General features: G+C 41.7%; 3 protein-coding genes across 3 annotated transcripts; 1 reads left to right on the top strand and 2 right to left on the bottom strand.

Annotated features, from left to right (window-relative positions):
• Window positions 1–33386: 33386 nt before the first annotated feature.
• Window positions 33387–77772, top strand: RNASE1 (ribonuclease A family member 1, pancreatic). The gene is made up of 3 exons (XM_047861543.1): window positions 33387–34655; window positions 75826–76502; window positions 77164–77772. Exon 3 carries the CDS (start codon window positions 77193–77195, stop codon window positions 77646–77648), a length of 456 nt encoding a protein of 151 aa, XP_047717499.1. The 5' UTR covers window positions 33387–34655; window positions 75826–76502; window positions 77164–77192; the 3' UTR covers window positions 77649–77772.
• Window positions 77773–96094: 18322 nt separating this feature from the next.
• LOC125167414 (ribonuclease K6-like) lies at window positions 96095–97556 on the bottom strand. Its single transcript, XM_047861541.1, has 2 exons — window positions 97283–97556; window positions 96095–96898 (listed from the first exon to the last, which is right to left on the bottom strand). Exon 2 carries the CDS (start codon window positions 96889–96891, stop codon window positions 96430–96432), a length of 462 nt encoding a protein of 153 aa, XP_047717497.1. The 5' UTR covers window positions 96892–96898; window positions 97283–97556; the 3' UTR covers window positions 96095–96429.
• A 10410-nt stretch (window positions 97557–107966) lies between these two features.
• Window positions 107967–108404, bottom strand: EDDM3B (epididymal protein 3B). The gene has a single exon (XM_047861551.1). It carries the CDS (start codon window positions 108402–108404, stop codon window positions 107967–107969), a length of 438 nt encoding a protein of 145 aa, XP_047717507.1.
• Between the last annotated feature and the right edge of the window lie 6185 nt (window positions 108405–114589).

Genomic DNA, 114589 nt, shown 5'->3' with positions numbered 1-114589 from the left:
AGTAAAGAAATTGTTGAATATTGCAAAACGTGCCTCAGTTGCCATGTACAACCGTTGGGGGAAATTGTGCTAATTTGTGAGTACCTTCAGAACTGTGCCTTGGAACATGAAGCAAAAGAAGGAAAGAGATGCTTGGCACCAAGATACATCACAATATAAAAATGTGCTTCATTCATGCCACCTGAAGGGAAGAATTTGACAAGTCAGTGTTTTCTTTCACTGACATGCTTCTGCTGCTCAGATTTTTCCAGAACTTGGAAGCAGTGTTTGTCTCCTATTCTGGCAGAGGCACAATCTGTAAGCAGTGTCATTACTCAGACATAGCCCTGTTTTAAGGATCTTGGACAAGAGAAGTGTAGAGGTTTAGGGTTATTGGTCACATTGGACCTCAAGCCACAGAAGCACCTCTGTGTTCTGTAATAAATTTATTATTTTATATAAAATAACAGTGTTAGTTACCGGTGGGCCTTTCTTAAATGTGAGGCCCAGGGAAGGGTCTTGGCTCAAGGGTAGTTCTGGCTGTATCTTCAGCACTGAGGCGAAGTCAAGTACAAAGTAATAGGTGATTCCTAATAATTCCTGATCAAATAATTTTTCAGTGAATGGGATGAGCGCCTGAAAGAGATGTGTTGCTGGCCTTCTGGATGCCCTATAGTTAATGAATTTTAAGAAGAGTTTCTTTAGAGTACAGATAAGGGAGAGAAAGCCTGTGGGGCAGGAGGAGTTTAGAATTGCTGGCCATAAAGAGATTAGTTTAGAAATGTTCTCCAAACAAAATACAGATAAACTCTTGAGCTGGCTTTGTATGGACAAGTGAGGAGAGCAGTTTCTCTTTGAGTCATGAGGGCCCTAATTTCAGATGGAAAGAACCTGCTTCTCCCAAGATCAAGGGATAAATGGCCCTGGCCTAAAATGGGGACTGGGAGTACAGGACTTTGAAATAAACTGGAACAGGCTCCAAAGTCTGAAGAGTGGGTGAGATTGGGCCAAACCAATTGTCTGGCATGAGATAGTAGCTATAAATCTTCCCTAACACTATCTAGTATGTACTGTGGAAAGTCATTGTTACCCTGGAAAAATAATATTTGTTCATTATGTAAATGTCAATGAGAGGAAACAGAGGGAGGTCCATATGAGGGAGGTATAAGGATAGACTAAAATCTCAGGCTACACTTTTTGAAGAAAAAGACTTTGTATTTCAAATTTGTATCACAACAACTTAACCAACTGGTCACACAGCTGGCTAAAAAGTTCTCAGTGTGGACTTGTCCTTGAGCTATGCTCTGTCAATACCACGTGTAGCCCACTTCTACTTTCCCTCTCCTTTTAGAGGTTTAAGGGGAGAAGTTCTAGAGAACAGACTTGGCAGGTTTTTGTTTGTTTTGTTTTTATTTTTTTAATGCTTATTTATTTTTGAGGGAGGGAGAGAGAGAGAGAGAGAGAGAGAGAGAGAATCCGAAGCAGGCTCCAGGTTCTGAGCTGTCAGCACAGAGCCTGATGTGGGGCTTGAACTCATGAACGTGAGGACATGACCTGAGCCCAAGTCAGAAGTCCAATGAACTAAGCCACCCAGGCACCCCCAGACTTGGCAAGTTTTAAAGGATAGGAAGGAAGGACCATTTTCATATACTTGCATTTTCCCAGAAGTTTTAGGTATCTGCTGAAAACAGTGAGACTATATTTCTTTTTTTGTTTTATTTATTAATTTTTGAGAGATCACAAGCAGGGGAGGGGCAGAGACAGAGGGGGACAGGGCATCCGAAGTGGGATTTGTGCTGACAGCAGAGAGCCTGATGTGGGGCTCTAACCCATGAACTGTGAGATCATGACCTGAACTAAAGTTGGGTGCCTAACTGACTGAGCCACCCAGGAGATTATTTCTTACCTGAAGCTCATCCCGAGAAAAGAGTCCATAATGCAGAGAATCCTAACTGCCCTAGGCCTTGTAGCAAACTTAGTTTGTAAGCTCCCTTCTGGGGCACACTGATACGGATCTACATAGTTTAGGAAAAGTCCTCCATTTAAGGTTGGGCCTGTGGCTTCTTGCGTAGGGAGAGAAAGAAATTCAGCTATAGTCTTGGCAAACTTTGAGAAAAGGATTACTGGGATATAAAGAGACAATTCACAGTAGAGGATTATGATTAGTAAAATGAACATTGGAGAAGATATCTAACCTCACTAGTAAAGAAAGACATGTCAAAATATTAGGACACAGTGGGGCGCCTGGGTGGCTCAATTGGTTGAGCATCTGGCTTCAGCTCAGGTTGTGATCTCACAGTTTGAATTCGAGCCCCTGCTTCAGGTTTGCTGCTGTCAGCGCAGAGGCCACTTTAGATCCTCTGTCCCCTACCACACCTCCCTGCTTTCTCTGTCCCTCCCCTACTTGTGCTCTTTCAAAAATAGATAAACATTAAAAAAACACATTAAGACACAATTTCTCCTAATAAAATAGGTTGCAGTGAAATCTATACTCTATGCATAGCAGATGGCATTGTAAATAGGTGCAAATGTTTTGGAGGGCAGTTTGCAATATGTTTGAAGCCAAAAAGATGTCCTTTGATCCACTGATCCCAAACTGGTTATACTGTAAACATTTATAGAGTCCCTTCCATATGACAGATAACATTCCAGGCAGAGACATCAGAGACTGGTGTTGTAGACTGTTCCCTTCAGGAACGGACATTCTGCAGGGGGAAAGCACACCTATAAAAACCTTCCTTTCAGCTAACTTTGAGGGGGCTCCTTTCTCACTGGGAACAAGATGGGTGAAGTAGAAGAGGGTGTGACCAAGTGTGTTTCTGAGATGGTGCAGAAAAGGCAGTGTAGGTAGGAGTGCCTGGGTGTCTCAGTGGGTTAAGTGTTGGACTCTTTGTTTCGGTTCCGGTCATGATCTCATAGTTCATGAGTTTGAGCCCTGCATCGGGCTCTGTGCTGGCAGTGCAGAGCCTGCTTGGGATTCTCTCTCTCACTCTCTCTCTCTCTCTTCCCCTCACCTACTTGTGCTTTCTCTGTCTCTCTCAAAAACAAAATAAAGCATTAAAAACATGTTTAAAAAAAAAAAAAGAAAAGGCAGTATAGAAAAATGTGGAGGGGAGGGAATTTGCAACACTACATTTCCTGATGAGGAAAGGGGGAAGACACTGTGTCTCAGGCAGGGACTGATGCTTCCTTCATGTCTTTCTCAGAAACCATGATTCTGACGTGGACTCTTTTGCTTCTGCTGCTAGATCAGACTATTTTCTCCCAGGCCTAGGACTTCTATGGTGGAATCAGAGCTCCTGAAGGTCCAGTTCACCATGGGTGTCTAGTTGATATGGCCAGGTGAGGAAGCAGCTCAGGGGAATGGTCTCCAGGTCTGCAAGTCCATCATTACCTTCACTCACTAGAGCTTCTGAAGGATAAATGACATATGCAGTGCCCTACCTGCAAGGTGCTGGGATCCTGCAGTGGACAACTAACTGTTACCTCTGAAAACCCAAGGTCACTGAGTGTGTGGTCTTCCAGGGGTCCTAGCCCCATGACTATCCTTACAGATCTAGGATCTGGTCCCCGAGCAGGCCTGTGTGCAGAGCTAGCCGGTTCATCTGGAGGGCTAGACTCCAGGACCACTGTGGGTGGTTTGGGGAGTTCAGCACCACCGTGCCCAAGTAGGACTGCCTTCTGTGGTCCTCCCCTTCACTCAGCTTCCCAGAAGCTGCACACCTCACTGACCCCTGCCTGCCAGCTTTCTCGGGCTCCTCAAGTTCAGGGGTTGGGAAGAGGAATCATGGATGGACAACAGGAGAAGGGCCACTCACTTTGTCTCCTCTGTGGGTAAATGCCCTTTCTGGCCAGATGTGACATCCTAGGCTGACACTTGCGTCTTTTCCAAGTTTTCTCGGCTCCCCTTTCACCCGGAGAATCTTTGCTGGGTGCATAGTGTGAGGGGTGGGAGCGGGGGAAGCATCTACTTCAGGAAGCCTTGATCCCACCCTAAGGTGATGCTCTCTGAGTCTTGGGGCTAGTTTGTTCAAGAGCTGCTCTAATAACACTCCTGCAGGCGCTGACCTTGATCCCCACTGGCAGCTTCTCTCTTCTGGCGGCTGCATCCCCTTCTCTCACAGAGGCGCTATTGCCTTGCTCCCCGACAGCCAAGAGGGGAACTTCTTTTCCTCTTGGTTCTGTGAGCAAAGGCTGAGACCAGCTTTAGCTTTTAAAAGGCTTTTTGAGGGATGCCTGGGTGGCTTAGTTGGTTGAGCGTCCAACTTCGGCTCAGGTCATGATCTCGCAGTTCATGAGTTCAAGTCCCGCATCAGGCTTTGTGCTGACAGCTCAGAGCCTGGAGCCTGCTTTGGATTCTGTGTCTCCCTCTCTCTCTGCCCCCCACCCCCACCCCATCCCTCCTCGTCCACTCTCTCTCTCTCTCTCAAAAATAAATAAACATTAAAAAAAAAAAAGAAAAAAGAAAGGCTTTTTGAGCCCTGTGGAAGACGATGGACAAACAGACACATAAGATTTAAATATCTCAGAGCAGATTGACTTCCAAAGCATAAAGGTTTTTTTTTTTTAATTATTTTTTAAACTTTTTAAATGTTTATTATTTTTGAGAGAAAGAGACAGAGAGCAAGCAGGCGAGGGGCAGAGAGAGAGGGAGACACAGAATTGGAAGCAGGCTCCAGGCTCTGAGGTGTCAGCGCAGAGCCTGACGTGGGGCTTGAACTCACAGACTATGAGATCATGACCTGAGCTGAAGTCAGCCGCTTAACTGACTGAGCCACCCAGGCACCCCCAAAGCATAAAATTTTAACCCTTCTTCTGTGAACTGGCCCCCAGTCTCTGTCTCATTCTACCTGTTGCCTTGGGACAGTCACACTTTCCAAAGAGAGAAGGCCAGCAACAGACACATCTAATGAGCATCCATTGTGTGCCATGAGCCTCCAACAGCAGGGTGAGGATGGAGGGGGAGCTGGGCTGGAAAGAGAATATCAGCAGAGCTCTTGGCTCTTCTGTTCCAGTCCTCAGTTTCTTTTCTTTTCTTTTCTTTTTTTTTTTATTTTAGAGAGAGAGAGAGAGGTGCAGAGGGGGAGAGAGAGAGAATCCCAAGCAGATCCCACACTCCGCATGGAGCCCAGGGAGGGGCATCATTCCATGACCCTGGGATTATGACCTGAGCTGAAATCAAGAGTTGGCTGCTCAGCCAACTGAGCCACCCAGGCGACACTCCCCACCCCCGAGTTTCTTTTCTAAAAGCAGCAAGTATTCACTTTCTTTGTGTCTTTTCACATATGTGTACATAATATATAAGCCTGTATGCATACATAAACTTATTGGTGTGCATTTAGGTTTGTGTGTGTTTGTGTGTCTCTCCCCCATTTTACCCCACATATAGTAGCATCCTATACACAGTGTTCCGCACCTTATTTTTTTGGTCACTAACAATATATTTGGCAAAGGATGTACCTCACTCTAGTTAATGGCTGAATAATATTCTCCTGGTTCTATGGCTGTTTATTCATTTCCTTAATCAATCTATTATTCAGGGTATACACTTTGTTTATGACTATAAAGCTGGAATGTATATCCTGGAACAAAACAGCAACAAGCCCTGTGTATTTAGGTACTGACAAGCTCACTCCTATGCACACTGTCAGTGTTCCGAGGACCTGGCGTCGGATCCTGCGCAGTGTGGGGCAGAGGGACCTGTGGGTTGGCAACACCCAATCTTCCAGATGCCCGTGTATATCATTGGCTCCAAGGAATTCTGGGAAGTATTATTTTTCAGACTATAACAACATTACCAGCAAAATGTTTTCCTTGTAATGAGAGCCCAGTAACGTCTCTGTACATAGAAGTCAGCACTATTGTTTCAACATTCTGATCTTTTAATCCTGGAGAGAGTGAAAGCAATACCTGTTTATATGTGTGAGATAAACTTGGATACAAGGGCAACTAATTTAGTTTCTAATCACATACAGAAAATTTTTGACAAAATTGTAGGCTCTCATTTTCATGCAACTTCTATAGGATAAGCACTGTACTTAAATTGACTCATTTAAAACATCCAACAAATTGACCCTCAAAAACAAAATTGACCCTCAAAACATCCCACAAAATAGATACTATTATTTCCATTTTAAACATGAGCAGACAGAGGCCCACATAGTTAAGAGACAGTAGTGACAGAACCAAGAGTGTTTTCTCAAAGCCAGAGTGTTCCCATTTATTCTGGGCTGTCTCTTAGAGGGATTGAGGGTACACAGTCTCTTTAGGGTAAATCCTTTCTTTCTTCTTGTCTCAGTTTCTTTGTCTCTAAAATAGGGACAATCATTCAGGATAACTTATCTGTATTATCCTGTTTATTTTCTAGGTAATAATGTTGTTGCCATAATAAAATATGCATTCTAGGATGTAAGAGAGAGAGGGGGGGCATCTCCATTCTGGTGGTCCTCACCCTTTTTATCCCCCAGGACCTGTGTCATTATCCCTGCCTGTGAAACACATGTCTTTAGAACATACTAAGTAAACTGGTATGTTTTGGGGGCCATTTTTTTTTAGTGATCAGCTACATATATAGTTGTCAAGCAGTACTTCTGATTACCTGATTTAAATGGTATTATCTCTGGGTGCCTGGGTGGCTCAGTCGGTTAAGCATCCGACTCTTGATTTCGGCTCAGGTCATGATCTCACATTTTGTGAGTTCAGGCCCCACATCAGACTCTGCACTGATTGATAGCAAGGAGCCTGCTTGGGCTTCTCTCCCTCTCTCTCTGCCCTTCTCCCACTCACTCTCAAGTATGCATATGTGCTCTCTCTCTCAAAATAAGTAAATTAATTAAAGAAATAATTAGTATTAGCTCTACAAAAACACTTCACATTCAAATGCTTTGTTAGCTCATCCTATTCATGTGTAATGTGAGTAAATGTGTTTTCATTAGGGTTTTGGATATATCATGTACTAGTTTTATCAAGTGTAGCATACTTAGGTAGAGGGGAAGGAGTTGTTTCACACTGGCATGTCTTACATTGAATTTGTATCATCCCTACGGCTGCTTCTCTGCCCCACCATTCTTTGAGGCTAAAGATATAAATGTGGTTATCCGTGATCAGGCTAATATCCAAGGCAAGGGCAGGAGATGTTAACTGGAGCTGAGCCAAACATCTGGGTGTGGTCACTGAATCAGTGACTTTTCCTAGATGTGCAAAAGAGCAGTTATTGCATTAAAGAGTCAAATAAGGTAGGATTCCAGGAGGATTTTTGTTTTTGTTCTTTTGAGTATTTATTAAGATGCCTAAGAAGACTTTAAGCCTATGTGCTGATCACTAATATATAATCCTTGTGTTCCCCTGATTCATAAAGAGTCCCATATGAAGTGATTTTTGCCTTTTCTTGTATTGCATTTGGGAAATTGCAGAATTTGGAAGCATTGGAAGTATTTTTGTTGCTCTGCCCTCAACAAAGATGAAAAACAACTGTCTTTATAAAGCCCTTCATTACTGGAGAGCCCACAGGGATGGAGAGGCTCTGGAGGTCAAGAGATCATGAGGAGAAGAGTTTCCTTGTCCAGCCATTCTAGTGAGGGGACTAGTCTAGCCTTCACCATTTCTTCAGCTTGGTGCATAAGCCCTGTGTTGACTTGGAAAGTCAGCAGGCCCAGAATGGCTGCCAGAAAGAGCTTATAAACCTGCTCCATTTGGGTATGGAGGCTGCAGTGATCACAGAAACCCTGATGGAACCTGAGGTGGGAGGTCTTGGTGAGCTACGCATGGTTGGGGCTGTGGTAGGAATTTATGCTTTTGCTCTGTAGTAGAATATTACAGAATGGCCCCTGATCTATCATACTACATATATGACCTTGTATAATCCTCTCCTACATTCATTCTAAGCTGCTTTGACTGATGGAAGGTGGCCACATACATCTTCCAAGTTTGGATCTTGTGACCTCTGTGCTCACTCTTATGGAGCTCCGAGCATCTCTTTCTAGAGAACCATGTGGAGAGGGGGGTCTTAGAGGCTGAATGAACATGAGGAGACAAAGGCCCAACATCCAGTCATCCCATCTGGGGGAACTCAATATGTGAGTGAAGTCACCTTAAATGACAACCACAAGAGCCAGCCCAGTTGACACCAGAGTTGTCCAGAGATGAGCTAACCTAGCTGAGTTCAGGCAATTTACATAATAATGAAAATTGATAAATAATTGCTGTTTTAAGTCACTCAGTGATTTGCTATACAGCAAATATATGCATCATATATTTACAAATATATAAGAAATATATAGTAAATCTCTTTCTATATGTATATAGGATATATGTGTGTATGTATATGCCTGACACAAAATAGGTGTTTAAAAGTGTTACTGGTTTCTTTCTATATTTCTGTGCCTTCTTAGATAGCCATAGGGATGATAAATGAAGGATGCTGAGGGGGTCTAAGCTATATATCACAACTCATCACCCAGGACATCCTCCTAGAGTTAAAGCTATTTTGCCCTTTTGCTTTCTATTGGGCTAGAGGTAGTTAAGGGCAGGAAGAAAAAGACTTCCTGGGGCACCTGGGTGGCTCAGGGTGTTAAGCGGCCAACTATAGATTTCTGCTCAGGTCATGGTCCCCAGTTCATGAGTTTGAGCCCTGCATCTGGCTCCATGCAGACAGTGGAGCCTGCTTGGGATTCTTTCTCCTTTCTCTATGCCTTTCCCTTATTCTTCTTGTCTCCCTCTCAAAATAAATAAATAAACATTAAAAAAAAGGGAAGACTTCCTGCTTAGAGATATCTGAGGAGTGAAACTGTTAGATTAATACTTACTGATGGATTGTTCTCTCCAGGCTGTTGGCAAATCCACTAACCCAGATGGTCTCAGAAGTTGTTACTACTGAGATCACCCCTCACTCTTTTGTGTTAATCTTTTATCTTGCTCAAATGCAAAGGTTGTTCTGTATATTTTATATAATAATACAATATAATAATATAATATAATATATAAATTTGAGTTTATTTATTTATTTATTAAAAAAAATTTTTTTTTCAACGTTTATTTATTTTTGGGACAGAGAGAGACAGAGCATGAATGGGGGAGGGGCAGAGAGAGAGGGAGACACAGAATCGGAAACAGGCTCCAGGCTCCGAGCCATCAGCCCAGAGCCCGACACGAGGCTCGAACCCGCGGACCGTGAGATCGTGACCTGGCTGAAGTCGGACGCTTAACCAACTGCGCCACCCAGGCGCCCCTAAATTTGAGTTTTTACATGCAGGGACTCATGCTTATAATGCATCATCCAAATAAAATTATTTGATTTAATTTAATTATGCATGTAAACCAAATTTACATGCACACAGGCCATTGTTGGGTGTCCCAATTGGGTGGGTGTTGGTGGTGTGGATGGTGAAAGAATTTGCCCAAAGTAGACCAAAAGAGATAGAAGGGATGCCTGGGTGGCTCAGTTGGTTAGCATCTGACTTTGGCTCCAGTCAGGATCTCACAGTTTGTGAGTTCAAGCCCCATATAGGGCTCTCTGCTGTCAGTGCACAGCCCTCTTTGGATCTTCTGTCCCCCTGTCTCTGCTCCTCCCCTGCTTGTGCTCTCTCAAAAATAAATAAAAACATTAAAAAAAAGTAATTTAAATAAAGAACAAAAGAGATAGAAATTTACTGACTACACTGCAAGGGAGCAGTAGGCAGGACAGTAGAGGAGAGACTGTCTGTGATGAGGCGGTAGTGAGGAAGAGGGAGTATGGGGATGTATGAACTTTTCCCCTTTTTTGTAATCTTAGGAACTGTGCCTGGTTGTAATTGGTCAGTTAGGGCCTATGGCTATTTTGAGGTGAGTTGCTTAACGAGACTGTTTGCATTCAGCTCAGGGGCAAGGGCCCTTGCCTTGCTCTATAACCATTTTGCAAGTGAAGAAAGGAAGGGAATATCTACTAAGATTCTACAGTCAACTAATGGAAGAAGATCTGGACCAAATCCCACATCCTGTTTCCCTCAGACTTCTACTCACATAGCTGAGACCATGCCGTGACCCCAAGTGTCACTATCAAAATTATGGGCGCACACTGTGCTTTGTGAAATGAGTCCAAAGAAATCCCCAGATCTCACTTGCTGTCATCAGGGCCAACCACCCAGGTACTATTCAGGGGCTTTCCCCAGTGTCTGTGCTCCAGGAGAGGAGAGGAGAGGAGAGGAGAGGAGAGGAGAGACAAGACGAGACACAGGTTTCACCTTAGCTCGTAGTGTATGCATCCAGGGGAACAGCACCTGCAGTGTGACTTGTCTGAGATTCTCAGTCGTTGTTGGTTCCCCTGCAGCAGTAGGAGCCATCTTGACTTTGTCCCCTTATTCCCAGTGCCTCCCACTGTATTACTGGTTGTAGTAGTTGCTCAGTGTTTGCCCAAGTGATGGTGTCTTATCTATGGCTGTCTGTGAGGCTCAGGGCACACTCCCTTTCCTCTGTTTGGGCCACCAGAAGGACAGAGGATGTTGAAGTGTTCCCCCCCCCCTTTTTTTTAAATAATTTTTAAAAAATTATTTACTTATTTTGAGAGAGAGAGATAGAAACAAGAGTGAGCAAGTGGGGGAGGGGCAGAGAGAGAGAGAGAGAATCCCAAGCAGACTTCACACTGTCAGAGTGGAGCCCGAACTCATGAACCATGAGATCACGACCTGAACCGAAATCAAGAGCAGGACGCCTAACAGACTGAGTCACCCAGGCGCCCCGAAGTGTTCCATTTTCGTTCTTGGTCTCCTGTCTCTTGCTGCTTTCTTTTTATATTTCTTTTTTTCTATTTTATTGTTTTATTTTCCTCCCTCCTTCCCTACCTGCCTCCCTCCCTTCACCTTCTTTTTACAACACAAGATACCTTTGAATGTAAGTTTTATTATTAATTTAAAAAAGAAAACTGACAAGCAAATCAGATGGAACCAATCACATTTGTTTTCTCCTTACTCTCCGGGGCTTATTTATCTCTTGGGTGGCAGATACCAGGTGGGGAAGCCTCAGTCTCTCAGCCTAAGGCAGGGAGAGGCACAAGTCAGATCTGCATCTTGATGCATAAGTCCCAACTATGAGGCAATCCCACGGATTGGTATGGGTCTCCTTGCTTTGTGATTGGCTGATTAACTCATGCTTAAGGGCAGCATTGTTGTTGCTGGTATTGAAACTAGTCCAATTACAAAGCATCCTGCTACAGGGCAGAGATTTGACAATTGGATCTGGCTGCTTCGGCAAAAACCTATGTTGAAGAGAGCATGATGGTTCCAGAGGTCATTTGTTGTTGTTGAAAATTTGTGTTTTTTTACTTAAAAAAATTTTTTTAAAGTAATCTCCATGCCCAACATGGGCTTGAACCCACAACCCTGAGATCAAGATCAATGTGCTCTACTGATTAAGCCAGCCAAGTGCCCCAGGATCATAGATTTTTTAAACTCTGGCTGGGGTGGGCCCAGTCAGGGCTCTCTACAGATACATGACAGAGGAGCACCAGTCCACATGGCATCACAGAGCAGTGCTGGTCTCTGCATGGGATAGCATGAATTGAACCCTGACATCCTTAGAACATGAGTCATGTTCATGTAGAAACTTCTTAGGGGTAGGGTGTGGATTCTAGTTCATGGATAAGCTCTTAGAGGAAAAGCCAAGGACTGGGCAGGAACTGGGAATCTCCCATGTCTCTCTCTTTTTTAAAAAATGTTTATTTCTGAGAGAGAGTGAGGGGTTGGGAGGGGCAGAGAGAGAGGGAGACAGAGGATCCAAAGTGAGTTCTGCACTGATAGCAGGGAGCCCAAAGTGGGGCTCGAATTCGTGAACCCAGAGATCATGACATGAGCTGAAGTTGGACACTTAATCAACTGAGCCACTCAGGCACCCCTCCCATGTCTCTCTTGATGGACTGGGACTTTGACATGGGTGCCAGAATGGCTATGGCAATCAGAGGATGTAGACATCCTCTTGCTTTTAGTTCATGACTGAAGAAAATCTTAAAATTATCCTATCGTAGTGGTCTGGGTCAGGGCACCCATTGTCCAAGAATGAATTTAGCAGTTTCTAGTCCAGACTCAGGAGAGGAATTCCAAGAAGGAAACTTGGATTTATCATTAACTCACTAACTCTTTCATGCCTTCTAGAAATACTGTTTCTAATATATTATCTTGCAACAAGGACCAATTCAAGAGAGAACTTTTTGGAAGGATATGTCAGTATTTTTGAGAATCACTGGGAATGGCCAGCACAGCTATCCAGCCCAAGAAGTTGTCTAGAAAATGAAGAAGAAGAAGAAGGAGGAGGAGAAGCAAGAGGAGGAGAAGCAAGAGGAGGAGGAGGAGGAGGAGGAGGAGGAGGAGGAGGAGAAGGAGAAGAGAAAAGAAAATGAAGAAATATAAGAAGAAAGGGATTAAGAAAGAGAAACGAAGGAGGAGAGAAAGGTGTATAATAAGAAAAAATATTTATAATATGGAAATGATTTTTCATTTCTGAGTTAGTGGGATTCTTTACTGACTGCATTAGATGTCCCGAACTCTGTGTTAGGGGCTAAAACCAGGAGAGGAGTGGAATGTATTATGGGAAGAGCTCTCTTATTTTTCTTATACAATTCTTGTTCCAAATTTACATTTTGATCTTGGTAAGATGCCTTTATCCAAGCTCTGAAGGCACTATGGGCATCAGACATCAATAAAATGTCCCAAGATTCTACAGGCCAGGTCAGTCTCACCCACTTCCCTTCTTTTTAATTCTACTCCAGCCCACCAAAGGGCCACATTACATAGAGGCTTAATACTTAGAAAAAATAGAGCAAGGGAGGGCCATTTGCAAAGAGGAACCCATGTTACTTTTTATTTTTAGTAATACCCCATTTTTTCTTCACACAAACATTCTCCATCTCATCACCTCCTGATGCTGGAAACTCGAGGCTGTGAATTTTTTTGCTGTTCATAAATCTGCAGAAGTTTAAAGCCTTGTAAGTTCTTCTTGGGTTTTTTTTCCTCTGCTCCACTTGCAGTGGATTACTTTATCTAATTTTTAGCCTTGACCTAATTTTTGCCTCTAGTCTATGTCAACTAACAACCTGAAAAAACACAGAGGCCTTCCTGTGAAATCTGGAAGAGAATGAGTGTTGTGTAAGATACTAACCTAGGTTTCTAGAATCTTGCATGACTTCACATATGTGCTGTTTTCTACATACCTGTCATTTATATTTCCAGTGCTTGTATTTCATTATGTAAAACGGGAATTTTATCTTTATTTGAAACTAGCTATTTGTGGACTGTGCTCTCTGTTTCTGAAACTGTTAATCACAGGGCATATTAAGATACATGACCTATAAGTAGCTTATGGGAAATTAGAGAAACTAAACGTGTGATAGAAGTAATAATACGTGTATGAACATGGTTTTATGGGAGCTTAGGAGATGGAGTTATTTTCCCTCTTTGATTCAGGAAAGCTTCCAAGAGGAAGCTCCATCTGAGCAGGGCCAAGAGGACGAGCAGGGGTTTGCTGGGTAATACAGAAAGGATGAGCATTCTAGACTGATGGGTTGGTGTGGAAAAATGCACAAAGGTGGGGAAGGTCTGAGCGCTAAGAGATAGATGTTCAACAGATATCCAGCTTTTAGGTAAGAAAAATTGGAATCAGACTTTTGAATTGGTATAATATCATGACAAAGTGAATCCATATAATTTTTTACTAGTTTTCTATATTCTTGTTATCTGAAAATGCATTCATGTGACCGTTGACGTCCTTATGTAAATATGGACACAAACTGTGACCTGGACAGGACTCAATGCAGAGCTAATAGCACTCGGCTGTGTCATCTTGTTCCGTCGGATTCCTTAATTCCTCTGATTATTAAGAAAGTTTATTCATATACCTGGTGTGCGAAGCATTTTTATAGGTGATGAGGATGTAAAAGTGAATTAAGTGTGGTGTAATGCTGTAATGCTTATAGTCTCTGTAATGCTGATAGTAATGCTTAAGGTCTTTTTTTTTTTAATGTTTATTTATTTTTGAGAGAGAGAAACAGAGTGTGAACGGATGAGGGGCAGAGAGCAAGGGAGACACATGAACTGAAGCATGCTCTGGGCTCTGAGCTGTTAGCACAGAGCCCAGAGCAGGGCTTGAACCCACGAACTCTGAGATCATGACCTGAGCTGGTCAGATGCTTAGCCAACTGAGCCACCCAGGCACCCCTAATGCTTACAGTCTTAATGGATAAAGAGCTGCACTCAAGTGTTTATAACAGGAGGCAAAACCCACACACTGTAGTCATAGTGAGTATACCTGGCTCAAGAGCTGCTCTGATTTGCCTATTCAATAGGTTTTTTTGTTGTTGCTTGTTTTTAAAATAGGATTTTTGAAGTTGGTGGTAAGATATCCAAATGAGAATTTTCATGTGGAAAATTTGGATTTCTGGTTTGCGTTAATGTAGTCAAGTAGGTGGTCATCGTTACCTCAGTGTAACCATCAGCTAGAGACCCTTGCTAAAACTGAGACACAAAGAATCAGCTTTTAACATACTACTTTGCTTGTGCAATCAGAGCAAATAGAAATAAAGTGTCATAAGAATTACTTCTTTTATTAACTCCATGAAGAATATGAGCAACAGCTCTGTGAGCAATTAGAAACACTTGCAGAATGATGAGAATATAGAGGCTGCTTGGTTTTGAACAGAATTGGATAAATATGACAAAATCTTTGACCTTGGGCTTCATTTTTTCTACTGTCCTTGGGTCTTTTATTCTTTTATTTTTAAAGCATATTTCTTTATTTTGAGAGAGAGAGAGAGTGCATGAGCGCACACTGTGTGCAGGGGCTGGGGTGGAGCAGAGAGAGATAATTCCAGGCAGGTTCCCTGCTGTCAGTGCAGAGCCTGAGTTGGGGCTTGATCTCATCTCAGGTGAGATCATGACCTGAGCCGAAATCAAGATTTGGATGCTTAATCGGCTGAGCCGCTGAGGCGCCCCAGGTCTTTTATTCTTCTGTGAAAACATTTTTCAGGTACATATTTTTGAGTTGAAGCTTGAAATAAAGCTGTTGGTAGAAGTATGAAATGTGAACAACTGGTGGGAAGTGAGGTGATTGATGGAAGGCAGGATGCATAAATAGCTAAAGCCTTCATTGTCATGTGTTCACTCTAATGCAAATGAATAATCAATACACGACATCTCTGGTTTCATATGTATTGTTGCTTAGAACAACACTGTGTGAAAAAGTGAGTTGAAAAAGGAAATGTTAATTAATAATAGGGATGGGCTGGAGCTCTGGTGCTGGGTGCCTGACATCTGGGAAACTCTGAGATAAACAGGCTTATGTGGGTCAACGCCCTAGTTGTCTGGCTTCTCAGTTTGAACTTGTTTCCCAACAGTGTTGTTTTCCAAGAATAGTCATTACTGCTGATATATTTAGTAGCTGGGTCTTTCCCTTGAATTGTTGGCCTCTTTATTGTTAAGGTATGTTCTTCCTCCAAACCCAGGGTATCTTCCTGCATGGAGTGTCATGCCCTACTCTGTCTCAGTCTTCTACTTGCCTCATACCTTTCCCTTAAGAGGGACAAGCCTGGTTTTCTGCTAAAGTGCATGGGCTTTTTAAAAAGACAGATCAGAGTTTGACTCACAGCTCTGCTATTCACCTACCACGTGACTTCAGACAAGGCTCTTGTCTTCCTTTTTCTGCCAGGGAAACAGTAAAATTCTTTCCAGATACACAGACATACTAAGTCTGATGGTGGGCTATTCTAGATTCTGAACACAGGTAAAAACACTAGGAAGTGCTGAGAGTGTGACCTCCCAGACAGCATTTGTGTGAGGCTTAATCCCAATCGCCTTGTATGAAATAGGTGCACCAAAGAGGTGGTGGTTTCCTTGTTTATTTCCAACATTCCACGAGGCATACAAATCATGAATGATGCTGAGATATTTAGGCTATATAACACCCATCAAAGCTTCCTCTTGGGTTTAATGAGTTTTAGTCCTTTTTTGTTTTTCTTAGAGCAGTGTTTGAACCTTCTTGGAGTTAGCTAAGGGCAGGAACTACTTCACTGATACTTGTTGACTAACCAACCAGTATCCCCCAGGGCGTTAGCCAGTTACCACACTTCACACCTGGACAGTCTCGGTGGTGTAAGATCACTCTGTAGTCTTCTGTGTTGAACTGTTTTCTTGCTCAATTCTCTTGCTCAATGGAACAACAGCTCTGAGGGGTAGGGATTTGCATGTTGCCTTCAATGTAATAGTGAATGCTTTTCTTAATAATCTTAAAGCATCAATAACAAATATACATGTTGCATTAGTCAGGTTTCTCCAGAGAAACAGAGCCAATAGCATATACATAAAGATATTTATTATAAGGAATTGGTTCATGCAGTTATGAAGGCTGGCAAGTTCCAAGATCTCCAGGGTGAGTCGGCAAGCTGAAGACCAGGAGAGCTGATGGCGTAGTTCCAGTCTGAGGGCAGGCAGGCTTGAGACCCAGAAAAAGCTGATGTTTCAGTTTGAGTCAGAAGGCAGAAGAAAGCTGATGTCCCAGTTGAAGGCCATCAGGCCAGAGAATTCTCTTTCATTTGGGGAAAGGTCTACGTTTTTGTTCTATTCAGACCTTTAACTAATTGGATGAGGCACACCCACATTAGAGAGAGCACTCTGCTTTACTGAGTCTATCAATTTAAATATTAGTCTCACCTTAAACCATCCTCACAGAAATATCCAGAATAATGTTTGATTGAATATCCAAGTGTTGTAGACTCTAAGCCTAAAGATCTCTCTTGTCTAGCAAAAGAGCGGATGCAGGATTGAAGTGAGAGATGGCTAATGTCTGGGAAAAGACAAGAGCCCTGAATAAGGGTCCTTGCCCCGTATTTATTCAGATCAGAAGGCTTACAAATGTGGCGGGTGTACACAAAGAGACAAAGAAACTGTGAACATTAACTTGAGGAGATGAGGGGGAAGAGGGGATTTTGAAGATATACAGTGTTTGGGGTTTGGGCAATATAAAACAAAATCCAGGCGCCAGGCAGATGGGTGGATGGTAGTTAACAGCAGACAGGAGGTGTCGTGCTTGTTTATCTTTGCCAGCCTAGGGGATGAGACAGATAGGGGGAATCACCTCAGGGTTAACAAGACACCTTTTCTTTTGTTAACCATCTCAGCTCCGGCCTGCTTTGCCTGCAACACAGCAGTCCAAAGTCCAATTCACCAATTTACCTAACCTGGCCCTATTCTCCTATGAAAGTAGCTTTCTGCTATAGTACTAAATTTGGGGGGCTTTCACCCTGAATATCTAATCTTGTTATTCCTATATATTGGGCACTTTTGCACTGTTTCTATTTCAGGCCTTTGCCTCTCCCTTTCTATTTTTGGGGGCTCAGCAGCCCCTCCCTATTTTGGGGTGCCTTTGCACCTCCCTATTCCTGGCACCTTTGTGCCTCCCTATTCTCGGGTGTCTTTGCACCCCCCTATTCTTGGAGTGCCAATCTGGTTTACCCAAACTTGGGTGTGAGCATTTTATTGACTTTGTAGTTCTTTTTTTTTTTTTTTTTTTTTTTAATTTTTTTTTTAACATTTATTTATTTTTGAGACAGAGACAGAGCATGAACGGGGGAGGGGCAGAGAGAGAGGGAGACACAGAATCGGAGGAAGGCTCCAGGCTCCGAGCCATCAGCCCAGAGCCCGACACGGGGCTCGAACTCACGAACCATGAGATCATGACCTGAGTTGAAGTCGGACGCCTAACCGACTGAGCCACCCAGGCGCCCCGACTTTGTAGTTCTTTATGCCTTGTTAACCCATTGGTGTAAGCCCAGGGGATTCCTAAGCTTATCCCCCACATCCAGGCACCCTGTGGCCCACTCAAGTTGACACATAAAATTAAACATCGCATATATACATATATGTATTTATAATAGAATAGGTTTTATTTCAGGTAGTCTATTTTTTCTGGATTTAGGCATAATCATTTAAGAAAATCAGTAGATTTTACATAGTAGAAAAATTACATAGTAGAAAATTTCAGAAATGTCAATTGCATTTTCTGTAAATGTTCTTCTACACGCCCACATACCTACTCCTTTATTTTGTTGGGGATTCAGAGAACTACAGAGAATCTGAGCTGGAAGGAATTTGTTAGGTCTTTAATTCCAAGTCTTTCATTTAGCAACTGGGGACCAGAATGGTGGGGTGATTTGTCTCTCTGACACAGAAAATTTGTCTAGCTGACAGAACTGGGAATTAAATAAATGGCTCCTTGATACAAGGATTCCATTAGGACTATGTGGCAATTTAACAAATGAGATGGGTCTGTGGGCAATCTGTAGAGAATCTCCAGGTAGTGGGATAGAGGGAAGGAAGGAGGCAGGAGCTGGGACTGGGTGTGTAAGAAGAAGGAGGATCTGACAAGGTGAGCTCCTCAGCTGAGTACTTAGAGTGAGGAGACAGGAGAAAGGGAGGGAATGTGAAGTGTTGAGGGTCTTGGGGTCAGGGGAAGGAGGGACTGGTAAACCAGGGGAAGTGAGACACGGATGCCCTACTCTCTGTCTCTTCATTCCCTCTTTTGGGACAGAAAACACGACCCACATGTGGATCCTCTTCCCACTCACTCCTGGACAAGACTGTCTCCTTCTAGGCCAAGCTTTGTAATCAACTCCCCAGACTCCTCCACTCTACCACGGGGGATATGGATGTGAAGTAAGACCTCCCCTCTCCGGACACGGTTGATTCTCTCTGCTCAGCATCACAGTTGATCACTCCTCCTCCTTGGTGAGGCTTATCTGGGGAATGCAGCTTTTTATGACAGAGGCAAGGATAGAAACCACTGTGAGATCAGTCCTTGTACCCTCAAGGCAGATAGTCATGTCAAATTTCAGGCTGGTCTCCAGGACATTCCTGTCTCCTGGCTCTTCCATGACTGCACAGGGCATCTGTTCTCAGCCTCTCTACAAGTTCCGCCTCTTCTTCCTGGTACTTGGATTTTGGAAAGCCCCATGGTCAGTGTGTGCCGTTCGTCATCTACACAGTCTATTATCTTATATGGTCTCAAGGCTTTAAATGCCATTGGCATTGATATTCTAAAATTCCTAGATTTATATCTTTAGTCTAGCTCTCTCTCCTGAACTTCAGACTCATATATCCAATTGTCCACATGGCATCATCACTGGATGTTTAATAGACATGTTAAACTTACCATGTCTCAAAGGGAGAGATTTCTCTTCTTCTCCTACCCTAAAACTGCTCCTCTGTTAACATCTCCCTTCTCAGTCGAAGGTAATATCATCCTTTCCACTTTGAAGCCAACAACTTTGGTGTTGTTCTTGATTCCTTTCTTTTTCTTTTGTCCCCCCTTCCAACCTGTCAGTAAAGTCAGTTGTTTTCACCTTCAAAACACATTCAGCCCTCTCTCACTGCCTCCACTGCTACCACCTGGTCTGAGAGACCATTTTTTTTCCCACCAGGATCATTACACAAGTCTGGGACCTGGACTCCCTGCTTCTACCCTTAACTTCACACACAGCAACCTGAGTAATCTTTCAGAATATAACTCAGATCATACAACTCTGCTCAGAATCCTCTAATGCCTCATTTAACTCTTGAGTAAAAACTAAAATCCTTACAAAAGTCCTTACACTCTTAAGCAATCTCTCCTCTCACACCCTTACTTTTCAGAACAATTCCCCTACTATTTATCTTCCCTCTCAATTCACTCTTCTCCAATGTCTGGTCTGTTTGCTGTTTGTGAAAGACAGACATATTCTCTTTAAGAAATCACCTCCTCTCCCCCAGATATATATAAGGCTAACTCCCATACCACCTCTAAGTCTGTGCTTCAATGTCACCTTATCAAGGGCCCTTAACTACCCTACTTAAAAATGCTATTCAGGAAGACTGGGTGGCTCAGTTGGTTGAAGCCTCCCACTCTTGGTTTCTGCTCAAGTCATGATCTCACAGTTTGTGATTTAGAGCCATGCATCGGGCTCCGTGTTGTCCATAAGAAGCCTGCTTGGGATTCTCTCTCCCTCTGTCTCTGTCCCTCCCCTGCTTACACACACACACACACACACACACACTCTAAAAAAATAAATAAACTTAAAAAAAAAGCTTTAAAAATTGTATTCATAGCTGCCCTTCATTCTCCTTCCTCTTCTATTTTCTTCCTCTCTTCTATAAGATCCCATGGATCTTATCACCTTAACCGTCTGCATAATTTACATTTCTTCTTATATTTACTCTCTGTCTCTCTTTTTGGCCTGCTGTATTCTCAGATGACTCCCACAAAGTCTGCACGTAAGTGTCTAGCAAATAAGAACTCAAGACATGATTGCTGAATAAGGCTCCCCAATGAAAGGCCCAACTGCCACTACACAATATTGCTGAGATGTCAAGGTCACGGACTGATTTGGGCTCCAGGCCAGCTCTTACCAGCTTCTCGCTCAACTGCATCTGCACTCTGGTCATCCATGAGGCCTAATTTGGGCGGGGGACGGGGGGAGCTGATGCAGACAACCCCTTTCCCTATCTGGTAAGTGCTGGTGATCTAACCCCTCTTTATCCGTGGGGAACTTCAATCCTTCCTTCTAATGCTTCCTCCCCGGAATCCGCACCCCTCATTGACCCCAGCCCGCTGCCTCTCTCACAGAGTCTCCAATGGCTGAGGCCCTTGACCGCAAAGCGGGGTGGGCGCTGGCCGCCCTGGGTGAGTCTCCCCGACCGCGGGTGTAAATGCGCCTTCCCGCCAGCAGTGGGCAGGAGCCGCCGCGCAATCCAGTGCTGGACGTTCGCCAAGCTCCGGCCTGGCCCATTTCTGCGCGGGTTCCCCGCTCTGTCCCCAAATCCCGCCTTCTTCCAGGGCGGTGGTGACGCGGTGCTGGGCGTCTATTCCGGAAAGCTATGCTCCCACCCTGGGATGCTGTGCTTCGGATTCCCGGGGCGCTCAAACAGCACTCCTGTCCACAGGGACTGTAGCGATAACACGGTGTAGGTTAATTTAATTACAGTGAATGGAATAAGATTGTAATTAACCTAGATTCAAAAGACATTTGGTTGCTAGGCTTTTCATGGTCTTTTGGTCAGCAAGGTGGCCCCAGGCCTGCCTTCTTGTACAGAAGCTTTTAAATGTCCCCTCCAAACACCATTGAACAAAAGCATTGACCCCTTTGATAAAGTTTCTGGAATGACAAATGAAAGGACCAAGCCTTTCTTCTTTTCCTAGACTATAATAAGTTCTTTCCTTACCCCGAGAGTGGAGAAAGAGTGCTCAGATGGAATTATGGAGAGGCCTGTCTGAAGAGGGATGATACTTAGTGTTTTCCTAAGAAATTGAAAAATTGTATTCAGGTGAAGTTGACCCATTGCATATTGAGCACATGGAGGCATTAACTGAGATCTAAAGGCTCACAGGGAACTAATTATGTAAACAGGTTCTGTAAATGAAATTACTATACAGGTTTTGTAGTACAGTGATGAAGAGTGTAGATTTTGAACAGCCTTGTCCAGGTACCAGTCCTGACTCCTTCTATACAATACTTATCATAAGAGTTGGTCAGAGGCACCTGGGTGGCTCAGTCAGTTAAGTGCCTGATTCTTGGTTTCGACTCAGGTCATGATCTCATAGTTTGTGGGTTTGAGCCCTGTGTCGGGCTCTGTGCTGCCAGCACTGAGTGTGCTTGAGATTCCCTTTCTCTCCCTCTCTTTGCCCTCCCCAGCTCTTGTTCTCCCTCCCTCTCTCTCTCTCTCTCTCTCTCTCTCTCTCTCTCTCTCAAAATAAATAAATAAACTTAAAAAGAAAGAGTTGGTCAGTTACTTATCATGCCTATGTCATCTAATCTGGAAAATATTGATAGCAATAATATAACAGGTTTGCAGGGGAAATTTAATATGGTAAAATGTGTGTGTGTGTGTGTGTGTGTGTGTAAAATATGTAGCAGAAAACATTACAAGGTAAAAGGTGATCTTACTAAGGAACATCAATCCTATTTATCAGGGTAGCATTGTGGTATACAGTACTGCTGTGACCCTTTTGTGATGTTTACAATGAGAGAGAACATGCTCATTTGTTTTCCTTACTCCCAAAGGCATTCGAACTGGGACTCAGGGTTTCATGTCTTTTTGAGTGAGTCCTGCATAGATGGACGGCAACTCCTACGGATGAGGCCTTATTTCTCAGAGACACTTAGCCAAACTGAAATAGAGGAAATCACCTTTTAACATCTTGCTTTACTCATAAAATCAGAGGAAAGAGACATAGGTGATCACAAGAATTACATCTTGTATCAGTTCAGTGGTGAATCTGAGGAAGTGTCTCTGCAAACAATTAGAGCACCTTTTCCTAATGGTTACAAATCAGGATGTGCATGATTTAGTATCTCTTTTGTATAGAATTTGATAAATATGGCCGAACTATTGACCTTGGGCTTCATTATTTTCTACTGTCCTTGGGTCCTTTACTCTTCTCTGTAAGCATTTTTCAAGGTATTTATTTATTATTTGTTTATGTATTTATGTATGTATGTATTTTTAAAAATTTTTAACGTTTTTATTCATTTTTGAGAGATAGAAAGAGACAGAACACTAGTGGGGTAAGGGCAGAGAGAGGAAGACACAGAATCCGAAGCAGGCTCCAGGCTCTGAGCTGTCAGCACAGAGCCCAACACGGGGCTCGAACCCACAAACTGTGAGTTCATGACCTGAGCCAAAATTGGACGCTTAACCGTCTGAGCCACCCGGGCACCCCTCACGGTGGAGTTTTTAAAATGACAACTCTGGATATGGCTGTACTGTATGTGTACACATTGAAATGTGTATAACAGATGGGAAATGAGCTGATTGATGTTAGTAGGTAAATATAAAAGTATTCACTGTCATGTATTATGTAATAAACACACACTTTCATGATATACTAATAATTATATACACATAATTTCATGTATACTATTGCTTAGGGCCAAGTTGTGTAAAAGCATGAGCTCATAAAATGGATAATGTTAATTAGTAGTACAGGTGGAATGGAGCTGTGGCCGAGTGCCTGATGTCTAGAGAGCCCTGAGATAAGCAGTTGGGCTTGTGTAAGTCGATACTCTACTTGCTTGAATTTCTCAGTTTGTGCTAATCCACTTATTTCATTATTGCTGAAATTTTTAGGAAATGAGGCTTTTCCTTCAGAGGGAGACTTGGCTTCTTACCCTGTTCTTCCTCCGAAGCCAAGATAATTTCCTGCACAAAGCATCATTCCTTCTTCCATCTCTGTCTACTCATCTCACATCCGTAAGAGGGACAAGCTTGGTTGTCTATTAAAGTACATAGGCTTTTTAAAAAGTTTAGAATTTGTTTCCTGAATTCCACATATGAGTGAAATTATATGGTATTTGTCTTTCTCTGATTGACTTATTTCGCTTAGCATAGTACACTCTGGCTTCATCCACGTTGGTGCACGTGGCAAGATTTCATTCTTTTATATGGCTGAGAGATATTACATTGTGTATATGTATATATATATGTATATATGTATGTATATATATGTGTATATGTATATATACATATATACATATATATGTGTGTGTGTATATATGTGTGTGTGTATATTTACATATATATGTAAATATATATACATATATATTTACATATATATGTATATATACATATATATTTACACATATATGTATATATATACATATATATTTATACATATATATGTATATATACATATATATTTACACATATATATGTATATATATACATATATATGTATATATACATACATATGTATACACCACTTTTTCTTTATAAAAGAAAACAAATGAACATAGTGTGGGGGAAGAGAGGCAAACCAAGAAACAGACTCTTAACTACAGAGAACAAACTGAGGGTTACCAAAGGGGAGGTGGGTAGGGGGATGGGGGAAATAAGGGGTGGGTATTAAGGAAGTCACTCGCTGTGATGAGCACTGGGTGTTGTATGTAAGTGATACTACATATGAAACTAATTGCACTGTATGTTAACTAGTTGGAATTTAAGTAAAAACTTGGGGGGAAAAAGATTAGAGTTTGACTCATAGCTTTGCTATTCACCAACCTCATGACCTCAGACAGGAGCTCACTCTTTCCTTTCTACCAGAAAAACAGTAAAATTCTTTATGATACAGACATAATAAATTTGATGGTAGGTCAAGCAGGTAAAAGGTAAAAGGTAAAAAGGTAAGAAAGGGTAAAAGGTAAAAAAAGGTAAAAGTCAATATCATCTCTAGAAAAGTGAAGGAGGGGGTTACCGACAAGACAGCATTGTTGTAAGGCTTGATAAAATGTCTAGAATGGAATACCCATATGGTGTTGGGTTCCTTCATTTCCAATGCTTAATGGGAAATTATGCTGTATATAAATGATGAATGAAGCCAAGATATGTTAGGATATATAGTACCTGTCAAAGTTTCCTCCTGGGTGTAGTGTTCTGGGTCTCTTCATTGCCTATTAGATCAAAGGTAGGTGAAGGGAAGAGACTTTATGAGAGACAGCTGAGGACAGAAACTACTACATTCACGTCTGCTGACTGAGAGGCATCTCCGGTGCATTCGCTGGCTGGTCTCAAAGGTTTGGCAACATCCTGTAGTCTTTTGTGCTGATCTTTTCTCTTGTTCAATTAAATGACAGTTCTGAGTGACAGGCCTTGGCATCTTCTCTGTAATAAAATCAGCTTAAAAATGGTTTGCATCATCTTAAAATAATGATGTGATCTGTATATAAGAATAATTTTGTTTCAAATAATCATACCTTTTCTGCACAAATTCATAATGATTCTGGAAAATCAGATTTACATAGACAAATAGCACACATCTACCAAATTTCCCATATGCCTTCTCCTATGTACATGTGCGCGCGCACTCACACACCAGACTCCTTAATCAGAGTATTCAATTTCTTTTCTTACTTAAAAAAAATTTTTTTTTACATTTATTTATTTTTTGAGAGACAGAGAGAGACAGAGCACAAGTTTGGGAGGGGCAGAGAGAGAAGGAGACACAGAATCCAAAGCAGGCTCCAGGCTCCGAGCTGTCAGCACAGAGCCTGGAGCCCGAAGTGGGGCTTGAACTCACAAACTGTGAGATCATGACCTGAGCCGAAGTCAGAAGCTCAACCGACTGAGCCACACAGGCGCCCCTCTTTTTTTTTTTTTTAAGTTTATTTACTCATTTTGAGAGAGAGAAAGAGGAAGGCAGAGAGAAAGGGAGAGAAAGAATCCCAAGCAGGCCCTGTGCTGTCAGCTTAATCTCACGAACTGTGAGATCATGACCTGAGCCAAAATCAAGAGACTGAGCCACCCAGGCATCCTTCTCTTTCTCCTTCTCCCTCTCCCTCTCCCTCTCCCTCTCCCTCTCCCTCTCCCTCTCCCTCTCCCTCTCCCTCTCCCTCTCCCTCTCCCTCTCCCTCTCCCCCTCTCTCCCTCTCCTTCTCCCTCTTCTTTTTCTTCTTTGACAGAGAGAGAGAGAGAGAGAGAGAGAGAGAGAGAGAGAGCGAGCGAGAGTGAGCGCACCAGCAGGGGAGAAGGGCAGAGGAAGAGAGAGAATCTTAAGCAGGCTCCACACTCAGTGTGGAGCCTGATGTAGGGCTTGATCCCACAACCCTGGGATCATGACCATCCAGGTGCCCCTGGAGTATTTAATTTCTAAATAAAGTCTGAGCTGAAAAGAACTCCTAAAGACATTTGTACCAAATCTCTCAGTTTCCAGCTGAGAAGCAGCAAAGGTAGAGTGATATGTCAAGCTCATTAAAAAAAAAATTAATGATAGAACTGGTTATTTAAAAACATGTTTTCTTGTTCTGAGGATCTATTAGTACTATGTGGCAATCCCTAAATGGATGGGTGTATCTAATCTGTAGAGTTCTCTGAGAGAACCCACAAGGCCAGGGAAGTGAGTTGGAGGGAAAAAAGAAGGGGGAGATAGAGATGGATGTGTGACCAGGCAGGAGGACCTCATGGAGTAAGTTGCTCCTATAAGTGTTTGGAGGGGTGAGGAGAGATGGAGACAGGTGTGGGGAATGGGAAGTGCTGAGGGCCTGGGGTCTGGTCAAGGAGAGAAGAGTATCTTGGGAAACAAATGCAGGTGCCCTACTCTCTGTGTCCTCCCTCCCTCTTCTGGGACAGAGACATGAGGCAGATAAGGAAACATATTAACCTTACTTCCTGTTAATGTTTATTTTTTTGAGAGAGAGCAAGCAGGGGAGGGGAAGAGAGAGAGAGATAGAAAGAGAGAGAGAGAGAATCTCTGTACTGGTGGCGCAGAGCCTGATGTGGGGCTTGAACTCACAAAATGCAAGGTCATGACCTGAGCCAAGAGTCAGATGCTCAACTAACTGAGCCACCCAGGCGTCCTGCAAACATATTTACCTTGAGCTAAATCTCCTTATAAATTTTTGTTGATTAAGCTAAATGTTGTCCAGTGACTGCCACTAATCACAGCTACTAATTTTAGGTAATGTGCTTTTTCCTCTTGGGCGTCTTCAGAGGGCTAGGTTAGTCTCACGCTACAAAGGCAACTTTCTTCTCAATATGAAGACAAGTGTTTTCATGGAGAACAAATCTCTAAACATTTCCTTGTCCTGCTGCCTGGTGCATATCCTCTTCAGAAAGTTAAGGTCAGATAAAGGACACTGGTTTGAGTCAAAGCTCTACTACTTCTGAATAATGAGACCCTGTACATACTATTTAGCCAAGTGGAACACACCAGAAGATTGGACACTTTAAGCCCAATGGCCAGATATGCAGGGCCATGAACACACCAAATTGTGAGAGCTGTAAATAAGAACTGTTGTGCAACTTAAACAAAAGTAACTGAGCAAAGTAAAGTTCAAAAAGAGGAAGTGCTCTGTTCTTGGCCATGATAAAGTAGATAGAAGTTAAAGGATGTTGAAATCTAGGCATTCCACCTCAACTCAAGTTTGTCAGATTGCCTAATTGCTTTTGTCCTGTTGCCTAATTGCACAAAAGGCTTTTGAGACCCATCTGCCTGGGAAACCTATTAAGAGCCATGAAACCTGCTTACACTATAACTTGTTGATTGACTGTATGTGCACCTCCTGCCACCTTCATTAGCAAGGTCCCTAAGCTAGCTAGTTTTGGAGTTCTGGGAAGTCATATGTACTAATTCCATCCTTTGCCTTACTGAAATGCAGACCCAAGTCTCAGGCAGCTTCTTCTGTAATGAGAACACTCACCGTTTTAACTGTGGAGACAAAAACAATGCAATCTTTACATAAAAGTGACTAATATATATTTTTTTGCCTGAATAAACTAACAATCACTTTTAAGAACAGTTGGCCTTAATTAGATGAACAGTTCTCAAGTGGAAACCCGATTTGCAAACAAAATATTTCTCCTTACCTGAACATATACGAACTAACATGCACACACACACAAATCCCATGTGGGCTGATGCACACAAGTAATGCTCAATTAGGGAGTGAAAGAATGGCAGAGTGGAAAATCTTTAGTCTATAACCTTCATTTTAGAGCTAACAAGTGGAGGATGAGGTGATTTGCCTACCTCCCATAGCAAGCTTGTGACAGACAGGCACCAAACGGCAGGTTCCTCTCTTCATGCTTGCGATGTCATCAGCACTCTGTCTGATGCTGGTAAACATTCTAGATGTGAAGTAGTAAACGTGAAATTAGTCCATCTAGGCAATGTGTTTAAGATCATTACAGACTTTTTCCATGTGGCCTTCATCCTGAGGTCTGGGAAGAAAATATCTACAATGTCATTTCTTCAGGATTAGAGGAAAGAGAGAGGCGGTGGAGGTTCCATTTTTGCTAGGCATATCCACTCTTGAGAGGGACATATCTATTTCTGTGGATGTCATCTGCTCGGCAAAAACTCTTCCCTGGGACTCCCAGCTATGAAAAAAAGGAGTTAGAATATTAGACTCAGAGACAGGAACCTGACACCCAGGCAGTACTCAGAAACCCTGAACATCAGTTGGAAAGTTTCCTGATGATGGACCCTATCCAAGGAAGAGTTGGGGATCCTTATTTTGAGGCAAAGAAATATGTGGGGGAAACATGAAGTCTACTCCCTTAGAATTGAAATGCTCACATTTTCTTTTTTTTTTAAGTTTATTTTATTTATTTTGAGAGAGGCAGAGAGAGAATCCCAAAGGTTCCACACTGTCAGCTCAGAGACTGATGTGGGGCTTGAACTCACGAACCATGAGATTCTGACCTGAACAGAAACTTAAGAGTTGGTTGCTTAACTGACTGAGCCACTCAGATGCTCCACATTTTCTTTTCAATAGCATTTAAAACAGGCATGTGTAGGGGTGCCTGGGTGGCTCAGTAGGTTAAGCGTCCAACTCTTGGTTTCAGCTTAGGTCATGACCTCATGATCCATTGGATGGAGTCCTGAGCTGGGCTCTGTGGCTGACAGTGTGGAGCCTGCTTGGGATTCTCTCTCACTCTCTCTCTGCCCTTTCATACCCTGCACACACTCTCTCTTTCTCAAAATAAATAAACATTAAAAAAATAAAACAGGCATATGTATTTAAAGAAGTGTGTGTGTGTGTGTGTGTGTGTGTGTGTGTGTGTGTGTATGTGTATGTATTTCAGGAAGTGTAAACATTTTTTATGATGCAAGTCATATGGTTTGTCAATTCCGTTCTGAGCTAGCAGGGACACCCACTTCCCTCACAGGCTAGGAATCATGTGGCTGATAGATGCAAACACTTTAGAGATGTAAAATTTTAGGTTAACTGGACTGCTCAATTAAGGAGCAAGAATCTACTTTGGGGTTGGGAAATAACCTTGTATGACAGTCCCATACAGGGGTGAGTAGGTGGTAGGCATCTCCTTTATTGACAAGTCCTTCTCTCTCCTTGTCTCTTACCCAGAGAAATGAAGGGATGTGAGGTAGAAGGAGGATGTGAGGACAGTAGTTGCTGTGAGTACAAGAAGAGTGAGTGTAGATAGGTCAGGAGAAGAGAATTTATGACATTAAGTATTTGGGGCAAGGAATTCTTAGAAATAGGTACTTAGGAGGAAGGGGACCCACTCTCTGACCCCACTCTTCTTGACCTGTTTTCACAGGGAGCGTGAATCTGATGTGGACCTTCCTCCACCTTCTCTTCCTGGAGCAAACTCTTCACCCCAGGCCTGCTCTCCTCTACAAAACATACAGACAACACCAGGTCCTGGGTCCCTGGAGGACACCACCGATGCTGTGAGGTGATGGTGAGGTGATGGTGGCTGATGCACAGGGGTAAATGCAAGACGATCAATACCTTCATTCTTGAGGATGTGGCCACGTTGGCATATTTCTGCAGAATTCCACCTCTGCCCTCTACCAACAGCTGCTGTGTACACAACAGTCACAAAGGTACTCACGATGTCAGTGTGCTTTGCCGCATAGGAACCAGACCCCTGCACTGCTATTACCACCTTAGGCCCATCCCTGTAGGCTGTGAGGACGGGGCACCTGTTCACCTGGATGGCTAGATGACTCCTGCACCTCACACAGGAAGCTAAGTGACTTGCACCCCACACCTCCAAACGTTTGAGGCCCTGGCCAAAGACTTCCCTGTAATGCTTCTCCTCTCGTATAGGGATCTCTCATTGTAACCATTCATGTGCACTTCCTGCATCTCTCTCCCAGCCTCTGCCCCCAAATCACCACTCCACTGGACACGCCGGCCACGGTGTCAATTTTTTTTGGTGCAAGACAAAATGGGGATGGAGGAGTTGGGGAGAGCCTGGGTAATGGGCATCTACTGTGGAAAAGCCTTGCTCTCACTGAGTGGCTACACAGGCCCGGCTGGCCGGGCAGATTTGCCCACAAGGTGCTCTGGTAACAACTCGCAGTGGCACTGGCCCTAGGCAGCCCTGAGTGGTCCGGCTCATAGGGTCTTTCTTCCCCACCTTCAGCTCCCTTCTCCCCAGCGGGCTCCTGCGGAGGGGATTAGGGACAACATCCAACGGGGGAAGCCCGCTGCCTTTCCAGAAACAAAGCCCTGAAGCTGGGAAACAGCACTGGAAGGAGCCGCTACCTGGAGGAGAGAAGTGGTGAAGCAGGGACTCTGGCAGGTGCTCGCGGCCACCTCATTGGCCCGCAGGGGGCGCTGCGCCACCTGAATCCGTTGGCCAAGCAGAGACCAGAAATTTTTCCTGGGTTGATAAGTTGGAAATTTTGTGGTTACCAACACACGGCTGGGGGGTAACAGGTGAAGAAGCAGAAAATTCAGCCAATATGATTACAGTCTAACTTTCAAAGAACAGATTTCTGAATTTTATCATGACTTTCATGCTCTCATGCTCTTTAGTATTGAATTTACCACCTTCAGATTTACATTCCAGCTCTGTAGATATGAAGGAAAGAAAAGATTAAGTACAGAGCAGCTACTTATGCTATAAGCTTTACAGTTTCACTGTACTGGAAAAGAGTTTGTTTCATTTTTTTTTTTTTTAATTTTTAGTGTTCATTTATTTTTGACAGAGAGACAGAGAGCAAGTAGGAGAGGGGCAGAGAGAGAGGGAGACACAGAATCCGAAGCAGGCTTCAGGCTCTAAGCTGTCAGCCCCCCCAAAGGGGGGCTGGAACCCACAAATCATGACCTGACCCCGTCAGGGTCATGACCTGACACAAAGTCAGATGCCCAACAAACTGAGTCACCCAGGCGCCCCAGTTTGTTTAATCTTGTAATCCATTGTATACACACTTCATTTCTTTTCTTTGTTTTTCTTTTTTTTTAAGTGCGCACCATGCCCAAAGACCCCTGAGATCAAGAGTTGCATGCTTTATCCTTGGAGCCACCCAGGTGCCCCTACACAATCCATTTCTGAAGGCAGTTTTTCTACCCACAAGAGGGAGAATCTGTAGGTGACTTTCTTCTCTACCCTGTGACTCCACCAAAATCATGTCAAGGCTTTAAATCAAAGGAAGGCACCTGACTCTAGGGCAGCCATCCACGGACTGACAGGCTGGGTGCCCATGAAAGAAACTGGTCTGGAGATTTTACTGTCCTGGAATAAGGCTGACAAAACTGGATACTCTTATTTTCATTTCCCCCCATAATTCCAGGAGCTGTGATTGTATTGTCTTCGTTTGTGACCTTTAGCACGTAGCCTATTGCTTGCTATAAGAGAGCTTTCAATAAATCTTTAATGGGCCATTGTAATAGGTCCTGCTGGTGCTAAGGATTTTTTACAGATTCTGTTTTCAGAATGGGAAAGTTCCCTTCCCTTCTGCTCTCCGTTTCCACCTGTAAATGGATTGTGAATTTTGTTGAATAATTTTTCTTCATCTGATGACACAGTCATATACTATTTCCGTCCTAATCAGTTAATGGAGTGGAATTGAATAAAATTTCTGGACATAAGCAACTCCATTTTGAAGCTCTATTTTCCTTGTCAACTAATGAACTCTTGGACTGGGCCAGAAGCCACAATGGTTTTACAAGCGGTTCCTCATAAAATTTCAAATGAGCAACTGGCATTAGGATCATGTGAGGACAGGAAAGTTAATTAATACATACCAGTGACCGTTTCATTTGATAGCACCAATAAAGTAATCAGTAAGATAGTAATCAGAAGCAGTTCAATCAATTAGCACCAAATTACCTGTTTTTTTCTTCCTTCTCTTATCTAAAGCATGTAATTACCCCTTCTTTCTTTCTCATAAAAAACCCCCAGCTTTCCCCACCTGAGGGGGCACTTTTCTGGTTACCCTTAAATCTAGTCCCACATTGTAACTCTGAGACCCCAAATAAAAGCCTTTGCTCTTCTTCTTTTTCTTTTAAAATTTATTTATTTATTATGAGAGAGAAAGAGAAAAAGAGAACGGGGTAGGGGCAAAGAGAGAGGAGAGAGAGAATCTCAAGCAGGATCTGCATTGTCAGGGAAGAGCCTGATTCCAGGCTCTATCCCACAAACCACAAAATCATGACCTGAGCAGAAATCAAGAGTCAGATGTTCAGTGGACTGAGCCACCCAGGTGCCCCACCTTTGTTCTTTTTCACTTCTGCCTTCTTTTCTTGGTTAATTCTGGGTGAATTGCATTAGTTGATTTTAGACTATTAAACCAGCTTTGAGATAAATCCATTTTGGTTATGCTAAACTGTCTTTTTATATATAAATGAATTTACTTTGCTAATATTTAAGGATTTTATTTTGCATTTATGGTCATGAATGAAATTGGTATGTATTATTATTATTATTATTATTATTATTATTTGTATTATCTTGTCTGATTTTAGTATCCAGGTTGTATGTTAGCCTTCAGAAATGAGTTGAAGAGTATTCCTTCTTTTTCTATTTCCTATAATTGGAATTGTGTGTTATTTTACTATTTACAGAACTCATCTGTAAGGCTGTCTGGTGCTGGCATTTTCTATGTGACTGTTTTTAACTTATGTTTCAATCTCTTTATATTGTTATGTAGATACTGAGTTTTCTATTCTTTTTTTTTTTTTTGAAGTTTATTTATTTATTTTGAGAGACAGAGAGAGAGCGAGTTTGAGGCAGAGAGAGGGGGGTAGAGAGAGAATCCCAAGCAGGCTCCACACTGTCAGTGTAGACCCTGACACGGGGCTCAAACTCATGAACTGTGAGGTCATGACCTGAGCATAAATCAAGAGTTGGATGCTTAACTGAGCCACCCAGGTGGCCCTCTATTTCTTCTTGAGATAGCTTTATCAGGTTGTATTTTTATCTAGGAATTTATCCATTTCATCTAAAGAATTTTAAATATATCAGCATAACCGGATGATGTATGAAGTGATTGTATACCTGGAACTAAAGTTATACTGTATGTAAATAAAAAATTTTTAAATATATATATCAACACAAAGCTATTCATAAGCTATTTAATATTTGCAGCATCTGTTTTTACATCTTATTTCTGTTATGACATTTTATTTGTACCCTTTATATTGATAAACTTATGAGATGTGTCTCTGTTATTAGGCTTATTAAACAAATACTTTTTTTTTAAAGTAGGCTCCATGGGCATGGAGCTTGAACTAACAACCCTGAGATCAAGACCTGGTGCTCAATGGACTGAGTCATGCAGGAGCCCCAAACAGTGACTTAAAAACATTTTTTTTAATGTTTATTTATTTCTGAGAGAGAGAGAGAGACAGAGAGTGATCAGGGGGAGGGGCAGAGAGAGAGAGAGACACAGAAAATTTGAAGCAGCTCCAGGCTCTGAGCTGTCAGCACAGAGCCCAACATGGGGCTTGAACCCACAAACCATGAGATCATGACCTGAGCCAAAGTCACACACTTTACTGACTGAGCCACCCAGGGACCCCCCCCCCCAAACGGTGACTTTTCCTTAAGGTTTATTTATTTTGAGAGAGAGAGAGAGAGAGAGAGAGAGAGAGAGAGAGAGAGAAAGAGAGAGAGAGAATGAGTAGTGGAGGGGCAGAGAGAGAGGGAGAGAAAGAATCCCAAGCAGGCTCCATGCTGTCAGCCCAGAGCCTCAAGTGGGGCTCAAACTCATGAACCATGAGATCATAAACGGAGCTGAAACCAAGAGTCACACGCTTAACTGACTGAGCCATCCAGGCGACACCCCCCTAAATAATGACTTTTTCAGACATACCAAAGCTAAAAGAGTTCATTGCCTGAAAGAAGTCTTTAAGATAGAGAAAAAATGACAGCAGGTGAAAATAGGAATCTACACAAGGAAAGAAAGACATTGGAAATTGTAGCTATATGACAATATGAACAATTGCTGGGAATAATGCATGGGGATAGTTTGGAAAGTTTTGATTTACAATGCTAAACTATGGGATTTTGTTCTCCATGAAGGAATATGCTTATTTTCTAAAGGAAAACCTCTGATAATATAATTTTATTTAGCCTTCCAGTAAGTGTCAAACACAGTAAACCTGTCTCCAAATTAAAAAGAAAAAGTCTTTACAAGAATTTTAAGGAGAACAGATCCCCACCCTGGTAATCACATGCACTTGAAACAGCTGTGGCAGGGGGAAGGCCACCACCACTGAGGCAAAATTTCAAACACAGTTCTCAGTTCTCAGGCTGTTGTCCTGAGTAGGGAAAATAACTGAAGTACTCCGCAATAAGAGAAAGGATAAAAAGTGATGGCGGGGCACCTGGCTGGCTCAGTCGGTTGAGCAGGTGGTTCTTGACCTCGGTCATGAGTTTGTTCCTCATGTTAGGTGTAGAGATTACTTAAATAAACAAACTATGGGAAAAAAATAAATGAAGGGAATCTAGGATGGAAAACAATGCTGCCACTATAAAAAACACCCTAGGAGAAAGCTTATAGGAATGGGAAAATATTCCCTATATATTGTTAAGCAACAAACAAACAAAAGAACACAACAACAAAGAACACCAAAAGGAGAAAAGAAGAAAAAAAGCAGAACATAAAATAGTATGTATCCTATCACACATTTTAGTTTTAAATTTAACCAGACACAAAATAATAGTTGGACATTGGTGAATATGAAGAGTATCTTCAACTGGTGAGATTACAGCTAACTTGTTTTTGTTTTTTTAAGATTTGTGATTTTCTCAAATTTCCTAATGTTTCTGTATTGAAAATGTGTTACTTCTCTAATAAGGAAAAGAAATGAAGATGTTATTTAAAATATTGGCTCCTTAAATCAGACATTCTGAGGTTTCTTTACAGACTCACCAAAACCCACTTCTTGCTGCATTGGGGACTGCACACTCAGCTAGACTTTTGGACTCCTCCTCCAGGTGGGTGATACTTATAGAGGAAGAATATTTGGAATTCTAGAGTTGCTCAGAGGATTTTTTGACTACTTTTTATGAGGCCAATCCACTTCTTCTCCCCAAGAACACTTCAAGAAAAATGCATCACCCCCTGGGTAACTGCAGTTTTCTCTTTGTTGTCTTTCAGAAGGCTGATTGGTAATACACATCAAACGGGGAATCCCTATTTTGATACAAAAATGTTTTTCTCTAAGAAGAATCATCATGGGCTTCTCCCTTGGTCTCCTACCATTTTCTTTTCTTTTTTTAATTTTATTTTTTAAATTTACATCCAAATTACCACACAATGCAACGATGATTTCAGGAGTAGATTCCTTAATGCCCCTTACCCACTTAACCCATTCCCCCTCCCACAACCCCTCCAGTAACCCTCTGTTTGTTCTCCATATTTAAGAGTCTCTTATGTTGTGTCCCCCTCCCTGTTTTTATATTATTTTTGTTTCCCTTCCCTTATGTTCATCTGTTCCGTGTCTTAAAATCCTCATGAGTGAAGTTATATGTTATTTGTCTTTCTCTGACTAATTTCACTTAGCATGATATCCTCCAGTTCCACCCACGTAATTGCAAATGGCAAGATTTCATTCTTTTTGATTGCTGAGTAATACTCCATTGTGTGTGTGTGTGTGTGTGTGTGTGTGTGTGTGTGTGTGTGTGTGTATACCACATCTTATTTATCCATTCATCCATCGATGGGCATTTGGGCTCTTTCCATACTTTGGCTATTGTTGATAGTGCTGCTATAAACATGGGGGTGCATGTGTCCCTTCGAAACGGCACACCTGTATCCCTTGGATAAATGCCTAGCAGTGCAATTGCTGGGTCATAGGGTAGTTCTATTTTTAGTTTTTTGAGGAACCTCCATACTGTTTTCCAGAGTGGCTGCACCAGCTTGCATTCCCACTAGCAATGCAGAAGAGGTCCTCTTTCTCCACATCCTCACCAACATCTGTTGTTGCCTGAGTTGTTAATGTTAGCCATTCTGACAGTTGTAAGGTGGTATCTCATTGTGGTTTTGATTTGTATTTCCCTGATGATGAGTGATGTTGAGCATTTTTTCATGTGTCGGTTGGCCATCTGGATGTCTTCTTTGGTGAATTGTCTATTCATGTCTTTTGTCCATTTCTTCACTGGATTATTTGTTTTTTGGGTGTTGAGTTTGATCAGTTCTTTGTAGATTTTGGATACTAACCCTTTATCTGATATGTCATTTGCAAATATCTTCTCCCATTCTGTCAGTTGCCTTTTAGTTTTGCTGATTGTTTCCTTCACTATGCAGAAGCTTTTTATTTTGATGAGGTCCCAGTAGTTCATTTTTGCTTTTGTTTCCCTTGCCTCTGGAGACGTGTTGAGTAAGAAGTTGCTGCGGCCAAGGTCAAAGAGGTTTTTGCCTGCTTTCTCCTTGGGGGATTTTGATGGCTTCCTGTCTTACATTGAGGTCTTTCATCCATTTTGAGTTTATTTTTGTGTCTGGTGTAAGAAAGTGGTCCAGGTTCATTCTTTGGCATGTCGCTGTCCAGTTTCTCCAGCACCACTTGCTGAAGGGACTGTCTTTATTCCATTGGATATTCTTTCCTGCTTTGTCAAAGATCAAGTGGCCATACATTTGTGGGTCCATTTCTGGGTTCTCTATTCTGTTCCATTGATCTGAGTGTTTGTTTTTGTGCCAGTAGCATACTGTCTTGTTGATTACAGCTTTGTAGTACAGCTTGAAGTCCTGGATTGTGATGCCTCCTGCTTTGGTTTTCTTTTTCAAGATTGCTTTGGCTATTCAGGTCTTTTCTGGTTCCATTCAAATGTTAGGATTGTTTGTTCTAGCTCTGTGAAGAATGCTGATGTCTTTTTGATACGGATTGCATTGAATATGTAGATTGCTTTGGGTAGTATTGACATTTTAACAATATTTGTTCTTCCTATCCAGGAGCATGGAAACTTTTTCCATTTTTTTGTCTTGTTCAATTTCTTTCATCAGCTTTCTATAGTTTTCAGTGCATAGATTTTTCACCTCTTTGGTTAGATTGATTCCTAGGTATTTTATGGCTTTTGGTGCAGTTGTAAATGGGATCGATTCCTTGATTTCTGTTTCTGTTGCTTCATTGTTGGCGTATAGGAATGCAACCAATTTCTGTGCATTGATCTTATATCCTGCAACTTTGCTGAATTCATGAATCAGTTCTAGCAGTTTTCTGGTGGAATCTTTAGGGTTTTCCTTGTAGCGTATCATGTCATCTGCAAAGAGTGAAAGTTTGACTTCCTCCTGGCCGATTTGGATGCCTTTTATTTCTTTGTGTTGTCTGATTGCAGAGGCTAAGACTTCTAATACTATGTTGAATGACAGTGATGGGAGTGGACATCCCTGTCTTGTCCCCGACCTTAGGGGGAAAGCTCTCCGTTTTTCCCCATTGAGAATGATATTAGCGTCGGGTCTGTCATATATGGCTTTTATGATCTCAAGGTATGATCCTTCTATCCCTACTTTCTTGAAGGTTTTTATCAAGAAAGGATGCTGTGTTTTGTCAAATGCTTTCTCTGCATCTATTGAGAGGATCATATGGTTCTTGTCCTTTCTTTTATTGATGTGATGAATCACAATGATTGTTTTGCAGATATTGAACCAACCCTGCATCCCAGGTATAAATCCCACTTGGTTATGGTGAATTAGTTTTTCAGTGTATTGTTGGATCCAGTTGGCTAAAATCTTGTTGAGGATTTTTGTGTCCATGTTCATCAGGGGAATTGGTCTATAATTCTCCTTTTTAGGGGAGTCTCTGTCTCGTTTTGGAATCAAGGTAATGCTGGCTTCATAGAAAGAGTTTGGAAGTTTTCCTTCCATTTCTATTTTTTGGAACAGCTTCAAGAGAGTACGTGTTAACTCTTCCTTAAATGTTTGCTAGAATTCCCCCAGAAAGCCATTAGGCCCTGGACTTTTATTTTTTGGGAGATTTTTGATTCCCAGTTTGATTTCTTTACTGGTTATGGGTCTGTTCAAATTTTCTATTTCTTCCTGTTTCAGGTTTGGTAGTTTATATGTTTCTAGGAATTTGTCCATTTCTTCCAGATTGCTCATGTTATTGGCATATAATTGCTCATAATATTCTCTTATTGTTGTTTTTATTTCTGCTGTGTTTGTTGTGATCTCTCCTCTTTAATTCTTGATTTTATTTATTTGGGTCCTTTCCTTTTTCTTTTTGATCAAACTGGCTAGTGGTTTATCAATTTTGTTAATTCTTTCAAAGAACCAGCTTCTGGTTTCATTGATCTGCTCTACTGGGTTTTTTTTTTTTTTTTTTTTTTTTGGTTTCCATAGCATTAATTTCTGCTCTAATCTTTATTATTTCCTGTCTTCTGATGGTTCTGGGTTTTATTTGCTATTCTTTTTCTAGTTCTTTAAGGAGTAAGGTTAGGTTGTGTATCTGAGATCTTTCTTCCTTCTTTAAGAAGGCCTGGGTTGCTATATACTTTCCTCTTATGACCGCCTTTCCTGCATCCCAAAGGTTTCGGGTTGTGGTGTTATCATTTTCACTGGCTCCCATGAACTTTTTAATTTCATCTTTAACTTCTTGGTTAGCCTATTTATTCTTTACTAGGATGTTCTTTAGTCTCCAGGTATTTGTTATCTTTCCAAATTTTTTCTTGTGGTTGATTTCGAGTTTCATAGTGTTGTGGTCTGAAAATATGCATGGTATGATCTCGATCTTTTTGTACTTGTTGAGTGCTTTTTGTACTTGTTGACTGCAGAATAGACCTAGTATGTGGTCTATTCTGGAGAACGATCCATGTGCACTGGAGAAGAATATATATTCTGCTGCTTTAGGATGAATTGTTCTGAATATATCTGTTAAGTCCATCTGTGTCATTCAAAGCCCTTGTGTCCTTGTTGATTTTTTGATTAGATGGTCTGTCCATTGCTGTCAGTGGGGTGTTGAAGTCCCCTACTATTATGGTATTACTATCAATGAGTTTCTTTATGTTTGTGATTACTTGCTTTATGTATTTGGGTGCTGCCACATTTAGCGCATAAATGTTTACAATTGTTAGGCCTTCTTGGTGGATAGACCAAGATATAAGGCCCTCCTTCATCTCTTGATACAGTCTTTATTTTAAAGTCTAGATTGTCTGATGTAAGTATGGGTACTCTGGCTTTCTTTTGTTTATCATTAGCATGATAAATGGTTCTTCATCCCCTTACTTTCAATATGAAGGTGTCTTTAGGTCTAAAGTGGGTATCTTGTAAACAGAATATAGATGGGTCTTGTTTTCTTATCCATTCTGTTACCTTATGTCTTTTGATTGGAGCATTGAATCCATTGACGTTTAGAGTGAGTACTGAAAGATATGAATTTATTGCCATTATGATGCTTGTAGAGTTGGAGTTTCTGGTGGTGTTCTCTGGTCTTTTCTAGTCTTTGTTGCTTTGGTCTTTATTTGTTTTTTTTTCCCCCCATCTTTTCTCCCCTCACAGAGTCCCCCTTAAAATTTCTTGCAGGGCTGGTTTAGTGGTCACAAACTACTTTAATTTTTGTTTGTCTGGGAAACTTTTATCTCTCCTTCTATGTTGAATGACAGCCTTGTTGGATAAAGAATTCGTGGCTGCATATTTTTCTGATTCAGCACATTGAATATATCCTGCCACTCCTTTCTGGCCTGCCAAGTTTCTGTGGATAGGTCTGCTGCAAACCTGATCTGTCTTTCCTTGTAGGTTAAGGACTTTTTTCCCCTTGCTGCTTTCATGATTCTCTCCTTGCCTGAGTATTTTGTGAATTTGACTCTGATATGCCTTGTTGATGGTCGGTGCTTGTTGAATCTAATGGGAGTCCTCTGTGCTTCCTGGATTTTGATGTCTGTGTCTTTCCCCAGGTTAGGAAAGTTTTCCACCGTGATTTGCTGACATAACCTTTCTACCCCTATTTCTCTCTCTTCCTCTTGTGGGACCCCTATGATTCTGATGTTGTTTCTTTTTAATGAGTCACTGATTTCTCTAATTCTTAAATCATGCTCTTTTGCTTTAATTTCCCTCTTTTTTTCTGCTTCATTTTTCTCCATAAATTTGTCCTCTATATCGCTGATTCTCTGTTCTGCCTCAGCCATCCTTGCCACCACACATCCATTCGAGATTGCAGCTCAGTTATAGCATTTTTAATTTCATCCTGACTAGCTTTTACTTCTTTTATCTCCACATAAAGGGATTCTAATTTATTTTCGACTCCAGCTAGTATTCTTATTATCGTGATTCTAAATTCTGATTCAGACATCTTGCTTGTATCTGTGTTGGTTAAGTCCCTGGCTGTCATTTCTCTCTGCTCTTTCTTTTGGTGTGAATTCCTTTGTTTCGTCATTTTGAAGGGAGAAAAGGAATTAATGAGGTAGAAAAAATTAAAATTAAAAAAATATTAAAATTAAAAACAAATACATACACTCAAAATCGAATAAATGATGCTAGATCCTAGGTGTGTTTTGGCCTGGGTGTTGAAAGGGGCTTGATAGTTAGAGAGAAATGGTAAAGAAAAAAAAAGAAGTCGTTTGAAAATTTGAAAAAAATGAAAACACTGAAGTAGACTAAAATGAAATTTTGGAGGTAAAATAGAATTTGAAAAAATTTACAGAAAAGTAAAAAATACAGTAGAAAAAAATTAAAATATTTTTAATAAAAATTGAAAATAAAAATGAATTTTTTCTCTTTTTATATTCAGGAAAAGACAAAGGAAAAAGAGAAAAAATAAAAAGAAAATTGAATAGATGAACGGTCTAACAGACTGAAATACAGTTGAAATTAATTCATTTTCCACTAGAAGTCAAACTGTGAAATGCTTTATATTCCATAAACTAAGCAGGTGGAGAGACTTGTGTTCCTGAAGAGTGAGGTTAGCCCAGTTGGGCAGGGTTTAGTGTAACCGCTCCGTTCTCCAGTAGATAGCACTGCTTAGCTTACTGGTGTGGATTCTTGAGGCGCTTGTAGGTGTGTATGCGCATGCGCGGCAGCGTTGACCATGGCTCAACCAGTTACCCACTGTCTCCTATCAGACCTGATCTCCCCGATCAGCAATCGCACACCTGTCCTTTGTCTTCTGCTTCCATCCACTCCAAGCTTTTACACAGTCCGCAACCCAGCCCCAGGCAGCACCTTCCTCCTGAATTTTGTTTTAGATGCGGCTGTTTTTCCCGAACCCTTACTTCTGAGGGACTGCGGTTTTGACCTGTTCTGCGCTTCTGCGGGACGGTCTCACTGAGAAATGGTCGGTTGCCAGCCGCACCCAGGAATGTTTGTGGGACTGGGCTGCTGCTGATGCATAGAGACTGAGGCCTGGTGCCAGCCTGCCCCAGAAAAAGTTCGTGAGATGGTGTAGCAGCAGCGTTTCAGGGATTATGGAAAATCACAACATGCATCTGGCACCAGGCTTCACCCTTAACGACCTTGTTCCAGCACCAGCGAATGTGGTTGTTCTCCCGGGTCCACTGGGGCCTTACCTTTGGGGGACCCACACAGCCTCTACCAGGTGTCCTCCCGGCAAAGCAACCGCCTTTCCACTTGTGGCCTGAAGAACCCTGGACTCCACTCTGCTCCTGGGGATTCACCCTTCCCACCAGAGCACCACCAGGTATCAAGCTGCAGAGTTCAGACTCTGTGTTCCCCCTGTTTATAGTCTTAGTGGAATTTAAACCCTCTCCTTTCTCCCTTTTTAGTTCAGTCCCTGCAGCTATTTTCAGTTTTCCACTTTCCCTCCAGCGTTTTTTTGGGGGTGCTTTTCCTGTATTCTCCCCCCATCTCCGTCATCTCACCACACACAAATGTGGCTCCCTGCCCTCTGTGGCTTCTTTCTCCCCAAATTCACTTCTTTGTGCTGTGTACCTGCTGAATTCTGTGGTTCAGGTTGTGCAGACTGTTGTGTTAATCCTCAGATCAGTTTTCTAGGTGTGCAGGATGGTTTAGTGTTGGTTTGGCTCTATTTCATGGACCCAAGAGACACAAAAAACTTCCATGCTCTTTCACCATCTTGGCTCCTCTTCCAGTCTCCTACCATTTTCTTAAGAAGGCAGTTTGATGTTAGGAAGAAAGCACAAGTCTTGTCTGATGACAATTATCATCAAAAGTGTCATTAAAATGTGGCTCAGTCAGTTAAGTGTCTGACTTCAGCTCAGGTCATGATATCACAGTTCCTGGGTTCTACCTCTGCATTGGACTTACTGCTGTTAGTGAAGAGCCCACTTGAGATCCTCTGCCCCCTCTCTCTCTGCCCCTCCCCTACTCATTTTCTCTCTCAAAAATAAAAGTTTCATTAAAATCCCTGATACTTTTAAGTTGTATGACCTCAAGCAAGGTGCTTTCACCTTCAGAGCCACCCTGGAGCATGCAGAGAACCTGTATTAGCTACTGAGGGTCCATTAGAGAGATCAAGTCTTCCAAACACTGCAACAGGCAAGGAACTGAATGAATGGGGGCCCAATCCAGGTTTCCTTGCCTCACAAGTTCTGTTACTATATGAGAAATAAAGCTATATATACAAATATCCCATTGTGTGATACAGTTAATATCGTAGCTATGAAAAAGTAAGCAAGACATAAGCTCTTTTAGGCATCAACACTAAACTTATTGCCAGATCTGACATATTTTCACCCTTCAATGCTTATGAAAAAAAAAAAAAGAACTTTCTTTCAGATAGGATGATGGAACAGAGAGACATAACTAACAGGTATGTCCATTATTCTATGGAAAGTACAGTCTTTATGTCTGTCATGTCCAGATTCTCATCTTTGATTTAATTGAGAGATCATCAGGAGAAAGTCCATGCATATTTATCCACATATCTCCTGCACCTAGACCTGTGTTTGACACAGGGAAGACTTCCACACATACTTACTGAAGTCAATTTCCTCATCTCCCCATCCAGTTAGAGATCTGGTCTTACCTCAAACTACACACAAACACACACACATACACACATACACAGGCACATGTGCACACACATGTGCACACACTACACTGAGTTCCCAGAGACATAAGCTTATTGGCCAGTTATCCTCATCCAGGCCCTGGGTATCTGGAGTATGGTAAATTCATGGTGATGGTGCCAGTGGAGAAAGGTAATGGAATTATTTATACATCTATGATGATGAGAAAAATGGGGAAAGAAATGGAATTTGGTTTGAAGCTCAGAAAGTAAGTGGAGACTAAATCATAGTTATTTTTATGCCAATACCATACCATTTAAATTACTGTAGCTTTGTAATATATTTTGAAATCAGGAAGTGTGATACCTCCAGCTTTGTTCTTCTTGATCAAAATCGCTTTGGCCATTTGGAGGTCTTTTGTGGTTCCATATGAATTTCAGGATTTTTTTCCTCTGTGTCTATAAAAATTGTCTTTGGGATTTTGATAAAAATTGCATTGAAACTGTAGATTGATTTGGGTAATATGGACATTTTAACAATATTTATTCTTCTAATCCACAAACACAGAATGTCTTTCCATTTATTTGTTTATGCTTTAATTTCTATCATCAACGTTTTATAGTTTTTAGTATATAGATCTTCTACCTCTTTGATTAGGTTTATTCCTAAGCATTTTATTCTCTTTAGTGCTATTATAAATGGGATTGTTTTCTTAATTTCCTTTTCAGATAGTTTGCTGTTGGTGTATAGAAATGCAAGTGATTCTTATATGTTGAATTTGTGTCCTGTGATTTTAAAGAATTTGTTTATTAGTTGTATCCATTGTGTGTGGGGGTGGGGGTGGGGGGGTGTGGTCTTCAGGGTTTGTTACATATCAGATCATGTCATTGGCAAACAGAAATAATTTTACTTTTCTTTTCCATATATCTGATAAGAGGTTAATTTCAAAAATATATAAGGAACTCCTATAACTCACTAGCAAAAAAATAATCCAATTTTAAAGTGGCAAAAGACTTGAATATACATCTATCCAAAAAAGACATACAGATGGCCAACAAGTACATGAAAAGATGCTCAACGTTATTAATCATCAGGAAATGCAAACAAAACCACTTACCACCTGTTAAAAGATATTGAGATATAACTTTACACCTCTTAGAATGACTCTTATCAAAAAGATAAGAGATAAACAGTGTGGTGAGGGTGTGGAGAAAAGAGAATGCTTCTGTACTGATGGTGGGAATGCAAATTATATAGCCACTGTGGAAAACAGTGTGGAGGCTCTTCTTCAAAAAATTAAAAATAGAATTACCATATTGTCCAGCAATTCTGCTTCTGGATATATATCCAAAAGAATTGGAGTCAAGATCCTAGAGAGATATCTGGACTCCCTGTTCGTTGTAGCATTATTTACAATAGCCAAGATATGGAAATGACAACAGATGAATGAATAAAGAAAATGTTGTTTATACATATAATTGAATATTATTCAGCCTTAAAGAGGAAATCCTGCCACTTGTGACACTGTGAATGGACCTTTAAAACTTTGTAAGTGAAATAAATGAGCCGCAGAGGGAAAATACTGTATGATTTCTTATATATGAAGTATTTAAAATAGTCATATGTATAGAAGTAAATGAAAGGATGGTAGATGACGGAGAGAAAATATGGGGAGTTGCTCAATGTGCATAAAGTTAGTCATACAAGATGAACAAGTTCAGAAATTTTCTGTATAACATAGTGCATACAGTTAACAGGTACAGTGCACTTAAAATTTTGTTAAGAGGATAAATCTCTCAGGTTAAGTTTTATCACAAAACAACAGTAACAACAACAAAGGGACACAAAGAAACTTTTGGATGTGGTGATGAATATGTTTATTACCTTGATAAATCACACCTTGATTGTGTGATGGTAACTTGATTATATACATTATGTCCACATGTACCAAATGATCTGCATTAATTATGTGCAGGTTTTTGTGAGCCAGTTATGCCTCAAAGCTGGAAAAAAATAAATTGTACTTATCATCCTGTAGAAACTGGCCTGTGGCAGTTTCTATAATTCTGATTATAGAATATGACGTGTCGAACAGAAGTAAATCTTTAAGGCTGAGAGGGATAGTGTCTGGAGCATAGCATTTAGGTCAAGAGAGTTTCATTATAGACAAAAGGAGAAGAGATGTACTGAACATAAAATGGAAAGACCCAGGGAGTTTCTAGAGAATTTACTCTCTCCAGATAATTTTCAAAGGTGTGAAAAACACTCTCCCTTTTTTCTTTTGATTTTTCCTATCCTTTGGACTTGGAAGGTGGACTGAGCCACAGGCTACCTCTTGCCTCCTCTGAGGAGGCATTACCTACATTACCTTTGTAGGTAAATGTAAGAAATCCTACAGGGTAGGAATGGGGAAAATCTTATTTTGTTGGCATCAGGCCTCCAAATGGAGGCAAATAAAAGGAGTACTTATTTCCTTTTTTTATTAAAAAAATTTAAAAACATTTATTTATTTTTGAGAGACAGAGAGAGACAGAGCATGAGTGGGGGAGGGGCAGAGAGAGAGGGAGACACAGAATCTGAAGCAGGCTCCAGGCTCTGAGCTGTCAGCACAGAGCCTGACACGGGGCTTGGGCCCATGAACCACAAGATCATGACCTGAGCTGAAGTTGGACTTCAGCTAACTTCAGCTAATGGACTGAGCTATCCAGGCACCCAAAGAAATACTTGTTTCCTAATGGAAGCCGGGTACCAAGGTTTTGGATAAGAAAAGACTAGTGTAAGTCAGGGTTGAGGGGAGAATTTGCCTTCCAGGAATGGGTGGTGATTCACGTGGCCAGACCAAGCTGCAGTCATGTGCTGGTGCTGGAGAGAACATCATCCTTAAGGGAAAAGGAAACCAAAGAAATTTGAAGTAATTAAGACAATGTGGAGAGTGGGACCTCTAGCAAGCAAGAGTTGAGGTGTAGTCTGTGGTTGTGGAGATGAGCATTAAAAAATAATAATAATAACAAACAAACCATGCTTGAATTTGTATCTTTGATGAGAATATTTTGCACATTGAGCCTTGATCTCTTCTTAAAAAAGAAAATGCAATAATAGGAGAGCACCTCTCTGCAGAGCACAATGAGATCAGCAACCTAGACTCCTGCCTTGTCTCTCTTTATTTTTGAGCAGAAAATGGCCAGCCTTATGGTGACCTGGGCTCCATGTTGCTGCTTGTCCAGCTGGACCTGCTCCTGGCTCCCTCTCCTCAAACCAGAGGGTAACCACAAATAGTTTGAGAACACAGGGATTTTCCTGGAGGTGAGGATTATTTGTGCCTGGGGTCAGCCTTCCTAGGTTCACCCATGCTGCTTCCCCCAGGTGATCATTCCTTCCCTCCAACCTTGCTCTTATGGTCTCTCCCCAAGCTCAGCATTCCCATACTTTCTAAGAGACTACTACTTTTTTGAATTTATTTTTTTTTAAAATTTTTTTTTTTCAACGTTTATTTATTTTTGGGACAGAGAGAGACAGAGCATGAACGGGGGAGGGGCAGAGAGAGAGGGAGACACAGAATCGGAAACAGACTCCAGGCTCTGAGCCATCAGCCCAGAGCCTGACGCGGGGCTCAAACTCACGCACCGCGGGTTCGTGACCTGGCTGAAGTCGGACGCTTAACCGACTGCGCCACCCAGGCGCCCCTGAATTTATTTTTTAAAATTATTTGAGAGAGAGGGTGGGGAGAGGGGCAGAGGGAGAGAGAGAGAGAGAGAGAGAGAGAGAGAGAGAGAGAGAGAGAGAGAATTTTAAGCAGGTTCCACACTTAGTGAGGAGCCTGACAAGTGACTCGATCCCATGATCCTGGGATCATTACCTAGGCTGAAATCAACAATTGGACACTAAACCGTTGAGTCACCTAGTCATGCTGAGACTAATACTTTACACTGAATTTGGGTTTCTCAAAAAAGAAAAACAACCCAATAAAATTAAGTATGACTTCAAATACATCCCTCCTTCAAAGACTACAGATATCCCCAAGCCAAGGAAATACAAAACATCTGGCTTCCTGTTGGAATGAGGGGAATGAGGAAAATATAAGAGAAGAAAGAAAAAGTAAGATCTCAGAAAAATATTCTGCCTTGCATTTATCTTTTAATTTTCTTACTGAAAAATTTCTGAGCACTGTCTCTGTGCTCTTCCCACCTAAGGACTCAGAAAAGGGAGAATATGACGTAATTGTATCCAGTCTGTAATTTCAAATTTACCTTGAGTTGCAACGTGAGATCCAGTTGCTGGGAACTGCGGCAGTTTCTGCAAAGGTAGAGGGGTTCATGCACTGTGCCCCTCAGCTGCTCTTTCTTAACCTCACCTAAACTTAAAGGAGGCTTTTTGGTGTGTGTGTGTGTGTGTGTGTGTGTGTGTGTGTGTGTGTGTTACAGGGGAGGTGAGCTGAGAAAGAGAACTGGTTTTCTGATGATTGAGCATCTCTTCCTTAATCTCAAAAATGTGGGGATGGGGAAGTTTCTGGCAACATTCCTGAGAGCCAACTTATTGCCTCAAATTAGAACTTACTGTGCTACAGGGGCACCTGGATGGCTCAGTTGGTGAAGCGTCTGACTACTCTTGATTTGGACTCAGGTCATGGTCTCATGGGGTTGGAGCCCTGTATTGGGATCTGTGCTGACAGTGCCTCCCTGAGATTCTTCCTCTCTCTCTGCCCCTCCCTGCTTGTGCTCTCCCTGTGTCTCTCAAAATAAATTTAAAAAAAGTTACTGTGCTATAGACCTTTGCTAACAGATCTTGTTATTTGAGAAGATAATTCTATGCAAATATGGAATCATTTTAAAAGTGAACAACCTTAGAATGCATCTTTTTGTTCTCACTAATTGTGCATCATCACAAATTCAGATGCTCCTGATTTCTCTGAGATAGAGCTCTGGAGACTCTATCAGGATCTCCTGCGTGAACATTCTCCAATAGTTTGAAAGTTTATTAAATAAAAATATGTGAAGGTCCACTAATAATATCCAAGCCAGATTATGCCCAGATAATGATCTCTAGAATGTTCCAGTTCAGCACATATTGTTGAAAACAGAGAGACACACATGTGCTGTAATCAAATGTGAGTGAGCCATGTACTGAAATAGGCCAAGGGATATGGAATATCTGAAAGGGAGAAAAGGAGACAAGACGAGGAAAGAAGGAGGGAGGGAGGATATAAGAGGGTATGAGCAAAGACTCCATGAGAAGATAAAGCTCCCAGTGTGAGAGACACTTTCTCCCATAATGCCTGTGGTCTTGCTGTGCATGGAGGCAGATGAGTGGCCATATCTAGTGAGTCCATGAGGCTGGAGGCTCCCTGGGACTGGGGTGTGTCTTTGAATCCTTATTACCTGGTACAGAGTCCATGCTGAGAAATGTTTGATTGGTGAATGGTGGGACATATTTTCATCTGACCCAGTACACTGAGTGTGCTAAACATCAATAAGTATATAAATCAGAATATTCTACCAATTATATGTGATATTAATTTCTGTTCTATGTCTCATTGATTGTCTGGGTTTCCTGTTTTTAACTCTAGTTGTCTTCTAGGACTGGCACCAGGACCAGAACCCTAGAGATTCAAATCTCTTACCAGTGCTCTCCCGTCAAGAGCTGCCTCCTTAGTTCCAGACCCTTGACTGGTGGCAGAAGCCTTCTTTCTGCAGGCTATTCACTGTAAATATTACCACAGTTCCCACCTGACTTATAGAGTCAGGTAGTGCTTGAAACCTGTCCTCCCACTGGGCTGGTTCTTCTAGAATTTTTTTGTTTGTTTGTTTCTTTATTTTGAGGGAAAGAGAGCATGTGTGGGGGGCTAGGGGGAGAGAGAGAGAGAGAGCGAGAGAGAGCGAGAGATTGAAAATCCCAAGCAGGCTCCACTCTGTCAGCACAGAGCCTGACTGGGGGCTGGATCTCACCAACCATGACCTGAGCTGAAACCAAGAGTTGGATGCCTAGCCGACTGAGGCACCCAGATGCCCCTGGTTCTTTTAGAATTCTGACATCAGCCTGAATCAACAGGGCATTTTACTTTGCACTCTGGCCACTCTCCTTGGGAGTCAGCTCTTTAGCCAGTTCAGTATATCCTGACAAGAACCACCTTGTTTTTTTACTCAGTGGACTATCTCAGGGGTTTCCATGTGACCAGTAGTCAAGTGGGGACATGATTTAAGGGAAGTTGGAAAATGCATTTGTGAGTATCTTAGGTATCCTAATGAATTCTCTGAAAACTGGCGGTGTGATGGAATGTTTAATCCCACCGCACACTAATGCATAACAACTATGGTTAAGAAGGCTTTGCAAAAGGCTACCTAGACAGTCAACCATCCAGGGGGGTTAAAACCATAGCATAGAACCATAGCACCTATTGGTTTGCATTTCATTTCTTTTCCTATGTAGTGAACTTCAAAGGTCTTTAATTTCCTGTTATCTCAGAAGATTAATATTGTGGGAGCAGAAGGTTCCACCAGGTCCTCTATGGAGAGAGAAAAGGATTAGGTAAGTTTTTCTAATTCACATTAGTCAATAGTTATGGGTTAAGGCTTTAAAAAGAATAATTAAAATGTCAGTAAGGCCATTCAGAGGACGTAAAAGTAAATAAAACCTTTTCTCCCTTTGACTTTCATTTCTTTTCCTTTTTGTTCTCCTGATAATGGTTTAAAGACCACTAATCCTCTTATATTTTAGAGAAATACTATTGCAGAAACACTGGTAGTACTGGATGCTCTGTTGAGGGGAAAGAGTAGGTCGTCTGTGTTAAGAAAAGTTTAAAAAGTCTGCTGCGGTGCCTGGATGGCTCAGTAGGCTGAGCATCTGATTCTTGGTTTCAGCTCAGGTTATGATCCCAGGGTGGTAGAATCGAGCTGTGTGTTGAGCCCCACACTGAGTGTGGAGCCTGTTTGGGATTCTCTCTCTCCCCCTCTGCTCCTCTCACCCACTCATTCTCTCCTATAAAATAAAATAAAATAAAATAAAATAAAATAAAATAAAATAAAATAAAATAAAATAAGAAATGAAATGAAAAATTTAAAAGTCTGCTTATCATGGTTGGTTCTAAGATATTTACGATGTGTGTTAGAACATGGAAAGCTCTGTTATAAATTCAGTTTAACTTTATTTTGTTCTTTGTCTCTAACTGTTTAGGTCTTGGAACCCCTTTTCCCCATGGTTTCTGATAAACTTTGGAAAATGCTTTTGATTTATTTCATGATCCCCTTTGGGTGCTGAGATTCTTTCCATGTTTGCTCTTCAGTGTCAGTGTAATCTTGGTATCACACTAGGCAACAAACCTGAACAATAGGAAGGTTACACAGTTCTGAACAGAATTTATGGTGCCAATAAATTACAAGGGCCTTGTCAGGTAGAAGCTTTCAAATACCAATGGAAAGAGCATACCATTTACTTTGATGGCCCGAGGGCCCACAAAAATAACATAAAGAAACTCTTCTAGTCCTCCTTCTCCAGGATAAGCAGGAAAGCTTATATCCTACTCTTCTCCATGCTTCTTCTGATATGAGAATTGTTGGAATGAGAATAGTCTGAACCGAGAGGGGCTTTGTGAAATAAGTTGCAGAATGAAGAAGTTAGCCCATGTGGAATTTTGTGAAACCTTTCTTCCTTGATGTACATCTATTTCCTAATGCTGGTGAGCATTTCAGGTCCAGAAAGCCTCTCCTTAAGATTCCATAGCGTTATGAGTCTCTATATGCAGACGTGAGCAATCCAGGGAGGACCCTGGGATGGTGTTCCCTGAATAGCAGAGCTTGATGCATAAAAATTATTAAACAAATATCATTTTAAAATTTTAATCAGTTACTTGGAACTTAACAATTTAAAACATAATTCTAGGGGCGCCTGGGTGTCTCTGTCAGTTAAGCACCCAACTTCGGCTCAGGACATGATCTCATGGTCCATGAGTTTGAGCCCCACATTGGACTCTGTGCTCAGATTCTGTCTCCCTCTCTCTCTGCCCCTCCCCTGCTTCATTCTCTCTCTTTCTCTCTCTCAAAATAATTAAACATTTAGAAATTTTATTTTATTTTATTTTTATTTTTTAATATATGAAATTTATTGTCAAATTGGTTTCCATACAACACCCATTGCTCATCCCAAAAGATGCCCTCTTCAATAGCCATCACCCACCCTCTCCTCCCTCCCACCCCCCATCAACCCTCAGTTTCTTCTCAGTTTTTAAGAGTCTCTTATGCTTTGGCTCTCTCCCACTCTAACCTCTTTTTTTTTTTTCTTCCCCTCCCCCATGGGTTTCTGTTAAGTTTCTCGGGATCCACATAAGAGTGAAAACATAGGGTATCTGTCTTTCTCTGTATGGCTTATTTCACTTAGCATAACACTCTCCAGTTCCATCCACGTTGCTACAAAGGGCCATATTTCATTCTTTCTCACTGCTGTGTAGTACTCCATTGTGTATATAAACCACAATTTTTTATCCATTCATCAGTTGATGGACATTTAGGCTCTTTCCATAATTTGGCTATTGTTGAGAGTGTTGCTATAAACATTGGGGTACAAGTGTCCCTTTGCATCAGTACTCCTGTATCCCTTGGGTAAATTCCTAGCAGTGCTACTGCTGGGTCATAGGGTAGGTCTATTTTTAGTTTTTTGAGGAACCTCCACACTGTTTTCCAGAGTGACTGCACCAGTTTGCATTCCCACCAACAGTGCAAGAGGGTTCCCGTTTCTCCACATCCTCTCCAGCATCTATAGTCTCCTGATTTGTTCATTTTGGCTACTCTGACTGGCATGAGGTGATATCTCAGTGTGGTTTTGATTTGTATTTCCCTGATGAGGAGAGATGTTGAGCATCTTTTCATGTGCCTGTTGGCCATCCGGATGTCTTCTTTAGAGAAGTGTCTATTCATGTTTTCTGCCCATTTCTTCACTGGATTATTTGTTTTTCGGGTGTGGAGTTTGGTGAGCTCTTTATAGATTTTGGATACTAGCCCTTTGCCCGATATGTCATTTGCAAATATCTTTTCCCATTCCGTTGGTTGCCTTTTAGTTTTGTTGGTTGTTTCCTTTGCTGTGCAGAAGCTTTTTATCTTGATGAGGTCCCAATAGTTCATTTTTGCTTTTAATTCCCTTGCCTTTGGGGATGTGTCAAGTAAGAAATTGCTACGATTGAGGTCAGAGAGGTCTTTTCCTGCTTTCTCCTCTAGGGTTTTGATGGTTTCCTGTCTCACATTCAGGTCCTTTATCCATTTTGAGTTTATTTTTGTGAATGGTGTGAGAAAGTGGTCTAGTTTCAACCTTCTGCATGTTGCTGTCCAGTTCTCCCAGCACAAACATTTAGAAATTTTAAAACATAATTATAACTTAGTGAAGCCTTAGACATATTTATTATGAGAGGTATAAAAGAATTACTACCATGAAAAATTCTTTCAGGTTTAATCAGATTAATTTTGAACGCTTGTGAATTGTTCCCTCAGTTTCCATTTACCCCTGTCTCATTTTCTCTGCCACATTAACCCCCACAGAGCCCAGTGTGAATGGGAAATTCATTTGGCATTTTGGGAACTATCTTTACTAGCAAGGGAAAAACAAAGACCTAAAGGAAATTTAGCAAACACAAAGGTAATAATGATGCCATACAGCATAGCTCACTGAACCATCTCGTGGGAGAGGCAACTTAAGCCTCTCCAATTAAGCACTGGACCCACGGTCCTTTCTTTTCATCAAAAGAAAAGGAACCCCCAACAGATATCCACTCCTCCTCTTCCCTTTAGGATTTCTCTTCCAAGGAAAGTTCTAGAATAAGATGCTTGTCCCAGACTCAGTCTTAGGTGAAGAATAGATGTGTAATCCTCCTATTAGAGTTTCTGTGTCTTCCTTGCCTTCTGAACGAATGAAAGATAAGGTTATTTTTCCCCTAGAAAATGAGTGCTGACCTAACCTCTGTTAGGGTAAGGAATGAATCAGTACATTAAAGCATGTTTGGGTGGTGGTGGTAGTGGAGGGAGATCATAAAAATATGAAGAAAAGTCTGAAAGACTTCTAAAAGCACCATGCTTAAAGAGGCCCACAGGTAATTGAAAAAAACCTCTGCTATTTCCAACTATTATCGAATGATTTTAACCTTAATAAGTATGATATTCATGTAGGCTTTATCATGATTGTGTGAACTTACATGTGGTTCCTGCTTTTTAAGTGCCTACATCTAGTTTAATAAGAAAATATAATCATAAATAGGTATTCTTATCCTTTATAATCAGAAGCTTTGATAAAGTTCTGATCAAGGATCACATTGACTCCATTAATCTGACAAAAACTAACTGCAAAATCACTTGCCAGAGAGTTAATTTTCACCATTCATTTGTTCATTCATCAACTGTTATTTAAGTGCCTATTATTTGCCAGGAAATGTGAGAAATGTGCTAGGCATTGTAACTCAGCTGTGTGAAAGACAGACAGAAGCCCTACTTTTTAAATTTTTTTAATGTCATGATAAGTGCACTCTTTAATCCTCATCCCCGATTTCACCTATCCCCCCACTTACCTCCCCTCTGGTAACTATAAGTTTGTTCTCTATAGTTAAGGGTCTGTTTCTTAGCTTCTCTCTCTCTCTCTTACTCTTCTTTGCTTGTTTGTTTTGTTTCTTAAATTCCACATATGAATGAAATCATATGGTATTGGTGTTTCTCTGACTGACTTATTTTGCTTAGCATTATATTATTCAGCTCCATCAATGTTGCAAATGCCAAAATTTCATTCTTCTTTATGGTTGAGTAATATAATGGAATATTATATATATATATATATATATGTATACACACACACATATATACACACACACATATATATACATACATATATATACACATATATATATACACACACACACACACATATATATATGTGTGTGTGTGTATATATATATATGTGTGTGTGTATATATATGTGTGTGTGTATATATATATATATATATATATATATATATACCACATCTTCTTTATCCATTCATCTGTTGATGAACACTTGGTCTGCTTCCATAATTTGGTTATTGTAAATAATGCTGCAATAAACATAGTGGTGCATGTATCCCTTTGAATGAGTTTTTGTATTTTTTGGGTAAATACCCAGTAGTGAGATTACTGGATTTTAGGGTTGTTCTATTTTTAACTTAAAATTTTTTTTTTAACATTTATTTATTTTTGAGAGACAGAGAGAGACAGAGCATGAGCAGGGGAGGGAGAGAGAGGGAGAGAGGGAGAGAGACACAGAATCCACAGCAGGCTCCAGGCTCTGAGCTGTCAGCACAGAGCCAGACGTGGGGTTTGAACCCATCAACTGTGAGATCATGACCTGAGCCAAAGTCGGATGCTCAACCGACTGAGCCACCCAGGCATCCCTCTATTTTTAACTTTTTAAGGAAGCTCTTACTGTTTTCTGCAATGGCTGCACCAGTTTGCATTCCCAACAGTGCATGTGAGTTCCTTTTTCTCCACATCCTTGTCAACAATTGTTGTTTCTTATGTTGTTGATTTTAGACATTCTGACAGGTGCAAGGTGATATCTCATTGTGGTTTGATTTGCATTTCCCTGACGATCAGTGATATTGAGCATCTTTTCATGTGTCTGTTGACCATCTGTATGTCTTCTTTGGAGAAATGTCTGTTCATGTCTTCTGCCCAATTTTAAATTGGATTATTTGTTTTTTTGGGTGTTGAATTTTGTAAGTTCTTTTTATAGATAGATAGATAGATAGATAGATAGAGATAGAGATATGGATATAGATATAGATATAGATATAGGTATAGATGTAGTTTATGTATATTTTGGGTACTGTTTATTGGATATGTCATTTGCAAATATCTTTTCCCATTAAGTTGGTTGCCTTTTAGTTTTGTTGATTATTTCCTTTGCTGTGTAGAAGATTTTTTTTGGGTGTGGTCCCAATTGTGTATTTTTGCTTTTACTTCCCTTGCCTCAGGAGACATATCTAGGAAAACGTTGCTACGGCCAATGTCAGAGAAATTACTGCCCGTGCTCTCGTCTAGGATTTTTATTGTTTCAAGACTCACATTTAAGTCCTTAATCCATTTTGAGTTTATTTTTGGGTTTGGTGAAAGAAAGTGGTGCAGTTTCATACTTTTGCGTGTAGCCGTCCAGTTTTCCCAGCACCATTTGTTGAAAAGACCATCTTTCCCCCACTGGATATTCTTTCTTGCTTTGTTGAAGATTAGTTGACTGTATAGTTGTGGGTTTATTTCTGGGTTTTCTATTCTGTTCTATTGATCTATATGTCTATTTTTGTGCCATACTATACTACCTTGATTTCTACAGCTTTATAGTATAACTTGAAGTCTGGAATTGTATACTTTAAGTTTTGTTTTTCTTTTTCAAGGTTGCTTTGACTATTTGGGATCTTTTGTGGTTTCATACACATTTCAGGATTGTTTGTTGTAGTTCTGTGAAAAATCAAAGGCCCTACCTTTTGAAACATTCATTTGAGTGGAGGCAGACAATATTAAACAAGTAACAAAATAAATAATACAGATTACAATAAGAGCTATGAAGGAAAAATGTGATGTAATAGAGGAATTGGTGTGTAGAAGAACAGAACTACTATAGACTGAAAGTTTGAAATGTTGAAATCTTCACCCCTAATGTGATGGTATTGGAGGTTAAGCCCTTGAGAGATGATTAAGTCATAAAGGTAGAGACCTCTGTAGTGGGATTGGTGCCCTTATAAAAGAGATCCCCCAGAGGTCCTGGTCCTGCCACCATATGAGGACAAAGCAAAAAGATAGCCATCGATAAACCGGGAGGTGGACTCTCACCAGACACCAAATCTGCTTATGCCTTGATCTTGGACTTTCCAGCCTCCAAAACTGTGAGAAATAAAAGTTCATTGTTTATAAGCCACCCAGTCTATGGGAGTGTGTTGTAGCATCCTGAACGGACCAAGACAAGGACCACAGACAGGGTGGTCAGGGAAGAATCTCCACTGAGGGGAAATTTAAATGGAAACTTGTCAGATAAGGAGACAGTCTTATAAAACAATGTTTCAGGTAGAAAAAATAGCAAGTGCAAAAGCCCTGAGAATGGCAAAAGCTTGGCATTTTCTCTGTCCTTAAAGAGGCCAGTATGGCTGGGGAGAAGTAAGGGGGTGCAAGATGATGGTGAGGAGGTAGAAAGGGAAGAAATAAAATCCATACTAGAAGGAATCAGCTGAAGAGTCAACAGCTCCTGGATTTCTTGCCATAGAGTCGGCATGGCCTCAGGAAAATGGGAAAAGGAAAGCTCCCATTTCTTATTTATTCTGAGAGAGAGAGTAAATGAGTGGGAGAGGCAGAGAGAGAGGGAGAGAGAGAGAGAACCCCAAGTAGGCTCTGCACTGTCATTGCAAAGACTGATGTGGGGCTCGAACTCATGAACCATGAGATTGTGACCAGAGCCAAAACCAAGCGTTGGACACTTAATTGACTGAGCCACCCAGGCGCCCCAAGTAAAACACCAATTTCTTAAAAAAAATTTTTAAAAATGTTTTATTTTATATTTGAAAGAGAGAGAGAGAGTGAGCGAGCACAAACGGGAGGGTCAGAGAGACGGAGACAGAATCTAAAGCAAGTTCCAGGTGCCGAGCTATCAGCACAGAGCCTGATGCAGGGCTCGAACCCACAAAATGTGAGGTCATGATCTGAGCCAAAGTCAGATGCTCAATTGACTGAGCCATCCAGGTGCCCCGGAAAGCCCCAGTTTCTTAAAGGAAGGGACAACAGTGACTGCAGACTCTCATTTGAATGAAATTTTGGATCAGCTCACAACAAGGAGTTAGACAAGATCCAACCTGAGCTCCAGCAATCAAATCCCAGGTTAACAATTCTCTCCACTGTGACCCTGAAAGTGAGGCGGTATGTCTCTGAGGTTCTGAGATCCCCTTGCAGACGACAGAAAGATGCAATGAGCCTCAGTACTAGACAGAGAGGAGCTGAGTGATGCTTCCCCTGGAGGAGCCATGCTAAGCATTCTGCCACTAGCTTCAAATGATAGCAGCGGTGGCAGTGACAAACTATGTTAAGTAGTGACAAATTCTGTATGGATGTTAACTTACCATAAGTATTGAGAATAGAGAAAAATTAATTGCATTTAAAATGTGAACACAGAGAGTTAGAACAATTATTATAGAGCAGTGGAGAAGGCTGTGAGATGCTCCACTGGATTACGAAAAGATAAATGTTGACTCTCCCTCTGTTGGTTCTCTCTATATGGTTTTTTGTTTCTGCCAGAAAAGCAGAATATTTGGGCTGGTCTTTAAAAGAATCAGTTATCCCACATGTCAACGATCATGAAAGATCATTGATGAAATTAAGGTCTTCTGTTGAATTGTCCCTTCCTTTTTTGCTAGCCTAATTTCCTCCTTTATCAGCATCATTTATTGTGGTCTAATCCATCTGTCCACACAGAGTGCACACAGCCTGTCCTCTCTGGGTGCATGGCTACTGCACGCAGCCTGCCCAGATGCCTGACAGCTTGTTATCAGGATGGATTCATTGTATCAACCTCATGGCCTGTCCATACATTCTTGATTAAGATCAAGGCTTCCTTCTTGTTTCTCTGCTTATGGCAAACCCTGAAACTGTGTGTGCCCCACTCTAGGTCCTCCTGTGTCCAGCCATGGCTTTAATCTCCTGGGCTCACCCATCTCCACCTACCTGTCATTGCACATTTGAGCTGTAGGGCTGGTGTAGGATAAGGCTTGCGGCTGTCATGCTGAGGGACTGGAAGCACAGACCTGGGGATTATGCAGAAGCCTTTCCTGCGCTGCACTTGCTGTGTCAGCTGTGCATATTAAGACCTTGCCAACAGTTTCCTGTCCACCTGGTGACCACCTGCAAATATTTCAACTCTTAAGGGTCAACTACTCCATTGGGCTTTCCTTGCGACATTTCCTATTCTTTCCTTTATGTTCCTTGCACATTTAAAACTCTTTGATTACAGTGTGGGTCCACATATAGAACTATAAATGCCCTGATGGCAGGAACCATATCTTATTTATCTTTGTACTATAAAGCCCAGTGTGTATAGATGCTTGATACATAATTGTCAAATAAATTAACTATAGTGAACATCTATCATAAGAAAAGTCCAAGAGGTAAAAAGAAACATAGCACAGTGGCCTAGTATTAGTTTCCTTGCAGTTGGAAAGGTATCATGCAAACTTATACAGGGAGATGACTGAAAACATCAGGTGTTTTGTTTGTTTGTTTTTGAGAGAGAGGGGCAGGGAGAGGGACAGAGGAAGAGGGAGAGAGAGAATCCCAAGCAGCCTTCACACTGTCATTGCAGAGCCCGATGCGGAGCTTGAACTCACCAACCATGAGATTATGACCTGAGCTGAAATCACTAGTCAGATGCTTAACAAACTGAGCCACCCAGGTGTCTCTGAAACACAAGGTTCTAAAAACATAATGTAAGCAGTGCAGAAATAGCCTCTCTGAGTTCAGAGCAAGATTAGATCACTCAGGGCTGAAATGGTCTGCCAGGTTCTCTGGGTGGTCATGGGGTGGTTAGTTGAAGTTGGGAGGTGGCTGGAATGAGATTAGATGGGCAAAAGCTCTCCGGACAACAGGAATGGCAAGGGATTCAAAAAGAAAATTTGTACAGTAATACATAGACACATTTGGTTGGAGCACTAAATGTAACTTTGAAGCAATATTTTTATCTGGTCTATTTGCATACCAACTTGCCAGTTGGCCCAATAATCTCCACAGAATATTTTTTTCCCCTCTAGTACAGGATCCAGCCTAATGTCAGGTGTCACATTTAATTGCCATGTCTCTTTAGCCACCTTTAATCTGTAATATTTACATAGTCTTTTAGGTCTTTGAAAGTTTTGAAGAAATTAGCATCTCTCTTTTTTAGATTCTGTTAAATAGACCTAATTCTTAAAGAACAGTTGTAGATACACAGAAAAACTGAGCAGAAAGTATAGAGTTCTTATATACCCTCTGCCCCCCATGCCCACATGCATAGCCTCCTGTATTAAAGTGGTACACTTGTTCCCACCAATGGACCTACATTGACATATCATAATCACTTAAAATCCATAGAATACATTAGGGTTCATTCTTGGTGTTGTATATATGTATGTAATTATTTTTTTCTCTTGTTAGTCTATGTTTTGTCAGTTTATTTATTTGTTTCTTTTTCTTTTTTATTTTTAGAGAGAGAGCGTGAGTGGTGGTGGTGGGGGGGGGGGGGGAAGAGGTAGAGGAAAATCTCAAGCAGGCTCTACATTCAGTGCAGAGCCCGTCATGGGGTTTGGTCCCACAACCGTGGATCTTGACCTGAGCCCAAATCCAGATTTGGATGCTCAATCGACTCAGCCACCCAGACGCCACTCTCTTTTGTCAGCTTAATTTGTAGGTCCTCAGTCACTGAACTTAAGAGGGTAGAAGAGAAAGTTTCTTCCTCCCTTATGTTTCCTCCAACCATTCTGTAATCACATGTCCAAGTTGAACCCTGACTCTTCACAACATTAACCCTTGGGCTCATTTCCTCACTCCTGTAATACATCTAACGTAGTTTGAGAATTGCTTTGCCAGTACCACTATAAAGAATAAGACCACTCAAAAAGTTAAGGATGTGCTTGCAATTTTCCCCTTACCTCTGCCCCACCTTGTTTAAGACTGAAGGTTTACACTTAAACCATAAAATCAGAGATAATAAAAGTGTCGGTGTTTAGTAAGTGTGCTGTATAGCAATACATAATCAACACAACGTTGTTAACCTTAGGTTAGACTGTTGGCTTTCAGGCTCAAATTCATTCCTGTGCTGTTTTCCACTACATTATGTTCCACAAAGTCACAAATGAAATTAACTGGGCATAGAATCAGGAGCAGAAAGTGGTTTCTAGACTGAGATGATAACAGATAGATAAGTAGGCAGATGCATCTGGCCATTCCAGGGGGAGCCCTCTTTTCTTTCCTTAGACTAGTCAGTGGACGTGATGAACTGATTATGAGGAGCATGCCCTAAGGGACTGAAGGTCAGTGAAAGTTCAGGGCAAACCCCAGATGTCCTCCCCTCACTCCAAATACCCAGTCTAATTTTAATTGCTTTTCTCTGGAAGAGAGTATTTTCTGAAACTTGAACAATCAGCAAGAGCTCAGAAATGTTAAACAAATACTGCATTGTTCACTGAGACCCTAAGTCAATAATGATTTTATTATTTGGCTGTAATTCCAGTCATCTGAACTAGCTGACCAACTTCCAGCTCTGAAATGCTATCTGCAATGGTCTGTTTTTCTGAGGCCAGGGTGTGTCTGGGAGATTTGAAGCTGCCTCAAGGATCCTAGCAGGAATCAAGGGCTCTTGAGAGGGAGTTCAGAAGATAGGGCATGACGGGACGCAGCCCAGACAGCCAGATCTGCTCCCTTTTCTTCCTGGCCCCTCTTCTGTCTACCACACAGAGGTGGTATCCAAAGGTTGGTATCCAACCTTCAAGTGCAAGGAAGCTGTGTTGTTTAGACACCTCTTCCTTCAGCCTTCATTCACACCCTTTGCCTCCTGTTAACAAACTTATCTGTCTCATTTTCCCCCTTGGGTGCAGCCATAGCTCCCACCATGGCCCCCATGGAGTTATGCTCAGTTGTACATGGTGTCCCAAGGCTCTCTCAGAGGCATTGCTTTGAATTTCTCATTGCCTGCTGCAAGTTCCCCCAATGTAAATCTCAGTGTGTCCACAATGATGTCCAAGTCCGGATCTGTCTGCATTTTCCTGATAGGAAAATGCCTAATCAAAAACTTCAACCATTGTCACCCCTACTAATTCAGAATTAAAACTGAACTTTTAATTGTGACTTTTTAGGAAACAATATCAGTACTCGTGATGAAATTATGAAATGGGGTTCATGAGCGAATGGCTAAGAAAGAATTATTGAGATGTTTTTGGTGCAAAAAGGCGATTTTATTATAGCATGGGGATAGAACCCGTGGGCAGAAAGAGCTGCACTGAGAGGAGGAGGGACCGATTATATACTTTTTAATTAGTGGGGGTTAGGGATTGCATAAGTCTGTAAGGAATTTGGAAGCAAGGATGTCAGGACCTTGAGGGGCCAGCTGCTGTTAAGATAAGGTTACTTTTAGTCTTTAATAAAACACAAATATTATGGCAGTAAGGCAGCCATGAGTTCCTTGAGGAAGGTCATGCTCTGCATGTTTCAGGTGTCTATCAGTGGACTACAAGCTGCAGGGAGATTTAATTTAAGCTACATTTATCTTGCCTTTGTTTTCCTCATCACTGGTAATAATAGTGTTACAATTCTGTTAAGGGCTTTTTATGTGCTTTGAATATGGTGACTGTATAATTTACCGTCTGAATTGAGATACTTTAAATTTTTTTTTCAACGTTTATTTATTTTGGGGACAGAGAGAGACAGAGCATGAACGGGGGAGGGGCAGAGAGAGAGGGAGACACAGAATCGGAAACAGGCTCCAGGCTCTGAGCCATCAGCCCAGAGCCTGACGCGGGGCTTGAACTCACGGACCGCGAGATGGTGACCTGGCTGAAGTCGGACGCTTAACCGACTGCGCCACCCAGGCGCCCCTGAATTGAGATACTTAAAAAAAATTTTTATTTATTTATTTTGAGATAGAGATGGAGGGGAGGGGCAGAGAGAGAGGGAGACACAGAATCCTAAACTGGCTTTATGCTCAGTGCAAAGCCCTATGCAGGGTTTGATCCCATGATCCTGGGATCATGACCTGAGCTGAAATCAAGAGTCGGACCCTCAACTGACTGAGCCACCCAAGCGCCCCTGACTTGGGACACTTTTGAGAGTGAAAAGGGACATTATTATGTATTATGCCAAGAGAGTGGGCATAAATAGGGATGGTCCTGGGCAAACAGGGGCGTATGGTTTTGTAGCTATGAACCAGTTTCTCACTATTACGTCACATGACAATAAGGGTAAGGGAGCTCTATGTGGTTTCTCTTATAAGGGCACTAATCCCATTCATAAGGGCTCTACCCTCATGACCTAATCACCTCCCGAAGGCCCCACCTCCAAATACCATCACATTTAGAGTTAGGTTTTAATAGATGAATTTGGGGGTGGGGGTGGGGAAACATTCAGTCTGTATTATCTTTGAGTAAGGTACTTTAATTATCCCTAATTACAGATATGGAAACAAATTACAGAGGCTGAAATATCACTGATCTTCAAAACAGAGGGGCACCTGGGTGGCTCATTTGGTTGGGCGTCCAACTTCGGCTCAGGTCATGATATTGTGGTCCATGAGTTCAAGCCCGGTGTCAGGCTCTGTGCTGACCGCTCAGAGCCTGGAGCCTGTTTCAGATTCTGTGTCTCCCTCTCTCTCTGACCCTCCCCTGTTCATGCTCTGTCTCTCTCTGTCTCAAAAATAAATTAAAAAAACAAAAAACAAAAAACAAAAAAACCCAAAAACAAGATAGTAATGTAGGACTCTTGTGTATTAATCTTACTCATCCAAAAATGCCAGTCAGTGTTGCAGTAACTGATTCTACACCTCTGTCCAAATACACTCCAATACCTATACATTTAAATTATCTTTTATTGTTGCTTTGCCACTCATCAAGCCTGTCTGTTTTGTAGAGATGAAACAGATCCAGAGAGGTGAAATAATCTTCCCTGAACACAGCAAACCAGTCGTGAAGCTACAGCTAATACATACAGTCTCTTCATTCTACTGGATATATTCTTTTTTTTTTTTTAAGTTTCATTTATTTGAATAATCTCCCCACCCAACATGGGGCTTGAACTCATGACCTGGAGATCAAGAATCGCATGCTCCTCTGACTGAGCCAGCTAGGTACCCCACTACTGGTTCTATTCAGTTTCTCAAAAGCAATTTATGGAAATAAATATCATGTTGTATGTGCATAAAGAAACTACAGTTGTGATGTAAGTCAAACTACTTGAGAAAAATTCCTAGAGATTGACATCACCTTTTGATATGTATAGTGACGATAAATCAATGTTGATGAAATGAGGCCTCTCAGTAATGGGTCACAGACTCATTCTATACTGGATAACTTTCCCTATGATCCAGAGGACAACAGAGATGATGTAGACATTCTTAGAACCCTGGTTTTTAAAAAAATGTTTATTTATTTTTGAGACAGAGACAAAATGTGAGTGGGGGAGGGACAGCAAGAGAGGGAGACATAGAATCAGAAGCAGGCTCCAGGCTCTGAGTGGTCAGCACAGAGCCTGACGCGGGGCTCAAACCCACGAACTGTGAGATCATGACCTGAGCTGAAATCAGATGCTAAACCAACTCAGCCACCCAGGCACCCCTAGAACCCTGTTTTAAAGCAGAGGTTTGAGGCAAACAAGAGAAGTCACTCAAGTCCCTTTCATAGGAGAAAATTCCATTGCTAGAAAGGACGTTCCTGTTCTACTCATATACTTAGTCAACTTCCCCGTTTCTCAGCTGCATCCCTTTCCTTGTCTGGTACCTATGTCCCTCTTTCCAAGATGCTCACAGAGAACACAGTCTCCTGTTCTTTACCCATCTCTGCCTTGTTCCTGGGGCTATGCTCTGTCTCTGCGCTGTATTTTCAGTGTGTTCTGTACTAACTCTTTTTTTTTAACTTGTTTTATTTTTTATTTTTTAAAATTTACATCCAAATTAGTTAGCATGTAGTGCAACAATGATTTCAAGAGGAGATTCCTTAGTGCCCCTTACCCATCCCCCCTCCCACAACCCCTCCAGCAACCACTGTTTGTTCTCCACATTCATGAGTCTCTTATGTTTTGTCCCTCTCCCTGTTTTTATATTATTTTTGTTTCCCTTCCCTTATGTTCAACTGTTTTGTCTCTTAAAGTCTTCATATGAGTGAAGTCATATGATTTTTGTCTTTCTCTGACTGACTAATTTCGCTTAGCATAATACTCTCCAGTTCCATCCACGTAGTTGCAAATGGCAAGATTTCATTCTTTTTTATTGCCGAGTAGTACTCCATTGTATATATATACCACGTCTTCTTTATCCATTCATCCATCGATGGACATTTGGGCTCTTGCCATACTTTGGCTATTCCTGATAGTGCTGCTGTAAACAATGGGGTGCATGTGTCCCTTCAAAACAGCACACCTGTATCCCTTGGATAAATGCCTAATAGTGCAATTGCTGGGTCGTAGGGTAGTTCTATTTTTAGTTTTTTGAGGAACCTCTATACTGTTTTCCAGAGTGGCTGCACCAGCTTGCATTGCCACCAACAATGCAAAAGAGATCCTCTTTCTCCGCATCCTCGCCAACATCTGTTGTTGCCTGAGTTGTTAATGTTAGTCAACCTGACAGGTGTCAGGTGGTATCTCATTGTGGTTTTGATTTGTATTTCCCTGATGATGAGTGATGTTGAGCACTTTTTCATGTGTCAGTTGGCCATCTGGATGTCTTCTTTGGAGAAGTGTCTACTCATGTCTTTTGTCCATTTCTTCACTGGATTATTTGTGTTTTGGGTGTTGAGTTTGATCTGTCTTTATTTTTTTTCCCCATCTTTTCTCCCCTCAGGGAGTCCCCCTTAAAATTTCTTGCAGGGCTGGTTTAGTGGTCACAAACTACTTTAATTTTTGTTTGTCTGGGAAACTTTTTTTTATCTCTTCTTCTATTTTGAATGACAGCCTTGCTGGATAAAGAATTCATGGCTGCATATTTTTCTGATTCAGCACATTAACTATATTCTGCCACTGCTTTCTGGCCTGCCAAGTTTCTGTGGATGGGTCTGCTGCAAACTTGATCTGTCTTTCCTTGTAGGTTAAGGACTTTTTTTCCCCTTGCTGCTTTCATGATTCTCTCCTTGCCTGAGTATTTTGTGAATTTGACTCTGATATGCCTTGTTGATGGTCGGTTTTTGTTGAATCTAATGGGAGTCCTCTGTGCTTCCTGGATTTTGATGTCTGTGTCTTTCCCCAGGTTAGGAAAGTTTTCCACCGTGATTTGCTGACATAACCTTTCTACCCCTATTTCTCTCTCTTCCTCTTGTGGGACCCCTATGATTCTGATGTTGTTTCTTTTTAATGAGTCACTGATTTCTCTAATTCTTAAATCGTGTTCTTTTGCCTTAATCTCCCTCTTTTTTTCCTGCTTCATTTTTCTCCATAAATTTGTCCTCTATATCGCTGATGTTCTGTTCTGCCTCAGTCATCCTTGCCACCACAACATCCATTCGAGATTGCAGCTCAGTTATAGCATTTTTTATTTCATCCTGACTAGCTTTTACTTCTTTTATCTACGCAGAAAGGGATTCTAATTTATTTTCGACTCCAGCTAGTATTCTTATTATCGTGATTCTAAATTCTGATTCAGACATCTTGCTTGTATCTGTGTTGGTTAAATCCTTGGCTGTCGTTTCTCTCTGCTTTTTCTTTTGGTGTGAATTCCTTTGTTTTGTCATTTTGAAGGGAGAAAAGGAATTAATGAGTTAGAAAAATTAAAATTAAAAAAATTAAAATTAAAAAATATTAAAATTAAAAAATTAAGAACACACACACACACACACACAAAATCAAATAAATGATGCTAGATACTAGGTGTGTTTTGGTCTGGGTATGGAAAGGGGCTTGATAGTTAGAGAGAAAATGGGAAAGAAAAAAAGAAATTGTTTGAAAATTTGAAAAAATGAAAACACTGAAGTAGACTAAAATTAAATGATGGAAGTAAAATAGAATTTGAAAAAATTTACAGAGAAGTAAAAAATATGGTAGAAAAAAATTAAAGAAAATATTTTTAGTGAAAATTGAAAATAAAAATGAATTTTTTCTTTTCTGTATTCAAGAAAAAGAAAAGAAACAAGAAAAAAAAGAAAAAAGGAAGAAAAAAAGAAAATATTGAATGCATGGACCGATGAACGGACTGAAATATGACTAAAGCTATTTTGTCTTCCCCTAGGAGTCAAACTATGAAGCACTTTATAGTCCATAAACTAAGCAGGTGGAGAGACTTGTGTTCCTAAAGAGTGAGGTTGGCCCAGTTGGGCGGGGCATAGGGTAATGGCTCCATTTTTCACTAGATGGCGCTGCCTAGCTTTTGGGGTGGATTCTTGTGGCGCTTGTAGGTGCGTATGCGCATGCGCGGGTGCGGTTAAAATGGCGTCACCCAGTCACCCAGTCTTAGTATCGAACTCTGTTCTCCCCGATCAGCAATGGCGCACCCATCCTTTGTCTTCGGCTTCCATCCACTCCACGCTTTTACACAGTCTGCGACCAAGCCCCAGGCAGCATCTGCCTCTTGAGTTTTGTCTCAGATGCTGTTGTTTTTCCCCACCCCTTACTTCTGAGGGACTGCAGCTTTGACCTGTTCTGCCCCTCTGCAGGAGGGTCTCACTGAGCAATGACCGGGTGCCAGCTGCACCGAGGAACGTTTGCGGGACAGTGCTGCTACTGATGCCCAGAGACTGTGGCCGGGTGCCAGCCCACCCCAGAAAAAGTTCGTAAGATAGTGTAGCATCAGCGTTTCAAGGATTATGGAAAATCGCAACACACATCTGGCACCGGGCTTCACCCTTAACGACCTTGTTCCAGCACCAGCAAATGTGGTTGTTCTCCCGGGTCCACTGGGGCCTTACCTTTGGGGGACCCACACAGCCTCTACCAGGTGTCCTCCCGGCAAGGCAACCGCCTTTCCACTTGTGGCCTGAAGAACCCTGGACTTCACTCTGCTCCTGGGGATTCACCCTTCCCACCAGAGCACCGCCAGGTATTGAGCTGCGGAGTTCAGACTCTGTGCACCCCCTGTTGATAGTCTTAATGGAATTTAAACCCTTTCCTTTCTCCCTTTTTAGTTCAGTCCTTGCAGCTGTTTTCACTTTTCCACTTTCTCTCCAGCTATTTTTTGGGGGGTGCTTTTCCTGTATTCTCCCCCCATCTCCGTCGTCTCACCGCACACAAACCCGGCTCCCTGCCCTCTATGGCTTCTTTCTCCCTAAATTCACCTCTCCATGCTGCGTACGTACTGAATTCTGTGGTTCAGTTTGTGAAGATTGTTGTGTTAATCCTCAGATCAGTTTTCTAGGTGTGCAGGATGGTTTAGTGTTGGTCTGGCTCTATTTCATGGACGCGAGAGACACAAAAACCTTCCATGCTGTTCCATCATCTTGGCTCCCCTAAAAGGATTCTATTTCTCTGTCCCTTGTACTTAAATGTGACCATGAGGCTTTCTCTGGTTAATGAAGTGTGAGTAGACATGACATGTGTCCCTTACAGTAGAAGGGTTAAGAACCATCCTGTGGGTTGCTTGTCTTTCCTCTGCCTCTGTGATTATGAGGTATGTGTCAAGACGAAGTCTGTGTGTTTGTATTCCCAAGTAACTACAGGGGGCAGAGCCCCTTGGTTGGACCAGGATAGACCTGTAGCAGAAATGGGAAATTTTGAGTTTCTTTGTTACTGGAGTACAACCAAGCCTATCCTAACTGATCCCCATTGCACTTATTGTCTCTGCTAGTTTGGAATTCATACCCATTCTTTTCATTATTTACCTTAGAGATTCCAAAATGCATACTAAACATATAAAAGTCTAATCAATACCTTTTAGTCATCTCTTGAACACTTGGCAATTCATATTACTTCCAAATTATGTTACTGACATATATTTCGATTTTATCTTAAAAAAATTTTTTTAATGTTTATTTATTTTTGAGACAGAGAGAGAGAGAGAGAGACTGAGCGTGAGTGGGGGAGAGGGAGAGAGAAGGAGGGAGAGGGAGACACAGAATCCATAGCAGGCTCCAGGCTCCGATCTGTCAGCACAGAGCCCGACGCAGGCTCGAACCCACGAACCACGAGATCATGACCTGAGCCGGAGTCAGGCACTCAACCGACTGAGCCACCCAGGCACCCCTGATTTTATCTATTTAATTCAACAAGATATTATTATTTTATGCAGTTGAGAAGGTTTTTTTATATTTGCTCACATATTTATCATCATCTTTTTTTTATTCCTTCCTGAATTTCAGACATCCATCGAATAGCTTTTCCCTCTAACCTGAAATCCATGCTTTGAAATTTTTTTAGTGAAGGTTTACTAGTTAGAAATTCCATGAGGTTTTATTTTATTTTATTTTTATGTCTGCAAATGTTTTATTTTACCTTAATTGTTATGTGACAGGGTAAATAATTCTAGGCTGTTGTGTTGAGAAACCAGAGCTCATGTATTAAACTAAGAATATGCAGATTATGACCTGCTGAAGAGGAGGTGCAAGCCACCTACATGGCCATGTTACTCTGTCAGCCTTCCAGCTGCCACTTTGGGGAATGAAAAGCCCAGTGTCATTTTGCTTGGAGGCATAGTTTCAGTACACATAAATAGAAGTAAAGTCACAAGATTTTTACTTACAGATCCCAGAAATGGTGAGATGGAGGGTCGGGCAGGCAGTGGTGGGGCGGTGGGGAGGGAAGGTTGGGGGATGAACCAATGGCACAGTGAGCCAGGGGATAGGGTGGTCCTCTGTCCCTGGTCACAAGTAAGCAAGAGATAGAGAGCAAGGTAACAGGCACCCATCACTTAAAAGGTGGTTGGCGTGGAGGCCACTAACTTTCCACCAGCTCAGCTATAAGTGGTTATTTCAAAAGGTGCCCTGGGTAAAGCAGAGCAAGAACTTGTTCTTATCTAAATATCCAGACTCTGAGCAGTTGTCATACTGTAAGATGTCTAGGCAGCAACTCAAAAATTGTTTTTCTCATCACAGTTGGCAATGATTTCCTGTCAGCGCTTTAAACATAATAATAGTTCCTTGCTTTTCTGCCTTCCACAGTCTCTATTGCGAAGTCACCTATCAGTCTGTCATTCCTTTGAAAATAATCTCAAAAACCCCATAGTCTATCTTTCTCATTATACTGGGTGTTCCTCCTGTGTTCTTCATCTTTATAAATGAATCACATAAGGCAGAATTCCTACAGTCATCACTTCCTAGCACTTCTGTGCCTCTTCTGCTAATGGACATTCCATTGGTAACAAAGCAGGACCTGGAAGATACTTTGCTGTTCCCTTTGCCATGACTTGCCATTCAAGCGTCAACACTTTTGGACATCTATGTACACATATGAACAAAAACTTGAAATCCAGAAGATCATTAAAGTAGTAAACTTAAAAACAATTTTTTAAAGTAATCTCTACACCCAACACGGGACTCAAACCCACAACTCTGACATCAAGAGTTACATGCTCTGGCAACTGAGCAAGCCAGGTGCCCCCATAAACTTTCTTTTTTTTTTTTTTTTTTTTTTTTTTTTTTTTTTTAATTTTTTTAATGTTTATTTTATTTTTGGGACAGAGAGAGACAGAGCATGAACGGGGGAGGGGCAGAGAGAGAGAGGGAGACACAGAATCGGAAACAGGCTCCAGGCTCTGAGCCATCAGCCCAGAGCCCGACGCGGGGCTCGAACTCACGGACCGCGAGATCGTGACCTGGCTGAAGTCGGACGCTTAACCGACTGCGCCACCCAGGCGCCCCTAAACTTTCAAATTTAAATGGAAAATGACATTTTAAAAACTATTACTTTGGGGCATCTGGGTGGCTCAATCAGTTAAGCATTAAACTCTTGGTTTCAGCTCAGGTCATGATCTCATGGTTTGTGAGATTGAGCCCCCTGTTGGACTCTGCACTGACAGCACAGATCCTGCTTGGGATTCTCTCTCTCTCTATCTACCTCACCCTGCTCATGCATGTGCACACTCTCTATCTCTCTCAAAATAAATAAATTAATTAAAAAATTATTACTTCTTATTTATGTCTTATACCTGATATGTGAAAATAAATGCCCAGTCCACTGTGTTTTAGTTAATCTGGGCTTGAATATCAAATCTATTACTTTCTGGCCTCAAGTTTGGCAAGTTATATAACTTCTCTGAGGTTGCTCATCTGCAAAGTGATATAATAACAGCATTCATCTCTTGGTGTTGTTGGGAGTATTAAATGAACAATTAAATTGCTACATAGGGCAATGTAATCTGGGGTTCTACTCACCAGGTCTCTTCTCTTCTCTTCTCTTCTCTTCTCTTCTCTTCTCTTCCCTTCCCTTCCCTTCCCTTCCCTTCCCTTCCCTTCCCTTCCCTTTATTTCAGATTTTTAAAAAATAATCTCTGCACCCAGTGTGGGGCTTGAACCCACCACCCTGAGATCAAGAGTCACACACTCCACCAACTGAGTCAGCCAGGCACCCTATCAATGTCCCCTTTCTCTCATTGCCCTGAACCAACCAATCACCAAGTTCTGTAGATTTTGGCTCTTTCATCTCTGTCTGCTGTTTTTTATTCCCATAGCTTATTTCAGGCCATCATCAATTCCCTCAGGTTCTCTAATGTAGCTGTCTCTAGTCCTTCCCTACTGTCTTTCCTAATACCTGTTACTTCCTACATTAACCCCACAGGCCCACCAGGACTTTCAAGGCCCAAAGAGCCATGCCCTCTCTCATCTACAGATCTTTGACTTGCTGCTTCATTTATCTGGAAAACTCTTTCTCTCAACATTACTTTACTCTTACTCATCTTTTGGGTCCCCACTCAGCTGTGACTTATTCTGGGAAACATTTCTGAAGCCTACAAAAGTAGGGCGAAGTGTTCCTCCATACGATCTCTCACACTAGTGGTCTTTGCCATGAAACATTCTAAAGTTTAGTTATTTTGAGAGAGAGAGAGAGAGAGAGAGAGAGAGAGAGAGAGAGAACACACATGCACGTGAGTGTACGAGCCAGGAGGGGCAGAGAGAAAGAGAATCCCAAGCAGTTTCCACACTCAGTGAGGAGCCCGACATGGGGCTCAAACTCACAAACTGTGAGATCGTGACCTGAGCCAAAGCCAAGAGTTGGACTGTCATGTAGCATTTTATTTTACTGTTTATTTGCTTATATCTCCCAAAGGACTGTAAGGTCACTGAGGGCAGCAATTCTGTCTGAATCACTGTTGTATCCATATTGCCTAGCACAGCCCTACACTATGCAAGCATGCAGCGTAGCATGGAGGAAGGTATTGCTGGGAAACTCATCATCATCCCACCTCTGTCCAGTAGTTATGCATTTTGTTTTCTGCTTCCAAAGTCAGAAGATTTACACCTGTGAAATTTCATCTTTTAGTTTTTGGATGTAATCCACTATGACTGGCAAGAGCTTTTTGGGTCTTGATTCTATCATCCATGTTTTTTTCTCTTTCTGTCATCTGTCTGTTGCACCATGTGTTGTGAGATCCTGCATCTTTGTTGAAGTCATCTGTAAATATGATGAACAGGACAGGCCTGATGAAGCAGCTCCATGTCACAGCATTATAAGATCTGACTTAACCAGGGAGACAGGTAGCCATGTATCACGAGACTTTATCCAATGCTTTGCTGAAGTAAAGATGCCAAATATTCCTTAATTCTATCTTGTCAAGGCAGGGAATGAGATTAGTTTCATTTGATTTTCATGTGAATCTGTGCTTGACTGTTATTTATTATCATTTCATTTCAAGTCCGAACAGTAAATCAGAGCTTTAATTGCTCTGTTTGGAATTTTCTTGGAGTTAGTGTATTATTTTTGGACTCCATTTGTTTCTTTTTTGTTTTCACTTCCTCTGGCCCTTCAACCTATGTGACCACTCCAGATATCATATCCTACCCTGTCCTTACAAGGATCCTAGGTGATCACTTAAGATCATCCCATTCATGCCCTCTTGTTCCAGATTTTCTGGTGCTCATTCTCATCTCTGGTTTTGAATATTTTGCAACATACTTGCATTTGAAATTTTGACTCATGTCCTCTTAGATTTAGAAGTCCTCTGTCTGAGGGGTTCCTGGTGGCTCAGTTGGTTAAGCGTCCAACTTCGGCTCAGGTCATGATCTCCTGGTTCATGAGCCCACATTGGGCTCCGTGCTGACAGTGCAAAGCCTGCTTGGGATTCTCTCTCTCTCCCTGTCTCTTTACCCCTCCCCTACACACACACTCTCTCTCTCTCTTGCTATTGAAATAAACAAACTTTAGAAGTCTTCTGTCTGAAGGGTGCCTGGATGGCTCAGTTGATTGAGTGTCTGACTCTTGATTTCAGCTCAGGTCATGATCCCAGGGATTCTCTCTCTCTCTCCCTCTGCCTCTCCTCTCTCTCTTTCTAAAATATCCTGTCTGGATTTTCCCACTGTGATATATATTTTTTTAATGAGATTTTTTTTTTCATTTTGAAAAGAAACTCAAGTTCGCCTAAAAGTTGAAAGTAGAATTCCAAGAGCTTTCTTTTTCTTGAGCCAATTGAGCCATAAACCAGTTTGAAACCATGATGCCCACCACCTCCTGCCACCCTGACCCCCACCAAATACATTAGCGTGTGTTGCATACAAACAAGGACATTCTCCTACTTAACCACAGTCATCAAACAGGAAATGAACATTGATGCTGAATCACAATTCAATCCTCAGATCCCATTCAAGTTTGCCAATTGCCTCAATAGCGTCTTTAAAAAAAAATTGTTTTTTAATGTTTATTTATTTTTGAGAGAGACAGAGCAAGAGTAGGGGAGGGGCAGAAAGAGAGGGAGACAGAGAATCTGAAGCAGCCTTGAATTCACGAACCGTGAGATCATGACCTGAGCCAAATTCAGACGCTTAACCAACTGAGTCACCAAGGCACTCCTCAATAGTGTCTTTTATAGCAAAAGATTTCAGTTCAGAATTACATGTTGTTTTAGTTGCTGTGTCTCTCTACTTTCCTTCCACCTGGGACAATTCCTCAGGTTTTTCTTGACTTCCTGACTTTGACAGTTGTTTTGTAGCATATCTTTCAATTTGGGTTCGCCTGATTTACTTCATTATTAAATTCAAGTTATGCATCTTTGATAGGAAGATCAGGGAAGTGATGCTGTGTTCTTCTTGTTGTACCTTAATTAGGTGGCACGTGATATTTTGACTTACTCTATTACTTATGCCTGGAACAATCCACTCTTTGCTAGATTAACTTCCTTGTCCCACTTTCTTCTGCCTATAAAGGTCTTCCATTTTGTACAGCTCTTCAGAGCTTCTGTCTGCTCAATGGGATGCAGCCCCATTCATGGGTCATCAAAGCCAATTACATCTGTATACTCACTCTGCTGGATTTTGATTTTTTAGCATGGCCCACTTGGATCCCCAGAGTTGATAGGGAGACTTTTTTTTTTAATGTTTATTTTTTGAGAGAGAGAGGAGCACAGATGGTGGAGGGACAGAGAGAGAAGGAGGCAGAGAATCTGAAGCAGGGTCCATGCTGTCAGTGCAAAGTCCAACGTGGGGCTCCAACTCATGAACCATGAAATCATGACCTGAGCCAAAGTCAGACGCTCAACTGACTGAGCCACCTAGGTGCCCCGATATGGAGATAATTTTAAACTGAAGATATTTGAGACTCAGAAGACGCAGAAGAAGGCTTTTCAGAGCTTCTTTTATCTGAATAAAGGCAGAGTCTTCTGAGAGTGAAGGCACTGTAAATCCCCTCTGGGGAAGTTTTACAGCCAGAAAGAAGACAAATCACTCACACCTGCATAAACAAACATTATCACAAGTTATCTTACTTCCTACTTGTTCCCCTAAAAGCTCATTTATCTCTTAAAACAAAAAACAAAAAACAAACAAACAAACAAAGTGAGCCTGGGTGGCTCCGTTGGTTAAGTGACCGACTACGGCTCAGGTCATGATCTCACGGTTTGTGGGTTTGAGCTCTGCATCTGGCTCTGTGCTGACAGCTCAGAGCCTGGAGCCTGCTTCTGATTCTGTGTCTTCCTTTCTTTCTGCCCCTCCCCCTGCTTGCAGTCTTCCTCTCTCTCTCTCTCTCTCTCTCAAAAATAAACAAACAATAAAAAGAAAATTAAAAAACAAAACAAAACAAAACCCCACCTGTTTCCTATAGATCCCCCCCTTCTCCCTATTAAGTTAGCATATAAACCCTCATCCTTAGCTTTTTAGCTTTAAGTCACTTTTGTGCTCTTACACAGGCATATGGATAAATGTTGTCTATTTGCCTGTTAAACTGTCTTTTGTCAGTTAATTTGTAGGCTCTCCAACATGAACCTAAGTGGTTAGGAAAAGTTTTCCTCCCAACACTACTCCAGATCATATGAGTACTGTCTAAGGATTAAGAGAAGACAAAACCCAGGTGGAGGGTGGGGTGTTGGTCAATTACAGAAATACAAAACTGAAAACTCACACCATACCACATCTTCCTTGGCCCTACTGCTACTTCCAAATTCATGTGCATTAGCAAATAGTGCTGACTTTACTACAGATTTCTTGGATATCATGTGGCAAACAATAAAAACGTTTCCCTTTAAAGAATTCTGTTCTTCTCCCAGAAGTCCCTCTCTTCTCGCCCTTTCCCTTGTCTCTCCCACCCCAGGGCTTCAAAACTTTGTGCTTTTTTCAATTCAGGTTTTCAGTAAAGCAAAAGCCTGGCAGTTCCCTTACTTCACCCCTTATAAGGAGTAAGTCAGAGTTGGCACAATGTTAATGAAACAGACTCCTTAAGGATCTCAACACCACCCTACATGAGCAATCACGAGAGCCAACATTGATCATGCTTTCTAGAAACCTTTCTAAGCCCTCTGTACACCTTACCTTATTTTGTCCTCATAATAAAGTTAAGACATACATATCATCATCCCCATTTCAGAGATGAGGAAACTGAGGAACAGAGAAATAAATTAAGTTCACTAGCTTGCCCAACTCGTAAGATGCTAAGTCAGAATTTGGACCAAGACAGTTGGAGGGAATGTTTATTTTTTTCACTCCACAAGAATTGAAATGGTCGGGGCGCCTGGGTGGCGCAGTCGGTTAAGCGTCCGACTTCAGCCAGGTCACGATCTCGCGGTCCGTGAGTTCGAGCCCCGCGTCGGGCTCTGGGCTGATGGCTCAGAGCCTGGAGCCTGTTTCCGATTCTGTGTCTCCCTCTCTCTCTGCCCCTCCCCCGTTCATGCTCTGTCTCTCTCTGTCCCAAAAATAAATAAACGTTGAAAAAAAAAATTAAAAAAAAAATAAATAAAAAAAAAAAGAATTGAAATGGTCACCCAGCAAAAACAGGTCCCTTTCTAGGAGGTGTGAAATTTTATAAAATTTCTAGACACAACAGAATCCATCTTGAAATTCCATTTCTTTTTCTAATGAACTTTTGAATTGGGCAAGAAGACCTTTTGATCTGGGCCAGACACAGTAATTGTTTTACAAGCAGTTGTTTACAAAGTCAGCAGGACACCTGGCATCTGGATCATAAAAGTGGCAGTGTGGACTTTCTGAAAACAGAATAATTAATTAATGCCTATCAGGAAGAGTGTGGCTTGATAACACCAAGAAGTCAGTTAGTCAAAGTGTAAATACCCATGGCTCAGTCTGTTAGTGCCAATCACATTTTTCCTTCTCCTCCCTTATTTAAATTAGGTAATTGCCCCCCTGTCCCTCTTTCTCCTGAAAACCCCACTCTTCCTGTGTAGGCAGAACACTTTTCTGGGTACTCTGGAATCTGCTCCCCAAACTGCAATCCTGAGACCTCCCACCCCCATAAAGGCCTTTGTTGTTCATCAGTTTTGCCTCTTTTTTGGTTGGCAGAGGCAATTCTGCTGTTAAGAAATATGGCTTTCTCCTACAACCCAGCAATTTCACTACTAGGTATTTATCCAGGGGATACAGTTGTGCTGTTTTGAAGGGGCACGTGCACCCCAATGTTTATAGCAGCACTATCAACAATAGCCAATGTATGGAAGGAACCTAAATGTCCATCAATGGATAAATGGATAAAGAAGATGTGGTATATATATATATATATATATATATATATATATATATATACACACACACACACACACACACACACACACACACACACAATGGAATGTTACTTGGCAGTCAAAAAGAATGAAATCTTGTCATTTGCAACAATGTAGATGGAACTAGAGGGTATTATGCTAAACGAAATTAGAGAAACACAAATATCATATGACTTCACTCATATGAGAACTTTAAGAGACAAACCAGATGAACATAAGGGAAGGAAAGCAAAAATAATATAAAAACAGGGAGGGGGACAAAACATTCGAGACTCTTAAATATGGAGAACAAACAGAGGGTTGCTGGAGGGGTTGTGGGAGGGGGGATGGGCTAAATGGGCAAGGGGCATTAAGGAATCTACTCTTGAAATCATTGTTGCACTATATGCTAACTAACTTGGATGTAAATTTAAAAAAATAAATTAAAAAATAAAATAAAATAAAAAGAATATGGCGTTCTCTTTTTTTTCTCCAACAGGGATTTGGGGTTTTGGTTTAGCTTCAGTTCCTCTCCTCAACTCTGACCTTACAGGAGTGGTCGCTGTAGATGCGAACCACCCACACACTCACCTTCTGAACCCACGTCGGCTGCAGTGGCCACACTGGGCTAGGTCACAGGTGGGCACTACCTCCCTGCCCCTGGACCTGAGAAGCCTCCAGCTGGACGCCTCACCCCCCCTCCTCACAGAAGGAATTTCAACCGCTCCAGGACTCCTGGGGAGAGAGAGGACCTTCATTTCCCTCCTGCTTGGTGATCACATGTTTATGTGCCCTCTGCTAACCACTACTGAGGGCTCTTTGGTGAAAATGGCCCTGAGATTACAAAGACTTTGCTGGAGATCAGGCACCAGTGCTGTGGTGACTTTCTCTGCTGCTCCTTGTGAACCAGCAGACCCATGAGATTCACAGGAAGGTTCATATAGGCAAAGACTCATCCTTCCCAGCAATGCTGCATAAGTTTGGCCTGGCTGATTCCTCACCCCTTGTTCCCAACGTCCTCGATTCCCTCTGGACTGAAAGCAAGATGCTCCTCCCACCCTTCTTTTCTTAGAAGCCAAGCCCCTTTGTAATCTATATAAGATTCATACCCCGGGGATCCAGGGATTGCAGAGACTGGCCTTCTGCTCTCACCTGGAGACGAAGCTAGAGACCCAGGTCAGTAGCCCAAGAGGCGGTCTCAGGGACTCCTTCTGCTTAAGGGTTGGAGAAGAGGGATCAGGGTGGGTGAGGCTCGCATGGAGAAAGCTTGGGCTAGACAAATATCCAGATGGAGCATGGGAGCTGCAGACAACTAATGAATGGGGCTGGAGAAAGAGCAGCAGCCCCCCTGCCCCAAGCTGGGGGACACAAGCACCTCTCTTTGGAATACAATGGCATCCCTTTGTGACGCCAGTGTTGGGCAGTGGGCTGTTTCCCTTGTGTTGGAGGACAACAGGGCTCTGTCAGTTATGATCCTAGATGTTCTGGTGGTATCTCAGGGATGCAATTTAGCTCACAGTTTATTCAAAAGGACTTTCTAATGAGCCACTTGAGTTCTGGGTCTAGACGTATTTTAAATTTAAAACTCCCTAGTATTCAGGCACAGGACTGCAGGATTTGAGGTCGCTTTCAATGTCACCACCCGGAGGGGAAGACCACCTCTCTCTAGCTAGTGGGAGAACAGTGTATGTGAGTGTGTCGTTACTTGGAAAATTGTGCAGAGGGAGGGATATCTTTCTGGAGGACCCAAAGGGAGACTGTGAGCCAGGGAGGCCACAGGTAGGAGCTGGGGTTCTCTTTCTCAGGCAGTGCTTTCTCTCTTCTCTCCCTTTTCTAGCTAGGCTCTCCCAGGGAAGTGAGACCACCATGGCTCAGAAAAGGTTCTGCATCTGGTTCCCATTTCTGGTCCTGGTGCTGCTGGCGCTGGGGTACGTCCAGCCTTCTCTGGGCAAGGAATCCCGGGCCATGAAGTTCCAGCGGCAGCACATGGACTCAAAACCCACCAACTACGGCCCCAACTACTGCAATGAAATGATGAGGCGCCGGCAAATGACAGATGGACGGTGCAAGCCAGTGAACACCTTTGTACACGAGCCTCTGGCAGATGTCCAGGACGTCTGCCTCCAGGGAAATGTCACCTGCAAGAATGGGCAGCCCAACTGCCACCAGAGTGTCTCAAAGATGAATATCACCGACTGCCACCTGAGGCGTGGCTCCAGATACCCCAGATGTACATATGAGACCACCCAGGAAGATAAATACATCATCGTGGCCTGTGAGGGGGACCTGTACGTGCCAGTCCACTTTGATGATTCTGTTTAGGTCTCCACCTGAGGCCGGAGCAGTGAGATGCACCCCCTCGCCACTGTGACCCCTGCGTCTCCCCTCTCCCTTCCCTGCCCTGAGGGAAATAACTCAAGTTGGTGCTCCTCCCCAGTACACAAATGTTTCCCTGCCCAAGGCTTGCCCTTGCATGGTTTGAGGGGTGAGGTGTGCCCCATGTTAACCACTTCACAACTTCTTTCAATAAAACACAGTTGCATCCACCTGTATTTCTTTTCTTTTCTTTCTTTTTTGAAAGAGAGTGGGGGGGGGAGGGGCAGGGAGGGACAGAGAGAGGGAGAGAGAGTCCAGCTCCTGGCCTGACTCGGGGCTCACATTCGTGAGCTGAGCTGTGAGATCATAACCTGAGCTGAAGTCAGATGCTTAACCAACTGAGCCACCCGGGCACCCCTCCACCTGAATTTCTGAAGCTGGCCTCATCCTCGTACTGTTTGTGTGATTGCTTTCCTGCCAGGGGTGAGAACTGACATTCTGGTTAGCTTTGGTAAGCATTGGATAGAATCATTCAATGCCTTCTCTCGTCTTGGTTTTTAGTAACCTGAGATCATTCCCCTCCTTGTAGATTCCTTGATGCCAAATATTAAGCTGTGAAGTATGGGCGATTTGGGATAGAAAGGACCTCCAATCTGGGACTGTCATGCTGGGTGAACTTACAGAGGGCAAGGCTCAAATATAAGAATGTCTGGCACAGAAGGAAGGACGGGGCAACCTCAGGAAGAGCCTGCTCAGCCCCTGGGTGGAGCAGACTGCATACAGGAGTGTATGAAAGTATGATCCTAAATTGTCCTTTTCCTTTTTTATTTGAGTGAGCTATCACTAAATCAGAAAAAAAATAGTTATGTCCTAGTTGGAAAGTCGGAACCTTCAATGTAGGAATTAGAGGGCACTGTAGAGTTTATAAAATTGGAGAATAAGGAGATTTTGGCTTCTGTACCAACCCTTTTGGAAGGTCCTGCCCAGAATGCTGTAGAAAAAAATGCTAATAAGTGATGTGGTTGAACCATGGCCTCTATTAAAGGCAGGATGGAGGTAAAGGTGTGTGTGCCATTCACCATCCCTAATGTCATCCCTGCCTTTTTACAGAGGAACAGCCTGAATCTCAGAAAGGTTCAGTGACTTGTTCATGGCCACTGCTAGTTAGTGGCAGAGCTGGGGCTAGACCCCAGTCCCCTGGCTTCCTTCCAGTTGGTGTCCTTTCTGCTACCAGAGTTGACTCAGGAAGAATACTCTGTAGTCTCTCTTTTACTAAGTGCTATGGAGGGAGTTTGGTGGCTCTCTCCCTGAGCTCACTGGTGGCTCTCTCCCAGGTTCCCAGTGCACTTGGCCTGTGAGTGCTCCATTCTTGGCACCACTTCTGTACAGTCATTGTAAAGGCTAGACTCAGCTTCTGTCGTCATTTAATCATTACATCTGACCCCCCTCTTTACAGTTGCATCTGGCTCTAGACAAGGTCATAGAACTAGAGAAAGGCCCTACCTCCAACCTCTTTGCCCAGTTCTGTCATTGTCTTTATGTGCCACACTCATAAATGTCAGAAGAGACTGTGTTTCCCTTATGCAACATGAATCTTTCACATCTGTATGAGGGAGGAGGGCTATAGGTGAGAGGGAGCCATTTGTCCCTCTCTGTGGGGGGGGGGGCATTTCTGTGGTAATGGGGATCACATTCTTACTAGCAGTGAGGATGGAAGAGGAGGAAACTTGGAGTTCCTAGATATGTTCCTTGAGCCAGAATTTGTCTTAAGTTCATTTCACTTTTGTTCCCAAACCCAAAGCTCCTCATTTCCCTCCTGCTGGTGCTGAGAGAATACTTCACTGGAGCTTTTAAGAACTCTCATTTGGGGTGTGACTGCATCAATATCTGTGCACTCACCAGCTCTGGCTTCTGACCCCCCTCACATTCTGAGCCTGGGACTTCTGGGGGCTTCCATCTGGGGAATAAAGTGATAGGTGATGACAATGGTCCATACCTGCACAGCCAGGGAGCTGGTGCAGAGGGAAAGTGCTCTGAATAGGAGGACATGTGGAGAAGAAAGACCTAGTCCTGTCCTGGAGAGGGTCAGGCACAATCAAGGAGAGAAAGACCTCAAACAGTCTGGTGACAAACCAGAGATCTCTGTTCAGTGGGGAGACTGTAGCTACCCCACAAATAAAGGCGTAAGTAACCCCTTCCAGGAGACTAATCCAGGCAGATTAATTTTAAGTTGGAGGTGCTAACACGTTAAGATGAGTATCTGTTTAAAGGCAGAAATGGCCATATCCAGTGATTCTTCTAAGAAGGAAAATGCTAATATTCAGAAAATTCTTTAAACCAAACAAGCTTCAGGAATTCTGCATTCTCAATGGACAGGTAAACACAGCTCAGTGTCCCAGCTCTTCCTTACTCCCACAGCTTCGAGTGTACCCACAAAATCACAGTGGCTCCTGCCCCACTGATCCTCTCCTGGCCCTCTCTGGGGTAAACTCCTCCTTCAGTTCAGCAGCGAATAGACCCCTGCATAGTCAATGAGAATCACTCAGGTTCTTTCTTTCCAAGTGCTGCTTCATTAGTGCTTGCAGTTTGAGCTTTCTCTCTAACTGAAATGAAAGGCTGCTCCCAAAACCCTCCTGCCTTCTTAGACTGATTCAGCCCTCATGGAGCAAGTGGGAACACTAACGGGGCATTGAATCTATCTGCCTCAATGGAAAGCACTTCAGTATTGCCTTTGGGACCTGATCCTAAGTGTGGGACGGCCCTCCGCCTGTATGATTCGTGTTTCATGATGGAGGTCCGTACACAGAATTTACAGAATGGAAACGTACTAGATGACTAGTATAGTAACATACCTGGAAGCATCTCAGAATGTTGCCAGGAGTCACTTTCTAGGGGACAAGACCGATAGCACCTCCACAGATCATTCAAGAAATTCACACGTACTTTGGGTTTCTCTGTGGCTTGCAGTAAGTGTGGATGGGTGGATGTCTTCTCAGCCTCCTCCCTTCAAGCTTATCTCCCTTCTCACTCTCTTATTGTCTTCTTAATTAACAATAAAGAAGGAGTTGTTCACCTGAAGGGACAGAGTATCACTGGGCGGCTTCTACTAATGAGTTTGGTGACTGTACTTTAAAGTTCATCACTGCTATTCGTCATTCCCTACATTCGTTTTGCTGCAAGTCTGGACAGGGCCTACACACGGGGTCAGTTTCCTTCCTTTTTCACCTTCTCTGAGTATGCAGCCAGGTGGATAATTGGGCCAGGGCACCTGTTTTAGTCCTAGCCCTACTATCAGTTCCCTGTGCCCTGAGGCAAGTCTGTAGCCCTCTCGGGCCACCGTTTTCCTCCTTTTTTCTTTCTTTCTTTCTTTCTTTCTTTCTTTCTTTCTTTCTTTCCTTCCTTTTTCTTTTCTTTTCTTTTCTTTTCTTTTCTTTTCTTTTCTTTTCTTTTCTTTCTTATAATCTCTATACCGAATGTGGGGCTCAAACTCACAACCCTGAGATCAAAAGTTGCATATTCCACTGACTAAGCCAGCCAAGCCTTCCTGGACCACAGTGTTCTAATCTGTAAAGCCAGAGGGATGGGTTTGGTAATTTCAAAGTCCCCTCATACTGATGACTTTCTAGGTGAGCAACTATTCCCTTTCTAGCTGTGCCGGCCAGTGGCATGTGGTTTTTGGTTACGTGTGAGAAGGCATCTCTAGAATAGTCACATCATTGAGATCCGGTTTTATTCAGATTTCTTCTTTCATTGTCCTAGCCAACTTCAAGCACCCTTTTAGGGCCGATTTCCCTCTCAGGCAACTTTAGACAGTCTCTGAGAGTCAAAGTTGGCAGCTAGCTCCTATCGGGGCTTGTTAGGCTTTCTGGACCCTGACAGCTCATGCGGAGCCAAGATCTGGGCAGCAAACAAGAGAACGCAGGAGTGTGATCTGGAATTTCCTGTGTGCCATTGGAAACACGCCTAACAGAAGCTGGGGGGCGCCTGGCCGGCCCAGTCAACAAATGGTGATTCAACATCCTAAAGAACCATGCAAACTCCCCTCCCCAAATTTCTACACCCCAAATCTTCCTTCCCCTGCCCACTGTTGCCACAGAGGCAGTCCAGTGGAGAAACCTATGATATGCTTCTTAGTACTGCACTCAGCAATACTGATACTGTACTGATCGGCTTTCAGCGGGAGATTGTACTGATCGGTACAATACAGTACTGATCGGCTTTCAGCTGGAGATTGTATAAGTGGGAGTGTTTAGGTTGGGGAGGGCAGGCAGTGGAGAAAGCAGAGGAAGTCAGAAGACGGAAGGTAGAAGGAATTAAGGATATGGCATCAAAGAAGTAGGTCTGGAGAGACTTGGAGATAAAAAGGGATAAGAAAACAAGATTAGAAAGGATGGCATAGTTGGGTACATAGCTCCCTTGGTTCTGTTGACTTTCTGGTCTGGAAAGTTCACTGATCAAATCATTCAGGAGTAGGAAGAAAATCTATTTTTCCTCACAGGAAATAAAGCTTCACTTTTCCGGAATTCTACCTTCTTTATTTGGGCTTTTAGGAATGGTGGGCCAACTCTATGGCGAGCCTTGATGTTTTACTTAAGTTCTGTAGAGTGATATCCAGTCCTTGTATTTTTTTTTTTAAATCTGGCTTCTTTTATTTAGCATAAGGTATTTGAAGCTCATCCATGCTGTTGTATGTATCAGTCGTTTGTGTTCCATTATATGGGTATACCACAATTTCTTTACCCATTTGAAGGACATTTGAGATGGTAAATTTTGGCAGTTATGAATAAAGCCTTTATAAATATTCAAGTATTAACACATATTTTTATTTCTCTTGGCTACTTAACAGGATTTGGAATTCTAGATCCTATGGTAAATATATGTTTGACATAATAATAAACTATTCAACTGTTTTCCAAAGAATCTGTACTATCTTGCCTTCCCATCATTTTCTCTGCATTCTCACCAGCTCTTGGTATTGTTCGTCCTTTTAGTTTTAGCCATTCTGACTGGCATAGGGTGGTGTATCATTGTGGCTGTAATTTTCATTTCTCTAGTGATTAATAATATTGACCATCTTTTCCTCTGCTTGTCATCCACAACTTGAAGTGTCTATTCAAATCTTTTAACCACTTTTAATTCAGTTTTTCTTACTGTTTTCTTTTTTCTTTTTTTGATTTAAAACAACTTATTTACTACTAGTTCTGGATACAATATCATAAATGTGGTTCCAAAGCAGTTAGAAAATCCTCCCAATTCAGATCTCCCCCACTAGTTCCTCAAATCACAAATTATGAGTTTGTCTTAGCTATTCTAGGTCTTCGGCACTTTTTTTTTTAAATTTTATTTTTTATTTTTTTTTAAATTTATATCCCAATTAGCATATAGTGAAACAATGATTTCAGGAGTAGATTCCTTAATGCCTCTTACCCATTTAGCCCATCCCTCCACCCACAACCCCTCCAGTAACCCTCAGTTTGTTCTCCATATTTATGAGTCTCTTCTGTTTTGTCCCCCTCCCTGTTTTTATATTATTTTTGTTTCCCTTCCCTTATGTTCATCTGTTTTGTCTTTTAATGTCCTCATATGAGTGAAGTCACATGATTTTTGTCTTTCTCTGACTAATTTCACTTAGCATAATACCCTCCAGTTCCATCCACGTAGTTGCAAATGGCAAGATTTCATTCTCTTTGATTGCCGAGCAATACTCCATTGTATATATATGTATATACCACATCTTCTTTATCCATTCATCCATTGATGGACATTTGGGCTCTTGCCATACTTTGGCTATTCCTGATAGTGCTGCTATAAACATGGGGGTGCATGTATCCCTTCAAAACAGCACACCTATATCCCGTGGATAAATGCCTAGTAGTGCAATTGCTGGGTCGTAGGGTAGTTCTATTTTTAGTTTTTTGAGGAACCTCCATACTGTTTTCCAGAGTGGCTGCACCAGCTTGCATTGCCACCAACAATGCAAAAGAGATCCTCTTTCTCCACATCCTCACCAACATCTGTTGTCGCCTGAGTTATTAATGTTAGCCATTCTGACAGGTGTAAGGTGGTATCTCATTGTGGTTTTGATTTGTATTTCCCTGATGATGAGTGATGTTGAGCACTTTTTCGTGTGTCAATTGGCCATCTGGATGTCTTCCTTGGAGAAATGGCCCATTTCTTCACTAGAGTATTTGTTTTTTGGGTGTTGAGTTCGATCAGTTCTTTATAGATTTTGGATATTAACCCTTTATCTGATATGTCATTTGCAAATATCTTCTCCCATTCTGTCAGTTGCCTTTTAGTTTTGCTGATTGTTTCCTTTACTGTGCAGAAACTTTTTTATTTTGATAAGGTCCCAGTAGTTCATTTTGCAACCCTTGTATTTTTTACAGCACCCATATGCACCTGCAATTCCTTCAGTCAGCCTAGATAATGGGAGATATAAAACCATCATTTCTTTCCTCAATACATTTCTTTACATAACTGCTATCTGTGAAATCTTCAACACTCTTGGTAGCCACCAAATAAACAGCTGTCATGAGAGCAGAGTACAGATTAAATTTATTCATTGTATTCTCATCTCACAGAAGTAGCCAAGCTGTAATTAGAGACGAAAACACATGAATGCCTCACACCATTATTTGGTTTTTAGAGGCTCCTATAAACCACTCTTTAAAAATTTATCCATTTCTTGATACCCTCTGCTATGTGCTGAATTGTATTTTCTCAAAGGCTATATGGTGAAGCCCTAGGTTCTCAGAAATGTTTTGACTGTATCTCTGAATGTGATTATATTTGAAGTTAGGGCCTTTAAAGACATGATTAAGTCAAAATGAGGCCCTTAGGGTGGACCTTAATCCAATGTGACTGGTGTCTTTATAAGATGAGGAAATTTGAACACACAGAGAAATGTCAGGTGTTCATGTGGGCAGAGAAGACCATGTAAGGGCACAGCAAGAAGGCAGCCTTCTGCAAGCTGCAGAAAGAGGCCTCGGAAGAAACCAAACCTTCCAAAGCCTTGATTTTGGACTTCTGGTTTCCAGAACTGTGAGAAAATGAACTTCTGTTGTTTAAGGCACTCAGTCTGTGGTATCTTATTATGGTGGCCCTAGCAAACTAATACACTCTGTCACCAATTCTTCCAGTTGTCTTGAGTTGAATCTCTTAATTTCTTGGATCAGTGCTCTGTGTGCCACCATTTCATCCCCCAGTCCCTGAAGTAACTCATCCCATCATACATCCTGCACTAAAGCATTGGAGCTTGGTGTTAGTGGGGACAGAAGGGAAGGCTCCATGTTTTCCTTCATGTGAGCAATGGGAACAGATTGATGAACATATATTATGCCAAGGTGCCATAGTTTGGGACGTGCATCCTGAACCTCATCAATATTAAAAATCAAAAGATTTGCCAAGAAAATGTAAAGAGAGCTATATAATGTTCATGGGTCTAAAGATTCAGTATTATTAATATGTCAGTTTTCCCCAAATTGATCTATAGAATCAAATCATTCCTAATCAAAATCCCTGGAGGGTAAGCTGATTCTAAAATTCACAGGGAAATACAAAGAAACTACAATAGCCAAAACAACTTTAAAAAGAACAAAGTTGAAAGGCTAACACCACTTGGTTTCAAAACTTATTATAAAGTTGGTGTGGGGGTGGGGGCAGTAAATCAGGAGGGAGGGATTATAAAGTAGTAGGAAGAAAATTTGGGGGAAGCATGGATATGTTTACTATCTTGATCATGGTGGTGGTTTCATGAGTGGATGCATAGGTCAAAACTTACCAGACTATACTCTTTAAATACATGTAGCATATGGTGTTTCAGCTCTATGTCAATAAAGCTTTAAACATAACTGGGAACTTCTGTTCTTTAAAAGAAGAATCAGGAGAATGAATAGACAAGCTACTAACTAGGACAGTATTTGCAAACCAGATATCTGATTTTTAAAAATATGTATCCAGAGCACATAAAGGAATTTCAAAACTCAACATTTAGTAATAAGAAATCAAACTATCCAATTGTTCCATATCATCGGTCATTAAGGAAATGCAAATGAGAACCATTACACACTTATTATAGTGGTCAAAATTAAAATGACTGACCATACCACATATCGTCAAAGATGTGGAGCGACTGTAACTCTCACACTGCTGCTCGGAAGTGGGAGACTGTGGCGAGTGCGCGCGGGGAGCACATATCTGAATCCGGACAGGGAGCCTGGGCACAGCCCCTGGCGCACCGCGCCCCCGAAGTCTTCACCGTGGGACCCCAGATCTTTCCTGGACGCTCTTCCCACTGGGCCCTGAAGGGAGGCAAGGGTACGGGTCTCATCTAACGGGTGCTCCTCAGAGCCAGGGGCTTCCGTGGTCCCCCACCCGGTCCCCGAGGGACGGCTGGCACCCTGAAGCAACCGTGGGAGGGGGTGCGGACCCTGCAGAGGTGCCATGTACCAGACCGACTTTGGCCGTGGGCTGGCCCAGCTGGACACAGACACCCGGGCCTGTGCTTGGCGGACACAACAGGAGGTTGCAGGGTGTGATAGACTGCCCGCCCTGCGAACACGGTGGGCACAGGGGCCCTGGTCTCCGTGCACCTGCCAGAACCGGGTCATCTCTGCTCTGAAAGCTGCAGGTTAAAAACGTGTCAGTGTGCAGGGGCGCCTGGGTGGCGCAGTCGGTTAAGCGTCCGACTTCAGCCAGGTCACCATCTCGCAGTCCGTGAGTTCGAGCCCCGCGTTGGGCTCTGGGCTGATGGCTCAGAGCCTGGAGCCTGTTTCCGATTCTGTGTCTCCCTCTCTCTCTGCCCCTCCCCCATTCATGCTCTGTCTCTCTCTGTCCCAAAAAAAATAAATAAACGTTGAAAAAAAAATTAAAAAAAAAAAAAACAAAAAACCCAATGTGTCAGTGTGAAAATCAATCAATCAATCAATCAGTCCCCCACTTCCAAGGATATTCCGTTGTTTATTCCTACCACAGGTCTTTTCAATGCAAAAGCCAACTATTCCTCTTTGCAGCCTGGGCCCACCAATTAATGACAATTTGAAAGAAAATTTGGTTTAATGTTTATTTATTTATTTTTGAGGGAAGGGGTAAGGGCGGGGGGGGGGGGGGCGGGGAGAGAATACCAAGCAAGCCCTGTGCTGTCAGGGCAGAGCCTGAGATCATGACCTGAGCCTAAATCAAGAGTCCGAAACTTAACCAACTGAGCCACCCAGGCACCCCAGAAAAGTTGGTTTAAAACTAGGATGATTACATTTTGCAAAACACCTGACCAGTTCCCTACAAAATTATCATGGTCCTCAAAAACAAGGATAGTTTGAAAGACTGTCATAGTCAAGAGGAGCCTAAGGAAACATGACAACTAAATATAAAGTGGTGTCTTGGATGGGACCCTGGAACAGAACAAGAACATTGGTAAAATCTAAGGAAATATGAATGAAGTATGGATTTCAGTTAAATAAAAAACAAAGAAGCAAAAAACAAAAAAACAACTAAAACACTCCCCAGCTTTACTCTGTCCTTGATAGTGAACACTCTGAGACTCCCGCATGGTGAACTCCTTTGATTAAAACAGTAGCTGGAACATGACATGAATGGACTTTTAGACTTTCAGACACTGAGCTGCAGCCTGCATTGCAATCTTGGCTAACGGCCGTTTATCAACTGTTGTTAGTTAACTGTTGTTAGGAGGGTGCTATACAATATGACCACAAGAGGGGAAAAAAGAACATTTCTGCATATGTGGTAAAAACTGGGGCCATAGGCTGTTATATTGCTCAATATTTCCCTTAGAAGGTTTGTGTGAGAAATCTCCCTCCTTTGGGTTTTTTGTTTTGTTTTGTTTTGTTATAAAGAAAGGAAAAATTTGAGTGGGTCAGGAATTCAAATAGAACACAGTGAGGGCAGCTTGTCTCTGCTCCAATGTCTGAGGCCACAGCTGGAGGACTCAAAGATTAAGGGCAGGAATCACCTGAAGACGTGTTCACCACATATGATGAGTGGTTGATAGTGGCTGAGACATTAGCTGGGCCTGTTGGCTGAAATATCTGTACCAGGCTTCTCTGGGTGGCATGAGCTTCTCTATAGCATGGAGATTGTGTCCCAAGACAGAGAAGGACAATGCAGCTGAAGCTGTATCACCTCTTATGACTTGGCCGTGGACATCATGCAGTGCTACTTTGTGTTCTATTTATTAGAAGTGAGTTCCAGGGTCCCTGGGTGGCTTAGGCATTGAGCATCTTATTTTGAATCAGGTCCTGATCTCATGGTGGTTCATGACTTCAAGCCCCATATGGGGCTCTCTGCTGTCATTGCAGAACCTGCTTCAAATTCTCTGTCTCTCCTCTGTCTCTGCACCTCCCCCACTTGAGCTCTTTCTCTCAAAAATAAACATTAAAAAAATAAAATAGAAGTGAGTTCCTAAAACTAACCCATACTCAGGGAAAGGAAACACAGACCATACCTTTTAATAAAGGAGAATCAACATCACATTACAAGAAGAGCATGTAGAATGGGATATGTTGGTGTGGACATCTTTGGAAAATGCAATATGCTACGATCGGTTTGAAGAAAATATGGCAATATTCAGTAAAATTGAAAATATACATATGGCTTGACAATTCCACGTCTAAATCTACGTTGGTAAAAATTTTCTACATATTCATCAACAGAAGATTGAGATTCTATAGGTTGCCTTTTAGTTTCGTTGATTTTTTCCTTTGCTGTGCAGAAGACTTTTATCTTGATCAAGTCCCAGTAGTTCATATTTGCTTTTGTTTCCATTTGTTCTGGAGACGTGTCTAGTAAGAAGTTGCTTCAGCTGAGGTCAAAGAGGTTACCGCCTCTGTTCTCCTCTATGATTTTTATGGTTTCCTATCTCACATATAGGTCTTTCATCCATTTTGAATTTATTTTTGTGTATGGTGTAAGAAAGTGGTCCAGTTTCATTCTGCATGTTGCTGTCCAGTTTTCCGAACACCATTTGTTGAAGAGACTGTCTTTGTTTTTTTCATTGGACATTCTTTCATGCTTAGTTGAAGACTAGTTGACCATATAGTTGTGGGTCCATTTCTGGGTTTTCTATTCTATTCTCTTGATCTATGTGTCTATTTTTACAGCAGTAACATACTGTCCTGATGACTACAGGTTTGTAATACATCTTGAAGTCCATAATTGTGATGCCTCCAGGTTTGCTTTTCTTTTTCAGGATTGCTTTGGTTATTTGGGGTCCTTTGTGGCTCCATACAAATTGTAGGATTGTTTGTTCTACCTCTGTAAAAAATGCTGGTGTTCATTTGCAATTATGTGAATGGAACTAGAGGGTATTATGCTAAGTGAAATTAGTCAGAGAAACACAAATATCAAATGACTTCACTCATATGAGAACTTTAAGACACAAAACAGATGAACATAAGGGAAGAGATGCAAAAATAATATAAAAACAGGGAAGGGGACAAAAACATAAGAGACTCTTAAATATGGAGAACAAACAGAGGGTTACGGGGGGGGGGGTTGTGGGAGGGGGGATGGGCTAAATGGGTAAGTGGCATTAATCTACTCCTGAAATTACTGTTGCACTATATGCTAACTAACTTGGATGTATATTAAAAAAATAAATTAAAAAATGGTGTTATTTTGATAGGGATTGCATTAAATATGTAGATTGCTTTGGGTAGTACAGAGATTTTAACAATGTTTGTTCTTCCAATCCATGAGCATGGAGTGCGTTTCCATTTCTTTGTGTTCTCTTCAATTTCTTTCATAAAGGTTTTATAGTTTTCAGAGTACACGGATCTTTTACTTCTTTGGTTAAATTTATCCCTAAGTATTTTATTGTTTTTGATGCAATTGTAAATGGGATCAATTACTTGATTTCTTTTCTGCTGCTTCATCATTATTGTATAGAAAGGCAACAGATTTCTGTATGTTTATTTTATATCCTGTGACTTTGCGTAATTTGTGTATTAGTTCTAGCGATTTTTTGGTGGAGTCTTTTGGGTTTTCTACATAGAGTATCATGTCATCTGCAAATAGTGAAGGTTTGACTTCTTCCTTGATGATTTGGATGCCTTTTATTTCTTTTTGTTGTCTGATTGCTGAGGCTAGGACTTTCAGTACAATGTTAAATAACAATGAGACTGGATTTCCCTGTCTTGTTCCTGACTGTAGAGAAAAAGCTCTCAGTTTTTCCTCATTGAGGACCATATTAGCTGTAGGTCTTTTGTATATGGATTTTATGATATTGAGGTATGTTGCCTCTATCCCTACTTTTTTGAGGATTTTTATCAAGAATGGATGCTGTATTTTGTCAAATGCTATTTCTGCATCTATTGAGAGTGTCATATGGTTCTTATCCTTTCTTTCATTAATGTGGTGTATCATATTGGTTGATTTGCAAATATGGAGCCACCCTTTCAGCCCAGGAATAAATCCCACTTGATTGTGGTGACTAATTTTTTAATATACTGTTGGATTTGATTTGCTCGTATCTTGTTGACAATTTTTGCACCCATGTTAATCAGGGATGTTGGCCTATAATTCTGCTTTGTCTGGCTTTGGAATCAAGATAATGCTGGCCTTGTAGAATGAGTTTGGAAGTTTTCTTTCCATTTCTATTTTTTAGAAAAGTTTGAGAAGAATAGATATTAACTCTTTATTTTTAAAAATTTATTTATTTATTTAAAGAGAGTATGAGTTGGGGAGGGGCAGAGAGAGAATCCCCAAGCAGACTCTGTGCTGTCAGCACAGCCCAGTGTGGGGCTTGATCCCATGAACTGTGAGATCATGACCTGAGCCAAAATCAAGAGTCAGATGCTTAATTGACTGAGCCACCCAGATGCCTCTATTTCTTCTTTAAAGGTCTGGTAGAATTCTCCTGGGAAGCCATCTGGCCCTGGACTTTTGTTTGTTGGGAGATTTTTGATTGCTGATTCAGTTTGTTTCCTGGTTATGTGTCTCTTCAATTTTTTGTTTCTTCCTGTTTCAGTTTTGGTAATTTTTATGTTTCTTGGAAGTTATCCCTTTTTTCCAGATTGCCAAATTTGTTGGCATATAATTTTTCATAATATTCTCTTATAATTCTTACTTTTTCTGTTGTGTTGGTTGTCATCTGTCTTCTTTCATTTGTGATTTTATTTATTTGGGTCCTTTTTCTTTTCTTTTTGCTGAGTATGGCTAGAGGTTTATCAATTTTATTAATTCTTTCAAAGAACCGGTTCTTAGTTTCATTGATCTGTTCTTCTGTTTTTGTTGTTGTTGTTGTTCCTGTTGTTTCTATATCATTTATATCTACTCTATTCTTTATTATTTCCCTTCTTCTGCTGGCTTTAGGCTTCATTTGCTTATCCTTTTCAATCTCCTTTAGGTGTAAGGTTAGGCTGTGTATTGAGACTTGTCTTGCTTCTTGATACAGGCCTGTATTGCTATATACTTCCCTCTTAGGACCACCTTTGGGGCATCCCAAAGGTTTTGGACTGTCCTGTTTTCATTTGCATTTGCCTTCCATTTATTTATTTATTTATTCTTTAATTTTCTGGTTAACCCATTCATTCTTCAGAAGGAAGTTCTTTAACTTCCATGTATTTGTGGTCTTTCCAAATTTTTTCTTGTGGTTGACTTCAAGTTTCATAGTATTGTGGTCTGAAAATATGCATGGCATGATCTCAATCTTTTTGTACTTGTTGAGGCCTGATTTGTGACCCAGTATGTGGTCTATGCTGGAGAATGTTCCACGTGCACTTGAATATGTATTCTGCTTCTTTAGGATGAAATGTTTTGTGTTTTTTTTTTTATAAATTTTTTTTTCAACGTTTATTTATTTTTGGGACAGAGAGAGACAGAGCATGAATGGGCGAGGGGCAGAGAGAGAGGGAGACACAGAATCGGAAACAGGCTCCAGGCTCTGAGCCATCAGCCCAGAGCCCGACGTGGGGCTCGAACTCATGGACCGCGAGATTGTGACCTGGCTGAAGTCGGACGCTTAACCGACTGCACCACCCAGGCGCCCCTAGGATGAAATGTTTTGAATGGATCTGCTGAGTCCGTGTGGTCCAGTGTGTCATTCAAAGCCATTGTTTCCTTCTTGATTTTCTGCTTAGATGACTTGTCGGTTGCTCTAAGTGGGGGTGTTGAAGTCCCCTACTATTATTGTATTATTATCAATGAGTTTCTGTATGTTTGTGATTAATTGATTTATATATTTGGGTGTTCAAGTTAGGGGCATAAATATTTACAGTTGTTAGATCTTCTTGATGGATATATCCCTTAATTATGATGTAGTGCCCTTCTTCATCTCTTATTACAGACTTCAGTTTAAAATCTAGTTCATCTGGGGGCACCTGGGCAGCTCAGTCAGTTAAGTCTCCAACTCCTGGGCCTCTGTCCTCCTTCCCCAGAGGAGAACCACTGAGTCGACTAGGCAGAGATGGTATGTGATGGGGTTTTGGAATGGTGGTGGGGTCTAGAGCCCACAGCCAAGAAAGGATTCTTGAGAGATCTTTGGTGCAAAACGGTGATTTTATTAAAGCACAGGGACAAGACCCGTGGGCAGGAAGAGCCACCCCGGGACCATGAGGAGAGACTGATTATATACTTAGTAGTTGGGGGAGGTAAAGTCAAAGGGAAGTTTCCAAAGTGATTTTCATATGCTAAAGAAGACTCACAGGATATTGGAGGCTTAGCTGCTGTCAGGCTAAAGTTATTTTTCTCTCTAGCAAAGCTTTAACATTAAGACAGTAGGGAGTTCCGGGAGAAATTTTCTACTCTGCTTGCTTCCAGTATCTGTCAATGGGCTGCAGGTCATAAGGAAATATGATTTTATCTGCATTTCCTTCTGCCTTTATTTCCCACATCAGGGTGGACTTCTAAAACTTCAAACTTTGAGATCTGCTGCTTATAAAAACTTGCAATAGTCAGCCCTTCTCCTTTTCTCAGTCAATGGTTTTGGGGAAGAGTTTTTTTTCTTATGCAATTCCCTATGTGCTACTTTCACTCTTTATCTCTTGCTTCCTTCTCCATGATCAGGGGTCCCTCCCCTCTGCAGCAGCCTTGATTATTTTCTCCCCCAAATCAACTCTTTGCAGCTCCTAACTACCACTATGTGGCCATTTTTCTCCCTCTGAATGTGCAGTTTGTTCTCTCAGTCCTCAGATTGATTTCTTGGGTGTTCAGAATGAGTTGATCTTTATCTGGCTATGTTGAAGGGACAAGACAAGCATAGGGTCCCCCACTACTGTGCCATCTTAACTCCTACTTCCTAAATTTTTTTCTAAGTTTTACTACTTTTTGGACCATTGTATAATGCTCTCAGGTCATTTTAGCTGATTTAGGGATATACCTAAATGAGTATCTGATTTAGTCAATTATCTTGACTCTCCCAGAATACATTATTGAATGCAGAAAATGGCACAAATCTGAGAGACTCCACCATCTAGTCCATTTGTTTAGAAATAACACCTTTCATCATAAGAGATTTTCCCCAAGTTATCGTCATTCTTACTCCCTCCTACAATTTCTTCAATCTATGAGTTCCCTTTAATGTATAAATAACTATAGTTGAGTAACAGTGAGTAACTGAGTGGTTTGAGTAAAGGAAATTCAGTCTTTTCTTTCTCCAAGAATCTGTGGAATTGTCCAGGTAATGTTTATGATGAGGGAGTATGAGGCAAGCTGAGGACAAAGCACAAGCTAGCACCCCTCCTCCCCACCAGTGGGATATGTATGATATTCCTCAGCCACTCCTGGCTTCCCAAGAGCAAAAGGAAAGGAAAGGAAACAAGTGGTTGACTGATAGAGATCACAGTCATGCAGGACATATCTCTATCAGTTTACAATCAATAGCCTAATCTATCAGTTTACAATCAATAGCCTAATCTCCTGAAAACTATGGATTCACTTTCCTGGAGGCCCTATTATCACCCTCCCCTCCATAGTGATGTGGGGAATAAAGGCAAGAAGGAAATGGCAGGTAGAATTAAATGTCCTTATAACCTGAGCTCATTGACAAATACTTGAGGCAAATACAGAGTATAATATTTTTCCACGAACCCCCTACCATCCTATGATAATGCCTTACTAGAGGAAAAAACAACCTGAACTTGACAATAGCAAGGACTCAGGTATCCCTGGAGTCCTCTCTAGCATATCAGAGTCCTTCTGGAGGCCTGCCTTTTGCCATTACCTCCCCCAACTCTGTAGTATATAACCAGGCACTCTTCACAACCCCAGTGCAGCTCTTTCTGCCCCTGGGTCCTGTCCTTGTGCTTTAATAAAATCAACTTTTTGCACCAAAGACATCTTTAAGAATTATTTCTTGGCTGTCAAGAAATACAGTATTTCTTGGCTGTCAGCTCCGAACCCCCACCACCATTCCCAAACCCCATCATTTATATTGTACATAAGTCCATTCTGATTCCCGATTAGGTCAACGCAGGCCATCTGAAGATCCCTTTCCCTGAGGATGATGCTACTTTCTTACACTGGTTTACATCAAGCACGAACACAGGTCCTTCTGTCCACTCCCCACAGACTTTACTTGAAGACTGAAACTATACAATGTAAATACAACACTGCTTAAAGATGAATACTATTGAAAGCTGCTCTACACTGGGTGTTGTATGGAAACAAATTTGACAATAAATTTCGTATATTGGGAAAAAAAAAAAAAGAAAGCTGCTCTAAGTTGGAGGACTGAAATCCTCTCAGAATTTCCCCTATGGGTACCCACCTTCTCAGACGCCAAGTTGTCCTGCCTTCATTTCTCTTCCCACTGAGAAGGGCCTTAAATATTTAGCACCCTTGGAATCCATGCTCCTGAAACCTGAAACTTCATATTTCAGTCTTTGTTTCAAAGATATGATATAAATATGTGGCATAAAGGAAAGTGAGCCCAATTAGCACACCTGTTAAAGGAATAGCTTGGTTTGGAAAGAACCATTCTGCAGTACTGGTAATTGACAGACTTGAAACTATTTCAATATGTGGCCTTTCTAATATGCATTGTGTTTGGCTGCTACTCAAAGTCAGATCAGTCCTCAAAACACTTTGACTTACACTGGCCTGCTAGCCCAATGAGTCTAGTAGTTGACAAGGAAACTGAAGGGTATGATGTGTAGCAGAATATGCCACCCCAAAATGTGACTCTTTGGCATAAGAATTATTTTAAGCTGCTCATTTTGAGACACAGGAGAAATTCTGAAAGCAGAGTAGAGGTTACCCTTTCATAGAGCAAATTTACATGAGAAAGGGGACCTGTACATGGAAGTGAGCTATAATAGAGATTGCTTTTTCATCTGAGTGGCTCATCTGCATGGCAGGGCAAATTTGTTTACCAAACATTTCCTCTTCTTACCTTGCTATGAATTGCCTTCCCCCTCCTCCCCTCTTAAAATCCTTGACCCCTATCCTTTCCTTAGCCCAGGATGGTACATAAGCCTCAGCTGGCTGGCTGCTTTTGAGTATCCCATATTTTTGTGGGGCTCCCATATGTATGTATGTAATTTAAATGGTTTTTGTCTCATTAATCTGCCTTTTTATTATGGGATAGGGAGGGTCTCAGTCAAGAATCTAGGAGGATAGAGGGAAAATTATTCTTCCTCCCCTACATCTAAGACCTAAATTCTTAATCCAGCCTAATTCTTAACCCTAGTCCTTCAATTTCTAAATCCACTACCTGTTCCAAAACGCCATTATTTCTGTGATATTTCAGGATTAACATAAGGCTTTTTTTTTAGTTTCCCACTGTTTTTTTTTTTCTTGAATTTATGTTTTCTCTTCATTGATTCCAAAAGATTGGGAGAATTGGGGGCACCTGGGTAGCTCAGTCGGTTGAGTGTCTTGATTTCAGCTCAGGTCATGATCTCATGGTTCATGAGATTGAGCCCTCATAGGGCTCTGCGCTAATGACACAGAGCCTGTTTGGGATTCTCTCTCTTCCCCTCTCTCAGCCCCTCCCCTGCTAGTACTCTTTCTCTCAAAATAAATAAATAATCATTTAAAAAATAGTTTTTTTAAAAAATGATAATGGGAGAATTGACTCTAAGCCTATAGTGGATTATTATCCTTACTACTACCTATATTTAAAACATTATCTGATGAAATATAGAAACCAATAGTAAAGATCTACGATGCGTCAGTTGTCAGTGTTAGAATCTGTGTGTGAAAGTGCTGTCAAAACAGTCTATGAGGCATCCATGCCACCTACAGATAAACATAGACAATGGTTTTAAGGGAAATATGTAAAATCTATGAAAAGAGTTTGAAGGGATAGAGAACTTTCTTGCTCCAAAGTCCCAAAGACACAGTGGTGAGAGAAGTGGCAGAGGCCCAAGGTTGCTTAATAACCTCTAAGGTTGCCTAAGACCCAAATAGTTCTGAGAATGCTGGCAAATGCAAGTCTAGATGGCTCCAGAGTGGCAATGATGTACAGGGGCCCCAAACACACATACTCATAGTCGTTACAATGCAAAAGAAAGTGGTTTTATTGCTGTGAACACATTGCACCAAAGCTTGGCAGAAGTTCCAAGATTAAAAATATGGAAGCCTGTGTCTTTCTTTGCCCTCTTCCCTATTGCCTTCCTTCAAAACACACAGAGCTCCCAAAGCAGAAAAGAATCCCATGTCTCTTTGTCCCCAGCGCTGGTCTTGCATCCTTGGCATGTGAATCCCTCCCCCCACCCCAGTACCCTCCTTCTTTCTTCTATGGGAACCATGGAAATCAACAAAGGAAAAGAAATAGCAGAGGAGATCATAAGAAAACCTGTGCTGAATGACAGGGAAAGTGATGGAAACTTCAAATAACCTTATCTAAGTGTACAGGAACCCATCGATAGGGAGGGTCACCCTGCTGAGGGGGATCACAGGCAATAATGAAGAATTTGTACAGGGGAGTATCTTTGTACTTGCAGTTGGGATACTTCCCTGAAGTGAGTGTGCAGTCAGTCATATTAACACGCTGTGGACTCTGGTGGCAGTTATTCATCCCATTTTTGCAGGTCACGTTGGACAAAAGACAGGTATCAGACACGTTCTTGAAGGAGTCATGCAGAAAGGTGTTGTGAACCTTACAGTTCTGAGTATAATTATTGACACCATTCATTTCCGTGTTGCAGCTGACAGGGCTTGACCTTACATGCTGAATTTCAAACCACTGGGCCCTGGTGAGGAATTGACGCCAAGCACAAAGTGGACGCGCTGGCCCCCATAAAGCCAGCAGCAGCAGGAGAGGAAAGCGTCCCAGAAGATCCAGTCTCATCTTTTCTCTGTAAGAAGAGAGAAAAAAATGAGGTAGTGATAGTAGTAGAAGCAATAAGAGCAAAATTATTATTCACAACCATTTAGATTTTTATTGTGCCTTTTAAGATGGTCATTGGTCTTTCCTTTTTCTTTTTTTTTTAGTTATCTTCTTCCTCACTTGAGTCTCACAATCCTATGAAGAGACTGAAGCCCAGTGAGGAGGAATATAAGGTAAGATGTCTTTTCCTCTGATTGGCAGATCATTTTCTTTTCTTTTTCCTATACTTATGCTTACAGAACATTGTTTCTTCCCTCCACCCTCCTGGAATATTTGTCCTCCATCTATTTGACGCAGACCTTCCAGCCATCTTCACCGCTCTACTCCCCAGCTCCCAGGCTTCTCTCCTTACCAGGTCTCCGTGTTGGGGCTCCTGCTGAGAACAGAAGCAGTGGTTAGTCCCAGACTCAGAGGCTTTTGTCTGCTGTTCCCCTCCCAGGTATGCCAGAGCCTCCTGTCCACCTGGGTGCAGCAGGGGACTGATGGGTTCTGGGCCCTAGGAAAGAGAAACCTAGGACTTGAAAGGTGAACTTCTTACGCACAGTGTGGATGAAACCCAGACTCTCAAACTCACTGTTTAAAATCAGTATCACTGCAGACACAGGAGGAGTAAGCCCTATTTAAACAAACAACGTGACTCAAAGAAGTTTTGAGGAACTGATGACTTCCTGATATGGGTTGAGTGTTTCCTTCCTGATCTGAAGCTTCAGCGTTTTGAAGCTCTATGATTTCAGTTCTTTAGGACAAAGCACACCATGTAAATTTGATATAATAATTGTCATGTACTTGATCATGTTGTGAATTCCAACAACAGACATGAATGAATTATTTATTTATGTGTATGTTTATTGGGGGCTAGATAATGGCTACTTAGATTCAGGAGCTCATGATTTAATGAAAGAGACAGCCAGATAAATAGAACACTACATTGTATATTAATAAATATAAATAGCACTTGCAGCTGTGGTGGAGGAAACAACAGGGGACTGTGAGGAGTGAGCAGAGAGAAGGTCACAACACCTGAACTGAGTTTTGAGGATTAATTAGAAGTTAGGTGAAGAGGTGGGGTAAGGGCACCCCAAAGAGGGAACTGTGTGTGAAGATAAGGCAGGACTATTGGTTTTTGGACCTGTTTTGAAAGCATGAGCAAAACTACAGTTGAATTAATTGCATTAATAACTCAGTTCCACGTTGTTTTGTTCTGTACTTACGTTTAACGTACCTCTTAACCCCATGCACCATCAGTCAGTTTTTCACCCCTACTCCCTGTTTACCCACCACTTGTAGAAACCTGATAGAGACCAGACAGTAACATCTATCTTGATGTGTCTGATCCCAGGTCCCAAATAGCGACTCATTTTCCAGAAGAATGCTTACCTCCAGATTGTTTCAAGGCCTCCCTCCTAACAAGGGGGTTTCTTGAAACCTCATACCTTCCCCTCTCTCATGTATATAAGCTGTAGCTAAGCTCATCAGGGCAAAGCAGCTTTGGGAATGATCCTCTGACTTCTCCCTGGGCTGCCTTTCCTACAATAAAGCTTTCTTTGTTTTAAATCCAGTGTCTCAGAATTTGGCTTACTGTGCATCAGATGCACGGACAAGTTTGAGTTTGGTAACAAAGAGACCCATACACATGAAGGAAAAGGGCAAATTGAGGGTATTTGCCTCTTGAATCTGTTATTACTATTCCACTGGTGCTGCAATACCTTTATTCACAATCTTGTTGTCTCGTGGAGGGCTCACATAAAAGCCTCCTGCATGGACTCCCAGCCTCAAGCTTCTTTTCCTTCCAATCTGTTGTACATATCACTTCCAAGTTAGTATTTCTGGAGCATAAATATAATAGTGGGACACTTTTGCTTTTAATGGCCTCAGTTACCTACAGGATAAAAATGATGTCTATTTATAGCAAAACTGTAGCATACAAGGTTAATGTACAAAAATCAATTGCTTTCTTATATACCAACAATGAACTACTGGAATTTGAAAAAAAATTTTTTTACATTAGCATCAAAGAAAAATGAAATGTTTAGATATAAATCTAATAAAAATGTACAAGATCAATATGAGGAAAACTATAAAACTCTGATGAAAGAAATTAAAGAAAGTCTAAATAAATGAGGAAATAGTCCTTGTTCATGCTGAAGGAAACCAGACCTCCACCTCAAAATCTGGCTCTTAGACATAAAAATTATTTTTGCAGTAAAGGCAGTTAGAATCAGTAAATGCAGAAAAGCTCTCGCTCTCTCTCTCTCTCTCTTTTGCATAAAGGCAGGAAATAAATTCTTTTACTGGAGACAAAGACATACCAGCCAGAGGTGGTACAGAGGAACCTGCAAACAAACCTTGTTAAGCTAGCCCTTGTCTTTCTAGTTACTTCCTCACCATTTACTATCCACAAACCAAACCCCTTTATCTTGTCAATTCTTCACAGATGTTTTGTTTGTTTGTCTAAAAGGTATGAAATTTCTTGCTCTGGTCATTTCTTCAGCTTTTCATTCCCTTGTGATGGTTCCCATGTACATGTAAAAAATTCAATAAAATTCGTATGCTTTTCTCCTACTAAATCTCTCTTTGTTGGTTTAATTTTCAAACCCAGCCAGAGACCCTTAGGGAGCCAAGGAAAACTTTTTCCTCTCCTACAATGACATTATGCATGGTCGAAACCCATAGAACTATATAATGCAAAAAATTGATCCTAATTAAATTGTGGACTTCAGTTAATAATAATCAATATGGGTTCATCAATTACAGCAAAAGGAGCACACTAACACAAGATGTTAATAGCAGGAAAACTGTGGACTGTGTGGTTAGGAGAGAGAGGAAGGGAGAAGCATAAGAGAATTTTCTATAATTTCTGCCCAATTTTTCTGCAAACCTAAAATTGCTCTGAACAAATAAGTCTATTAATTGAGAAAGAAAAGAAAAAAGATGTCTATTTGCCTAGCACTCATATATCCAATTGTACAGCCACATGTGTCAGGACAGGACCCCTTTTCTCTGCACTTCCACAACTTGACAGTACCCAAGCTCACCAGCAGAGGGAAACTGTATCTGATTACCATGTCCCTAGGCAGGGCTTCCCAACCCTGGCCTCACATCAAAATTGCCTAAAGAGGGGTGCCTTGGGTGGCTCCGTTGGTTAAGTGTCTGACTTCAACTTAGCTCATGATCTCACAGTTGGTGGGTTTAAGCCCCATGTTGAGCTCTGTGCTGACAGCATGGAGCCTGCTTTGGATTCTGCATCTCCCTCTCTCTCTGCCCCTGCTCAAGCTCATGCTCTATCTCAAAAATAAACATAAAAGAAAAAGAATGGTCCAAGAAATTTTTTTTTAAATGCCAAGATCCCAGGCCTTCTGAAACAGAATCTTTGGGAATGAGGTCTTTTGCACACCTATATTTGGTTAACTCCACAGTGAATCTGATACCAATTTCTAGTTGAGAATCATTTTACTTGGCTGACATGGATTTTCACCCATTGCCCAAGTTCTCAAGACTGGGCTTTGCCTGACTCCTGAAATAAAGTTTTCACTTTGTCTTAATTCAGGCAGGTGAATTAATGCCTAGCTACCACAGATAAAGTGCAAGACAGATTGGAGAGGACATGAATGGGAGAGTCTACTTCTCCTATCTATCTTTCTGAAATTATTCCAAATCTTAGAAGTGCAGGAGAGGAAAAATATTTTTTCCTTTTACTCTTTGAAGTGCTCAGCTGGGCTCCCTATAACAACAACAGATTAACAACAGAAAAACATGCACATTTATTTAACATAAGTTTAATGTGAAATGGGAGCCTTGCTAAGGATGTGAAGACCCAAAGAAGTGGTTAAACCTGAGTGTTTTCATGCTAGGTTTGATGACAAGTGGAAAGTTGTGGAAAGATGTGATAGAACAAAGGGTATGAGCTAAGTGTAGTCAACTGGGGGAAACTCAGCAAGAAGTTTGTTCAGATTCTTCTCCATGTCTCTCCATCTTTGGAGATAAGGATACTCCTTTCCTCTGGGTATAGGGAGAACACCTCTCGCGTGAGAGTTTTATGGCCTGCCTCAGGGGAAGATCAGAAAGTCTTTTCCTCACCTGTCGTTTCTCAAATTTCTTTAGCTTAAAAGATTCTCTATGCCAAGATGCCATATCCTGGAGTAATGTGTCCTGAACACTGTCAGAAGCTCCTTGTGTTGGGAACAGACCCTGGTGGTTGGCTTGGCCCTTGTTCCAGCCCTAAAATCGCAAAGCAAGTTTAGGGCATCTGATGTGTCCATTGTGGGCACACCTCACACACCCCATGTGTATTTAAACACACCCGTGTCTCCTCCACTCTCCTGCTCAGCTGGAAGGGGATAGGCCTGTTATTCAGCCTATTCCTTTCTCTAGACTTATATGCTTGCTGATGGCAAAAGTAAGAGTGCCAAATTCTTGTCACAGAGATAACAGATTAGTATCTTAAAAAAACATGTTTTTAACATTTATTTATTTTTGAGAGACGGAACGTGAGCGGGGGAAGGGCATAAAGAGATGGGGGGACACAGAATCTGAAGTAGGTTTCAGGCTCTAAGCTGTCAGCACAAAGCCCGATGCAGGGCTCAAACCCACGGACTGCATGATCATGACCCGAACCAAGTCAAACACTTAACCGACTGAGTCACTCAGGCACCCCAGAAGATTAGTATCTTTAACCAAACAACAATGACGATTATCAGCCATATTCAGACCGCTTAGAACACTCCCCCTTCCATGGTTACTGAGGTATTTCTGTGTCAGGCATCTGGCCAGTGAGTGGCCAGAACAGTGAGTCAGAAGCTGATGCTACGTGATAAATTCCAAGTTTCTTTGTGAGGTTTGGTTTTATGGTTTCTGCAGAGCTGGCACTCAAAATTGTCCCCAACCTTTAGCCCATTGGTCAATTTGGGCATGTAATGCCTTTTTTTTTTTTTTTTTTTTTTTGGCCATTTACTAGGTCATACTGTTTCTTATGATTTCTTTCTTCCTTTCCACACCAGTATTAAGGAACTCTATACATTTTCCTGCATAAGTTGTCAGTTTTCCATATCTCCTGAGGGGAAAATTGTCTGAGACTTGGAAATGGACGAAAGAGATTTTTGTGTGTCCTCCCATTGGAGTGCCTGGAGTTCTTTAGCAGATCTACAGGGATGAACAGACACTACAGAAGTGTATACCTTTCCTTGACCTGCAGTATAGAAATGAAATTGTACAAAACTGAGTATAATGCAGATATTTCCTGTTCATCGCAGTGCAACTGAATTTTGTCCAGCAGAAAATATACATTTCTACAAACCAAGATCACACTTGAACCATTTTTAACATGTTACTGATTTCCTTATTAATTAATGAGTCCAATAAAATGGGTTTATTTATGAAGTTATTCAATAACATGGATTTATTTTTAAAATTTTCATGATAGCTACTCTTTTTTACTTTTAGAAAACATTATATTTAAAATTTTTTTTAAATTTATTTTTTGAGAGAGAGACAGAGCAAGCAGAAGAGGGGAAGAGAGAGTGAGAGAGAGAGAATCCCAAGCAGGCTCCACACTGTCAGCATGGAGGCCGACATGGGGCTCGAGCTCAAGATCTGCAACATCATGACCTGAGCCGAAACCAAGAGTTGGATGCTTAACCGACTGAGCTACCCAGGTACCTCGAAAACATTATATTTTAGCACTTCACACTTTCACTGGTGTTGTTTCTTTTGCTGACCTATTCTGACCTATTCTGCTTGATTACTCACCTATCTTTCTAGGCTGTGCTCAGATACCCTCTCCTCTGATCTTTCCCTTCTCTAGGCACAGAACTATTGTCTCAGCCTTAATGTGTTCAGCTTTTACTAGTGCTCATTGTTTTCTACTAAGATTATTAAATTACATTATAATTATACCAAAGTGCAATCAAAGGGTATATTCAGTGAGAAAACTTCACATGTGCTCTCTCACTCTTCTGTTCTTTACTGTAGTTCTTCAAGGCAAGGTGGCTTTTACTAACCACACATTTACACCAAACGCTTTCCTTCCTTCCTTGTAATTGGGTTAGAATTCCTCCGTTAAGCAAATTGATTTCTAACTTACACAGCTTTCCCATAATAAGACTACAGGGGGAAAGAATGTGTGCCTCCTGTACCTGGAATGGAAATTTAGGAATGTGAACAGAACCGTAAGCTCAAGAGTCACTTATGCTGGGACAAGTCATCCAGGTGGGGCCTAATACCTAACCGAACTGCAATTTCCACCTCTCCCAGAAATGTAGTCTCAACTGGTCGGTTAGGAAATTTCTGGTCAGCACCAAGGCAATAATCGTTCAGATGGACTCTTTTCACACCCCAAAGGAAGGTGAGGTAATTGGCATGATAAGCCTCCACTGCTCTTCCCCCTAAAGGAAAGTGACCCTCCCTGAAACAATCCTTTGCTTTCTTTTGCTAAAATTTCCTTGCTCCACAGCCCTGACTAGAAAAGTCTTCCCTTTTGTACAGCTCTTTGGAGCTCCTTTCTGATGTGGTTTTGGGGTGGTGGGGGTCCAGAGCTGAAGGCCAAGAAAGAATTCTTAAGACATTTGTGGTGCAAAAAAGTGATTTTATTAAAGCATGAGGATAGGACCCACAGGCAGGAAGAGCTACACTGGGGTTGTAAAGGATGACTGATTATATACCTTCATGTTGAGAGGGGGTGTGGGACAGCCTAAGTCTCTAAGGAATTTGGAAGCAAGGTTTCCAAGACCTTGAGGGGCTAGCTGCTGTTAGGAAAAGATCATTTACTACTGTCTAGTAAAATGTTAGTCATGAGACCCTTCAGGTGAATAGCAGTGGGCCATATGCTTGGAAGATGATTCCTAACATATACCTTGGGGGGGTAGAGAAAAAGGAAGTTTCCAAAGGGATTTTTACAGGGTCCTGGAGATCAGGCTAATGTCAAGCTAAGGTTGCCTTTCGCCTCTAGCAAAGTATGTGCCCCAATTTTTTCCCCTATATTTCTTTTGCCTTTGTTCTCCACATCAGGATGAGTCATTCAATAAGGTGCTATGACTTTGGGCTTACATACTATTTTTAGCTAAAACAAAGGAAGAACAGTGTGGGGCTGGCAGGTTATGGAAAGATGACCAGGAAAAGTATAGTAAACAAAAGTAAAGTTTGTTATGCAGAGTTAAGTTTGTGCCTTCTCCATTGATAAAAAATAATAATCTTTATGCCAAAGAGTCATCTTTTAGGGTGGTATATTCTGGTCTCCTATAAGAAAAAATCCTGTTAGCCTAGCTCGAATCTCATGACCATCATTTGGCCCAGTAGAGGAGATTGGGAACCTTGATGGATAACTCCACCAATACTGCATGATAAGGGAGCATGAGGCAAGCTGAGGGAAAAATACAAGCTGGCATATCCCACTCCCCAGGTGGAATATGTGTGATATTCCTCAGATGCTCCTGGCTACCCAAGAACAAAGGAAAGAGGTTTAAGTGCTTGCCATGGTGATGTGGGAAAGTAAGGCAAAAGCAAAATTAAATTCCCTTACTGTAAGCAGCCCATTGACAAGTCTTTGAGACCAGCAGAGTGATCTCCCTACCGGAGCTCAGCTGCCTTGATGATGACACTTTGCTTTGGGCAACAGGAACCTTGGCTTAACATTTTCCAAACCTAGGGGAGCCTGGGTGGCTCAGTTGGTTAAGTGTCTGACTTTGGCTTAGGTCATGATCTCGTGGTTTGCAAGTTCAACACCTCAGCTGTGCTGACAGCCTGGACCCTGTTTCAGATTCTGTGTCTCCCTCTCTCTGTCCCTCCCGGGCTCATGCTTTGTCTCTCTCCGTTGCTCTCTCACTCTCAAAAATTACATAAACATTAAAAAATTAAATAAAACAAAACATTATCCCAACCTCCAGGATCCTGTAAGTCTACTTCCTTTATGTCAAGTGCCCCAGGATATATGCTGGCAATCATGCTCCAGGATTATAACCCCTCTGATATCCATCTGAAGGGTCTCATGACTGAGGTTTTATTAAATGGTAATAAGTGGTGTTTCCCTAGCAACAGCTAGCCCCTCAAGGTCCTGGAAATCTTGCTTCCAAAATTCCTTACAGACTCTATCCCTGATCCCTTCCAACCTGAGAGTATATAATGAGTTACCCTTCACGACCCCTGTGCAGCTCTTCCTGCCCATGGGTCCTGTCCCCATGCTTTAATAAAATCATCTTTTTGCACCAAAGACATCTTCAAGAATTCTTTCTTGGCCATCAGCTCTGGACCCCACGAACCGCCCCCCCCATCACCCCAAGACTTCACCACTGCACACAAAAAGGGGAAGAATAGGAAGGGGAACATGAACCCCAATATTTATAGCAGCACTATCAACAATAGCCAATGTATGGAAAGAACCCAAATGCCCATAGATGGATGAATGGATAAAGAAGATGTGGTATATATACACAATGGAGTATTGCTTGGCAATCAAAAAGAATGAAATCTTGCCATTTGCAACTACGTGGATGGAACTGGAGGGTGTTATGCTAAGCAAAATTAGTCAGAGAAAGACAAATATCATATGACTTCACTCATATGAGGACTTTAAGAGACAAAACAGATGAACATAATGGAAGGGAAACAAAAATAATATAAAAACAGGGAGAGGGACAAAACAGAAGAGACTCATAAGTATGGAGAACAAACTGAGGGTTACTGGAGGGGTTGTGGGAGGGGGGATGGGCTAAATGGGTAAAGGGCATCAAGGAATCTACTCCTGAAATTACTGTTTGCAGTATATGCTAAGTAACTTGGATGTAAATTAAAAAAAATAAATTAAAAGAGGGGGAGAAGAATAGGGGCACAGTTGATTGAGCATCTGACTCTTGGTTTTGGCTCAGGTCATGATCCCAGGGTTGTGGGATGAAGCCCTGAGTTGAGCCCTGTGGAGACCTGTGCTGAGTGTGGAGCCTGCTTAGGACTCTCTCTCTCTCTCTCCCTCTCTCTCTCTCTCTCTCTCTCTCTCCCTCTCCCTCTCCCTCTCCCTCTCCCTCTCCCTCTCCCTCTCCCTCTCCCTCTCCCTTTCCCTCTCCCTCTCCCTCTCCCTCTCTCCACTGTTTGCACACTCTCTCCCTCTAATAAAAGGATAGTTCCTGACAGGAAATGAATATGCAGCTATTCAAATGGGGTTAAAGAAGTGGATGTGGGAAAACCCAAGCAACAACATAAAGCTATTATGCTAATTGGGCTTAAATCCATTTTCCTCCTATACTGTTTGGACCATCATCTTTTAATTTTCTTTTTCTTTTTGTTTATGTTTACTTATTTTTGAGAGAGAGACAGAGCATGAGTCGGGGAGGGGCAGAGAGAGAAGGAGACACAGAATCCAAAGCAGGCTCCAGGCTCCGAGCTTTCAGCACAGAGCCCAAAGCGGGGCTTGAACTCACGAACTGTGAGATCATGACCTAAGCTGAAGTCAGACACTTAACTGACTAAGCTGCTCAGGTGCTCCTATCATCTTTTAACACTTTAACAAAAGGAACTTTCAAAGTTTTTTAAATGGGGTATTTGTGAAAACTTACTGTGGGTGACCAGAAAAGACCATTCTGAAATATGACTATAGGAAACCAAAATATGCCACCACAAAATATTCCACTACATTTTTAAAAGTTTATTTATTTATTTTGAGAGAAAGAGAACACAAGCAGGCTAGAGGTAGAGAGGGAGAGAGAGAATCCCAAGTTGACAGTGAGGAGCCCGATGTGGGGCTCGAACTCACCATCCTGACCTGAGTCAAAATCAAGAGTGGGACTCTTAACAGGATGAACCACCCAGGCACCCCTGCCATTACATTTTGAAGCAGCTTTTATCAACTGAGAAAAACAATCAGTATTCCTCCTCATATGTAGATTGATTATTGATACAGAACTACTGGTTTAACACTAATCTCTTGTGAGTTTGGTTTGTATAGGTCATCATCTCCCCACTGTCTGCTCATCCCCAGGTGCACTGAAAAATTGCAAACCTGTGGTGCTGCTCTTGGCACAGGATGACCAACCTAGATTCATTGGCTACTCATTGAGGCCAGACCTCTAGGACTAGGAGCACAGCCACCTCGCTGAAAATGTTCATACCTTGGTCTTTTCTCTGATTGTTTCAGGACTGGAGTCTTTCAACAACGCAAGAGGCTGAAGAACACAAGGTACTTTAGTGTTTAGTATTTCTCCTCCCCATACCTGCCTGAGGCAAAATTATATGAAGTGAAGACTTACCTTTCTCTGAATCTCTCTTCCCCATTTAGCAAACAGAATTCTCGTGGACTCTGCTTACTTGTGTCCTCAACAGTTCATTTTGCAATTCACTTCCTCTTTCCTCCAACAAAATTTAAGTCTTAAGACCCATTCTTGAAGGTTGCATTTTAAAGTCCTGTATTGGACTCTATTTCTCTGCCTAGTGAAAATGGTTATTATCAGGTAAACTCATTTCTGTGATTATCTTCTACTTAATGTATTATTCCTCAAGAAACATAATGCCTTAACCTATCCAAAATGCATGCATTTCCTTAGAGATATGTTTGATGAATGAGTCCAGTAACACACACCTTAACCCTACACTCAGCACAAATCATATCCAAGCATAATCTGCATCACACACCCTGTAACACCTATACCAGTCACAGAACACATACTCTGCACATATAGCATGTATAAATTTCATACACATTGGAACGATATAATTTATTTAAGGAAGGGAAGATCATTTAGCTTGGGGAGGTGTAAGGAGAGTCATTATCAGGAAAATCCCTGGTTCAGTAAAAAAGAAAAGCCATAAGAGGTAAATCTTAAAAAAAAAAAAATGTAAGAGCAAATCAGGTAAATGAGGGCAGAAAGGTATTCAGGGTAGAGAAACAACGCAGGCAGTTTTAATATCAAGAAACCTTGTGGTACATAACTTCAGTCGTGAGAAAACATTGGCACATACATGCAAAGGAAGGAGTAGCCAGCGCTGTTGATGTAGGCATCAGGCTACCACTTGGGAAGTAATGGGCACTCTACTAAAACCTGGGGGTGTGGGTAGACTTTCTAATTTTTGATGTCTAACAATTGGATGTCCTCTATGCTGTCCACATACCCATTCATGCCACAGTGGAATTCAATGTAGCTGTAGCTGCTATGTTCTCTGTAGCTCTTTTTGTTACTCTCCTGGTAGCACTGGAGGATTTTGAAGGGATGCTGGGCCCATATATATACATTTCTGTAACGATCTCTCCACTTCCTGAGGCATATATGCTCGATTTTGTGCCACAAGGTATAGATGAAGGTGTGATAGTTCCTGTCTTTTGGAGCTCCTCTTTCCCTCATGAGATCATCGCATTTGTAGTCGCTGAATTTCCAGCTTGTGCTCAGGTAGTGCTGCTTCATGAATTCCCTCCAGGAAAGGTTCTGGCTGTGTATAAGCAGCCCACATAGGGGAAACAGCAGGGCCAAGATAGGGCCAAGGACCTTTAGAGAGGATGCCATCTCAGTCACCAGGGCCACCTGTGAGTCCACAGCAGGGAGAGAGGAAAGCATTATTTCAGCTGCCCTAAGAGCTGACCTCCAACTTAAAATTCCTTCCCTGCCAGTGTAGACACTTGGGCCCAATTTTATCATTTTGTTCCCAGGCTTGAAGGTGATGAATCTCGTTAGATAATAAAGTTTATGAGAACTGAAATTATGCTAGAGCCTGAGTGAGACAAACACAAAATTGTAAAAAATAGGTGGAGTTTATTTTGAGGATTTCAAACACCTCCTGTCTGCCCTCTCTTCCACTCCAACCAATCACCCTCTAGCTAATTCTGTCTTACGGTGCGGATCAGTTCTCAGAAGAGCGTGAGTCTGAAAAAAAAATGGCATTTTAAGCTGTATGGCTGTGAAGTGGAAAGGATTGCCACCTTTTAAGGGAATGCAGAAGATGAGTGAAGACTTGGGTGATATTTTCCAAGCAAGAAGGCTTTGGTTCCCTCAGACCCCAGGCTACAGTTACACTGATTCTGCAAGATGGTGTTTATCTAATCCTGCCTTCCTTATAACACTTCCCCAAAGCCTGTTATCACTTCTGACTACCCACATACCTTCTCAGAGGCCGTTTACCTAGTTATCATAGTTATAAACAATCTTGATCTATTGTTAAGAATGCCATCATATAGGAGCTCCAGTTCTGAAATACCATTTTAATCAATCCTGTACCAAGATTGAAACTACCCTCACAGGAGCTACCCTGGCCAAAATTAGGGCGTAGAGGTGTGTGAAAAAGTTTCCCCTTTAAACCAGCTCTCTGTCCTCATTTACCATGGGGAGTGGAGCTGGCCCTATGGAATCTCTAACCTGATTCTCAACTCTCTGAGCACTTGTGTCCTCAAATCTGCCTAATAATAGCTGCCTCACAGACTTGTGAGGGACTCTAACAAGATATGCATGTGAGAGCCCTTCTGAGAATGTTGTAGGAACACAGGGTAGGCCACCCTAAAAGGTGTCACAATAGTATATTGATTGTTTTGAATTGAAGCTACTTGGAAAACAGCCAGTACAAGGACACTCAGACCCTCCTCTGTCCCCCTAAAAGCAGAAAATGAATCTCATATGAAAGGTACCCTCCTTATACTAAGAAACAAAAAGATATTCTTATCACCAAAGATAGAGATTTTACTTGCTTAAAATTATTTTTAAAGTAGGTTCTATGCCCAACGTGGGACTCGAACTTTTAACCCTGAGATCAAGAGTTGCATGCTCCACTAACTGAGCCAGCCAGGCACCCCACCAGAGATTGGAATTTTAAAGCCAAGTAAGCTGAATAAACAAACTTTATTCCTTTTTACGAATCTACTATTTCAGCCCAGATTCTGCTTAGAATTCCTTACTAATTGGAACTCCCAAATATTTGTTTTCTCTCTCCTGTCAAGTCCTAACAAATGTATTGTCTCACTATTTAAAATGTATAAAAGCTGCCTGCCTCAGTCATTTACTTGGGGTCTCCATTTCATTACTGGGCCTCCATGTGCACATAATAAAACTTTGGTGTTTTTCCCTCCTGCTAAATCTTATTTCATTTTAATTCTTAAACCAGTTGGAAGTATCTTGAAGGATGGAAGGAAATTTTTTTCCTCCCCTATTGTGTAAAGTGCTACATGGAGCATAGAAGACAGAATAGGCACTTGCTCATTTCTGGCACCCTATACCTGGCCAAACGTCCTAACTAGGATAAAAGATCAGGATTCAAGTTGCTTCAAAATATTATGCTTGGAAAGATTAGAGGGGTTGACAGGACAGACTGTATCAGTGGGATTACTCCTGAGTTGAATTCAGGTCTTTGCTTCTTACAAACTGGATCACTTTCCAATCTTAACTCTACTGTCTAGAAGTTCAGTCAGGCCCCTTCCAGTGTTTCTGGGCCTTTCCCCTCAAGCATCCTCAGCACCAACCCTAAATCTAACTCACCCTGTTCAGATCCAACACTCACGTGTCACTGGTGGTGGAAATCAGTATGTGGATCTGAAGAACAGAGAGCCAAGAAGTCTGTGGCAGTGAAGAGAGGAATAGCAGTGAGAGGTACAGCACTCCACCGATTAATAGTGGGGGTGGGGAGAGAGGGAACAGACTTACTAAGTGAACCTGTTCCTGTACCTTCTCATCTAGAACACTTGGGTTCACTCTGAGAATAGCCTGGAGCAAAGGTGTCCAACATCAAAGACTCACTTGAGGGCACAAAGGAATGGCAAGGCTCTGGGGAGAGGTAATACTGAAGAGGAGTTGTCTGGAGTTATCAGGAGACAATCAGACATTTATCTCCTAAATTCACATCCCAAAAAACCTCTGGGGAAAATTCCCCGGATGACTAGGCTATGGTCTATGGGAACATCAGTGAAAAACAAAACAAAACACCTCTGGAGTTGTGAACTGTGGAATCTTCATTGAGAGATAAAGAGGGTATGTAGTCCAAGGTGCAATTTATGGATAAAGTGAGATCCATGAATGTGCTTTCCATTAATGAATTTTTTTAACCTTTTTTAATGTTTATTTTTGAGAGAGGGAGAGAGAGAGAGAGAGAGAAAGAGAGAGAGAGAGAGAGAGAGAGAGAGAGAGAGAGAGAGAAAACACGAGCAGGGGAGGGGCAGAGAGAGGAGACAAGGAATCCAAAGCAGGCTCCAGGCTCTGAGCTGTCAGCACAGAGCCTGACATGGGTCTCAAACTTGCAAACCATGAGATCATGACCTGAGCCAAAGTTGGATGCTTAACCGACTGAACCACCCAGGCGTCCCTATCAATGCATTTCTTTGAGGGCTATTCCCAGCTAAGCCACCTTGGTTGAGTTTCTCACTGGGCCACCTTATCATCAAATTGTCATGAATGGTAGCAAAGCATGCCACTCCAAAGTATACCTCTTTGGCATAAGGATTATTTAAGCTGGTTATTTTTAAGAAGCCACAAGCCCAGGAGAAGCTCTGAAACCCGGGAGTGGAAGTTGCCCTTTTGTAAGGGACATTTAGGAAATCTCCATTTGTGAGAGTATCTCACTCTTAGTACCAGGAAGAGAAGGCTGACTCTAAATCACAAGAAACTCTTACCAATGGAGAAGGCACAGACTTAAATATACACAACAAACCTTAACTTTGTTTGCTGCGCTTTTCCTCATAACCTCCCTTAACTGGCCTCCCCACTCCCACTGCAATATCTTTCTTTTGTCCTTTTTTTTAAACATTTATTCATTTTGAAAGACAGAGAGAGAGCAAGGAGAGAGCACTAGAGGTGCAGAAAGAGAGGGAGACACAGAATCCAAAGCAGTCTCTGAGCTGTCAGCACAGAGCCCGACACAGGGCTCAAACTCACAGACTGCAAGATCATGACCTGAGCTGACGTCAGATGCTTAACCGCTTAACCAACTGAGCCACCCAGCACCCATTTCTTTTGTCTTTAGCTGAAGATGGTATTTAAGGTGGTGGCCTGAGTCATTTGGGGAAGTTTTACTCAGTTTTTCTGACTATCCACAATATATACAAGAGATACACATGTTGTTGAATTTCTGTATGTTTTTCTTTTGTTAATCTGTTTTTATTACAGAGGTAATAAAAGAACCTAGACAGTGTCAACCAAAAATTGTAAGGAGGCAATGATTAAGCAAAAGCATTTATTTGAGATCCAGAATTGTAATTTGGGGTGCTCTGATCACACAACCCAAATAGTGTCCCACAAGAGAGCAAAAGTCAGGGATTTGAGAGACAAAAGGGGAATGCTGTCATACATTGTTTACAAAGAATTTTGATTGGTGTTGTTGACAGAAAACTAATATTGGCTAAACATAATTGGTTGCTAAAGCTATCACTATGCAAAGGTCCAATTGATACTGTAGCAAGTTGCAGGTGTTCTGCAGAGTCTTTAGAGTATTTATGAGTTGACCCAGTTCAAAAGTTCATGACTCCACCAAATGAGGACATACATAAAGGCCACCTCCTTAATGGTCTCCCTGCTCCATTTTACCCACCCCCTTGACCTAAGTGACTATTTATTTTTGTTTTCAAGTAAACTCTACCCCCAATATGAGGCTCAAACTCCTGACCCTAACATCAAGAGTCACAATATGTACCAACTGAGCCAGCTAGTCACCCCATAAGTGACTTTATTTTATTTCACTGCTCACAGAGAGTAAAGGGAATTTTTTTGTTTTTGTTGTTTTATAGTCATCACGTTCAGTTCATACCCAGAGCTTATCTTCAAAGCATATTAGTAGCAATGCCATCCTGGTATATAGTGTCCTGATCTTCTCTTTGAATGGGAGCTATGTCATTAGGATTAGGTAGAGAAGTATTGGCACTTATAGAAACACATTTGGATTTACAGAAACTCTGGTGCACCTCAAAGCCCAGCTCATGTCAAGTTTTCCTTGAATAATTGGTAATCATGTGCTGAGAGACTGAATGGGAGTTGTCTCAGGGCATACTGCAAATCCAACTACTCTCTAGTATTTTTGGGTGAAGAGGGAGAGTAAAAAGGCAGGGATTTTGGGCACCTGGGTTTGGAGGATTTGAAAGATGACTCTGAGAAGAATTAAGGTGGTCATCATGTGGCCACATATCAACAGCCCTTTCTAACAAGTTCCTGTGATCTGCTGAATCAGGTAGTGATTTAATGAACACAGAGAGAGGCAGTGGGGAGAAACTATGAGGATTATTGTGTGAAAGTGCAAGCTCAGAAAGAGATCCATGGGTTTCCAATACCGTATTTTTTACAGTACATTCTAGGACATGAGTGAGTAATTTTGAGAATTACAGGAAGCAATGCATGGAAAAGTAGCTTTTTTTAATTATTTTTTTAAAAGTTTTTTTTTAATGTTTATTTATTTTTCAGACAGAGAGAAACAGAGCATAAACGGGGGGAGGGTCAGAGAGAGGGAGACACAGAATCTGAAACAGGCTCCAGGCTCTGAGCAGTCAGCACAGAGCCTGACGTGGGGCTCGAACTCGTAACCACAAGATCATGACCTGAGCTGAAGCCGGACGCCTAACCGACTGAGCCACCCAGGTGCCCCAAAAGTAGCTTTTAAAAAAAAAATTTTTTTAATGTTTATTTATTTTTGAGACAGAGAGAGACAGAGTGCAAGTGGGGGAGGGGCAGAGAGAGAGGGAGATACAGAATCTGAAACAGGCTCCAGGCTCTGAGCTGTCAGCACAGAGCCTGACGCGGAGCTCGAACCCACAAACTGTGAGATCATGACCTGAGCTGAAGTCAGACGCTTAACAGACTGAGCCACCCAGGCGCCCCCAAAAGTAGCTTTTTTTAAACAATAAAGTGTTATGTTGATATCAGTTGTTGATAATATTGGTTGATAATATCAGGTTGTTGTACCCCAGTCATTTCTAGTTTTAACTACTTAATCCAGTGTTTCTGAAATAAGTGTGATATTCTACTTTTGATGTGGAAGAAAAATTGTGAACCAAAGCATACATCCACACATTCAACTATGGGCTAAGCCATAAATTCTACGGCTTCTCTGAAATAAAGCCAGTTGGGAAACAACCTGAACTGAACTGTAGGAACATATCCCTTTATATCTGCAGAAATCAACTACCAAAGCAGCCCAGGAAAGTGAGTTAACCATTGTTTCTGAGAGCTGTTCATTTGGTCTGCTTCCTAGAGTTCTACCAGCTTTTGTAATAGCAGCTGCTTGGGTTGTGGCTTCTGATTTGAGTGCCTAAAGAGATATTATCCTTGAATACAAATTTAAACCATTTGTTAATTATATTCTTTCTTTAAACATTTTCCCTGACTTTAGCTCCTTTCTATTAAGTCCTTGATATATCCTTTTGTTGACCATTATTCAGTTTTTCAGTGTTTTGGTACAGCTGTTTCCCAAAAACATAGTGATGAATTTTCTCATGCAGATGATCATTATGTCTCAGGGTGTCTTAACCTGGAATCCAGGGGCTTCCAAGAACCACAGGAATGGAATTTATAGGATCCATGAACTGGTATGGGGTGTCAACCTTAAAAAACAAAACTACCAGTTATTCTACCAGCAAAAATGGGCTTATTCAGGAATAGCAGAGAATTATAATCAAGGACAAGCAAGCTACAGCAAAACCATAGGCCAGTCCCCTGAACAAAGGAGAGGAACACTTGTTTCTAGAGGAAAGGAAGAAGTTTGGAAGCCTGTTATAAACAAACAGTCCATT

Source organism: Prionailurus viverrinus, chromosome B3 (genome assembly GCF_022837055.1).
Source record: "Prionailurus viverrinus isolate Anna chromosome B3, UM_Priviv_1.0, whole genome shotgun sequence".
NCBI classification, from domain to species: domain Eukaryota; kingdom Metazoa; phylum Chordata; class Mammalia; order Carnivora; family Felidae; genus Prionailurus; species Prionailurus viverrinus.
This window is presented reverse-complemented; position numbering and strand designations above follow the sequence as displayed.

Coding starts and splice junctions, on each gene's coding strand:
- RNASE1 (XM_047861543.1), top strand. CDS start 77,193: ATGGCTCAGAAAAGGTTCTGCATCTGGTTCCCATTTCTGGTCCTGGTG.
- LOC125167414 (XM_047861541.1), bottom strand. CDS start 96,891: ATGAGACTGGATCTTCTGGGACGCTTTCCTCTCCTGCTGCTGCTGGCT.
- EDDM3B (XM_047861551.1), bottom strand. CDS start 108,404: ATGGCATCCTCTCTAAAGGTCCTTGGCCCTATCTTGGCCCTGCTGTTT.